At 38.3% G+C, this 108,340-nt stretch overlaps 6 protein-coding genes across 12 annotated transcripts; 2 read left to right on the top strand and 4 right to left on the bottom strand.

Moving 5' to 3' along the window:
* Window positions 1-837: 837 nt before the first annotated feature.
* On the bottom strand, window positions 838-6,107 carry naa10 (N-alpha-acetyltransferase 10, NatA catalytic subuni). The gene is made up of 8 exons (XM_066672000.1): window positions 5,874-6,107; window positions 4,746-4,844; window positions 2,527-2,585; window positions 2,149-2,194; window positions 1,929-2,044; window positions 1,781-1,825; window positions 1,583-1,667; window positions 838-1,250 (listed from the first exon to the last, which is right to left on the bottom strand). Exons 1-8 carry the CDS (start codon window positions 5,892-5,894, stop codon window positions 1,047-1,049), a joined length of 675 nt encoding a protein of 224 aa, XP_066528097.1. The 5' UTR covers window positions 5,895-6,107; the 3' UTR covers window positions 838-1,046.
* Window positions 6,108-8,493: 2,386 nt separating this feature from the next.
* g6pd (glucose-6-phosphate dehydrogenase) lies at window positions 8,494-20,766 on the bottom strand. Of its 3 annotated transcripts, none has more exons than XM_066671685.1 (13): window positions 20,725-20,766; window positions 18,368-18,489; window positions 16,181-16,218; window positions 15,986-16,094; window positions 15,691-15,908; window positions 14,345-14,503; window positions 13,908-14,033; window positions 13,568-13,661; window positions 12,865-13,051; window positions 12,203-12,438; window positions 11,834-11,910; window positions 11,431-11,523; window positions 8,494-10,590 (listed from the first exon to the last, which is right to left on the bottom strand). In XM_066671685.1, exons 1-13 carry the CDS (start codon window positions 20,744-20,746, stop codon window positions 10,500-10,502), a joined length of 1,572 nt encoding a protein of 523 aa, XP_066527782.1. In that variant the 5' UTR covers window positions 20,747-20,766; the 3' UTR covers window positions 8,494-10,499. The 3 variants fall into 3 exon arrangements, with proteins under 3 accessions (XP_066527782.1, XP_066527783.1, XP_066527784.1); XM_066671686.1 differs by lacking the exon at window positions 20,725-20,766 and adding an exon at window positions 20,568-20,702; XM_066671687.1 differs by lacking the exon at window positions 20,725-20,766 and adding an exon at window positions 20,568-20,694 and having other exon boundaries at window positions 18,368-18,484.
* A 774-nt stretch (window positions 20,767-21,540) lies between these two features.
* Window positions 21,541-29,954, bottom strand: LOC136696964 (polypeptide N-acetylgalactosaminyltransferase 6-like). Of its 2 annotated transcripts, none has more exons than XM_066671783.1 (11): window positions 29,724-29,954; window positions 28,562-29,032; window positions 27,051-27,223; window positions 26,583-26,732; window positions 26,088-26,322; window positions 25,574-25,691; window positions 24,322-24,522; window positions 23,951-24,088; window positions 23,620-23,721; window positions 22,367-22,537; window positions 21,541-21,871 (listed from the first exon to the last, which is right to left on the bottom strand). In XM_066671783.1, exons 2-11 carry the CDS (start codon window positions 29,029-29,031, stop codon window positions 21,725-21,727), a joined length of 1,905 nt encoding a protein of 634 aa, XP_066527880.1. In that variant the 5' UTR covers window position 29,032; window positions 29,724-29,954; the 3' UTR covers window positions 21,541-21,724. The 2 variants fall into 2 exon arrangements, with proteins under 2 accessions (XP_066527880.1, XP_066527881.1); XM_066671784.1 differs by having other exon boundaries at window positions 21,543-21,871; window positions 23,951-24,082; window positions 29,724-29,953.
* A 5,807-nt stretch (window positions 29,955-35,761) lies between these two features.
* Window positions 35,762-38,385, top strand: LOC136696099 (uncharacterized). Its single transcript, XM_066670233.1, has 8 exons — window positions 35,762-36,095; window positions 37,156-37,211; window positions 37,337-37,411; window positions 37,522-37,599; window positions 37,700-37,801; window positions 37,919-37,966; window positions 38,059-38,139; window positions 38,239-38,385. The coding sequence occupies exons 1-8, from the start codon at window positions 35,774-35,776 to the stop codon at window positions 38,383-38,385; spliced, it is 909 nt and encodes a 302-aa protein (XP_066526330.1). The 5' UTR covers window positions 35,762-35,773.
* A 1,059-nt stretch (window positions 38,386-39,444) lies between these two features.
* Window positions 39,445-43,934, top strand: LOC136696094 (sperm microtubule inner protein 11-like). 3 transcript variants are annotated; one of them, XM_066670218.1, is made up of 4 exons: window positions 39,445-39,633; window positions 41,199-41,369; window positions 42,602-42,737; window positions 43,269-43,934. In XM_066670218.1, the coding sequence occupies exons 1-4, from the start codon at window positions 39,543-39,545 to the stop codon at window positions 43,315-43,317; spliced, it is 447 nt and encodes a 148-aa protein (XP_066526315.1). In that variant the 5' UTR covers window positions 39,445-39,542; the 3' UTR covers window positions 43,318-43,934. The 3 variants fall into 3 exon arrangements, with proteins under 3 accessions (XP_066526315.1, XP_066526316.1, XP_066526314.1); XM_066670219.1 differs by having other exon boundaries at window positions 41,196-41,369; window positions 42,602-42,715; window positions 43,269-43,933; XM_066670217.1 differs by having other exon boundaries at window positions 41,196-41,369; window positions 43,269-43,922.
* A 16-nt stretch (window positions 43,935-43,950) lies between these two features.
* Window positions 43,951-105,911, bottom strand: adcy6a (adenylate cyclase 6a). Of its 2 annotated transcripts, none has more exons than XM_066670215.1 (24): window positions 105,751-105,911; window positions 102,414-102,629; window positions 101,201-102,125; window positions 69,544-69,693; window positions 68,623-68,744; window positions 61,248-61,359; window positions 60,679-60,806; window positions 58,584-58,742; window positions 57,822-57,963; window positions 57,541-57,669; window positions 57,318-57,346; window positions 57,055-57,202; window positions 55,590-55,687; window positions 55,408-55,495; window positions 53,702-53,818; window positions 53,308-53,466; window positions 52,868-53,043; window positions 51,458-51,478; window positions 51,346-51,375; window positions 51,103-51,235; window positions 50,278-50,541; window positions 49,026-49,230; window positions 48,773-48,897; window positions 43,951-47,511 (listed from the first exon to the last, which is right to left on the bottom strand). In XM_066670215.1, exons 3-24 carry the CDS (start codon window positions 102,122-102,124, stop codon window positions 47,383-47,385), a joined length of 3,588 nt encoding a protein of 1,195 aa, XP_066526312.1. In that variant the 5' UTR covers window position 102,125; window positions 102,414-102,629; window positions 105,751-105,911; the 3' UTR covers window positions 43,951-47,382. The 2 variants fall into 2 exon arrangements, with proteins under 2 accessions (XP_066526312.1, XP_066526313.1); XM_066670216.1 differs by lacking the exon at window positions 105,751-105,911 and adding an exon at window positions 104,285-105,401.
* Window positions 105,912-108,340: the final 2,429 nt, after the last annotated feature.

Here is a 108,340-nt window from a genome sequence, read left to right as displayed (position 1 = left end):
TGATATCACGCTCTCGTAAACGTTTAGTAAAAATGATCAGCCAGAAAAGTGAAAGCTTTTCATAGGAATCAAACTACCACTTAATAATCTTTTTTTCTGCAGAAATGATGAAGACGTCTCTGTCCGCAAACTTCTGACCATTTTATATATATATTTATAACAATTTGTTTAGATCCCTTAAAATGTTTTCAATTACACTTCCCTAATGCAGACCATTAAGTGAAATTTATTTAAAAAGGTATTCCTTTTTATTATTATTATTTACAAAAGCCTCTGTTCTGAAATATTAATAGAATATAACTAAGCAACAAGGTACTTTCACAATTCACATTTAAACCGATTCTAAGGTTTCATTATTAAGTGATTATAAAAGGTCCTAGCTTTAATGCTAGCATCATCAAACAAACAGATAATGTGTATTTATGTAATTCATGTTTATGTAATTTATTATATCTCAGTTAAGGAGAATAAACTTAAGTATTTCCTTTTTATACCCCCCCCCCCCTTTGTCAGTTTTGAGAACTGACACACTGCTGCCTCCTACTGGAGAAAATCTCTTTCAAAACACTGTTTAGACACAATCCAGAAATGATCCTGCTGTACATTATTCACTTAGTGATTGCTGTAATTCATTAACACCGTAAAAAAAGTTTGTTACTTTATTTCCAACTGGAATCCACACTAACTCGGCTCAGAATGAGTGGATCCAGGATTCGGACTTTCATCAACACTTACAGGATCATTTTTTTCACTTATTTTGAGGTCCATTTCACATCATTTACCTAGCTCATATACTAAAACATTAACCCATGACCAAAACAAACACAAACAAAGCTACAACAACAGAACATAGCTTCCAATTTTATTCACATATCTGTGTTACAAATATTCCCGTAGTCAGAAGCCCTTCTCACAAGGCATTTTCTTTGATAATAAAATAAACCAAATCCACAATTGTAATAAACCAATTAAAAAACCTAAGGTGAGTTGTTGGGGGGTGGGGGTGGGGGTGAGACAGCACATTTCCGATGAGTTGCAAGTCATGTTTAAGAATCAGAAGATGAGTCTTTGACGTCTGTGCTCTCGGTTGCTTCGCTCACCTCGCTCATCTCTTTGCTTTCCCCACCACTGTCTCCATCACCTTCCTTCTCTCCGTCCTGCACCGACAGCTTCTCCACCAGCCCTGTGACTGCAGGCACCTGTGACGGAGGAGCCTCTGACCCCCACAGACGCATACCTGGCTTCTGGAGCTAAATATCAGAGGCACTTCAGGTTAAACAGCAATTAGAAAAGGCAGAATGTTTAGCTGATATTGTATAGCTACTACAATAACTGTTGTACAAACCTAGAAATCTGCTGAATCAAGATTACAGTTTAACATGCATTAGCCACAATCGCTCTCAACCTGCATCTAGATACTAATAAACGTTTAAAGAGTTAATAGGGCTTAAATTTTGTAAGGCTTTAGAGACAACTTTGATTTAGTGCAACAATGCAGAGCTGTTCAGCTGATTTTCCAGGTGAATTCTTGTCCAAATCTGCACCACGTACACGTTTTAAATAAACGAAGAAACATAGGTACCTCATCTGCCATTTGTGTGAGGTTCCTCTTCATGGCGTACGCATCCTCTCCATCTGCATAGTATTTGGGCTCTACTTCGCTAATTCTAATGAGTTAAAGAAACAGTGTTTTTAAGAGTTATAACAGTGATTAAATAATTATCTAACTATTAATAAGTTTCAATGTATTTTGGATGTAATCATGGTGACAGATACTTACTGAAACTTGAGTGTGTTGGAGTACAAGTGCAAGGCTGCTCGATTGCTGGAGAAAAATACAGATAAAGAAATATGAGCAATGCTAGTGCTATTTTCACAGACCGCTAGACATCAGACAAACCAGAATGAGAGAGCTGTAGGATCCCTACCTCTTCCTAACATGTAAGGAGACATATTTGGCATTGAAGTTCTCAATCATAGCTCGGCTGGCTTGGTCCATTAGTTTCTGAGCTAGACCAAGACGTCTGTGTGACCGCTTTACTGCCTAAAAATAATGAGATTTGTGAACAACACAGATCACATGAAAGAACACAAGAAATGAAGGGCATCAAAGGACAAACAAATGCAGGATCTAATTTTATTACTCACTAATGATGTAATATGTCCATGAGGCACATCATCAGGATCCTCTTCCCTGCAATGGGAAAGACCACAGCTTTTTCTGATCCCAATACCAACATTAACAGAGTTTATAAACGATTTCAATTAAAAGCAAGCTATTCTACTTGAAACTACTCAAACAACGTTATGCCACAGGAAAACACACAGCTAAATGATACACATGTGCTAATTCAGGTTCAATTTGTTATAGCAATGAATTGTATACTTTGCTTTAACCTTTCAAAGTTTGATAAAGCAGTTTCTGCTGGTATCAGCTGATCATCAGGTATTAGTTTAGTATCGTCGCTAATAAAATTTGCTACTCACATCATGGCACTGAAATCTATGCAGTGGCTTTGAACTTACATTTTGGCAAGTACGTATCCAACAATTTTCCCATTCTCATCCTCAGCTATGTAGGAAAGCTAAAAACACAAGAGACCAACAAAAGTTCACTAACTGAAATAATTTCACAAACAAATACACCCCCTGGCAAAAATATGGATTCCCCCGTCTCTGAGGATGTTCCTTCAGTTGTTTAATTTTGTAGAAAAAAAAAGCAGATCACACACATGACAAAACACTAAAGGCATTTCAATTGGCAACTTTCTGTCTTTAAGAATCACTAAGGCACGGTGGGCAGCACGGTGGCTTAGTGGTTAGCACATTCGCCTCCCAGCGCTGGGATCTTGGGTTCAAGTCCCATCTGGGTGGAGTTTCCATGTTCTCCCCGTGTCTGCGTGGGTTTCCTCCCACAGTCCAAAAACATGGAGCATAGGTGAATTGGCTTCTGTCTAATAACTGTCCTGGTGTGTGAGTGAATGAGTGTGAGCCCAGAAATGGATTGGCACTCTGTCCTGGGTGAAACCCTAGTGCCCGATGCAGTCCTCCAGGTGGACGGTCGTTCCTGGTCGAGAGTACGCTGTGCGCGTTTGGCTGCCGCTTCTCACCAGTGTGTGTGTGGATTGAGTGTTCTGAGCAGTGTGGATTGTAAAGCGTCCTTGGGTGTCTAGAAAGGCGCTATATAAGTGTAAAGATACATACATACTAAGAGAAATCAAGAAAAATAATTGTGGTAGACAGTAACAGTTAGATTTTTAGAACAAGCACAGGGAATAAATGATGGAATCACTCAATTCTGAGGAAATAATTATGGAATCACCCGCAAATTTTCATTACAAACACTAACACCTGCATCAGATTAAAGCTGCTCGTTAGTGTGCAGGTAAAAAGGAGTGATCACACCCTGGAGAGCTGTTGCTATAAGTGCACTGACATGAATCATGGCTCTAACACCAGAGATGTCGATTGAAACAAAGGAGAGGATTATCAAACTCCTTAAAGAGTGTAAATCATCACGCAGTGTTGCACAAGATGTTGGTTGTTCACAGTCAGCTCTGTCTAAAACCTGGACCAAGTACAAACAACATGGGGAGGTGGTTAAAGGCAAGCGTACTGGTAGAACAAGGAAGACATCAGAGTGTCAAGACAGAAAACTTAAAGCAATACGCCTTGAAAACAGAAAATGAACAAAACAAATGAGGAACAAATGGGAGGAAACTGGAGTCAACGTCTGTGACTGAACTGTAAGAAACCGCCTAAAGGAAATGGGATTTACAGAAAAGCTAAAAGAAAGCCATCACTAACAACTAAACAGAAAAAACAAGGTTACAGTGGGCTAAGGAAAGGCAGTCGTGGGCTGTGGACGACTGGATGAAAGTCATATTCAGTGATGAATCTCGAGTCAGCACGGGGAAGGTGAATGAGATTTATGCAGACGACTGTCTGAAGAAAACATGCAAATTTCCACAGTCATTGATGATAAAGGGCTGCATGTCAGGTAAAGACACTGGGGAGATGGCTGTCATTACATCTTCAATAAATGCACAGGTTTACATTGACATTTTGGACACTTTTCTTATCCCATCTATTGAAAGGATGTTTGGGGACGATGACATCATTTTTCAAGATGATAATGCACCTGGCCATAGAGCAAAATCTGTGAAAACATTCCTTGAAGAAAGACACAAGGTCAATGTCACGGCCTGCAGACAGTCCGCATCTCAGTCCAACTGAAAATCTGTGGTGGAAGTTAAAGAAAATGGTCCATGACAAGGCTCCAACCTGCAAAGCTGATCTGGCAACAGCAGTCAGAGAAAGCCGGAGCCAGATTGATGAAGAGTACTGTTTGTCACTCATTAAGTCAATGCCTCAAAGACTGCAAGCAGTTATAAAAGCCAGAGGTGGTGCAACAAAGTACTAGTGATGTGTTGGAGTGTTATTTTGTTTGTCATGATTCCATAATATTTTTTTCCTCAGAATTGAGTGATTCCATAATTTATTCCTTGTGCTTGATCTAAAAATCTAACTGTTACTGGCTACCACAAATATTTTTCTTGATTTCTCTTAGTGTTTCTTAAAGACAGAAAGTTGCCATTTGAAATGCCTTTAGTTTTTTTGTCATGTCTGTGATCTGCTTTTTTTTCTACAAAATTAAACAACTGAAGGAACATCCTCAGAGACCGGGGAATCCATCATTTTTGCCAGGGGTTGTAGACATGAAATAAAAAGAATGTGTTGCAGACCTGTGGCCAGGACAGTCCATGGTAAAAGTAGTATTTCATCTGATAGTTTTCTGGGAGACACAGCAGGTTACAGTGCTGCATGTTCATAAGATCCTCCGGCTGGAAGAAAATCAAGCGACACATTATTTTATTATAAATAAAGATTATGCAGGACAAATTAAGTCTTAGACACAATAACACGAGAAAACCTTTTATATTTTCTACTAGAGACTACCCCAGAGAATTAATAGGAAATTAAATCAATAAACACTTTACAGGACACATCAGGGAAAATCATTTTTTCTTAGAAACGAAACTTAAACGTTTCATTCACCACACTGTCCTTAAATGGCTATTAAACTGCAAAGTCAAACAACTGCACAAATATTTACTTTAAATCAATGATAAACAACAGTTTTTCATAACTATCCCTTCAGCAGTTTAGCTCACACAGATGACTGATCCCAAAATACTTTCTGAAATTAAATCATAACAAAAAGCCAAAACAGGGCCAATTTATATTCAGCAATAAAATGGAATCAATGCTCGGGACTCCCACAGTGCGGTGTGTTAGTGTGTGTTGAGCTGTGTGAGTAGATCGGACACAAGAGTACAAGCATTGTATTGATTATTTTTGTAAACAAACAGGTGGAGAAGTGTTCTTTTGAGTTGATATGGCCGTGTGTGCTGCAACAAACATGAAGTTATGATGAATGCTTTCATTCACATTTAAAGACATAGTAACATCTAAATATAAAGACGTTTTGGAGAATGACCACGTACAACGGAACGGTGACAGTTTTTCTGAACGTCAAGTGACTCCAGCGTGAGGAGGGCATTTCAGGGAGAGAAAGCCAATTGAAATATAGCTATGATATGGGCCCTTTAATGCCGGAGCACAGCAGCTATTAACCGGCTAACGTTAGCACACTAGCTTCAACTTGCACTTAAAGCCGATTTAGCGAGGGTTAGCGGACGTTAACGTGACTTTTTCTCGGTTTTGATGCACTACCTGGAATTATCTGCGTTCATTCCACAAAATATTTACAAACGACCGAATTAAAACACAACCAAAGTCGATAAATCTGCAACTCCGAGGCTACCGAGTGAAGCATCACTCCACCCCACAGTCATCTGATAAACTCTCACCCGCGCATTGCGAATATTCATCCTGAACACCGTCCACTTCCACTCTCCGCCTGAGAAATAGACCCGGTCACAGCAGGGCACGGTACGGTGAAGCCGCCGCGGAGAGAAAGAGAGAGAAGAGAGGCTGGGGAGAGAGAGACTGACTGAGGCTAACAGCGGCTACTCCTCCTCCGCCACCAGGCCGACCATGCTCCACACACATGAACACTGCTGTTCCGCTACAAAATAAAACCCCCTCTCAGGGCTCCCTCGTTTAACACACACAAACATGAACAACAAATCAACGATATTAACAACAAGAACTTGTGTTATGAAGGAAATTTATTTAGACATTTCATTTATAATATTACCACGTAGGAGGAATATGAAAGGCTCATTCATTCATGGTTTTATAGAGATTAAAAAACACTTAAAAAAGCAGTTTGATTTAATCATTTTTAAGAAAAAAAATTGTTGTTATTATTAATAATATATAATAATAATAATAATAATAATTATATATATATATATATATATATAATAGAGATAGATAGATAGATAGATAGATAGATAGATAGATATTCTCCAATATCCAAAACAACTGACTGGGCATAGCATATTCCTCAAAGAACAGTGGAACCAACCATCAATTCTTTTCGAACTGCTAACATGTGCTAACATGCTCTTGGGAGAAAATACACTCTGCCCAGTTGTTATCTAACACAAACCCATGTTGGTAAGCAAAGTGCAGAATGGCAGGTAGTGTGAGACCACTGTGCTCTACTTGACTCTTAGACAAATGGAAATGGGGTCACCAGATTTTAATATTTTAATATTTTAATTTTATAATTTTAATTACAGGGCGGCACGGTGGCGCAGCAAGTAGTGTTGCAGTCACGCAGCTCCAGGGGCCTGGAGGTTGTGGGTTCAATTCCCGCTCCGGGTGATTGTCTGCGAGGAGTGTGGTGTGTTCTCCCTGTGTCCGCGTGGGTTTCCTCCCACAGTCCAAAAACACACATTGGTAGATGGATTGGCAACTCAAAAGTGTCCAGGGTGTATTCTTGCCTTGCGCCCAATGATTCCAGGTAGGCTCTGGACCCACCGCAACCCTGAACTGGATAAGCACTTACAGATAATGAATGAATTTTAATTACAACATCAAATAATTCCTTACACATTTCTTAAATCATTCTAAACATTTCTACTATATTTAATTTGGACACCAAAAATATCATAATTATTCTGCTTTCTACAAACAGTTAAATAGAATTTTGAATAGAGTAGAAGCAAGTAGAATCTTGATAGAAATATTTTATACATTAATCTTTCACACAAAAATACTGGAGTGGTTACAAAAGTGAACATTAGCAAACACTATTAGAATAAAATAAAAAGAAAATACTCCTGATTCAAATATTCATATTTTACCAATCTCCAAAGCTCACAAGCTGTGTAACTTGAACATCCTCTTCCTTGACTGCCTACAGAATGGACTGATCAGCAGAGCACTACTGCATTGGTGTATAATACAATAACCATTTTTATCTATCTGCCTTGAGAGGTACCCTTAGTCATGAGCTCCAAGCAGCTCACTGGTGCTAGAGCATTTTGTTTGTAGTGTTTCTGCTAGAGCATGTGACCTTGAATACGCTAAAGCCAGGATAACTGCTCCTTGTAAAATCCTGAGGGAAATCAGCTGCACAGGGGCCATCTGAGATTAAGTGGATCTAGATCACAGCTTTATCCCAAAGAGGAGGGAGTGATTGTCTTAGACATTTCACATTATTTTGTTCAACGGGGTTAACCAGCCCAATATTTAGCTAGTTTTAGTTCACATTAAATAGGAACAGTGACTGAAATTGTATTAGATTAAGCCGGATGTTTCTATTTTTGAATACTTCTTGAAAACAAAGCAAAATATTCCCAAGGACATAGTAGAGGAGGATTTAATTATATTAGCCAATTTAATGAATGGAGAGAATACAGACATTTTAGTCATAGAACAATATCAAACATAGAGCCAAAATAACTTGAGAGGTTTCTAAATAAAGACCCCATTAGCTAGGATTTTCCCATTCAAATATAATATCACCAGAGTGGGAGGCTGAATGCATGAACGTTTCCTCTGAGACCTCTGAAACCAGCTGCCAATTCTGGACTTTGTACTTGGAGAACCACAAGTACTCAGATCAGCCCATATCAGTCAAAAGACACTCTACCTTGTATCGCGCTTGTGTGATGGAAAGTAGAGGAGGTGCCACCATACTCACCTTGAGAAAACAAAGCCAGTTTTGCTTTCTAGAACTTTCAACCATAGATGGCTGAGGCATTATTAGGATCGACAGTGCCAAACACACGTTGAGAGATGAATCAGAGTTGGTATAGAATAAGACAAAGTACTGTTTGTGATCTAACTTTTTTATTACAGCCTGTACATTAAAAGCTGACCTTGACACAATAGAACATGTCCAGGCTCTTATCCTCCAATATTACAGGGGTGCATTCTGAAATGTTTTAATCAGTTGGAACGTAAGCCCTCTCAAGAATGGCACTGTGAACTGCCAGTTTAATTCCTGCACATGTCCACATTATTTTGGGTACAACATGTGAAGCTGTTAATAAAAATATACAGACATTCATGAGTAATCATAGCCAAACTTTATTAAGAAAAATAGTTATCTAAGTAATAAAAGGAATATTTTAAGAAAAAAGCCAAACAACTAACAACCAGAACCCTTTAAAAAGTACAAGAGAAGAACAACAGTTGTTTTAAACTATTTTAAGTAAAATGTGCTTTTTCATTAACATTGAAGGATAAAAAAAAAAAAGAGCCCACAGCATTCGCTCGATGTATTTAAGCGTCCATAGCAGATCTATGAAATAAATTTAAGAAAATTCTATAGATTTATGAAAATACTTGGTCAATTTTACCCTATGATACTATGTCTTTGCTGAAGTAAAAGTGAAGGAATTTGCCAGTCTTTCTAAAGTGTGCCCAAGTCAGAAAGAAGTCATAGAATTGATCAAGGCTTAAACAATGGAATAGTGAAATAATACATTAATATTTATTACTACATATTATCTTTTTGATACACATCTATTTATGCCACAAGCAACATTTTCCCCAATGCACTGCAATTTACTTCATAGAGGAACCTACAGTTTATTTATAAAAGCTGCATAATTACATTAAGACATAAAAGAAGTGATTCAATATGGTTTGCTGCAAATTGCACCATTGTAGTTGAATAGTGTGTGTGTGAGAAGGGTGATGGGGTCTAGTGAGGTGACAGACATTAGAAATGCCTTATCAGAGAACAGAATGGTACTGAATGGAAAGTTTTCAGATGAGAGGCCATGAGTCGATACACACAATCACAAAGACAACTTTAGGATCAACTGGTTTGCTTTGATAATATGATCAACTGTTCCTGTAACCACCATTTAAAACCATTCTTGATATGAACATTTCCACAACAAAACATTGAGTGACTGAACATTACCTAGAATTATGCAGAAACCCCTTTAATATTCTTACCAACATAGAGTCATGTTTTTTGTTGATTTTCCATTTGAAAATATCCACTACAACTTCAATACAGAAGTTTAAAGCACAAAAACATGCATTTTTACCATTAATTTGATAAAGGGGAATATATATTTAAAAATATATATATTTGTATGATGTAAATGTACTATGCTTTTATAGGCTGCTTTGGTCTGAAAACATGGGAAGCAATAATTCTGTTTAAACTCCCATTCCTACTTCAAATGCAAAACACTTCCTATTTCAAATGCCATCTGAGTATCACCACTCACGGTTTGAGAGCTAGCTTTGCAAAGGAGCTCCTGTATTTCTCTTGCATGCACAATTTAAATAAAGAAAAACATTCAAGAAATAATTGTGCAATAAAATGTAAAGTGTGTTCTCTGTTGAGAGTGTCTCTCTCTTTGTACTTAATAAAAAGCAAAATCAATAAAACATGCAAACATCTGAATGAGACTGGATTGCAAGTACTACTTGCTACAAAATGTTACTAGCAGTTTGAAATGCTCCCACTGTTAAATTTGGTTTATCTGGTAATGTCTGTAAATATCTGTAGAATTATGAAAATTAAACCACAAACAATTACATGTTCTATGATAGTTTTAGAGAAAAAGCATTTTAAGACCTCTTTTTTTTCCCAGCTCAGTGCCATCAGATTTACTTATGGACCAGGGTTTTGGAATGAAATGTATTTAACGCTGGAGGAATGAGAGTTGAATACAATAACTCTTTGTAGGAATGATCAGAATGATTAAGACTACACAAGCATATAGTGACGCAGGCACATTCCTGCATACAGATGCCGATTATTCTTCGCCGCTTGTAATAACTAATATAGTTATGCTGTATGTAACTATAGCTGTTCAGTTTTACAGGAGTCATCATGACTCAAGATTAAAATGAGCTCAAAATGGCTTTTATGCCCCTAAATAATAGTTTAAACCTAGAATGTATGTGACTGCTCTCCATGCCATCTTTGTCTGTGAAACACCATGTACCCGAAGGCTCCTATACATTTCTCTTTCCCCTCACACACACACACACAAATTTAAATTCTACTCGTTCTTCTGTCCTCTTCTCGTGCCCCTATCCCTGTGCTTTCACAGTTTGTGGGGGTTGACCCATTTGTATGTTCCCTCGTAGCGGAAACCCACCTTCTGCACCATTTCATCTGCTTCTGGAGGGCCTCGGCTAAAACACAAGAAGGAAGAATAAATACCATCACAGCATAACACTTATGTTTCAGGTACTGTATATTTCACAGAAAATGTCCAGAAGGCTCCTGATTTGTTTTCTTTTTACATCAGAACACTAAACCACTGAATATCTAGAACAGACTAGAACGTATGCCTTTCTTAAAATATCCACTACTAAAACAAACGGTTAAATTAGAAACTTGACTATGGGATAACCTTACACTATTTGGCCAATAGTCTGTGGACACCTGCATATCCAACTTTTGTTCTTTAATGAAATGAAGTATATTAATAGGAAGCTTAGCTCCTTTTCCTGCAGTAACAGCTTGTACTCTTCTGGGAAAGCATTGCATTAGCTCCTGGAACATTTAATTCAGGAATTGACAGCTTAGCCTTGAGAACATAAGTGAGGTCATGTATGGATGTTGGTGATTCGTTCTGGATCATATATGCCACCTCCAACTCATCTCAGAGGTATTAGGTGGAGCTCGCTCACTTCACGGAAAAAAAAGGTTTCACTGTTTTGCAGTTGTTTTAAAAACTTTCAGGGTATGTCTTCAATAAGGACTGCAACCTCCCCCCAGTCCTTCAGAAGGCACATGACAAATGACTGGGGAGATTTGTTTTCCTCAGTCCTATTTATACGTTTGAAGGCACCAGACATATGCATATTTCATCAGTGAATATCATTTAAATTGTTGGGGCAATTTCTGTGATTTTTAATTTAGGGGTAGTAGAAACTATGAGAACCATAAAAGACCTGAATTCAATCAGTATTAAGGTGTCTACAAATGTTTGCATACAAAATTGTTTCACAAAAGGAGATCAATTTTACCTTCCGTATTTATATTTAATGGGTGGTATCTTCTCCTTCTCAATCTGATGAAGAAGTGGGGTGAAGATCCTCCAGGCTTCCCTCAGTTCATCACTTTAAAAAGAAAAAAAAATAATGGTCAAACACTGAAAGCTTTGTTTAAAGGGTAAATGTGGAATTCACCATTCTAGAGTCATGCAGGATCCCTGCTATGGTAGAGACATGCAAGTTCACCGCTGGCTTTAGGAAATGGCTACATTTTCATTGTGACCCTTAAGACCATCAGTGCACAGAAACTGGTGTTAATTATTTTCTATACAATGCTTAAATTCACTTCAAAATAACCCTTAAATGACATCATTTACATTTTGATAAATGATGAAGAAAGTAATGTAGAGTAATAAAGCCGCTGAAGTAGATTTACCTGCGCACAAAATGCATTTGACTCCCACAGAAGACGTCCAGAATCAGGCGCTCGTACGCATCAGGAAGCTTGACATCCTGTGGACAGATGGAGTTTTATTTCTGCCCAGTAGGTTAATGTTCTCATCTTAGGCTTTTTACAATGTTGATAGGCAACATGTAATACTTCAGGCGTACTAACGACACATCAAACTAACCGCAGGTTCAGAAGTTTTAGAAAAAAAGTGTATACTCTGAACAGATATTGCTTCTTAAAAAATAATTACATATTAAAGTCCTGTTATAATGTGCCGACGCTATCCTTCCTTAAAACACATGCAACAAATAAAAGCTTTTCCAGCTGATAGGTTTTCCAACTAAATCATCTCACCTTGTATCTGCTGCGGTAGGTGAGGTCCAGCTCTGTTTCTTCTGGGCTGAAGTACACTCCAGGTTTCTTGCTCATCATCTTTGCGTAGATTGCCTCGTCAGGCTGAACGCGCACCACCAGCTCATTTCTGCGGCACTGACCAGTGAAGATGTCTCCCGGCACATCTGTGAACTGCAGCCGCACCTCTGCTTTGCGCTCGTTCAGAGCTTTTCCACACCTCAGGATAAAAGGAACACCTGGGGGTAGAGATATAGCATTTAGAGGGAAATTCCACTCTGTTGTGGCAACAGGAAGCAGACATGTAAAATGTTTAGAGACATTAAAGGCTACCTCACTCAAAAATTTGAGTTATGCAATAGTCACCAATAAAAATGCTGTCTGAGACATTTAACCATGGTTTTCAGAGAAGGACGAGGCCTAAAATATATACTTTAAACCCTTCTTCATTGAGGAGATCAGCATTGTAAAGCAAAATTAAATGGCTATACGTGCCTTCTAAACCGTTTTGCGCCCATTAAATATTATTTTCAGTTCTACATGTTCGCACAAGTCTATATAAGGTCCAGTGGAGTTTGGTAGAACAAAGGCTCTTTGGTACCACACTCCCAGTTCTGGCAGTAATAGTTTTAACAAACAAGAACACAGAAAATTTTGCTGCTTACCATCCCACCGTTCATTCCTTACATAGAGAACAACTGTGGCAAATGTAGCCTGTGTAGAGCCTTTAGGGACTGTAGGATCATCTAGGTAGCCTAACTTTGCCTCGCCTTCTCCATCTGGGTTCCCTACATACTGGCCCAAAACCACATCTGAGACAGAGACTGGAGCTATGCACTTCAGTACCTTCACCTGCAGGAGGTGACAAAGAGAAATAGACTTACGCCTTATCCTCCATCGTGCATTAATGGAACCTTCCTATTCTGCAAAAAGATATTTTCTTATAATGGAGACAAATATTAAATTGATCATTTTTTCTTACGTTTTAAAAAGTAATACTCTTTCATAATGAATGCTGAGTTGCAATATATCTATATATAATTTGATGTATGGCTTCATCTCCATATATCGTTAATATAAATAATAATAATACATTTTATGTACAGTACTTTTTAAACATTTAGTGATTCAAAGTGTTTCACATATGTACCAAACATTCATAAGTACATAAATTACATATTTTTTTCATAACAAACTGATAGTAGTAAAAGACTAAAACGTCAGGAACTAAGAAAAAGACTGAAGAAAATCACTAAAAATAGTAATTTTACAATGGTTACAACATGACCCTCGGGAGAGGCCAGATTAGTCCCTGAGGACTTGTTTAGCAAGGCTGGGTAAAACTAAATTTCCTGGCATATTGCTTACCTTCTCGTCTCTGACATCATCAGAGCTGGTGGAGGCAGGTTTCTCCATGGCAACCAGACACAGCATCTGCAGAAGGTGATTCTGCATGACATCTCTATAAATGCAGGGGGTGGAATTAAAATATCAATTAGCAAATCACGTAGTTCAATAAGCTCAGAATGCATTATTCATATCCAAAGGACACTTCCTGGATACTGAGGGATCAAGCTTAATGAGAAAGCTCTATTTTCAACTGGAGAGGAAACCTAGGCACTTGCTAATTAAGTTTGCGGACATCACAGCGAGGAATGTTTGTAGTAATTTTGCTTTTACATTGAAATAAGAGCCTAATTCAGCTTACCGGATAATGCCAAAGTCATCAAAATATCCACCTCTGCCCTGAGTTCCAAAGGGTTCCTTAAATGTCAGAACCACACAGGCCACACTGTCTCTGTTCCATATGGGTCCAAATATCCTGTTCCCAAACCTGGCAGAGAGAGACGCTTTTTAAGGAAGAGCAGAACAACATTGTAATTACTCCATTAATGTTCTCTGACAAAAGCTTTCACACAATTTGAATGCAAACATTATGCAGAAACAACAGCTGGGTTTGACAAGCAATGAAATTCAGATGAGATGGAGGAGGCCCAAGGCCTGAGCGCAGTGTCTTAAAAGGGTAGGTGAATGTGCTTTAAAAAATATCCAGACAAAAGAGACAGAATAAAAATGAGAAACAAAAAAGCAGAATGAAAAAAGCTGATTGAAATAAAGAAAATATAGGAAGTATAATGGGCTTACCTGAGCACCATGAGATTTTGTACCATCTCCTTTCCCAAATAATGGTCTATGCGATAAATCTGGTCCTCAGTAAACAGAGAGGAGAGGTGATTGGACAGCTCCTCTGAGCTCTGCAGGTCACGCCCAAACGGCTTCTCTACAATCACTCTGTTCCATCCTCTGCAATTCATTTAACAATCCTTCTCAGAGAATATAAGACCACACACAACTTTTAAAAGCAATATATCAGCAGATCATTGTATCTTACAAGTATTTACCATCCCTGCCAATTAGCAATGAAATACTACATACCTAGTAAGAACACATTTGCACGAAACATGGGTTCCAGATGTTCAAAGTTTTAAATCAACCAATGTGTGTTTTTGACATAAGCAAGTATATTAGATGTTAATTATTGATTTCCATTAAGGAAAGAAAACTTTTTAGTGACATCTTGCCAAACTGTTGACATGGGGACGTCTGAATTTTCATAAACTACCTGACTAAAGTTGTTTGTTATGTTATTAATACAATCTAATTTGTAATAACATGTTCAAGCAACATTTTTAAATATATTTTATGGTGTAGTTGTAGATGCACAATATAGTGAGGCAAAATAGACCCCAAAAATATATATATACACTTTGGTATTTACATTTATAAAATTATGTATAAATACCATCTCAGTGAATGAACTATGCAGCCATTTTGAAAAATACATGCAACTTCCTTTGAGGCAAGTGAGTTATGGTTTTGTCGTATAGTTACCACAAATCGGTGCTGTATTATTCTCACGTCGTCAGACACTCTAGGAAGAGTCGTTTACCTTTCAGCACTTAATGTGGACAGGAAACGCCTACTACTGCAGGAAAAGGAATTTGACTGACATGGAAAAGGACCAATCAAATCTGCTATGTTGGCATGATGTGTAGAAGGAGGATTCATGTCGGACCAATACCAGAGCCAACACAAAACGATCCACGAAACTGCATGTACATGGCTGTAAAGAGTGAAAATCAGAGCTCAACTAACAGAACCCTGACAGAGAGGTCAGCTTAAAGTATCAGACCCTCCATCTAATTTTCCACACGTCTAATACTATGACTCTATAAGTCTATGACTAGTGCGGTATAAGCTTCCACTGGTCTCATAGCACTCATAGTGCAAAACTACACAAGCAAACTTGTCCATAGTATCCACAGATACGAGTGTGTGAATGAATGTGTTAGTGTGTGTCGCCCTGTGAAGGACTGGCACCCCCTCCAGGGTGTGTTCCAGCCTTGCGCCCAGTGATTCTGGGTAGGCTCAGGACCCACCCCAACCTGAACTGGATAAGTGGTTACCAACACTGAGTGAATGTTCCTTACTTGGAGCTCATGCAGTGGTGCCGGATGTTCTTGGTGACATCATGGTACACAGTGGGTGGAAGGGCCAGATAGAAAAGGCGATTGGCGTCCGCTCCTCCAGGTAAGGACAAGAGGTGAGTATGCAGTTTGGAGAATGCAGCCTCATCCCCATACTTCCCACTTATATAGGAGTTACGACTGAAGAATACAGAGAGACGGTCTGCTTCTGTGTTTGCGACCTGAAGAACAGAACTGTCAGTGATTACAGGGCATTTAGCACAAAACTAAATTCAGTTCCACACAGGGGGAGAGTTACCTTCAGGTGAGGAAGGCAGGCTGTACGAATGGCATCCACAGTCAGGTCAGAGCGTGCAAAGCCAACAAAATATGTCTGTTCGGGGAGGAGACCATCCCTGAACAACCACCTGAGACAAAGAGATAGATAATGTACTACCTAATGTAAGGTAATATCTAACCATATTATGCTACAGACACACAAGAGTTTTCTTACCAAAGAGTTGGGTAAATCTTCTTTTTGGCCAAATCACCCTAAAATCCAAAAAGACAATCATATTGTATTGATAGCTATGAAAAAGGCTTAATCCAACAAGTAAGCAATACGTTCAAAGATGTCTTAATACTGCATAAGGTTTTATAATTGTTCTTAAATCATTATTGATCCAATGATGCTGATGCTACATGCATGCATGCATATATATATATATATATATATATATATATAATCACTTAATCAAACACTCCTTTGCAGAAAAAAAAGTCTAATCTGAATATAACAGCCAATTATCTTCTGACCTAAATAAAAAGATTATAAAATCACACCCTGTTCTCTAACAACCATGGAGTGCATTTCTGCTTTGCATATGTGTGTGAGGCATAGCTTAACACCAGACAAATAATCAATTAGTCATGGTTTGTTTTACCAAAGGGTTCTGTGCTTGGTAAGGATGACTTTACAAATTAGACTCCACTTCTTTGCCTTAATTTCTGCAAGCTTAATACCCAAAGGGAGGATAGCAAAAAAAATGTATAAAGATAGAGGGCAACATCTTGCTGTGATTTCACACACACACACACACAAAATAAAAGAAATTGTATCATTTATGTGATGTTTTCTTCTGCCCTCTGCTCATTTATTCCCAAAACCTTAGAAGTTAAAATGGTTGAAAGAACACATACCAAAAAAAAAAAAAAAAAAAAAATCCATGAATTCTTCTCCTCAGGCTCTAAAGAGGAGTTGCATATACTTTACACAGAAGTCCTAATGATCAAGAAATGTTCAGTTTGGCAATTTATCTTTTCAGAAACACACAAGTTTGTGAGCTGAAAATTGGCAATCTGAGTAAAGTTTGTTTGAGGGGAAAGATTAGCCAAACATTGCTGGACGCTGGCCTTCTAGGACTGATACTGCCGTCTAAAAACATCTAGATACAGCAGTTATTAAGTGCATTATCAATTCCTCTGGGGCAGCATTCCACCCGTATTCCTGAACTGATAATACCCCACCCACATGCTCACTTTATCACTTCCTCCTTAAAAAAAGACCAACCAAGCCTGTACACAATAGAGTTCTATCTAATAAGCCATAACAGGATTGGCCAGTCAGAAATGTAGGTACCTGTGTTTTATTCTTATTTTACTTTCTAAGAGAAAATGCAAATAGCAAGCAAAGTTGCCCAGCTACACCACAGCTGTCAACAAGAAAACTGGAGAACAATCGCAGTGACCAAACTTGTTTCGCTCATGAATATGTAGGGGAAGTAAGAGATTTGGCAGAATTGCAAGATAAACTATGTCTAAATGTTGTGTAACTGACATTAAGCCATATGTCTACATGTTTCAGCACTGTGCTAAAGCTTAAGCCATCAATGCTACAGTTACAAAGCCATGACCTCTCCTCCCCTCCTCCCTCCATCCCTCCCTCTCTCACTCAAGCCTGCTGAAAGAAACATGCTGACTAGGGGTGATAGAGCACAATCTGACTCACTCACACCACTCCTATTTGGAAATACAACAAACAGAGGGAGGCCACTATGTGGAGACGGTTTACTGCACTCATACGGTATACACAAACAGCCTGGAGATATCTGGATGATAGGAAAAACAGAAAGGGTAAAAAAAAAAATGAACCTGGCTTACATTTGTTTACTCAAAGAAAAGGTGTTATTTAATCCAAGAATCATGCAATGACAAAACCAGGATTGTCTTTACTTTTTCAAAATATCAGCACTGAATATCAGCACCATTGTCCTCTAATAATTTGTTCCCTGTGTAAGGCACACTTCCCACTAGACACAACCCCACAACACTTTCATAACAGTTAGCCAACATGTGGCTTGCTGTCATCATATTTGACCAATAAGAATCCAAGGCCGTGAAATGTACACCACTGGACTGATATGCTGTTACTCAACCCACAGAACTGTGAATAAAGCCTGTTTCCTCATTTTGTCACATTTTTTAAAAATCCTTTCCTTGATGGCTAAATCTAACCTTTACTTCCCCCTCGCAAACAATGCAACAACAAACCAGGCAACTGAGACGTTCGGTTGCACTAAAGCTGCAAGATAAGAACATTTATCATAAGAAATGTGAAACGTTTGACCTGAATTATGTATCTCATACATTTGCCTTAATGCTGTGCACACAGCCCAATTTGGGAACTACTATTCTAACTCACCGAAGCCCCCATGATGATGAAGATATGCACATCAGACTGGTGAAACTCCTCATCTTCATACAGCTCCTTCCTCAGCTCCCCAAACACCTCTGAGCGAGAGAGGGGGAGGGCGTCCATCTTCTCTGCAAGGAGCATCAGGTAATGATTAAAAGGTGTCTCTAGACTACTCTAATATATTGTTACAGGTAGCATCTTCATCCTGGTTATTTGGTCATGCATCATACAGGCAAAAATTATAAAAGGTATGTTGTCAATGCTTATATAGTCCTTGCTTTATATTTCACTGCCGTTTTCCACCATCAGATGTTCCAGGAAAGTAATATGGAATGTCCTGGGTTATTCAATATCAGCCAACCTGCCACATCAAGGCCATTTACAGCAAAGATGGGTCAAAGTGTTTAATGATAAGTATTCTAGGACAAGGTCAAATACAGAGACATCCAAAAAATGTGCTAATCCATTAATCAATTATTATTTTCTTCCTCAAACGAATAACCATACCATTCCTGCTCTGTAAGTGGAATCTGGAATCATAGGCATCTCCCTATTAATAGAGTGTTTATTAAAGAGAACACTAATGTGTACATATTAATAGCAAATGGGCAAAACCTGCCATTCTTAAATCTCTTCCTGTAATCAAACTTTAAGCATGCAAACTTAATTCCACATTTAGTCTAGTTCTGGTTCTCTGTGAAGGTGGAAGACAGCAGTAAAATGATCTATTCTTCTAACAAGTCTCAACAGTTAAGATCTTGATTTAAACCCTATATCCACAACAAAAACAAGGGCAAAATCTTGTGTGTAATTGTGCATGCACAAATCTCGAGAGGGATGCGATTGCCAAAGCCCACTATATGTTGAGTGGCAAAGAGAGGGAACAGATTAATAGATAAATCAAGGAGGAAAAAAATTGTGTATACAAACCACAAATATAGTTTGCCACCCAGGAGACATGATTTAATTTCAATTTTGAACACAATGAGAAGGCGTGATCAAGATTTGCATATGCACTAATTACAGTCCAGTTTGGTTCCTTACCCATGCTACTTGGTTCAAAAGCTCTACGCATCTGTTAATGTAAAACACATGACTACTATTCATCAATGTCAACAACATTTTACACTAAAACACAAACACAAGTCACAGCATGAAGAGTATAACTGAGTATCTATGTCTGTATAAACACACATGCCTACCCGGCAGCCCTTGGGTAACTGTGTTCAGTTCTTCGTTGGTGCAAATAACAAACACATTAACAATGTCACTGGAAGACCATGTTCAGATACATTCAACCCATGAACCTTAAAAAGGTATATTCCTGTCAGTGAGGATCTTCACAGATTTTTACATTATTCAGGTCCTGTAAACAATGACATTTTTAAAATAAATGCAAAATGGGTTCATTTACAGTGGTGATGTTGGGAGTCAATGGTCACAATGTCTGCAAATATAGGCATTTTACTTACTATCCAAACACAAGTGAACCTAAAAGTGTCTTGAGATTTATATGTAACATTGGTGTCGGTAAATCAGGGGCTAATGTGAGGATTTCCATCCTGAATTAAACATTTCACAACAAACCAGTTATACAATGCATTTCAGGCTAAAATAAGTATTGCAAACCTATTTAAAAAGTACATTATTCAAACCTTTCTGAATAACTGAAGTATTTTTAGAGGAACATCTTGGACGTCTGGTTCCCAACACTACTGTGATTAATTGTGATTATCCGGGTTTCTCTACAACTGAGCCTTTTACATCATCCCCCAATTGTTCCAATGCTCTGTTCCACCTTAAAATGAACTTTAATTGTTGCAGCGTTTAAGGTGGAACAGGGAAATACTTACAAATAAATATGGAAATAGGAAGGAAACACAAGTCTCGCTGTATGTTCAACTATTCTACATATATTTATTCTGCTAACCCCCTTAGTGTACGGTAATACTTCTGTAAGTTATTCCTATAAGGCTATTAGCCTATAAGAGCCTCTGGTAAATCCCGTATTTAAAGAGGCTCACTCGCCCGGTCCGGCTACACTTAACCCCGCAATTCTCCCTGGGTTTCTGCACCACAGGACCAGACAGTGCTACAGCAGGTCACAGATGAAACCAGTAAAGTCAGCTAGAGGATCTGGGTGGATCAAGATGCGGTAACATCACGGGGATGGTCTGTAAATATCGCAAAAAAGCGAACTACTCACATCTATCCGTCACTGCTAAACACAGAAGGTCAGAATCAGGGGAGCGAATAGCTGTGGAAGTAAGCGCTCAGGGACTGTACACTACTTTAAGAGCGCTTCCTCGTTCAACATGACTCCGCAGAAATGGACGATATTATTGGTTTAAACAGAAACTCACCAGCGCTCGCTCCACTTCCCATCCCCGTTCACCTCGCTGACGTCACCCGCGCCTTCAGAAAAGCAGCGGGGCGGGGCTTAACAGGCGGGTCCTGAGCGCCAATCACGGACCGAGTAAGGGAGATTGTAGTATTATTATTGACGAGACACATGCTCTAGCTACAGTGCAGAGTATCAGAACCCCTGTAATACATATAATAACTTCAGAAAACACAAGAGACTTTAGGTGCTCCCTTTCAACAAGGGATATATATCTACACAACAGACCAACACTTATTAGGATATTGTTGTACACAAATATTTGTGCACGCTGGGGATTCCACAAAGCAGGATTTCTCAGTTTATCCAGTTAACTTAAGCCCAAGGTCAAGACTGTCCAATAGGAACAGGGCTGAGGGAGATACCTTGGGACAGTCCTTAAATGTGGGCTTAAGTTTGCCAGCTAACTGCTTTGTGGAAACCACCCCCCTAGGAGTTCTCAGTTAGCTAGTTACTAAAGCCCAAAAAATGAGGACTTTCCAATAAGAATATCCCTCAGCTCTTATTCCTATTGGACGGGCTTGAATTGGGGCTTAAGTTATCTATCTAAACAGAGAAACCTTGCTTTGTGTGTTCACCACCTGGTCAAAAGGCATTTGTTAATTTGTTGTATACACTCCTGAAAAAAATCAATATACCTAATAATTTCCCTAAAAACCTATGTAGTGTAAATGTGTTTACTTAAATAAATCAAGGAAGCATGCCCATGTGTGTCCCATCTTTTGCATAGGACTCGCTTGTTAATGTCAGCTTATAGACTCAAAGAAGCCATCTTCCCTGAAAGTGTATGTAACATTTATTGGTGATCAAAACTATGCAAAGAATTCAGCAATTCACAAATCTGACAAGGACCAAATAAACATTCATTCTGTGGGAAAAACAAAACAAAACACAAGATCATATCTCATTTTGGCAGCAGAAATAGATCACATCAAGCAAAAATTATTTGGTCCCTCTGAGTCTCATTTGATTTCAGAGTCCCTGCTGATTTCAGAGGAGCTGAATATCCATTGTTGGTGTCTGTCAGCAGGGTTGCAGGTTTTCATGATGACTTTACCATCCTCTTCTGTTAGACACTTCTTAAACACTTCACTCTCCAGAAGATAATACTGGAAACAAACAGATATTGTACAAAAATTTGGAATCACAATTTTTGTTGTTTTTAGTTTTTCTGTTTAAAACACACAACATTGGTAATTCTTTAAGATAATGTTTTCATTGTAATTTTACAATCTGGCACAGATCTTTCAAATAAAACCCATTACACTGGACAAGACAAGCCTCTTTGTATTTGATTTTATAAATGAAATATAAACAAACTTCTTATACTGAAAAACTGATGTCAAAATTCTGAACAGAATCCAAATGTGTAAACAAGAATTCAAATAACCACCAAAAAACAAATGGCAAGCCAATAAAAACATTATCAAACATATTGCCTCACGGAAACCCAACTTATAAAGAAAATATATTTAATAAATTCCACAATTGAGGCACTTTTCTTAACACTACAGGCCACTGAAGCATCACAAATGATTCTGAAGGTAGAAATACTATTATTATAATATTAGAAAAACTGCAAATCAACCTTTAAGCATTTGTACCTGCTGTGACAGGAGTTTTATGTTCCACTGCTGTTGTGGGGCTGGGACAGTGCTACCACCCTTATAGTTGCATAGCTCAATGCGAACTGGCTCTGGGTCAATTGTTGCATGCACACATAACTGCACGGCAGTGTTGTGACGCAGCTCCTGTTGCACAGTGTATTCAAAATGCTGAGGGATTGGAAGAGAGGATTTTTTTTAGTGTTTAGAAGGCTGTGTTATGATTATCTGTAATCAGGTTTGGACATCCAGCAAGTACAAGTTTAGATATAAACCAAGCTTTTTTTTTTTTTTTTAAGAATAAGGAAGATAATGCTTGTGCAATTATAGTATTCGGTCTCACGTATAAACTCATAAGTATATTTAATATGACAAAAAATAATGGCTAATAAAATTGAATAAAAGGCTCTAAAATCTCTTATAATAAGTGAATGTAGCCCCTTTATACTACACAGTTTACAGATGTTCAATTTTCAAGCTCAATGTTTTTAACTCGAGAGAAAAGTATTATATATGACATAGGTCATTATTCATGCCATCAAATCCATTAAGGTTTGTTCCAAAATCTTGTCCCAAGCCTTTCCACTTCACATAAAATCTAACTGTTGATCTGTTACTGTTGCAAAGGGTGACATACCACCTATTGACACCTTTAAATTCATTCATTTTATTTGAGCAGTGCCAACAAATCCTCGGCCCTATAAGATCAGGTTACTTTGTACCTCTAGATCAGTGGTTCTAAAACTGTGGTACGCATAACAAAATTACCTAGAAAAATGTACTGCTTAATTATGGAATTTAATAATAACTGAAAACCTAAGGTTTTTATGACAAATTCCAGAGGCAAAAATAGAGAGAAACACAAAGTGAGACTTCTTTTCATGTGAAGACTAATTAGAAGATAACACTCAGCTGAAGAAAAACAATGTGGCTGGTCTTCACATCATTGGAGTCCTAAAAAGTGCTGTTTTTACCTATAGCCTATTAAAGCACTGATATTAAATTGACCTCTTGTTTTTATTTCTTTCAAAAACATTTCCATAGTTTTTCATAAATGTATTTGTGTTTAAAACATTCAGTTTAGTATTAACCTCTCTATAATTTTATGGAAGAACATGTTCTGGGATAAGACTCATAGGTGGTATTTGGAGATTTTGGTTTGAAAATGGGTGGTACTTGGTCTAAAATGTTTGAGAACCACTGCTGAAGATAAATAAAATTATTTAGACAAACACAGAAGATAACGAGTTTACCTGATTACCACCCCTGTAGTGGCAAAGGTACATGACCAAAGCCTTCCTTAAAGGCTTCCTCTCACCAGTATCAAGGCAGGTGTGTGAGCCCATGTTCTTTAGCTTCAAACACAACAATATGGGTTATAGAGATTCACAACAAAAAAGAAAATACATTCTATAATCTCATACAGTCTTAGGGTTGTTCAGTTTGGTCAATTCAAGGGATTAATCAAACAGGCAATTCAATAATTTTGAAAGCATGTCAGAAATGTAACTTCTTGTTGTCCAAGTTGAAATTCAACCCTAAGAGTAAGATAATGATAATGTGCTACATCTGATTCAGCATTACCGAGCCAAATAGAGCTGGAGCAAGTTCTGGTATAAAAGCCTCTGGGTAAACATTGTTCAGGTACCAAGAGAAATTTTTACACTGCAGTCGCTCCTTGAGTTCTAGGCGCTCAGTGATGTGACCATAAGACTTCTGGTACTCCATGCAAAGAGATTTTAAAGAGAAGAGAGGACATTGTCAAATTCAGAACAGAAAAATAGCAGAATATTAAAACACATGCTTAGTGTTGATTCATAAAAAAGGTACACTGAACATTATGCTTTTTGAGTTTAAAATGAACAAATATGTTGTAATAATGAAATCAGAGTGCAAATTAAATAATGACTATAAGAGTACCAAACAGAATAAGTATTTAAAATACAAACACTCACATTCTGTGCTATAGAAGCAGCCTTCTTGTTCCGGCGGTAGAAAACATGTTTGTAGTCGTCCATCCAAACTTCAGCCAGCCGCACCTGGTTGCGCACAATCACTTCCAAGCCTGTGGGGAAGGAATGGGGAGTCCTAGAGCGGAAAATATGACCCACCACAGAGCAAGGAACAATCTCTATCTGACCACCACACATCCACACCTGAAAGACAAGACCACATACAGTTAGCACCGGGCCTCAGATCACCACAGTCAAAACACAAATCATGCCGCGTAAATTCAGAGTACAGTGCAGTGAAACTCTGCAAGAGAAGATCCAATTTTTCATCTTCCAAATGGAGCTTTTACGAAAACACATAAATTGCACAAAAATTATCACACGAACCAGCAATAAGGTTATTTTAAAGCAAAATATCAAAGCACACAAAATATATGGTCTCATGCAAAATGAATGTGGGCTTCTGCTTAAGACTTCACAGTTCATACGCTGCTTTTCCCTGCTTCCCTCTCTTCATTTTCGTTGGTTGGGTGCAGATAAATACAGCTCCAGGCTGTTTTAACAACAGATTGTCCTCAGGACTGAGTTATTAGGGTCATATGATATAAAAAAAGAGAATCAATACAAATGCATGTGAGTAATAAATACTAATCTGATTGCTGATTTGATAAAATAATAACTGCATTTATTTTTAAATGTATTACTGGTCCAGGGTGGAAATTAATAACCACTCTTGGATTTTACAGTGATGCTTGTAAATGGATATCTACAAAAAATATAATATTAAATGATTAAAATAAACATGTCCTATGAGTAATTTAATATGTCTTTCATCTTTTAACACTTTAAAAGATACCTAATTAACTGCTTAAAAGGAGTCATTTTTAGTACTTGCCTCAAGTTATAATTTCATTAAATCAGCAAAGGGTTTTTCAAATATCAGCCAATTTGATCAAATCCAATTTAAAATGTTAATATTTTTTACTTCACAAGAATTTGTGATTCTTTATTTAACCCCATTTTTAATCAGTTAATGCTTGCTTTAAATCTTTCAGTGTTGACAGACTGCAGATGTCTGTTCACTGTGCTCTTATTAAGAGTGACATTGCATTGAAAAGTCCTGTGTCACAACAATGTTCAATCTTCAGCAGAAAAATGAAAGAAAATAAAAATCTTGAAAAAATGGTTACATTGTAAAATATGTTCTCGAATATTGCCATTAAAATAATGCCTAAAGCAGTAGGTAAAGTCTCACCCTGAAAGACAATTCGATGTTTTCTCCACCCCAAATTTCCATCTGGTCATCATAGGTTCCAATGTGTTTGAAAAAATCTTTGTAGACGGAGAACAGGCCACCAGCAAAGGCTGGAGTCCTAAAACACAAAACCAAAACACAACCAAATGAAAGGCTCCAAAGCAGTAAACTCAACTCGCAGCTAAAACATGCTGACATGAACACCATAGACAAATCTCTCTCTTCTCAAACTAACACTTTGTACATTTCAGTCTTGGTTTTTCAAAACAACTCAGAGGTGAAAAACTTTTTTTCCCGCTGGGACATGGTAAGGAATTCCATTCCAGTTTGCAAGAAGTTAATATTACTCTTTAAATTAACTTCCCCAATGTTTGTACACATACAAGCACTGGTTGTAGCTTGTCAGTTATATCCAATATCTATAGTCATTTATAGTCTGTTTGCTTGCTCTGTATTTAAAAAGGAGGGCAGTTATAAATACACAATTGTTAAAATGTATTTAAAATATCCTCACTTTACAGGATAAGTCTCATCATTCCGTTTTAGTGCCTCGGATTCAGGGATATTTTCCCAGTCAAAGTTCAGTTCCCAGTCAAATGTACCACGGATTCTGGCAGGGGCATTGAGAAGTGGCTTGGTAAACTTCAATGTGTCTGGATCAATGATTGCAATTTCAGGACTCACAACAGCTTTGGGGTGCTCTAGTAACTGAGCCAAAAGAGGTTCCAGCCAGCCGTGGAAACACTCACCTGAGCATGGATTAAACAGATTGGAAATGGATTAAGACAAGGATAAATTCTACTACAAAAAAAATAAAATAATAATAATAAATAAAGTCACATCACTGAAAGCCTCATTTTTATATCTATACTTTGACATAATTCATCTCAAATTAGATACCAAGTTTACCAATTGTGTCAGAGAAAGAAAATCACCAGTGCACTGGACATCACTATTACAGGCATCCTCTATGTGTAGTAAGTAAGGCTGATTTCCATAACCTACTTACAGTGAGAATCCAAGAAGGTCAGTGTTTCCCCTTTAGCCTCACGGGCCCCCAACAGCCGAGCTGCAACTAGACCCTTTCTTTCCTTTTGATGGAAAACACGCACAATCCTCAGAGCCTGTACATGCAAGTCCAGTGGAGCCTTCAGATGATCTAAAGGAAATAAATTAAAGGAAATATAATGTGGGTGACTGAGAGCATATTTCAACTCTCAAGACTGGTTCAAAATCTGATACTTTATGGTATGTTGTTAACATCAAGTATAAAGATAATTAGTTTTACAGTATTAGTAAGGGGTTAGCTTTTGTGGAGAACCAAAATAAAGAAGAAAAATCCTAAAAAGTCCAGTAGGATTTAAACACTGCAATCTTGAACAGCTAAATGTCTCAAGTGAATTAAGAGCTCAAGTGAATTGAGGAAATAGGAGCAAACATTGTTATTTTCTTCAACACCTTGCTTACTCTATCCCACCTTGGGTACTGGCATCATCCACCAGAATGATCTCGCGGAGTAAGATGGCAGGAGAAGTGTGTAAGACACTGTAGACAGTACGGAGCAGAGTGGACCATGCTTCATTGTGAAACACAATGATTACACTTGTGTCCGGCAAACGTGGACAGTGGTGAAACTTGCGTTGCACACACCTTAAAGAGACAAGCACAATTAAAGATATTTCTCCTTTGCCGTAAGAGTCACATGAACTGTAAAATATGGCACAATAAAATTTTAAATTACACCTAATTTTACTGTTCTATATTAAATGCTTACAGAATCTTGAACACATACACTATATTGCCAAAATTCACTCTTGAATTCAAGTGTTTCAATTACGTCCACGGCCACGGCTGTATACAACCAAGCTCCTAGGTATGCAGAATGCTTCTACAAACATTTGAGAAATAGGGGTTGCTCCCAGGAGCTCAGTGAATTCCAACATGGTTCCATGATAAGATGCCATCTGTGCAATAAGTCCAGTCGTGAAATTTCCTTGCTACTAAATATTCCAGAGTAAAGTGACACTAGTATCATAAAATGGCAGCTACTGGAAACAACATTAACTCAGCCATAAAGTGGTAGGACATGTAAAATGAAAAAGCAGGTTCAGCAGATGCACATTCATTATGCATTTTGCACAGAGAATGCCTGCACCTCGACCCGACAGAACATATACATACATATCTGACTGGCTGCCTGCCCAACCTCCAGAAAAAGAAAACCTGCAAAGAAAATCATGGCTGACCCAACACACCTTGATCATCACCTGTTCCAGCTCCTCCCCACAGAGAGACACTCCAGCAAAAGGAGGAGAAATACAATCACACTGCAGAAAAGATTCTTTTCTCACACATTTACATTCATGAACACATGCAGCAAATTAATAATTAATTTATTTATTTAACTGTTTTAACCAACCATTTATTTGGCTGATCCATTCAACTTGTTTAAGACTCATACCTCGACTCTGTATGCACGTGTTCATGTTTACAAGTTTTTGTGAGTGTGTATAACTCAGGCTGGGATGTCAACACTATCCTACCATTTTCTTTTTCTGTGCACAATTCTTGTACCAACACAATTGGCCAATAAACCTGATTCAGAATTAAAAGACATTTATAGTTGTATAACCCACATTGGGAAGTATACATTAAAAAAAAACTAGTTTTAGGCTGTGAAGCACATTTAAAATGACAAGTGCTCAAGCAGACTGGCTAACAGGGTGTCTGACACAGATCTGTGATATAAATAAAATGGACAAAATACAGGTGAAATTCATATATTGCTGTGGCTAATAATCCTACTCTAATTTTAGCTATGTGTCTCATTTCAAAGTTCAAAACCTTCCATTAGCTCTGTAAATCCACAAACACAGGGATTTCATAAGCAAAATATGTAGTACTGATGAGTAGCTACATCTTGAGGAAGATTTTTTACCAAACTATACATTTTAAATTTATTCATTAATATCCCTCTACAATACTCACTCTTGGGGACGGGTGTCATTTCCCAGGCTGCGGTGCACAGAGATGCGGTCGCTGGCAAACTGGTTAAAACGGTTCCTTGCCAAACCATCCTGCTTCTCTCCAAGTTCAGCTGGACTCAACTTGCTAGGAATAAAAGCCACACCATTGGCACCGGGACTCTTAGGGTCCTCTGGTGGTCTCATTAGATGAGGCTTAAGCTCATCCAGGCTGTAGAACCCAGAAAGACAACTTGAATTTTTCAATACAGGAACCTCTGGTGACAATGAAAAAGGGACTCCAATCTGAAAAGGCAAATGGTCTGCTGAAGTTGGAATAACATGTCTCCGTTTCAGAGACAGATCGTGCAGGTTTGGATTAGAGGATGCCCTGGTACTCCTGTTCTTCAGCAATGCATTTAAAATAGTGAGAAGAGTTAAAGTTAACAGCACAAGCTTGAGCAGTGATGGTTTTCTCCGAAAGTGCCAGTGCATCCTGTGGAGAAAAAGCATAAAATATTTAGGTTGCTCTGGAGCCACCTTTTAAAAGCTTTGTACAAATTACACCGTTTTTCAATCCGGAATCTAAACCAATCAGCAGACATCAGTGTTTTTTTCGTCTTTGTCCTAGGCTCCAACATTGCACTGCACTTTTCCTACACTGCTAAACATATACCTGATTTATCACATCATCTCACTAATGTAGTACTGCTGAAGATTTACTGAACAAGGTGGGCCATTTAAGACTGTAAACTACGATTATTAAAACACCATTTATATGTGCATCCTGTAAATTTATTTAAAATCTAAACTATTAGTGTTAACTTTAAAAGGGCCAATAAAACTAATTCCAAACCATCTTTTTAAGAAATAAGGGAGATGAGTAAATGTTAGAGAGAGCAGACTAAACACTCTCTGCCAGTAATATGACCGTTGGGAAGCTGCGCCAAAATAAGATACATGAAGCATTTGTTGAATCAGAAACACACCACAACATGAAGGACATGGCTGGGAATTGTGTTATATAGAGATTGTAGCTAGATAGATAGCTAAAGATGTCTAAATAAACGTATATGAATTCGACTTAATTAACGACACTCTATAACAAGCGACGAATTGCGCCGTGTGTTTGTGACCTTACTCTCAAAGTGAGCTCAGGTCAATTCAGTGAAAACGTAGCTAGATACCTGTCCCAAAACCAGGTATGGCCTGGTAAACTCCTTCCGTGATATTTTAGTCGAACTTTTTCAGGCAGCACGAACAGGTGAGACTCCTTTAACTCAGTCTGGAGGCAGCTACAGTCTCAGGTTTGACAGTGTGATGTCTCTAAAGAGTAAAACGAGAAGACACAAAATGGCCGCTTCAGTCTACACCTTGTTCGATCGAGCCTTCACTCAACGGAGCAGTGTTTGACTCAGTTATAGACTGAAGTATCTTACCAAGATCTCTTTTCTTTATTGACTATTTTATATTTATATACTAATTTTATCTTTATTTTATAGAATAAATACATACAATTATATATATTTTATGGGGCAATATATCATTTAATTAGTTGTGCATTTCATGTGAATTGTAATTTCTGAAAACAATATTTCAATTAAATTTGTTAGGAGTAAGTTATGTCTCTGAAGCCAATCTGGGCTTAAGGCAAGTAACACACCCTGACAGGTCACCAGCCGAGAAGCCTCTCGCTGCAGCCTGTAGGAAGGCGGAGTTGGACATCCAACCCCGCCCACATCCAACCCCGCCCTCTCACCACGTCAGAAGCCACGCCCGTGCCCAGTGACTTTTCTATGTCCCAAATAGTGCTCTAGTCACTATATAGTACACTATTTTAAGGTAGTGTCCGAAATCGTTCCCTACCCTCGTGAATTTGAACACAGTTCACGCTCGCGCCCAAAAAACTCTCAAACAGAATTTTTTAACGGAGAAAATAACAGCGCACGTTATGTCGGTGAGTAAAAACATTTAGTTTGTAAGTATAATTACAAAGCTCGTTGTTAGTGTTTTTGCTACATACACGAACACGTTATAAATTCGTTATTTCAGTATGTACTAGTAGTGTCGTAGATAAATACACGAATATTCAACTGCGGCACGCGTGATGTATGTGGTTGATTTTGCCAAATAAGTAACAGAGTTACTTAATTACACACAGAAAAAACTTGCCTATAATTTTGCCTCCGTGTAAGTAACAAGACTTTTGACTTAAAGAAAAGCTCACAAATGTAGTTACAATGAACATTCATATCACAGATAAACTGTAATCTCCTTTTATGTTTTATTGTTTCATCCAGCCCACGTTCAGGCCACTTTTGACCCTTCAGTGTTCAATGTTCTGAGCTGTATCTATGGGATGTTTCAGTATGCACTCTACATGGCCCTTGATTGGCCTTTTGACTTCAGTCAGGTGATTACTTCAGATTATGATTATTTACTGATTATGACTTTTTTGAGGATACGTTTCCAGTAAGGCTTTAAACTGCATTCTAAACTTTGTCATTTGTCTGTTAGAGTGACATCCCACAGCTCCGTAGGTGGTAGTGCCGGTTAATTTTAGGGAGCATGTCACCTGCAAGGTATATACACATCTGTTACTCAAACAAAAATATTTACACATACATGCAGCTTTCTCTCAGACACATTGTACATTGTACTGTGATGTTTTGCATTTTGGAGAGACCACTTGTTCAAGTCGTTGTATTGAGTTATTTACATTGTTTTTGTTTGATTGGTGTATTGCAAACAACTTAATGTTTGTAAATGTAGCTGATAAACCTAATTTTCAGTTAGCTTACATAATTTAAATTCCAGCTGTATTTTAGAATGGTGAGCTCTAATGTACAAGGAAAGGCCAGTAAACACAAGAAGGGAAAGACTGAGGAGCGTTCAGGGTCTGATGGTTTATTTGAATTTATAAGGGCACGTCAGTGTGTAACTAGTCTGACTTAAAAGCAGTTATTTACAGCATCTGATAAGCTCAAATTAGACATGGTCCATTGTTAAATAGTATTTATATTAATTTCAGTCTGGATTTCACCTTGTTTTTTTCTGTTAACAGTAAAGGCGACTGAATGTTTACCGTCTCCATTGACCAGGTGTTTGTGTCTGTTCTTGAAGCTGAACTGGGCATTTCAACTTTCATTTTGCTTAATGTGCAATAGCCTTCACAAATGAGAAAACTGTGGTCTGTTTTAATAAATTAATTGGAATGTAGGTTCTGTGGTAAATTTATATTTAGCTTTTTTGTTTCACTAAATTTAAATAAACTGTAAAACAGTGTCTGCACTCTTCTGTAACGTCTTTAACAGATGCCCCTTATGGTCCTGGAGTAGATTCTATTAGAGGTTGTCCTGGAAGAGGGTGACCAAGCTTTTTTAAAGCTCTCACTGGTGTGTCGCCTCTTCCGGGACACTGTTTTGGAAGACAGTCATTCTGGGCCCAAGCACATTTTCAGTAGTTTGACAGTAAGTATAAAGTGCATTATTGTATTTCAGTAAACTTTATTTTAAGATGTTTGTATTCCTTATAAGAAGAGGTGGTAATCTCTTAATTCTCAAATTCGACACATACAGCTGTTGTGACTTGGAAACTCTACTGAATACAAACAACAGTTTCACACAGTGTATGGACTGGAGCGCTGCCTGTGCTGTAGAGAGACGTATAAAGACTGTTTACTGGGTTTGTGAACTGCGTATGAAGTTTGAGAATAATTTCTTTTGCCAGTGGTTGCAAAAAAGTTGACAAATAAATGTTTTATGATCAGATTTTGATGGAATTTTGCAGTCAAAAGCAGTGTTGCTGGCTTTGACAATAATAATAATAATAATAATAATAAATATATTTTAATTATACAGCATTTTTCAAGGACTCAAAGCAATATGCATTCGTTATGATACAGAGTGCAAAGAACTTCAAAAGACAAACAAGATAAGGAATATTATATATATGAATATTAAAAGTATGCTTCTGTTTATTATTTGTTGTCCACAGGCTGCTTTGGGAATGGGAGACGTGGGGAACTTGTGGGGTATTACAGCGAGGACATGCATCCTGGGTTCTGCAGCCCATTCTGCCAACAAGTTTATAAAGATTTGGGTGTGTGAGTGAGCCAATGTTTGTGTGGGGTGTGAGTGTGTGTGTATATATATAGAGATATAAAATGTTGTAAAGGCTTGAAAATAAAAAAATAAAAATACTGTGCCAGTTTTTCATTGTCTTTAATACAGACTGCACACCCGTGACTTAACCACATTTTAGAGTTCTACAGGCCACTGCCAATAAGGATATTATATTTGACTCTATTTCAAGCGACCGCGACTGTAGGGAGTTGTGAATGGAGTGCTAAGTTGTGTAATGTGTTTCTCTTTCTTCTCATTGAAACCAATCCTGCACGACTGGACATTTGAACATGTGTTATATATTTTATTGCAGCATTTTTCTTCACTTTTTTGACATTTGGAATATTGTCATTAGCATCATTATCTCTTTAGTCTTTACTTTTATTTCACAGCCTGGCTAATTACCCTTAGATATCTCTAACCACTCACAGGTAGTAATTATTAGTCATTATGAAATAAGTGGTACCTCTAATATTTGTGAATACTTACTTGTCTGAACCTCAAAACACAGACGTTTAAATACATATGAAAATGGTATAAGCTTCTAATAAACTGTATGTAGACAAACAGCATCACCTATGGAAATCTGTGTGTTCTTAAAATGAGAAGATGTTCATGTCCAGGCAGCGATGCTTATTCTTTCAAGGCACTGTACACTTAATAGCACTCAATTTTATTATTGTTTTGCAGTCAGCTATGCACTACATACACTACATAACAATCCATCATGTCATAGTTGGCATAACATTACCACTCGTTGTGGCTGAGAATAACCATTATGAATAACTAAATTAACCTGAACGATATCCTCCGTTCACCCTACCATTCATAATAATAGTCTGCCAAACATTGACAACAATGACAAAAGTTAAATCAAATCAGGTATAAATCAGGTAATCTTTTTAACAGATACACTCAGCGGAAAAACATAAAAGCACCTGAACAGTATAATAATGAATAAAAGACCGTATGCGTATTTAATGTGATTCTCAGTGTCGCTAAACATGTCTGCGTTCAAGTGCCACACAGTGCTTCTTGAACACGTCAGTATTAGAAGGCGTGGCTGGATATGGGCGGAGTTGGATGTGGGAGGAGTTGGATGTCCAACTCCGCCTTCCTACAGGCTGCAGCGAGACATACTTGCAGTGTTAAGCACAGAGTTAAACACTGAGGAATGGTTTTATGCAACTGGGTGGATATATATATATATATATAAACAATATTTTAAATAGTAATTAATTACTTATTTAATATGTTTTTCTAAATTTAAAATGATGTGTAAAATATTAAGAAATGGAAGCTTCATTTTCATTTAAAATTTAAGCACCTGTTGATGGCAGAAGCAGAAAAATATCTATGAAGACTATTACATTCTAATATTTCACTCTCTCTCTCTCTCTCTGTGTGTGTGTGTGTGTGTGTGTGAATTTAACATAATTTTTCATCATACACCATTTCATGTCCCACCTGGTTTTAAGCTCCACCCATTTTGGTACACCCCCACCTTTGATACAACTTGATGTTTCCCACATATTTTGAGATGCCAGACGCGCACACCTGTTTTGATACCCATCTTCTGACAACACCTGCTTTTATACTCTGTACATATTTGTACATTACATGGTATCAATAGTATCATTCGCTTATTTTGGTACACCGCCATTTTAGTACCACATTTTCACACTCAATGTTGACAAAAAAGTGGGTGAAGAAAATTTGGCTGTAGTTTGAAAACAGGGGATAAGGGTCCCAATGGGGATGAATCCAAAAATATGTTGAGCCTTAAAACAGTTGGTGCTTAAAAATGCCAAAATCGGTAGTGCAGAAAAGCAGGTATAAAAAAACTGATGGAGTATAATAACGGGGGTTGTCAAAAGATAGGCGGAGTCTGAAAATGGGCATCAAAAGGGAGGTGTACCAAAACAAATGGAAAATGAAAACAAAATGTGGGGGATGTCCCAAAATTGATAGAGTATGAAAATAGATGGTGTCTCAAAACAGGTGTTTTGGAGGGTGTGGGTTCGATTCCCGCTCCAGGTGACTGTCTATGAGGAGCTGGTGTGTTCTCCCTGTGTCCGCGTGGGTTTTCTCCGAGTGCTCCGGTTTCCTCCCACAGTCCAAAAATACACGGTGGATTGGTGACTCAAAAGTGTCCGTAGGTGTGAATGTGTGTGTGTCTGTGTTGCCCTGTGAAGGACTGACACCCTCTCCAGGGTGTATTCCCGCCTTGCGCCCAATGATTCCAGGTAGGCTCTGGACCCACCGCGACCCTGAATTGGATAAGCGGTTACAGATAATGGATGTTTTTTCATGTTTTATTATGAATGGGACATGTTAAACTGTTTTAAATTAATTTTGGTCAAGCTAGCAAAAAAAGTGAAATTAGAAAAAAAGTGGTATGCTTTTTAATATGATTATTTTGAAATGAATAAATCTCACTGCTTTTTCTCATATTTATCCTAACAGAGTGGACATGTTGTGGTTGTCCATGTCAAACTGATTTGATAAAATGAGGGAAATCAGACATTACCATGAGGAGTTAGCCACTCATCTTCCACAGTTATTTTCCCTTCAAAAGATATGTTGTGAACTCCAGGAAATTATGTTAGTGTGCAAAAGAGACAGTAGACATAACAGGATGGACAGAAACTTGAGGGATATGTGAAAAACATTTATAATCCTTGATAAAATAAAACTTTTTGAGTTAAAACTCATTGAGGAAATAAATATATGTAGTTTAGAACAGTGTAAAATGTACAAAATTATTTTTTGGGGTAGACTGCATTAAGTTCAACTTTTGGAAAGTGCTAATTATTTCAATGGGATGTACAGAAATTATATTGTTTACATTTTTACATAATAGTGATCAGTACTGGGGACGCAAAAGGCACCGAATTGTAGGAATGACCCTAATATAATGCATTTTCTGAGCACATTAGAGCTGAAATTTATTAGAATTTTTCTATCTATAGCCTGCTGATTGGTTTTTAATGTCAACTTAAATGACTGAGCTTTGGTGTCCTGCAATGTGTGTTTAACTGTACAAGTATTATTATACATCCACTAGCTCTCCTGTTCAAAAGTCGCCGTGCTGTGCAGATGTTTTGAAATGAATGGCCGTCTCCAGGACACGGGGCATTCTATGGAACGTTAAAGAGGCTGAAGGCCTGAAGTCCATCAGTCGTTTACCGACACTTCACCGAGCGAACTGTGTTCTCTGGTACTCTCACTCTCATCCGAACAGCCGGATTAAAACCTCCTCTCAAATGGATCTAAATATAACTGTCCTCGGGCGCCACTTGCGGCCAGTGGTGCTCTGCGCTGCAGGCCTTTCAGCCGCGGCGGCAACGTCGTACCTTCTCTTCTCCGGGTATCGGCGAATCGTGGGTCATCAGCGGGAGACCCGCGCTGTGATTCGCCCTCACGCCCTCGACGGTAAGTTCAGTTACTGAAGGAGCCACGAAACGGCGGAAGTCTTGAAGGGACAGTGTCCCACTTTTTAATGGTTTCCTGAGGTCCACTTCTAACGATGGTGTGGTCACGAAACACCAGTCAGACTTCTTCTGTAAATCAAAATTTTATTCATTATTTTCTTTTAAATGTATTTAATCTGGCTTCTCATGGCTTCCAATGTAATGTACTAATTATTTCTTAATTTCTTATTCTCAAAGTCTATTTAATGTCTGCTTCATATTCATGAGTTTATAATTATGGTTAGAGGTATGTGTAGAGTATTAGTTACGGTAATAATTTATATATACGGAAATGCCTTATAAGTATAGCCAAACAAACATGAGTGGACACGGGCTTGTGTGTGTGCTAGAGTAACCGTCTCTACTCTACTGGACTGTACTCATGGGCTGGTAACACGACCGCAGAGATCAAAACCAGCGTAAATCCTAAAGATAAAGGAAATCACCATCGTATTTCAAAGAGAAAAGCTAAAAAACACAACTTTTCGGTCTCATCGTGTCTGTGTTGCCATGGTAACAAACAAAATTTTGTTCGCCAGTGGCAGCGTCAGACACGTTTGACCACGCCTATATCGTACGGACAGGTCTGATGAGAGCATTTGGGCAATTTTTTGAGGAGGGTTTTATCAAATCTTATTTTTTATTTATCATATTTATCATCATATTCTGTATTGTGCTTTCTGTTTAAACTTTGTCAAGTGCTTCACATAAAACCTAAGTGTCGTATTATACACACACACACACACACACACAAATTAATGTTTCAAAATTAGTTTTCATGGATTTGATGTTTATACGATTTATGAATAATACTTTTATTCATAATATAATACTTTTATTTATGAATAAAACATACATTAATTGCTTCAAAATTATCTTCTGCATTCATTTATTAAAATTAACTGTGGGTGTGGGTTATTGTTTGTTTTCTCTCTCTCTCTTTACCAGTGTGTGTGTGTGTGTGTAGGTTATCACAATAGTATAACCTCAGCTCACAGTTGCCTTTCATGCATTCTTTTCAGGGTCGGAGTATCAGGAGCTGAATATCTCTGCACCTGTTTGTGTTTCCATCCCAAAGGTAGTCTTTGTTATTTAGTCTTTCTTACCTTGAAATGGCCTAAAACCATGAGGGTAATGGGTTTAAATTTTTCAAGAAAACACAGATATTATTAATATTAGCCATATTTCTATATCTCACTACAGGAGGTGTCTATGCAGAACTGTCAGACGCTGCCATTTAGTCTGCCGGGTATTTCTGGACCCCTGGCAAGAATTAAGGTAAGATATGGTTGTTATGTTCTGTAGTAATAAAATACACTTTTTTCCTTCTTAAGCCCTGACTAATATAACTGCCTTCCCTAAACATTTCCTTTTATTCAAACGTACAGCAGCGCTGCCAGGATCTGGACCGAGCCAACAGGATCTTTGCCTTCACTTACTCCAGATGGTGCTCTGATTACAGAAAGGTACTTTCAGTTGTACACCGACTTCTTCATAAACACACTTTATTGTCTGAGTGTTTTCAAAGGCAGTATTAGAGCTGATGCTGTTCTTCATGTCTCACAGCTGGTGGAGGTGAAACTTGAGCATCAGGCCATTTACAGAGGCCTGGAGACTGAGCACTGGTGGGTGCTCAGTAACAAGTTCTATCTTGTTGATGCACTGGAGGTAAGTCTCAGTCACTGAATTAGGCTCATGTTTCAGTGTGAATAGATGCTCTGAACTCATGTGATATTTAAAAATGTATTTATATATTTAGTTTATTTTTATTTTTATTTTTACTAGCTCCCTCCCCGGTATTTCGCCCATGTCCGTGCTGTGGCCTGCATCAAGGTAAAGGCACAGTCTCTCTTAGATGATAATGATTCTGCCAAAAGATTGTCCCATTTTGACTTTTTCCATCACCGTGTATTCTGTCTTTTCAGCGCACTGGCACATGTATTAGTGAGGCAAAGATCTATCTGCGCTCCGAATCCTCTGACTCTTCAGTGCAGAACACATTACTGGTCAGTTCCTTCATATATGTTTTTATTAGAGTTTATAACTATGGGAACTTTATGAATATGGTACGATATCATACTTTTTCTACTTTTTCTCCTAAGCAGCAAACCAACGTGTCCATCACATTCAAGGGCGTTTCCATTGATGAAGATGGCCGTTTCCGGGCTCATGAGTCCAATGATGCCCAGACTCTGGAGACCCCTGCTCTATCAATGTTTTCCAGACCAAGGGGCCCCCCTCCAGGATTTTAATCAGCTGCAGGACACTTTAGAATTTTCTGTTTTATTAAATATTGTAATTTTTCAGAAATCCTTCTTGTTAACACTATGTACGTGTGAGTTTTGGGAGAATTCATCATCAGGATGGAGCTCTTTACATCTGTATCTCTTTTAATCCTCGAATTGTTAGACATTTCCAGGGTTTTTCACAGTAACTTACCTGAAACACTTTGCCAGTATGTTACTGAAAGTCATATTTACAGGACCACAACCATGGTTTATTTTTATAGTCACTGTTGCTGTAAATGTTTATTACACTAATGCCACTGTAAAAATCAATGATTACTGTAGAATACCCCACATTATTTATTAGTATTATTATTATTATTATTTAATTTCAGATTTTACATACTGTAAAATATATTTTAATCACTTATCCAACATACATACTACTATATACATACATACTACTATATACATACATACTACTATTCAATCTACCCAATTATTGAAAAATATCAAATTGTTTATTTTAAACTTTGCAAATGCTTACAGCATTTATTTTAAGTGCTTATTTATTTTAAATCATGTAACTTTAAAAATGTTTTTAAAATAACATTTGCATAGTATCTGTATTTTAAACAGTATTGTATAAAATTGTGGAACAAGTGTCTTGGCTGTATGAAGTATTGTGTATTCTAAAGAACACAAAAGTCATAAAAAGGGAATCAGACTTAGCAAAACTAACATTTTTTTTACAGTAGACAAAACTTATTATTTTTATGTATCTATTTATTTATTTTTGGAAATAACTGAATGTCGTTATGATGACTAGCGATGAGGGACTAAACAGTGACCAGAGAAGGATTAAATAATAATAATAATTATAATAATAGAAACTAGCCATTTCATTTTTTAAAGGTAATTTTTTTTTAAAGCTTGCTTTTTAAAGCAGACATATGATCAGATATTCAATGAAGGAAATTGAACACTGACAGAACATGGATCTAAAACAAAAATCGTTTTTAAATTTCAGCCCTTGTCTCCGCTAGTGATAAACGGTTGTTAGGATAGTTACTGTGTGACGTGTGGGAGGCGGGGTGTGTAACTATGGTGACACAGTAGTGTAGCGCGGGCAGTGCGGATAGGGCCGGTCGGCTTTGAGCTGGTTTCTAGTCCGGTTTTTAAACATGGCTTTCTTCGGGATCACTAATCTCGGCTACCAAAGTCCGTTCGCTGACAGACTGCTGCCGTCGTCGCGGAGAGGGTCAGAGACTCGAGGTAACGGAGCTCTCCGTTCTGGGGTTCACTTCAGCCAACACCAGTCCTGCTAACGGTAGAGCTAACTCTGGAGCAGGGGTAAACTACACAGCAAATTCTCCAGTGTTAAATAAACACTATTATACAGCGAGTCAGGTCGACTTTGTATTTAGAATATTTAGAACTTATTTATATAAAAAATAAAATAAAATAAACTCTGCACCTTCGCCTTCATTCAGTACGAGAGAATCTATGCAAATAGTCCCTTCCTCTATCTCCACCCACTTTTCTTTTCCTCGTCGGCAGCTAGAAAGCCCACCAGGCAAGTCGACAGGATTGGTTCCTTAGGTTTATGACATAAGAAACCGAAACCTGTCTGAATTCACCCGTTTGCTGCTGATATTGGAGCGCTGTAGCTTCAAACTGTAAAAGCTCAGACATGGCACTGAGTGCTTATTTCACCCAGGAAACATTTTCCAGGACTATAAACCACACCACACCACACAGGCATGTCAACAAGGTTAAACACTTACTTTCAACTGTCTTTAAAACATTGGATCTAAAACCAATTGGTTTAGTTAATGTATAACATGATTAAAGCATAATTTAGAAATGCCCTAAACGAGTGGTAGCCACACAAGGCCTTCTGATGCTTGAGAGAAAAGTTTGAATACAGTGTGTGTGGAGAATAAGAAATTAAAGAAAGAAGTGTTTGTGTTTTTGGTCCCAACTTCACAATCAGTGTTATGCTGTAATGTTCTCAAAATGTTCCTTTTTTATATTCATTTCTCATGGTGTTACAGCTATTTCTGTAGCTTTTCTGCACCTGAGTTCTTCTGCACTGTTCCCAGGTCTGTATGGAGTTCAGTATTTGAGAAGATTTGTTTTCGCTCATTAAAGGTGTATATGGTTTTAGCTTTTACCTCACTGTTTGAAACCAAAAGTAGTTCTGCTTGAAGATGCACTGTGTGTCCAAAGGGATTTCGGTTCATATTTATTCTAAAACGTAGGGTATTTGTTGAAAGTTAGTTCTCCAACAAGTAACAGATTTTACTTTTCTAGGAAGACTTTTTATATTATATTTTTTTGAGGATCTGATGGCTTTCAGCGACATTATTGATGTCGGGTGCTGAAGCTGGATGATAGTTTTTCTATCACAAATACTTAGCAATGAACATAGAGACTCTTGTGGATGCCTTATCTTAAAGTGTCTGAATTCAGTTGTTATAAGTGGTGTGTACACTGCAGTGTGATGTATAGAAAATAAATTCTACTCTCTACTGTGGTCCTCCTCCAGAGTGTGTTCCCTTGCTCCCAGTCATTCCGGCTAGGACACATTGCGAACCTGAACTGGATAAACAATTACAGATAATTAATGAATGAATGAAATATCAAGAATAAGACTAAGGTGTTATGTTATGGTACATATTAATGAACTCCACTTATGATGCTGGATTATCTGAAGTTCTAGACGGAAGTTTAATGTGTAGCTGGACCTCAGTTGGTAACGCCTCCTTCTTTCTGAGTCATTATACCTTTAAAGTAGTATAACTTTTGTTTGTGCATCCGATTTTATTTCCCAGAAGACTCAAGGTGGGACAAGCTGCCTGAACTGCCTCGAATCAGTTCTTCGAGACGACTGGTGTGTACAGATATATGCAGCGTCTACAGTCAGCCTGTTCCCTTCAGTGCAGACGTACACCACGGCAGTCACAAGAGATACAAGGAGATGATTAGACGAGCACAAGTACCAAGGTGTATGTAAACAGATTTGGAGAACACTTACATTACATAATGTGGATTATTGATGTGGGTGGCACGGTGGCGCAGCAGATAGTGTCGCAGTCACACAGCTCCAGGGGCCTGGAGGTTGTGGGTTCAATTCCCGCTCCGGGTGACTGTCTGTGAGGAGTTGGTGTGTTCTCCCTGTATCCGCGTGGGTTTTCTACGGGTGCTCCGGTTTCCTCCCACAGTCCAAAAAAAACACACGTTGCAGGTGGATTGGCGACTCGAAAGTGTCCGTAGGTGTGAGTGTGTGAGTGAATGTGTCTGTGTTGCCCTGTGAAGGACTGGGTGTATTCCCGCCTTGCGCCCAATGATTCCAGGTAGGCTCTGGACCCCCCGTGACCCTAAATTGGATAAGCGCTTACAGATAATGGATGGATGGATTATTGATGTGTAGCCCCTAGGGTGAGGAATGTAGGAGTGTGTATAGTGGAGTTTGAATACTCCTGGTCAAAATGTATGCTTTTTTGTGGAAATAAGCTAAAGTGTCCTCTATGTGAACAGTCCTGATATTTGCTGCTGATTGTAGTGCACAAGTTTTCTTGGAGGGGGTTAATGTATTGGGAAAGTTTTGTAGAGACATTTTTTTATTTTTTTTCCCCCCAATATATTACTGTATGCAAATTAACATTCAGGGCGGCACGGTGGTGCAGCAGGTAGTGTCACAGTCACACAGCTCCAGGGACCTGGAGGTTGTGGGTTCGATTCCTGCTCCGGGTGACTGTCTGTGAGGAGTTGGTGTGTTCTCCCTGTGTCCGCGTGGGTTTCCTCCGGGTGCTCCGGTTTCCTCCCACAGTCCAAAAACACACGTTGGTAGGTGGATTGGTGACTCAAAAGTGTCCATAGGTGTAAGTGTGTGTGTGTTGCCCTGTGAAGGACTGGCACCCCCTCCAGGGTGTATTCCTGCCTTGTGCCCAATGATTCCAGGTAGGCTCTGGACCCACCCTGAACTGGATAAGCGGTTACAGATAGTGAATGAATGAATGAAATTAATGTTCATTGAGTAGTACAGAGTAGTACTCTGTTTCACTTCAACAGTCAACAGAGCTACATTTCACCAGGGCTTAGGTTTATTTAAAGTTCTGAGCAACTCTGGCCAAATTTTGAGACAAAATCTACATGCATCAAATTCAACAAATATAAAATGACCAGAGATACCTCTACTGTACATACAGGGGATTTAAGGTGGTTTCTGTTTTTCTAGCTCCTCACCAGCTGTACTGTGTGCCTTTAACGGACAATCAGCGGTACGGTTGGTGGCTCCCCATCGGTGAAACTAAGACTCAGGATTCTTGGACTATAGTGCATCGCTTCCCTCGTAAGAACAGCGAAATGACTAAGTATGAAACAATAAACCTCATGCTTGCACAAAATCCTATGAACATTTTTTACATTCCTTTATGTATTTCTTTATTAAATAATAAATGTTTTCCAAATATTCAGTAGCTCACACCTGGATCTCAGTGATTCTCCATTTCTGAGCTCAATAGCATTTATACTTTTCATTGTTATTATAACATTTTTAATCGTAATGCAGGCTATAGACAAATGCATAATATGAACTGATTTAAAGAACTTTTGTGATGATTTTATATGAAATTATATGACACTGAGGAACAATAGTTTTGTAAACTCTTTCTTGTGTCTGGATGACGTCGTCTGGACGAGTTGTTATTTCAACACATAAATTGATGAAGATTCTCACAGAGAACTGCATCTAAGAACTGAGTGCTTTTCTCACGTCCTTATTAAATGATAGTTGTTGCTCTGCGACGTGAATACATTCATACTTACTGTACATAACTCAAGTCATAGATACGTACAAGTTTGTTGTAGCTATTTGTACCCAGCGTGTCTTCTTGTTGTTTCAGGTTTGTGAAGGAGATGTCCATGACTGATCGGGAGTTCAGCTTATTTTGAGCTTCTTTGCCAAAATGGTCACGTACAGTGTTGTATTTACCTGGTCTTTTAAGTTGTTAATAAAGTGACTTGTTCTTAATGATACTTCAAACTTACTGACGCTGCTGTCAAATCCAGCGACACCATTTTCACTGGGGCACTTCATGAAACTAATATGTGGATTATGTCCTGAAAACATTTTAAAAACATACATTTCTTTCAGTCAAATGTGTCTCCAATTAGTCCATAAGAAATCTGATTGATATATGGCATATAATATGCAAATCAGTTATCCTCATTGTAGTTGTAGGTCATAAGTGCTGTGACCTACTGTAATGGGGGTCGTCGTAGTCAAATGTGGCAGAGAGAGAGAGAGAGAGAGAGAGATCCATTTACATTCTATAGCATCTGCATACAAAGCTTTCTTGTTTCATTAATGAAGCTGTTTCAGTATATGGATAGCATGTCATTGGAAGATGGAAGGAGATGGTTTTCACTACAGGAACGATGTGTGAATGTAGCACTCAATGAAGGCTCTAAAATATTTACAGTAGAATCCGAGTGTTCTTAGATACTCTCAGCTCTAATCTAACCTGGGTTTGAAATTTTGAACTTACAAAGTACTCCATCAAATAAACATAAAGTCATGCAGTGTTCTCTGGCCAAATGTTAAGCATAAGACAAAATCTACATGCATCAAATTCAACAAATAAAATGCAAATGTTCATTAAAATAAGATATTTTCGATTACAAAATCTACAAAACAATTTATTTGACCAAAGATGGCCAAACTATTACACGAGACAGCATTAACCTAAGGATTAATATGATCAAAAATACTGGATGCTTATTGAACAGCTTCGCGAACACTGGTGATGTTGTTAGAAGAGAGAAATATGACCAGAGATCTGAAGGAACAAAGCTTTTCTTCCTGACTGATGTATGGACTGTTCTTTTTAGATTTTTCTTGTGAATGATATGAATGAATGATGGATAAACTGGATATATTAGCCATTGTGTAAAATCCAGAAGAGACCAGCCGTGCGACAATAAAAAAAAACAACCAAAACAGACATTATTCTTTATTTTGCAGGAGGGGAATAGTTATTTCTATATTCATCAAAGTCTTTCCATTGCATGTTGAAAAGCTAGTCCCTTCTCTAGTCCTTCAGTTAAAGGGAAAATAAAGTGAACAGAAATAAAAGGAGTGATCAGGAGTCATCCGGCCTGATCCAGGCACACAGGCCCCAGTGTGAGAGTCAGTAGTATAAAATACTTCTCCAAAATACACTTTACCTGCCCACAACTGATCCGACACGTTGCACCCCCCCAACCCCCCCCCCCCTCTCCCTTTAAACCTGTGTTCATCCTGCATCCTTCATTACAGAAGCTGGAGGGACCAAATAACAAAAATAATTAAAATAACAAAAAAATGCAACTGCTTTTGCTTACAAACATGATCAACTGACATATGCAATGAACCAGTGCTACTACCATGGCCATTTGTTTAAGCAATTAAGGAATATTCAGCAGGAGAAAGACACGGCTTGGGCTGTTTTCATGCAAGTTAATACTCTGAAAGAGTGGTCTGAGAATGACGGGGATGGCATTTTTTTGTGAGGAAGTTGGTGGACTGCTCAGGCGCCTCAGGTGTTTTAATAATGAGGACCACATGAGACAGAGAGGCACTGTTAATACACGCTTGAGTTTTGTTCAGTTAAGGCAAATGCACTCTACTGCGTACTGCACACATGCAGTGGAGGGTTTTCCACGTCTCTCAGATTGGACCGAGGGCGGAGCTGCCTGCTGGCCTGCAAAAAAGCATGGAGCCTATCACAAGGGCCTATCTACATATGTTCTCTGTCATATCAAACCCTATCTGTTTACACTGTAGGTCCAAAAGTCTGTAGACATCACTTATACATGTCAATTGTGCATGCACTGTTTGTATAACTGTCATAGAAAAGCATGAAATACAGTAAGTGCACATGTGCAATGCCAAGTGTCAGCTAGAGGACCTGGGGAGTGATAGATCACCATCCAATAAGTTGGGGATGAGTTTGAATGGTGTCCGTGATAGAAAACTTATCGTTCAACATCATTACCTGACTGCTCTAATGCGCTCATGACTAAATGACATCTAGTGTGAAACATTTCCAGGGACTGGAGGGGACTAAAGGGGACAAACAACCTATTCCTATACCATTCACAGCATAAGCAGGTGTCCACAAACTTTTGGCCATATAGTGTATTTCTTTAATTTTAAAACGATTTAAAAACACCAGCTGCCCTTAATATAGTGAACACTTCCTAGTGAATGAACTAAAACAAAGAATAAGCTTTGCATGAAATCTCACAATAACATCAAAAGTTAAGAACATCTCTTCCTTCTTTTGTAAAGTTACCATTTCAGAGATACAAGCTTCTGTTCTACCACAGATCCAGCGTGAAGGAACACCAGACTCATTCTTGCGTGACACACATCTCTTTGTCTTAGCATTACTCTTTTCAAAGGGCATTTGCGGAATGAATGGGCACTGCAGCGAATACTGTTCAGCTGACCCTACATCATTTGAACTGCAGCTGACACCCCCTTAGTACCAACACGTTCAAAGGATGTCCCAGGCGGCTTGTCCGTGCCTTATTCCTTCCCCAAAGTTGGAATGGAATCATAATCAAATGCATATTAATAACGACCATAATAGGAATAATAAAAACGATGAATACAGAGGTGATACAAAATACCCAACATTAAAACTTCAGAGAAACAAACAAAAAGAATCTGTCGAGAAGATACCACAATCAGACATGCTTCAGAGCAGTTAGGTTTGGCAAGAAAAGCATATCATAGAAACCTCACAGTGAAAAGAGTTATGCCCCTTCGAGATTACAAAGCACAGTATTCAGTCATAATTTATAGATATATTTCTCTTTCTCTCTCTAAGAAAAAAAGAAAGAATACACAGTAAGTCTCTCTCTGTAGTGGACTGGAACTCAGTAAACTGGTACCGTGGTATCCAATGCCGTGGCTTTCCCCCAAAATGCCTCCAATAAAGCCTAACACAACGCAAAAAACACACCTTTTTCCTTTTTATTATGTTTTGTACCAAAAAATACTTCTTTGAAAAAGAAGAGAGGGCCGGAGGACACACAACTGCAGTCTCTCGGACGGACATGTCGGCCCGTGTTTGCGTTCCGTACGGAATGAGACACTGCCCAAGTTCCACTTCAGCTGGAGTTGATATTAAAATTAGACCTCCGCTGGACTCCTCTCAATCCTTCACCTTGACGAGAAGCAAAAAAAACAAAACAAAACAAAAAAAAACCCCAAGATCAACAACTACTAGACGCATCGGCCAGGTTCAACAGCTGGCAATTGACCTTTGTGTATTTTATATTATTATCATGGGCTTCGTTTTTAAAACAGGAGAAAGAAAAAGGGGAGAGGCCTCATGAGCATTAGACAATATTCAAAACTTTGTTTTCTTGAGAACCTTTTCTATTAAATACTTTGGTCTTTGGTCGATATTTCTCTTCAATATTTATATACATACTGTAATTAGTACACACACAAATCTACAGGCGTACACGTTTATGTACGGTATAGATGTGTGTGCATGTTTCACACTGTTTCTCGTAAAGGACTTTTTGCACAAAACATGGAGATTAAAATAAATAACCAAATGAAAAACATAAGTACCTGCTTCTATATTCTCCTGAAATAAAATGGCAGGAAAACAAAATAAACAAACCAAAAAAAAAGCCTTATGTACAGCGTTTTTCTTCGGCAACAAAAGGCCTTTGTTAAATAAACAGACTTTGCATCTTTCAAGTAGCCTGAGAAAGAGGCTTATAAACAGAAACAATCTTCCTTCAGAATGTACAGCCAAACGCATGACTGCTGCATGAACACTCCCTAGTCTGGAGTTTATTTTTTCTTTTTAATCTTTTTTTTTTTTGTACGTATATAACTTTTTCCCTTCAAGTGATGACATGGCTACTTAATTGACTTCAGTTTGTCTTGCACAACTTTCCTCTACGACCCGTCTGTAGAAGTGTAGGACTCAGAGGAATGCTGATGCACTGCTAACTGCTGGGCGGTCCATCATTCAGGAAGTATGTGGTCATCTCCCCCTTTCCTTTGACTTTTATGACACCACGGCACTCCAGCTGGTATCCTTTGCTTGCCAACACCTGGTGAAGGTCTGTGGTCACCTGCACACAGGGTCATGATGGATATATAATTTTATATTATTATTTTAACAACTTTAGCTTATTAGCTGATACTCAAACTATCCATAGGTCCATTTTGAAGCCCACCTGCTTACACACTTGAATATTGATGAGTATATTTAAATCCATAATTCAATGTTTGTTATATAACATTGCAACGTATTATGTTCAAATGCATTAAAAACACACACACACACAGAACTCTCTGCATCCATCTGACAGCTGAGAGATAAGGTCAGTATATTCAGACTATTTTTCGCTAAATATTCTCACTTTATCTTCAAAACATTCTTACTTTGTTTTTGTAATATTCTCTGATTCTCTGATTTGGACGTGGCAACAGGTCCAACAGGTTCAGAGCCATAGAGAGCGTTTTTCAACCACTCTGAACAGGTCTAAATAGGGCCCATGCCCACCGTTCAGCCACTGTTCTTTCATCTCTGAGCTGTTGTGCAAGGGAGCCAAAGGGACTGGGAGTGCGCCCAATAGACAAAGCAAATGTAAATTCCACCCCACTATCAACAAACTAAACTGGTCACCCATTTTTTCCTACACCCCTGGTTGTAAATGCTGTGGACCTGAAATTAATCAGGCCCCGTTGCAGTTTTATTTCTGGCCACATTGATTTTGTAGCTGCATTTTTCATAATAAAATTTTGGAATTTATTTAAAGCGGTGGCACGGTGGTGCAGCAGGTAGTGTCGCAGTCACACAGCTCCAGGGACCTTGAGGTTGTGGATTCGATTCCCGCTCCGGGTGACTGTCTGTGAGGAGTTGGTGTGTTCTCCCCGTGTCCGCGTGGGTTTCCTCCGGGTGCTCCGGTTTCCTCCCACAGTCCAAAAACACATTGGTAGGTGGATTGGCGACTCAAAAGTGTCCGTAGGTGTGAGTGAATGTGTGTCTGTGTTGCCCTGTGAAGGACTAGCGCCCCCTTCAGGGTGTATTCACACCTTGCACCCAATGATTCCAGGTAGGCTCTGGACCCACCGTGACCCTGAACTGGATAAGCGCTTACAGATAATGAATGAACTTATTTAAATTGTTTGTTATTTTATGCCAGCAATGTCTGATTATTTACATGGTACACTTGAGAAAGCCAGAAGGCTCACGGGGATGTGTGGGTGGGTTACCACCTGTTCAGAAACAGGTCAAACAGACAAGGCCAGCTTTTAACTATATCTTATAAACCTAGCAATTCTGAACCTGGGGTACAAATGAAGGTTATATATGTCCTTATACTGCACCTGAATACGATCTGGTACCCCCGTGCTGTCCATACGACTGGCCACATTTACTGTGTTTCCCCAGATGTCATACTGAGGTTTCCTGGCTCCTATGACTCCAGCTACCACTGGTCCAATATTGAGTCCTGTGGAGAAAGGTGAGAATGAACGATAATGTCTTAGATGCTTATATACTGGAATACCAGGAAGAGGTTTAGTAGTTCACCATGGTCTTGAACTTATGGTCAAAAGTAAAATAAATATTCTCCTTTACCAATCTTCATCTGGAAGTTGTTGAAGGAGTGCTCATTGATGTACTTCATCTGCTCACGGAGCCTCATGGCATAGTCCGCCAGCGCCGTGATATGTGTGCGGCCCTCTTTATCGTAGGTGGAATCATTGAGACCTGAGGCTGCCATGTAAGTGCTGCCTATGGTCTTAATCTTCTCCAGCTGTCTGTATTTCTCTTCACTGATGATCTAAAAAAAACAGTAATAGAAGTGTTTTATTTGTGAAGATTTCCAGAGCACAAGATGTAAAGGAGAGATTGGACACATTGAAAGGACATTTCAGTACAAATATAGCATTTAATATTCATGTTCACATTATGCAATATGCTGTAGTGTATAATGGTACATCTCAGCTTCACCGATTTCTTTTCAGAAATTCAAGTCATGTTCATTTATTGATATCTAACATACATCATAAATATACATAAAAGAACTTTACTGCACAGGCATGGATATAAAGCTGAAAAATGCATGCGATATGTATCTGCTTTCTTTCTAGTACAAACTTTAACTGGTTTCTTTTTGGACCTTTAAAGACAACGTCTGCAATTGTAAAGAACTGCAGTTGTCTCTGGTTTGTGTACATTCAGAAGCTCTGCTTCTTTTAAGGTGGAATGGTGTGTTTGAAATGAAAAACAACTGTTGTTTATTTATATATATATATATATATATATATATAGACTGACATTTAACTTGTCTGTATTTGTCAAATGTTTATTGGCCATTTCTCTGCCTTTCTCATAAAGAGAGAGTGACGAAGCCTAGCATGTATGACACTTGGGCTCTGTACACACATTAGACCAGTTTCCAGCGCACAGACAGACTAGAGAGCTAACAAATGGTGAGGAAACACATTTTGAATTTTATAAAAAGTGATTTTTGATTACATGTGAATATTCTCTTTAGATCGCACAGCTTTCAACGTATCCAACGTAGGACTCAACAGCTATGTATTCATTTTAATGAACATTAATTTAAATACACATAAATGTAAGGCAATGCTGATTTAAATGTGAGACACTCACCATATACCTGTATTATGTCTAAAACTGGAATAGTGATGGCAGCTAGAATGTAGAACAGACATGTGAAGTGCTTTGTATAGTAAAGATTCAAAATGTTAATAATAAAACTTTCAAAATACAGAGGACACCTAAGGACCTCAATCTCAGAGGCAATTCCACAGTGCTCAATTCTCAAAGTGCAGGAATTTCACACCTAACTTTCATTTCTTACCTCATCAAAGTCAGCGATGATTTCGTTGAGCAGCCGCAGGCACTCCACTCCTTCATTGTTGGCTTCAAGCTCCACATAAAACTCAGAGAAGTTGCTGATGGAGGCAAACATGACGGCCACACACTCACATGACTGGTAGTAGAGCTCGTCATTCCTGCGCTCTCGGGCCAGGAAGTGGGCTGCCACATCTTTGGGCAGGATGTTGTGGAGGAGACGGCGGTTATACGCCTGCAGCTCCTCCATCTCCTCCTTCTCTTCTGTTGCCTAGGATAGGACAATTCCAAATTAATGATTCAAAAGGGTTGAAATGGGCCACAATACTAAAGAGTACTGACTGTTAGACAAAGGCTAAGTATTAAATGACCAGAATGCTGTCTACTAAGTTGTGTCTGAAATGAATGCCTGTATAAATGCTACCTACTTTCTGCTCCAATATCTTTTTTGTGATTATTATGGCAAGCACTGTACGTGTACTTCTGTCTTGGAATGTGTTAAAGTATTCCTGCTTTTAAAGTCTCATTTACAAACACCTTAATTTAAAAATTCTGCTTTCTAAGACACTGACTTGTGAGACATCAAGACTTCTGTTTCAGACACATGACAATAACAGAGACATGCAGGTTAGGGTCAGTTTGGTTGTAGTAGTGTTTACAGTAGTTTTGTAGTAGTTTTCTACTTAATCTTCAGATTTTCTTTTTGTCTTGTTAATCACTTTATCATCCACACTGAAAACTGGTCTTAAAAATGCTCCAGAACCCAAAACTTGATCCACATGTTTGAAAATTTGTCAAAACTACTCAGAATTATGTGATAAGAGTACATTACCTGTAGCTTCCAAAGGAAGTCAAGTCGAGCAGTTGACTCCACCTGCTGGGCATGAAGATACAGTGCCAGCACAAAGACGGTGAGGATCACTGGTGTCATGACCTTTAGAGACACTTTGGTCACACTGTAAGGACTACAAAAAAAACAAACAAAAAAAAAAAACAGACCACTCAGTATCAGTATTCGAAATTGAAAATCTATAGCATATTTACAGGGAGTGAAATGAATTATAATCAAACTTACCACTGATTGGTGGTTTCATTGATATTCAACCTATACAAAAAAATCTATTAGAATTCTTTTAGTCAAAGGCAGATTAATGAGTAATAAATAGACAACAGAAAAACAAACTCACCCTTCAGTTTCATTGAAAATTCTGAAAAGGAATTGAAAGGAAAATACATTTAATTAATTTAATTTAATTTAATTTAATTTAATTTAATTTAATTTCAAAATATAATATGTGTGTGAGGGGGAATGTTTTCGAGAAAGTGTGCAGGCTATAAATATCGGTAGATGGGGTGAAGCACGAGATTGGAAATTGCTGGTGGATGTTGGAAAAAAGCTGCAGGTCCCAGAGTGCATTGTGTTAACTTCACTGAGGCCAGACATGGCGCTCTACTTTGAAAGTAAACTGATAGTTTATTTCATAGAGTTAACAGGAGGCAAGCACATGTAAGACCGGTGGAGATAGATGTTAAAGGATTTGTAGCCAGTTCGGCATCAGGGGCCGTAAACTATGGGCAGCTGTGAAGGAGTTATCAGAAACAGCTGAAATGTCTAGTCAGTGTTTGTGGATAAGAAGAGCACAGATTACTTGGGGAAATGCACTGTAGAGGTGCTAATGTGGTTGTTGGTGATGCAGTATGTAAAGTTCATATGGAACTGGTGGCACTGAGCAGCATTAACGGTGCCAGTGGGGCTAGGTACACCCTTAGTCACCAGGGAGGCCAGTGTGGATTTATGGTTGTTGAGGGTAAAGGGTAAGGAAGGACTGTAAAGCTGGCTTGGACGGGATGGGTCTTGGACACCAGACTTCACTGTTGAGCCTTCTGGAGGTGTTGTGGGCTTAATTCAGCAAAACACCAACGAGAGGAGGTGCCTGCCTGATGACCCTTGTAAAGAGCTAGTGATACACTGGGTGGTTTGGGCACTCGTGGGCTGGGCTCAATGAGTAACCGTAGTTGTTAAGGATAGCCGGTTGCTGATCAGATCATAAACGGGCACAGCAACTTTAGTGTTGAGGTGTAGGATTCAACAGGAATTTGATGGTTGCAGGTAGGAAGAGAGCGTGGTGGGCCCTATGTGAAGTTCTAATGGATTCACATAGCATATTTTACATCTTTTCTTGTGTATGATTATAATTACTGTGGTCAGTAATTTTCAGGTGAAATCTGTTATAAAATCATCTATCAAATGAGTATTTTGAATGAAGGTATCTGCAGGGGATGTTCTACTTAATCCAAAATTCCTGCTTTTTTGTCATTGTATATCAGTGCAAAAAAATTTGACCTCTGCATTTAACCCATATGTGACAGTGAACACACTTACAAGTACAAACACAAACACATACACACAATAGTGATTAGTTATTAGTTCATTAACCTTTAGGCCACAGCTGCCCAAAAATGATAAGTCAGAATCATTTTATTAACACTGTAAAATTTACAAGCTACACTGTTACAAACATCTGCACAAAAATCCAGGCCGAGAAGGCCTCCACAATGCTCCACTATGCCTCCTGGTGGCTGGGAGTGGTACTCACAGGGCATTGGAGGTGACAAAGAGGTCAGCGTTGTCAAACAGCACCACCTCTGGCCACTCCACAAGCAGCAGGTATGTGAGCTGGATGAGCAGCATGAGAGCCAGCTTCCCTATACTGCTGATCTGCAAGAACACTGAGCAGGCCAGCAGGGTCAGCAGCACACTGTAGCTGAAATACTGAAAAAGAAAGAGTGAAACAGAGGAGCAATCAGAAATAGTAACAAACTGATGAGGACATCACCATGTCTATTGGAAACTGTGCTAAAGTCATGCAATCCTGTACATTTTCCTAGTTTTCTTCATTAACAGTTTACAGCATTATCAGATTATTAATATATTTTAAAGCAATAAATATAAAGATCATAACAATTTCAAATGGTGTTAGTGTTTTGCTTTGGTTTACATGAAAAAAAGACTATAATAAAGACTATAAATGAACACCTCGGGAAAGGGGCAGGATGGTGCATCACTGGGGCAGATGTCCAAGCCATCCTCAGCAGAGCGAGAGAGGTTGTAGATAATACAGGGAGTCACCTTGTCTACTGAGGAATTCAGCTGTCTAGCAACGCAGTCTACAAGCTTCTCCCTATCACAAGCAAACTGCATACACACAATCACACATAGACACACTGGGTTCACACTAAAATCCCAAACATTTAATATCTATTTACAACTGCACATTACTGATTCTCATTCATCTAATTAACATCACAGACATCAGCTTCACATATGCCTCCTGTGTAAAGCCTTTTGAGAATGAGATGATATTTCATGAAAGTAAGGCTGCATATTGTGGGCTGTGCTCTTGACTGCACTGGAAGGTCCAGTTGCATACCATATTGATGAAGGCAGAGATGAAGACAAGGATGATGCTGAAGACGCCCACCAGGGTGCTGTTGGTGCGAGACTGAACAATCTTCTTGGACACAGTTTGCATGGCAGCAGGGAAGAGCTGGTGTAAAAAGAGCACAGGGGTAGCACTCGACAAAGTGTGAGCTGTAACATCTTACTCTATTAACAAGACGTTTTTATTTTTATTATTTTTTTATACTAATATCACATTTACAGATCTCATTTCCAGAAAAGATGGAACATTTTGTAAAATGCTATAAAAACATTTCATTGTCTTGAAGCTTTATTTTACAGATATATTTACAAAGATAAGGTTTCTTATATCTACACTGACCTATATGATTGTGTTTTTTTAATATATAAAAACGTTTAATTTGATGCCTGCAACACACTCCAAAAAAGTTGGGACAGGGGCAAAATAAGAGTGGAATGTTAATAGAATATTCATGTCACACCGTTCTGAAGCATTACACTGTGCGCAGATGAATATAAAAGGTATCCAGATAGCAGACACTCACTGGCAAGATCTGTCTCACTTACAGCTCAGCTTCCGCACTGGAAAGTGTTGTGTTGTCCAAATGATGGCCAAATGTCATGAGACAGGCTTGACTTAGGTTATGTAAATTGTTGTGTGGGACAGACGCTGGCCAAATATTCAGTTGGCCCAGACAGCACACCTGACATCTGACTCAATATAATTTGGACCTGCAGCTAAGCTGAGGCAGCCAGGCTCACCCAGAATCGACAGTGTCATCCAAGGCCAAATAGGGGCTTTGGATCAGAGAACTGTAGATGTGACTCTGTCCCAGTTTTTTGCACTTTGTTGCATCAAATTCTTAATGTGTTTTTACCTACAAAATACAATCAAGTTGATCAGTGAAAACACTGGAAATCTTCTGTCAAAGTAAGAAAAGAATTAAGAAATGATAGATTCTTGTTTGCATTGTATATGTTAATGTTTTGACTTTTCCTGGTGTTTTAAGATTAAATTTTATTATGACACATCTACAATGAAAAAAAATCATAGTGGAGAAATAATATTTATTTTTTAAATTTAGTTGGTGGTTTATTTTTAGCCACACTTACCTGTTGCACAGACTTTAGACATTTTATCAACTAGTCCTAACAGATGTACACAGACGTATGTATTCAACCTAGGTTTACAGAGTGTTGTTAAAAGAAAAGGTGTTGAAATGGTTGTAAACGTGCCCTTGTCCCAACTTTACAAAATAGTGTTGCAGCAAAACAAACACTTAAATTTCTGAGTTTTAACTTTTGTCATACTGTCTTTGTACAGTATTTGATCTAAATATAACATTTAAATGATTTGCACATCACTGCATTCTGCTTTTATTTACATTTTACATAGTGGCTCAAATTTTGTAACTGGGGTGTTTAACACCTATATCGGCAGTACTGACCACTGAAATATAGAGTGCAATGGGCCTAATAAAGAATGCAGATCAACAGACAGACTGTAGTTTATAACTGTAGAATTATCATATGCACTTACAGGTATATGATATTAAAATGTGTGAATACTTTTGGCCAGGTAGTTCATTTATATTAAAGACTCTGTGTTACCTGACTGAAAGTAAGAGAACGTGAGCCAATGTGTTTTGTGTGTGTGTTTGCATGTGTGTCTAAGAGAGAGAATTAGAGCCAAACGAAAGAAATATTGTGTCTTACCTTCACACAAGAGTAAATGGCACAGATGAAAAGGATGTTGGCAAGGATGATAAAGATACTGATGTAAATTCCCAACATAACTGGGGTACTAAAGAAAAAGAAAACAGAAAAAATGTTGTATTTTATATACTCTGTGTGAGTGTGTGTGTGTGTGTTTGTATGTAAGTCTGCTGATCACTTACTGAGGGAAAATGACAATCTGAATAAAGGAGATGAAACAGAAGACTAGAAGCGTGCAGGCTACATAACCTCCAAAACGATCGTCCACCTTCTTCGCATACTAAATAGGGAAGGGACAAACCACAATTGTGAGAGGGAGATAACTGGTTAAACTTTTCTCACTATATTTGCAGTATTTGCATATTTGCACTATTTTTGAGTTCATAAACATCATAATTTGGTAAATAATTCAGACCAGTCATGTGAACACAGACCCTGTTCATCCTTTACACTAAAGTTGTAAATTACACTTGACTCTATAGAGGTCAAAATAAGCTATTTCTCTGGTGATTTTAAAATTTGTGATAAGCCTAGATTTAAGTAAACAAACAAAAATAATTTTTTTTTATTCCAGTGACTGTAACCAGTCACATTGTCAGGTTAATGTAATTCCAGATAATTCATTTTTAAAGAGGTGATTCCTGGGTCTATGGCGAAATTGATTACCATTCACTAAAATATACAGCTGTTCAAACTCCACAGATAGAAATCCTGCACATTTTTTGTGCATTTTCGTAATGTTTCAAATAGTTTATAGGCTTCCAAATAGGTGCCTAAAACATACTAGCGTCAGGATGCAGAGAAGCATTTCCAGAGCTTCACATAGAACATGACATTAACACCACCAAATTCTCAACATGTGGAGGAATGTGTTTGTAAAGCTGTTAGACAGACACATGCTATCTAGAGCAATATACTAAGAAGCTCTTTGAAAATCACCTGGTAGAAATGTAAACTGCAAACATATATTGGCAAAATATGACAAAAGAGTGAAAAATGCTAAAATCTTGTCTTCCACTTGTATTCCAAGTCAGTGGTCGCTCATTGTCTGTGAAAGTTTCTAAGCTTGACTCTACTTCCTGTTGCCATGGTTTCTCTGACATCAAATAAACACTTTCTGTACTGATTTAAGACACAAATCAGATGTGTTCTTGTAGAAAAAAATCCTGGAGGGAAAACTATTGTCTATAAATTCCATCTGTGTGTAGGGCATCAAAGTTGTTGCAGGACAACTGTGTTATTAGTGATTACAGGAATTTATTAACAGAAAAAAACAGTTGCTATTCCGTTTTTGTTTTTAGTTTTTTTCACATTACATTTAATAGATCTGTACATAGACATCCTACAGGACAGTAGGACGTGGAAGCTTCTCTACCACCTGTAGTAGGAACAAATATCTAGGAAATAAGGGGCAATGTTTAATATTGGCAGAGTAAAGCCAGTACCACTTGTCGCTGGTTATCGCCACACTCCTAATTTACATTTTAAATTTCATTTGCAAGTTAAACTTTATCATGTTGCTGACTCTGCCAACTTTGCATCACCTTCTGTGGCTGGAAATCACCAGCTCTCATTGTGTACCAGCCTCTTTGTCGTGTTGCTACAGATGTGAATGTAGGATTAGAGAGAAAGTGAGTTCAGATTAACCTTTTTCTCGAGGCTGGAGGTCTGGAAGGTGAGAAGAAATTTTTTCACATGGTCTTTACGCAGCTGATCAATGCTCCGAGCATCAATTGCTCTGCCCAAAAATTCGTCCACCTCATCCTCTGGGTTCATGGCTTCCTGTGCACCACGGCTGAGAGAGAAACAGAGAAACAAAGAAATATCACATAGATTAATAGAAATCCTATCCTTTTTTCTCCCCTCTTTGCATTATTTTATCCAGAGGACAGAAAGTAGTCCAAACTCACTTGTCTTTGCTGGACGTTTCATCAATTCCCTGAAAAAAAAGACAAAGTACCAGTATTAGCCCGGGAAGAGAAAAATAACAGTATTTAGAATGATTTACTCAGAGAGAGACAGAGGGGAATACGGGAAGAAATAGGAGAATGCACAGGTGGAGGACAGACAGGTACAGAGATAGGCTTAAAACACAGCAGACACAGAGAGAAACAGAACACATGGGGGTCTAACCATCTGTCGGAAGACTTTGGAGTCCTTGGTCCTGGAGAAGGATCGGTCAGGCACCCAGCGAGGCATCAAGGCCTCATTGGAATTTGCATGTGCACGCTGCATTTTCGCCATCATTGCTTTCTCCTCCTTCTGTAAGTTTCAATTTGGAAAAAAGGCATTCACTGAGCAAAGTGCAACTTTACATGAATCAGCATTCTTAAAAATCTGCATAAGTAATAAAAGAAGCACATCATGAATAATGGTTGCTATATGAGTTTAACTGTTTAGTTGGAGATTCTGACCCTTTTCTGACTGCAGCCAAGTACCAAGAAAGTCTCAATGCTGTGCTCTTTCAGGTAGGCGTTCCGCTCCCCTCCATAACCTGGCTCCACCTCATAGTCCCCATTCAGGTACTGTAGGGTAGCTTTGGTAATGTGGATCCTCCTGAGGAGCATAAAATATATATATTGTTTAATTTTGGCGAACAATTTGATTTCCTCGACCATACAGTTTTCTATAGAGAGTATATAAAAATAAATATAAAATAGATAGTAATACATTTTCCTATGAATAATGCCACAATAAAGGCATGGAGTCAGTCAGGAATATAATAAATAGTATAACATTTCTATTTTACTGTGACTTATGAAAAATAGAGTTTAAAGAACATGTTTAATGGCACAAAAGGAAAAGAACAAAATAGCATTTCAATAGTCATATATCTCAAACTTTGAAAATAAGAATAAATAATCAATAAGGTAACATTACATTAATTGGCATTTTGCATAAAATGAATTATAACAATATGAAAATCATTTGCTTGTCTGGCAAATATCAATGGGTAAAATGAGTTCCAAATCTTTAATTATTACAGATTAATTTACAATGTTTTCTCCAATACTAAAGAAAATGTGTTCCTACGTGATTGTGTTGCATTTGATTCGTATTCGTTTATGTGTGGTGTACAATATTACACAAAATGCATCTCTGAATCAGTGTGTTGACATGAATGGGCATTTGTTTCCATGTCCTTGCTTGTACAATGTATTATGCGTATGTCTCACCCTGCTTTGCCTCCAGCCTCCATGTGATTGGCTAGTGTGACATCATTTGACCACACATCAAACTGCCACTTCCTCAAACCGAGTACCCCGCAGTGTACACGCCCACTGTGAATGCCCACTCGCATGTTTACATTTACCCCTGTAACCTCTCGCACAAGCCTAGGCACACAGACACACACACACACATACACAAAACAAAGCATGTACACAATCAATTAGTGCTTAAATATATATCACATACTCTGCAAAATCAGACCTTCACTATACATACACTATATGGCCAAAAGTTTATGAACAACTGCACAGTAGAACATCAGTAAGAAATCACAAAATCTTCTCCAACTCAGTCATTCATCTTTCCTAACCACTTCATCCTAATCAGGGTCGCAGTGAATTATGGGAACCTACCCATAATTACTGTGGGCAAGGCAGGAACACACTTTGCAAACAGTTCAATTACAACATTGGCCGGGAAATTCATACCCCCTAGCTGGCATTTTGTATTTAGCATGGTGACCTCAGGCTCATGTGCAGCTGCTGTACACTTTTGGTCATATAATGATTAAATATTACTTATAAGCTCAAGAAAAATATATATATATATAAATTCTGTGTGGTTGCTAGAATTTGTCCCAACAACATCCAACCATTTGGGACACAAAGACACAATTTGTACTTATAGCCTGTTAGTTTAACCAGTGGCAAAAAAATAACACCAACACTGACAATTCTGCAATCTCTCACAATGGCTTAGACCAAACAACTCAAGAAGATATTTAAAATAAAACAAATGATCTAGGGCAAAGGCAAAAGTGAATGTTTATGTGAAGAGACATTTAACATTCCAACACTGGAGAGAGCTAAGGGAGTTGTAGGGCATGAAGGATGTTGTTGATCCTTCTGTATATTAGCTATTAGGGATGGATAATGTGGTGAAAATATAATATTAAAATAGTTCAAGACATTTTCATTATACACAATGTTTCAAATCGTTTTTTAAATCGTAACAGAAAAAAGAATCTAGTATTGCCACATTACAAAATATTTTATAAAATATAATTTAATTCAAATGTCTCACATATTATACTGAAACAATCCTATAAAATAATATGATTTATATTATTTTAATCATTAAACATTCAATAGGTCCAAGTTGTTAAAGTCCTATCAGCATATACTCTATGCCCTAAAAGAGATAATGTAATGTGTAGTCTAAGCTCTGAGGGGTTAGCTAACCAGCCCTAGTATTAGTTATTATTAGGTAAGTTAATTACCAGAGCTATTGTGGCATAGTTCATCACAACCAATAACAACCAGCAATGTGTAAACTGATTATCTGCAGCAATACCATTTAGAATTTTTAACAGACAGACATATCAAACCTGTGAAAATATATTTAAATAGTATATAAAATATCACATTAATTGGCATTAATTGGATATGACCACTGCATGACTACAGCAATACCATTTACCTTAAACAGGGTGGGGTTTTATATGTCCTGAAACCAAAATGTTTTGGATCTGATACTGTATGACATCTTGTTATTACACTACAAAAAACACACCATAGCTAATGCCAAAGTAGCAGCTATATTGAAACCTGAATTGTGCCCGTGATGTGTTATAATATATAAATAAGAAACAAGAATATTTTTATCTGTGTTCCTTTTTTTGGTGTCTGGATCCCTTATTCTGTCAATGTTTCTGTCTCAGTGTCTTTGACCCTCTTTCCCTTGGTGATTTTTCCCTCATTCTGTCATTGCTTCTTTCTGTAATTGTCCCTTTCTACCAGTAATCTGCCTATATTTGTCCTTTTTTTCAGTGTTTTCTCCATAAAGTGTCTTTGTCCCTGTAATTCTGAGTGTTGTTTTATTCCTTTGTTTCTATTGTTCTCAAGGTTACTCTCTAAATATCTGTCCCTTTTTCTCTCATTGTTTCTTTTTCAGAGTCTGTCTCTCTTTCTCTTAGTTCTTCTCTTTTACTGTCACGGCCCCTTGTCTCTCTCTCAGTGTTTCCCTCCCAGCCTCTCTGTCCCTTATTCTCTACGCGTCTCTCCCTGTGTCTCAGTTTCCTGCTGCGTGAGTGACACTCACGAGATGGCCTCGATCATGTCTACTCCCATCTCCACACAGCAGTGAGCATGGTCCGCTCTGGGCTCTGGCAGGCCAGACACACAGTAATAGCAGTCCCCCAGGATCTTAATCCGCAAGCAGTGGTTCTCCTATATCCACACACACACACACACACAAACACACACAAGAAAGAAAAAGGAAGAAGGAGTTAATTATGGAGCCCAGGCTGGAGGGGCCAGCTTCACGCTGAGGTGCAGAGAGCCCACTGTGTGTGGGAGTGTGCCTATCACTAAGCACTTAACACCTGTCAATACACTTCAAATCACATCACAACAGAAATAGAAAGATAGGAGGAACTTTTCTTTTACAATTAATCCCTTTTTGAGTATACTTACTGCTAGCATTAATTAATAGTTATATAAACTTGTAATTAATTTATTCATTAGTGTTTTTAAAGTGGAAATCAGTATAATAAATAACAGTAAACCAAGATGATATACTGTAAACATCAGAGACATGCTTAAAATAATGGTGCTTGTAATAAATATTCCTGCTTCAGAGCATCTGGGTCCAATCTCAGTGCTACTTACTGAGGCTAATTTATCAAAGCGGGCAAATAGTTCATTTAGAGTCATCACAAGCTCCTGAGCTGTGCACTGAGACGCCAGGCTGGTGAAACCCTCGATGTCTGCAAATAGAATACTGCGAGAGAGAGAGAGAGAGAGAGAGAGAGAGAGAGAGAGAGAGAGAGAGAGAGAGAGAGAGAGAGAGAGAGAGAGAGAGAGAGAGAGAGAGAGAGAGAGAATATTAAAATTAGGGAGGGAATCTCAACAATTTAAAGAAGTTACAAATAAATCAGCATGCATTCATATAAACTTTGTTATATATATTTTAATTTTACAGACATCAATGAAAAATATTTTGCCATATTTTGTTGTGTTTCAGACAGACTAATAATCGGCACGCAGAGATACACATGCCTTATGATATAAACTGTGCACTAGAACAGAGAAACTGGTGAAGAGGCTTGCACAGTCTTTTCTTAAGCGAACACCAGGCCGTGTTCTCTGGGTGGGTAAGAGAGACATCACATCGCAAGTAAAATGCTAGATTACACAGTTGACTGTTTGCTGGTTTAGCAAATCTACCAAGAGTGCTGAGCTGCCCAGTGGTGTTGTATTAGAAACAAAAATGAAAAAGAAATAATATAGGATTCATGTCTCAGAGGATGACTGTGCCTACCTCCACCCTCCTGAGTGATGGCAGTGTGTGTGACTGCGAGAGTCCTAATTAATGGGTGGGATGGGCGACAATTAAATTAGGTGGAAAACTGGGCAAACAATAAACTGCTTGCTAGCATTTAGCTTGATAAACAATAGATTATTGTATACCAAGCTAAATACTATAAGCAAGTAACTGCAATTGCATGAGAACCATCTGAAACATTTATGCTATCTTTAATTTTTCCAAGTTATCAATAAATGTTTAAGTAAACTTAATTAAGTTTATATTATTAATTAATTAATTCATTCATTATCTGTAAGCGCTTATCCAGTTCAGGGTCGTGGAGGGTCCAGAGCCTACTCTACTCTGGATCTGGACTTTCCTCTGTGGTTGTTGGACTCTTTTGGAGATCTGGCAACCCGTTTGGCTGTTTCTGTACCCGTTTGGAAGCTGTTTTGATCGCTCGGGTTTTCCTGTTTACTCGTTTCCATTGTTATTTCTATATTTATATCTGTTTTTATAACCTACTAACCATCCATAGATCTATCTTTTAGATTGTCTCCGCAGGAATATTCATTACAGAGGCACTAAAACTGCCACCGGACCCTGGAGTAACGTTCTTGGTGTAAGTTACTAAAATTCACTAAAAGCGGTAAGTACCTGCAATTCCATGGCTACTACTGGCTGTTTTGCCTGCTCAGAGTGTGGCATGTTTAGTTTAACGCCCTTTTCCACCTCTAGCGATAAATATAGTGGTTGTATTTGTAGTAAGTGTCAGCTAGTTAGCTCTCTGGTGGATAAAGTGAACCAGCTAGAAGTGCGCATCCGGAGCTTATTATTGTTGAGGGATAAACAGCGAGATTCAGTGTTAGCAACTCCGGGTGCCTTAGGGAGAGTTAGCACCCCCACGACTCCGGCGTTAGAGCCCTCACAGCGGGGTGAATGGGTGACGTCTCGGCGTCATAGCCGGAAAGCGAAGGCTGATGCTAACGCTGAGGCCAAAGCTAGCCCACCGGGACACCACGCTCCTCCGATTCGCGTGTCAAACAGGTTTGCCCCGCTCAGCGAAGCACCCGCTGAGGAGCCTGTTAAGAGTGCTCTGGTTATAGGAGACTCTATTGTTCGGCACGTGAAATTAGCTACTCCTTTAGGGGCGCCGGCAGTAACAGTTAGCTGTTTATCGGGAGCCAGAGCGCCGGATAATAGTGGCAACCTTAGACTGTTAGCTAATAGGAGATATTCGAGGGTAGTCATTCATGTAGGGGCCAATGATATTCGTCTGCGGCAGTCTGAGGTAACTAAGGGTAATATTACAGAGGTGATTAAACTGGCCCAGACGATGTCCGATGCCGTAATCTGCTCTGGCCCCATACCAATGCGGCGTGGCGACGAAGCTTACAGCAGACTTTGGGCGTTAAACTGCTGGATGTCCAAGTGGTGTTCCGAAAATCAAGTGGGCTTTATAGACAATTGGTTACGTTTTGAGGGCAAGCCTGGTCTTATAGGTAGGGATGGTATCCACCCCACGCGGGAGGGTGCTGCCTTACTTTCTTGCAGTATAGCACATAGTCTTTTAGTTAGTCAGCAGAGTAGTGTAGATAGCTGCTGACAATCCAGAGCCGGGACCAGGCCGCAGACAGACAGGCTAAACCGACCGTCTGCGAACTGTCTTGAGACGTCACCCAGGTTCAACTGTATTGAGACTGTGTCTTTCCCCCGAACTAAATGTAAAAGTAGAAAAACAAAATCAGCCTGTTTCAGCAACCTAATCAATATTAAATCATACACAACACCTAGCAGCAACACCTCAGAACTAAAATTTGGGTTACTCAACATAAGATCACTAAACTCAAAAGCACTCATCGTAAATGATATTATAAGTGATCATAAATTCAATGTTTTCTGTCTCACGGAAACGTGGGTTAAACCAAATGAATATTTAGCACTAAATGAAGCCACCCCCCTAGGCTATAATTATGCACATAGCCCAAGAATATCGGGCAAAGGAGGTGGAGTATGTGTAATTTACCAAAATACCCTAGAAATTAGTCTTAAACAATGTGACACCTTCTCTTCTTTTGAGGTTCTCTCCACTATTATTACAAATCCGGTCACAAAAAAGGACGCATTTTTATTATGCAACATTTACAGACCACCAGGGCCTTACTTAGAATTTCTGAAAGAATTCAGCGATTTTGCTACAAACCTAGCGGTGTGCAATCATAAAGTTATAATTGTAGGAGATTTCAATATCCATTTTGAGAAGGAAAGTGACCCACTAAAAAAGGCATTTACCTCAATCTTAGACTCTATTGGTATTACTCAAAATGTAACAGGGCCTACACACTACTGCAGCCACACTTTAGACTTAGTTCTGACACTAGGTCTTAACATTGACAAAATTAATATCTTACCGCAATCCTCAGCAATCTCCGATCATTACTTAATTTCATATGAGCTACGTTTTATCCATAATATATGTAAGAACCCTCGCTATTCTACAAGGCGTATAATAAAACCATCTACCGCCCTAAAATTTATAGAAAACCTACCAGAACTATCGACCCCAGTTCCAACTCCATCAGACCCAATGGACCTAGATGTACTAACTGATTACCTAGAAAATACCTGTCGATCTACTTTAGAAAAGGTAGCACCACTTAAACATAAAAGTATAAGACAGAAAAAGCTCGCACCATGGTATAACGATAAGACCCGTACTTTAAAACAAACATTACGAAAACTAGAGCGGAAATGGCGATCAACCAAGCTTGAAGTGTTTCATTCTGCCTGGAAGGACAGCCTTATAGAATATAGAAATGCCCTCACTAAAGCTCGCTCAGCATATCTGGCCTCGCTGATCTCCAATAATAAAAATAATCCGAGAGCACTGTTTAGTGTGTTTTCTAGAATTACAAAAAATCAAGCAGGTTCTGAACAACTAATTCCAGCAACTCTCACCAGTAAAGATTTTATGGACTTTTTTAATAATAAAATTGAGAATATTAGACAACAAACTCTAGCCACAGGATCAAATCCATCCTGGCTGCCACCCGATGTGAATGAAATAAAACATAATATAACTGTAAAAGAAAGACTTGAAACCTTTTACCCACTCCCACAATTAGAACTAGAGAAGATTATCACCTCCGCAAACTGTACAACTTGCACACTTGACGCAATTCCCACAAAGTTGCTCAAAGAAGTACTACCAGCTATTATTGATCCTCTTTTAACTATAGTAAACTCATCGCTTAGTCTGGGCCATGTACCCAAAGCTTTTAAACTAGCAGTTATTAAACCTATGATCAAGAAACCAAATCTTGATGCTAGTACACTGTCTAATTACAGGCCTATTTCTAATTTGCCATTTCTGTCTAAGATCTTAGAAAGAGCTGTGGCCCAACAACTTAGTTCATATCTACATAAGAATCATATATATGAAAAATTCCAATCTGGATTCAGGCAACATCATAGTACAGAGACAGCTCTAGTCAAGATAACAAATGATCTTCTTCTTGCCTCTGATCAAGGCCACGTATCCCTGTTGGTGCTTCTTGACCTAAGCGCAGCCTTCGATACAATAGACCACAATATTCTCATAGAAAGGTTAGAAAACATGGTTGGAATCACAGGGACAGCCCTATTATGGTTCAAATCTTACTTAACGGAACGTTATCAATTCGTAAAAGTAAACAATCTAACTTCAAATTATTCTAAAGTAAGATTTGGAATTCCACAAGGCTCTATTTTAGGACAATTATTATTTACATTATACATGTTACCGCTAGGCACAGTTATAAGAAACCATGACATTAACTTTCACTGTTACGCAGACGACACACAATTGTATATTTCAGCCAAGCCAGATGACAAACACAGATTAAAGAAAATAGAGGACTGTGTAAAAGACGTGAAAGGCTGGATGTTGCGTAACTTCCTCCTTCTAAACAGCAACAAAACAGAGGTCCTGCTTTTGGGTCCAAAAGTGACAAGAAATAAATTATCAGATTTAATTTTAAATCTCGCTGACTTTCCAGTTAAACCTGGTTCAGCAGCAAAAAATCTTGGTGTCATAATTGACCCGGATTTATCATTTGATCAACACATAGGTAGTATCACTAGGACAGCTTTTTTACATCTTCGCACTATTGCTAAGATTAGAAATGCCTTATCCCTCCAGGACGCAGAAACATTAGTACATGCCTTTATTACTTCAAGGCTTGACTACTGTAACGCACTACTGTCAGGATGCACCAGCAGCAATTTAAGAAAACTTCAACTAGTTCAAAATGCTGCAGCTAGGGTCCTCACTAAAACTAGAAAATTTGAACATATCAGCCCAGTTTTATCATCACTTCATTGGCTGCCTGTTAAATTCCGCATTGACTACAAAATTTTGTTATTAACATATAAAGCTCTACATGGGCTTGCTCCTGAATATCTTCAAGATACAATTTCCTATTATGAGCCTCCACGTTCACTCAGATCACAGAATACTGGATTTTTAAATGTTCCCAGAATTCAGAAGGCCTCAGCTGGGGGAAGAGCCTTTTCTTATAAAGCCCCCCAACTCTGGAATGATCTTCCAAAAAATGTTCCGGACTCAGACACAGTCGCAATCTTCAAATGTAGGCTAAAAACTCATTTGTTTAGTTTATCATTTGGTAGCTAATGCTCCCCCATAGATAAAGGCGGCAGATCCGGGGGGTGCATGGACACAGGGAATTATAGTAAACTGAGACGCTGGTGCTGTCGTCCCGCCGCTTCTCGCGATCACTCAGGTTTGTTGACGGTGGAGCGGAGGGATGCCAGTGTTTCAGGATGCTCCCGTGTCTGTGTGTCCTCCTGGTTCTCTCCTTTTAGTTAATGCTGTCATAGTCAGATCTGCCGGAGTCATTAGCCACACTCTGGAAATTTTTATATTTTCTACTTTACAAACACAAAACAGTTCAAAACTAATTCCATCCCTTTACATCTTTCCGAGTAAACGACTGCCCACCTGTCTGTCTGGACACTGATGGATGACTGTCGAGATCCTCCTCCACGCTTCAGACCAGCTGCCCACGCTCCAGCAACCACCAAGTGCCTTGAAGCTGTCCCTACACTGAAGTTCTCATGGACTACTAACTATCATCACCAGTAGATTGACCAGAGGAGGATGGGTCACCCCTTGTGAGCCTTGGTTCCTCCCAAGGTTTCTTCCTCAGCTGGGGGAGTTTTTCCTTGCCACTGTCGCCCCTGGCTTGCTCACTTGAGGGTTTTACATTTGTCTTTACATTTCATGTCAAATCTTGTCTTACTGGAATTCTGTGAAGCTGCTTTGTGACAACATCAGTTGTGAAAAGCGCTATATAAATAAATTTGATTTGATTTGATTACTCTGAATCATTAGGCGCAAAGCAGGAATACACCCTGGAGGGGGCGCCAGTCCTGGCCACAGGGCAACACACACACACATAGTCACTCACAGTTACACCTTTGAGTTGCCAATCCACCTTCTAAAGTTTGTTTTTGTGGGAGAAAACCGGAAACAGGTGCCATCTTGCATAGTATTTCACAATACTGAGGTATTTGGGCTTTGTGTTTGTCCAAAAACCTGTTTTCTAACAGACCCTTTACGGCTGTTTATTTTTTTCAATCATTCATTCATTATCTGTAAGCGCTTATCCAGTTCAGGGTCGCGGTGGGTCCAGAGCCTACCTGGAATCACTGGGCGCAAGGCGGGAACACACCCTGGAGGGAGCACCAGTCCCTCACAGGGCCACACACAAACTCACACACTCACACCTACGGACACTTTTTGAGTCACCAATCCACCTACCAACGTGTTTTTGGACTGTGGGAGGACTGTGGGATTCCTCCGGAGCACCAGGAGGAAACCCACGCGGACACAGGGAGAACACACTAACTCCTCACAGACAGTCACCCGGAGTGGGAATCGAACCCACAACCTCCAGGTTCCTGGAGCTGTGTAACTGCGACACTACCTGCTGCGCCACCTTGTTTATTTTTTATTATTATTATTATTATTTAATTATTATTATTATTTAGCTGTTTATTTATTTTTTGCCACTAAGCTCAGGTGCTGCCCAAGCTTCTGTTCAGGTAGCTTCTGTGTAATGGTTGGCTAGTCTACAAAACATAGTGTGTTTGTAAATGTGTGTATTGTGACACTGTATTGTGTGGTTTTGAATATCAAGCTGTACAGGAGCTGTGTACAGTGTAATGCATTTTAGCAGAAGCACTCAAAAGTTTCATTACTAGCACTAGCTACTGGTAATTAACCATTCTCCCTAAATGTAATTAGCCTAAAAATAAAAAACCCCAGTGGCTCTGCTCCCCAGCTCATCATGACTAAGTAAGAGATTAAAGAGGTGGGGGGGAAAAAATTGAGACAATTTCAACAGTAGGGACAAACACTAAAAGGGGGGGGGGTAGCAGAAAGAGACGCTAGGTTAGCTATAAGGTGTATGGCCTGAAGTGGCTCTGGAAGGCAGCTGAACTCAGTAACCTGATAAGAGGTCATGTGACTCCATATTGTTTCCTGCCTCCAGTGTAATGGCTGACTAAACGTTGTGATAAATAAATGTTCAATTTGTTTCCCAGTGGTGAAGATGTAATCAAGAGGCATGATTGTCAATCAGAAAATGCAATGGGGACAGAAAACACACAGGTTTGAACGTTTAAAAGAGAAGCTGGTTCAGCTGAGCGGTCAGATGACAGTAGGTCAGCACTAACCTGACATTGTCATGCTTCTGGATGTAGATCTTGTGGAACATCATGTCTTCTTTCTTAGCGTTGATGTCAGCCTTCATCTCCATGGCAACATGCCTTGGCAACACAGACAGCAACAGGCGTTCCTGAAAAGTATGCATGAAAGAGGCAAACAGGGACAGAAAACAGAGGGGAGAGGATGGAAGGCAGGCCAGATAGAAATGGCAAGAGAAAGAGAAAGAGAAAGAAAACTGTAAAATATTCTCTTTGCAATTACATATGCTCATACTGGGGCTACCTATATTTTGGTTTCTTTGAATAATTGTTACACTTTTGTAAAGTCAACATGTTACATGTTATCTAAGGCAAAGGTAATTATGAGAAGGCCTGCATCCTGCAAAAGGATTCCATGTTGAACAGTGATGCTATAAGGAAACAGTTTAGTGCAAATTCTAATTAACACAGTCATATCCTTACAAATGTATTCAGTTAGTACAGTGATGTACGTATGTATAATGTCCAAACTACTTTTATTTTTTAGCTTTTATTTCCAGCTGCTAATAAAGGTAAGTTTCTGTTTCTGTACCAAACAGTACATCATATGGTGTCAGAAACAACTCAAGCAAATATGATAGGGTTTGATGACCTGAATTTACACCAAACACAACCATTTTTTTTCAGCTGTTTCTTATTTTCATGTTATTTAAATAAGCAACTCATATTTCACTTACAAATTCGCAATGCCCTTTTGGCAAATCACTTATATATTTGCAACTCTAGCTAATAGAAGGTATTAGAAATGCTGTAGTGTGTTTCATGTATTAAGAAACAAAAAGGCATTTGCCAAGTTGTCTGTAAAGAAATTGCCACAAAAAAATGGGTCCACTAGTCTTTAAAGCTGGGGAAACATGTGAAAGTAACCAGTATGGCCTCAGGATGGCAAACCTGTTGCTGGTTCTCCCTCTGCAGGTGAAGCCTGGCCTGAATGTAGCCACGTGTCTCCTGGAAGGCCTGTCTTTGAGAGACCTCCGCTGGGTAGTGTGTGCAGATCCCAATGATGTTGGTGCACAGGAAGATCAGCACGTTCGCACTCAGCTAGAGGAGACGGAGAACAGCAGGAGAGTTGGGAGGAAGAGTGGGGGAGGAAGAGAACAGAGTACAGACAGAGACAGAAATGAAGACAGAGAAGGGAGGGAAAAAACAGGGTTAATTCTTATAAGTGGAAGACACAGTGTCTAAGAACAGCTGAGGGCTTCAAATCCATGCTGCATAGAAACCTCCTGGGAATTTGTTTTCTGATTCTCCCGAGATCTACCTCAATGCAGTGTGGGAAAAACAGCTGACTTTTGACCCACAGAGGCCACTTCCTGTAAAGATGGGCTGCAGTTTACAGTCAGAGAGCCAAAGACGGGCTAAATATGGAGCCTGAAGGAAAGCAAGTGCTGTCACTTCCTTTGGGACAGCGACAGAGAGGGGTTAAGAAGAAAAGGGCCGGGTATTACTGTGTTGTATCATAGGGAACAATGTTGCTGTTCTCATCTAATGGGACATGGTTTCATATCTGAAATCACAACATTACAATCATAAAACAACACTGAAAACTTTACAGCACTGAAGAAGTGGTGGCTGAAAATATCTGACATTATTTGCAGAGATTAATTAACTAATGTCTTGTTCCGGTGTGAGAAAATCATTCAGTTGTTACAGGACAGTATGGTGTTGGTGACAAAGAAATTAAAATAATGATTTCCTCTCTTAGCTGATTAACAAGGCCAAATCCCCATTGTTTTGCCTTATGCTCAATCTGTCATCTCTCATTCCAATGTTTGCCTTCGCACCTCTAAAGCACCCACCACCGCCTTTTCAACACCTCAAGCATCATTTAGCTATTCCTCTACTGTTTGGCAAACTGCAGTGTGAAACAATGAACACTGTTTAGAGTGATTCAGCAGAGTATGAATCAGTAATGTATGAGTGTGCTAGAAATGGATTTTGAGGTGTTACGTAGGGTTTGATGCGTGATCGTCGATTAAAACAATGTTATCTTGGTAGTACGCAAGCAGACAATAATGACATTAATGGAAAAAAGATTTTTCTTACATCGTTCAAACATGTAGACCATCTAATATGAAACATCATAATACCACTATCACTGAACATTGGTTTTGAACAATGTATTCATTCGTTTCTTGTTTGAGAGAATAGAAACTAGAACAACATGGATTTGTACATGCTTGTGTATGAAACAAACAAGGTTCATTTTGGGAGGAGCTTTACAGGGAAAATAAACACAGAAATGTCTAGCTAACTGAATACATTTGTACAATAGGTAGGAATGGGTGTTTACTATTATTTTACCTCCCTGCCAGAGGATTGTGACTTAGTTCAAACATGATTCAGAAGTGGGGAAATGTCCTTACAATTTACGGAAATTAAAGCAAATTAAATATATTTTTTTAACATTTTGTGGTGTGACAGTTCATCAATCTGGACATAGTTACCCACAAATATCAATTTTACAGTTACATATCCAAAAAATATTTGACATTTGCAGCAGAAGGCACAACAAAGTCCAAAGTATTTTCATAAAAAGCCTAACAAACCACAAATAATAATAAAAAAATATAAAAAAAGAAATGGATAGAAAACAAAATAACACAAATTGTGATAAAAAAGTGATAAAAGTTGTACATGTGATTTGCTTCACTTCAACACATTGTTTTTCTTGTTCCCTAAAAAAGTCTCTGATAAACCCATTTGGTAAAACATGCTTTTACTTCACATAAAATGAAAAAAGAAAAAAAAAGATACCTTGGTCAACACTAACCCTGCTTAATTTGTTCCTCCCTGTAACTCTTTTAATTAGATCGGATGTTTCAGTGACTAAAAAGTTCATTCACATTATCGAAATTATCTGACAAAATGTTACTAACAAAATGTTAAAGACTAAAATGCAAGTTCAAAGTATACTCCTTTATTCACAAATATATTTGTGTAGATGTCAAGTCCATTAAAAATAGTTCAGGGAATGAATAAAGTAAACAATACATATTTATACTATGTGTAATGTACAAAACAATACCTATAATTAAGTAAATATAATTAAGTATCACTTCTGGGCTTTTCCTAAAAAGAAGTCAGTGATTGTAAATGCACTGAAAGTAATCCTAAGTACTAAAACCCTGTAAAACTGCTTTGTCACTATGTCTATTATTAAAAGATCCACACAAATAAAAATTAACTGAATAACATTGTCCTTTAAACAGATTTGTGATTAATGTTTTTTTTCTTCAGCAATGGATTAGCTATCTTGTATTTTAAATACACTACATGTTCTAATTTGACATTCCGCTGCTGTGAAAGTCAAATTTATCACAAATTCCACTGTGGCTGTATTTTTGGAGTAGGGCTATGACTGGAGGGCACAGCCACACTAAATTAGGAACTGATAATGAGGGAAAAGCAATCGCCCGATTACTCCACTTGCACTTGCAGCCTGCAATGATCAGGGCACTAGGCTAATGTGTCACAGCCATTTCTCAGTTTAATATCATCAGACAAGAGTTAAAAACCACAGTAAAGTAAAAAGTAAAAAAAAAAAAAATCACATTACACAAGGTCAAGCCTTCTGGTTTAAAAGGAAGTAGACAAATGTTGTCAACATAGTTCTAGAGGCCTGCTTCCTATCCTACATTCTGACTGTTGATACGTCCGTGTATATAAGTGCCAAAGCATATTAATTCATTGTGCCACAGCAACACGCCCATAGCCCTATACTTTTAAATATGTATATGTGATTATTACAGTTTTTGTCACATCACAAATTGTTTCCCAGTACAGATTTGAAGAACTGTTATGAAACAGAAAATAACATAGAAAGTTATTTTACCATACACGTGTCTAACCAGCTTTGGCCCCTAAAACAGTTTAAATCTAACAGTAGAGGGGTAGTATTTGTCCACATTCACACTGACCAGAGTGAAACGAATTAGTGTAAACATTTGTCTATCACTGTATAAAAGATGCAGTGAGCTTTTTTTTTTGAGGGTCACACAAGCCCATACTGAGCACTGTTTGGGTCGGTTAGAGCTTATTATTTATTATTATTTATGAGTCTGATTATAAAACACACCTAGTCCATTATACATTGATTTTTAAAACAATGTTCTGGTTACAGAGTTTGTCTAAACAGACCTCCCTGCTTTGGTTGATGTAATTATTTACAAATGAAATAACAGCACTGATACATCAAAAGAGTGACATAACAGAAATAACAACAAGAAGTAAACATTTAGAGTTAAATGGTTATTTTACTTTGGGTTACAGAGTTAGGAAGCAGCTTTTTAGCTCTATGAGTGTGTGTGTAGAGCAGTAGTAGAGTAGGGTAGATCCTGTTGGTCACACTGACATTAGGCAGATGGCTCTGAGCTCTGTTTACATTAGAGTCTCTGTTCAAGCAAGACAGAGCTGATAAAAAGTGAACGCTGGTGTGTGCGTGTTTACAGAGAGAACAGGCATTGTGTGTACGTGTGCATTAGAGTGTGTATGTTGGCGTGTGTTTGGTTTTCACCTTTGAGATGAAAGACCTAGGGTGTATATGCATGTTGTTGGGCGTGTGCACATGTATGGACCGATGACCATTTGCATACTGTGTGTTGGTATTGCGCAGAAATACTGACGACAATACCAAACTGTATGTGATACATTGCAACTGCCGTGTCTGTATGTTTGTCCACTTGTGTTTGTGTATTTCTAATCACAAGCAGACTGTAATTGCTTGCTCTTTTCTCGAAGGAGACGGCAGTAGGTTTACACTGTACACACATTCAGCTGTACCGCAGTTTACACAACACGACACCTCTCATCCACACACAGGATTTATTACTAATAAGCTGGGCAGGAATGGGTGGGAGGAGGACACAAGTGGAACCATCTTTTTCAAAGTGAAAAACTTGCGCAAAAGGCAATTACAGAGATTGTTATTACACAATTATTTGAAGGAACACCCAGCAAAGAAAAAAACATGTTTCCAAATGCTAACATTCTCACAAGTTACTAAACTGACACTAATGATTGCAATATATATTATTTTTTGCATATTTTCTCCATCTTTCTTTGATGAAATATTATGAATACTCAAAAAGTGAATTCAAGATTTAAACATTAGCCACTCAAACAGTTAACAGACTACTTGAGAATCCATACACACACCTGATATTGCTGACTGTGTATTTCTGTATGTGGGGTTGTGTGTTTGAGTAGTATAAGCATAGTTTACAAACCCAAATTTTGGGAAAATTGAGATATTTGCTAAAAGGTATTAAAAACTAGAATTTGTGCCTTGTAAATAAATCTGAACCTTTACTTAACTCAAAAAATAAGAGAAAATGTGTAGAACTATATAACTATTTTGGAAAACCTGGACTATAAGCAGGGGCGGCATGGTGGTGCAGCAGGTAGTGTCGCAGTCACACAGCTCCTGGTACCTGGAGGTTGTAGGTTCAAGTGTCACTCCGGGTGACTGTCTGTGAGGAGTTTGGTGTGTTTCCCCGTGTCTGTGTACACTAAACGCTCAGACTTTGCAAGCAGTGGTTCAGCACTTTGTTCCAAACCTGTGAGAGAACGGTCAAACAGCTTTTTTTTTTAAAATATCTGAATGCTAGACTGCAAAAATAAAAAAAAAAGAAATATGTTTTTCATGATCTAATATTGTGACAAATCTCAGGAAATCCCAAGATATCTTCGTCCTTGAAGGGCCAGCCCGGAAACTACTGTTAAACATGCATGACTTTTAAGAGCTCAGGTGCCACCTCATAAGAAATGATCTTGCTATTGTGACAAATACAGCCACATGGGCTCTGTAATAACTTGGAAAGACAGTGTCACATAAAACAGTATGCCACTAAAATAAGAAATGCAACCTGAAATTCAATTATGCAAAGAGAAAGCCATATGTTAATTTTAGGCAGAAAAGCTGAAGAATTCTCTGGGCCTAAGATAAGATGGTCTGAATTAGATATTAAATATTTAAAGTCCACATTTCAGCTTGTTTTCAGACTAAAAAATGCTAATGATAAAATATCATCTAACCAAATCCTCTCATAGTATAAGAGTGCACCAGTGCCCACAGCTTGGGTGACTTGAATATATGTGAATGTACCATTAGTGTGGAGTCATATATCGGGATTGTAGAGACATCTGCTGCCATCATGCCAACATATTTCCTGGGAAGCCCATAGTTACTTCAGCAAGACAATGCTAAGATTATTTCTTCACATGCTACAACAATGTGACTTCTTAGACACAGAATGCTTCTTGACTAGCATGTCTACAGTTCAGATCTGTCTTCTATGGCAGATCATGAAGAAGATAATCAGAAAAAAACAACTGAATCTCGTATCAACAATAATGGACAAAAATGTCACTTGCCATTCTGCAACAATCTGTATCTTCGGTTCACAAATGATTAAAAAAGTGTAATTAAAAAATAAGGTGAGGTAACACAGTGTTAAACACCCCTCTGTCCCAACTTTTTTGAGCATGTTGCAGGCATAAAATTTTACATTTGTTCTTTTGATCTGAAATATTTTGGATTTCAGACGGGAAATCTACACACGTTCATTCGTTAACAACCTTTTCAAGAGATGAAACCAAATTACAGATTTTTTTTTACAAAAAAACCCAACTTTTCAAAAATGAGCTTTGAACTTTTAGCCTAGATCTATATATTAAAGTCTATATTTTGCAGCCCTAAAATAGATATGATCAGGAAAAACCACATTACAAAACCAAGACCAATCACTTTTGTGGCACAGAACCCATACAAAAGACTAGAAAGACTAGACTGCATGTTATGTTCTGAATATGCCTTTTATTCTGGGTTTTAATTAGCTTCTCCATGTGACATCTGACCATAAGATGACTAATTTTTCCTCCAAAAGCACATCATTAATTCTTCCAGCCTTGTCTGAATGCTCCATATGAATAAATATATATTCAGTCACTTCAGGAATTTTTTGAACACATGGGTATATATATATAATGTTTGACACATTATACGGCAGCAGAGTCACAGGAATCAAATATAGTCAAAAACCATTGGGCAGATATGATCTCCTCAAAAATTGTTCATACAAATCTATGATTGTTTTATGGGTCTTTTCGTGCAAGCTGAAAAATCAGCTTAAAGCACCAGAATTTTCTGCAAACTGGAACATTAAACCTATTGTGACTGGCCAGAGGAATATAACATAACTCCATATGAAGGCACTTATTTATTAAATTAGGCCTTTTTCTAATTATGAATAATGTGGCCTTGCTCCAGCCCTCTTACTGATATTGGATTTGGATGTTTTTATTTTCACCAAATGATTTGAATAGTTCAAATATCATTAAAATCTGGTCTAATTTGCAGTGGTTATTGTATCACACTACAGTGATGAAGCAGGCCATTATCACATAGAACAAAATATGGAAAAACTCTTTAGCATCTGCTTACGACCAGGAATTCACAAAGAAATATCTTTTCTTTCCCACAGTTTTTTAAAATTTGTTTATAGAATAGATTGTACTACTTTGGGTTTTCCAGTTGTTCTTACTATTTTATCTGCACATAATAGAGCCTAATTAATCCACAGGCTGGCAGGCATCAACAGTGCTGATGATGTATAACTGATACACACAATGAAAATAATGGACTTTTTTTGCTTGCTGCATTCACAGTATTTAAAATATTATATAAGATATTTAAAATTTTAAGAACAGCACTTTCTCCTCCTAATGTCTTGTAAGAAGTTACACCTAACCCTAATGATAGCAGTAAGCCTTGCTCTCTCAAGGGCAACACACCAGAATCTGTGTTGTCAGTAAGCACTCATAAAGAATTATGCCCACACATTTATTTGTGTTTTCTGATAAACGATACAGAGGAAACATTTTTTTCTATTAATAAGTAAACAGGTTTTTAAGTATTGTTTGAGAATCTGAATGTAATACTGAGTTTCAAATGTTCCTAATACATTGTCTTGTCAGAAATACACCCATATTGGAATGTATTGTTATGTGGAGATCTCTCAAAACTCTGTTCATTATTAAAATCTTTGTTTTCTTTTTCTTTTTTTTTTACAATTTAATTTCTGTTTTACGAATTTAATTTAAAAAAATCCAAACAATATGCAACAGACATGATTAGTTCAATCTTTACATACATTGAGAAAATTCAGGCTGTGCTGCATAACTTTATTCCATGATTTGAAACAGAAAAGATACAAATTTAAATTTTTAACTCCAATAAGAATTATTGGTTCTAAACAGCGGTGTTTTAAACATAAATTAGTCAAGAACACCAATATCTGACCATGAAACTGGTCAAACTAAGTTGTGTAGTCAGTGATGAGCATTAGCAAAGTAATGAATTGGTTACATGGTAGACAAAGACTGCAATCACATTCGAGTGTTCAGTGCAGTCTGTTCCAGTGAAAGAATCTACGGAGAAAACCACATGAATGTCACAGCCTTTGACCTTGAACTGTGCATTGGTATGTTGCCCAGCAGATTACACACCGCTCCAAAACTGGTCAAAGTGGGTTTTCTTGGTTTATAATGTTTCAGAGAACATAAACATAAATCATGCCTATTTAAAACATATTAATACATATTAACATTCTCTAAAAAACCAAAAACATGTAAATCACACAAAGTAAATTTGCCCTGCATGCGTTAATAATAAGCATATCTGCTCAAGATTTGTGTGCCTACCTGAGGAAATGTTTGACCACCTTGCCAAAGAGTACAAGTCTGCCTAAGACTGTAATTGTGGTGTGTGAATTGCAGTATCTTATCAAGAAGGTTACTCTACTGTACATTTGCAATTTGTCTACTTTACATTAAAAATCACTGAAAAACAGCACTTAATAACTGGGGCATTCATTCACCTTAGCCTTCACCTTTCACCTCTCACTGTCACCACTGTGTCTTTATATGACATTCGCTCACAAATCATCAAAACAATCTTTCTCCAACTCTCTTATGTCCTTTGGAACACTAAATACAAAGTGACACACACACAGACACTGTGAAGGTCTCCTTCCTTAAAAGCCAATGTTTACAGAACACTTCAGCCTTGGCCAGAGATTTCCTGTTAAAGTCAATGAGTAATGAGCAGGATCCATTAAAAAAAAAAAAGCACCACATATCATAAATACTGATGCTAGTTTTCTAAACAGACATTAAGCGTGAACTATGTAACACTTTCTATCAGGAGTCACAGTTAACGGAACAATTAACTCCAGACATTGATTTAATTTGGAAAACAAGTCATTGTTTTAGATATAGACTAATATGCAAATGTTTGGAATTCCACTGGACATTAAAAGCATTATCATGTGATATACAGTAATAATGTACATTACATGATGACATTCACTTTTAGAATATGATATATTTTGGACATATTTATAACAATTAACAATTAATCTTTTACAGATACTTTACAAATACATAATTATAGCCATAATCTAACATTTGTAACTTTTTACAATTTTCACTTTCTTTGACTATTTATGTAAAACCTGCTGCACAGTTGCACAAAAGTAGCATTTTCCCAACTTTTTTTGTGAACAACGTGGTTTTAAATAATTGAAAACACAAGTTTTGAGTCCCACACAAAAATTTAAGCATTAGCTGCTTGTTTGGAAGAAAGATATAAAGTACACTGTTCATACCTTTTTTAATGTAAGAGTATAATATCTGCAGGCTATTTGTATATGTGATGAAAATAAATACAAATAGCTTGACTATTATGAGCTCCATCACTATATAACATCTGCTGTTTGGTTTCTTGTTCACTTTTCTGTCTGCTGCATTCCCAGTGATGCTTCTGTTTATCTACCTGTGTCTGCTCTAGTTATTACATAAAGCCATTATGATCATTGAGGATTATGTCTGGCTTTGGCCTCCTCAATGACGCCACCGCAGAGGACAATATGTCGTGCTTTTGGAAATATTTAAACCTTTAAGAAGTGAGCTGTCAATCTCCCTAACACGCTTAACTTATGCACGATGAGGAAGAACTTTTAATACCAAGTTCATACTGCATGATTTTTAAAGTCATCTGATCGATGTACACTTCACATTAAACAACTTCTTTTCTTATAACAGGGAGTCTTAATAGGGTGTTGTGTTTTCTACAATACGTGACTGATTAGCAACATGGAGTCACAAACTACAACAGGAGGAATCTCCAGTGACTCTGTTCAGTTGCCAAAGCTACACTTTGTTACAAAAACACTACATTTTGTTTCTTCCACAATTTGTAGCAAAAACACATGTAGGAAAAAGAAAAGTACAGGTATATGGGTAACAAATATTCTGTTCTACAGAGTTTTTCAATGATGAAAAAAGAAGGGTCATGAAAATAAACAAAAAATACAACATGTACAAACTCCATGATAATAATCATGATTAAAAATTATTTTTGTCAAATACAGCAAATGATCAGTGTTAAGTATAATTTGTTGATTCTCAATACCAATTTTATACAACACAAAAAAAGAATGACATTAATAATAATGTAATAATAATTAATAATAATTATTATTTAATAATAATTTATTTTGAAACTGTATTGTTAGAATTCATGCAGAAATATTTGCCAAAGCAAATCATTTAAAAACCATTTTATGCCACTTTTGTCAAATTAATATTATACTATAATTCAATTACACCCCTTTAAAAAGCAACACATTTTTGGAAGAACTTTAATTATTAAGAATACTGAGATATTGGAATTAGTGTATGATAAAATGTTTAAGTATCATGAATAAATAAAACTAATAATTGACCTATTGGTCTGTCACAGTTTTTTTTAAAGGTACTACTATTATTAATCTGATCATTTTTAAATAATGCTTTTATCAAAATGAAGATTCAGGATACTCTTCTCGCCTGTGTTTATTCATCTGACCACCATACCAATAATATCGTATATATCACTCAAAAGTCTAAAATGTAGTAGATCGTCTGCGAGTCTGGTGGTCTTCTGTGATGATGAGCTGACAGAACTAAAGTCTCTTGTGATATTAAGTGAATACATAATTTTTATCATCTTTGTGTCACATGCACACATTCACCCCCCCCCCCTCCATTTTTTCTTTTTAGCTCTGGTAGCTTACTCATTTTAACAGCTTAAATTGTTTTGTTGGAACAAAATTTCACATAAATTGTAAACATTTTAAAATGTATCCTTAAAAGGTGCAACAGTATTTTTGAGAAAAAAAAAGAATGTTTTTACGTGGCTGAATATAACTTGTCTGTAAGTTCATATTCATTGCTTGAATTACTACAGAAACTCAATTGTAATTTAAATTATTTAGTTTTGGAGCACTTTCAGTCTGTGTTTAAATTAATGCACTTAGTGCGCGCCAATATTTAGAGTCAGTTCCATCTACAGCAAAAATAAGTCCATGTTACACATCTGTTGAGTGGGAATAAGGTAACATCCTCATCTAAGTTCATGCTTTTCAAAGGTTGGAGGTCTATACGTTTATCTAAAAACCTCCAAATGCCATTTCTGTGCATGAGCTGAGAGAGAAAGCCTAGCTTACTTGACCGAGACCCATTGTTTCTTTACCATTTTACAGACACATGCAAACAGACTGGAGGGCAGCAAATGATGAGAAAACCTCCTCTGAATTTTTTTTTATTTATTTAATTTTTTATAAGAACATTTCAGTGAATGTCACCATTATTTATACTTAATAAAATGAACTGAGTGGTGGCAGAACTACTGACGTTATTTTGCCCAATGGTTCTGAAAACTACATATGAATCTAAAATCATTTTTGTGGCCAAACTCTATAAGTTAAAACCTATGCAAACTAAAAAAGATGAAAAATCACTCCAACTCCAGAGAGAATTTGAGTGGGCAGTGCCTTCGATCAAGACTTTCACTTAGCAGCTCTCTCCCAAGTTCCACACTATGCCTCCAAGTACACCCAACACCTATTTGGTGAGACCAACAATAGTTTCATGCCTTAGATGGCGTATAAACTCTGACCTGAGGATGAGCTGCAATAGAACATTTCCCACTGAGATTCAAGCTAGCTTTATGAAATATTACCACCGTGCTAGAGTGGTTGTCTATTTTTAGCCTGACCACAAATTCAAAACAGGGATAAAGAAATTCTCTGGGCAGAAGTAAGGAAATAATAAATAATGTTATCAGCAAGTGAGACTACAGTCTATAATCTATAGCTTCTCATGAACACTGTGTTTAAACAAATAAGGCTATCACAGCATACATTCAGTCGACATAAAGTTAATCTTAAATATATTAATTCAGCCACAGCTCTAACATTCTGTGACCACATTTACAAGTGGTTTAGACACTTTGCATTTTATCATCATTACATCATTACATTTATTGTAATGATAAATGTATTTAAAGAAAAGCATGTGTGTGCCTTAAAGGCATGCAATATTTAAAGGCATCTAAATCAAATATATATATATATATATATATATATTCATTTGACATAAATGCAGTAACAACAAATCAAATAAAATTACACACACACACACATATATATATATATATATATATATATATATATATATATATCAGTGGCGGATGCTGGTCTTTCAAAGAGGGGAAGCTCAATTTCGGCCTACATCATAAAATGTGTCGGTTTATTTATACGTAAGTTCTACCCTCCGTTCCTTTTCAAGAAAATGATCTGTGACCCTGTCGTACCAACAAGGCGTTTTTTCCAGGGACTTGACTAGTGTCCTCTCAATGGCCAGCAGAGCTAGGCTGCTTAAACGGCCTTGGCCTATGTGAAGTGTGTCCGCCTGTGAGTGCTTTGTGACGGTGGAAGGGCTCAGCAGCACCCGCTGGACAGATACTGCGATATAAGTCAGAAAGAGTGATAGAAGTCAGTCTCCAAACACAAGCAGCTACAAAAACTGACCAGAAATAGAAGCTCAATTTGTCGCTAGTCGTTTTTAACAAAGAAAATGCCGCTAAGAGGTTTAAGAAAGTCTGGTTCAACTCAGAACAGAAAGAAAATTTAATACTCCCACGGATCTCTACACCAAAGGATCTCTGATTCGCTCATTTCGCTGTCAATCAAAAAGGGATTCAGCCTCAGACAGATCATCCAATCATCATGCAGAAGCTGAGTGTCCGGGCCAGCCGAGGCCAGCCCACTGCCCCATAGACCCCCAGAGACGCTGAGCGTCCGATGGGCGGGACAAAGCCCAGGATTTATCCAATGACTCGTCTCGTTTCGCTGAACTTCTCTGCTTCGCTATTGAACTCTGTGGACGCTCAGTGTCCTCACTGTTTAAAGCACCGTCAAGGGAATGCTTCAGAGGAAAGCCATGTCTTTACCAGTGATAAGAAGCCAAATCTGAACAAAAGTTGAGCGCGTTGTAGTGCATATTTATTCACCGACATGTACACACAACAGTATATATTTGATCACTTATTTTTGACATTTTAGGGGAAGCTGAGCTTCCCTTGCAGTCTTAGAGCAATCACCTCTGATATATATATATATACGACTTACGACGTTGATCCGTTCTGACGTCGCATCGTAAATCGATTTTCGGTGTAAGTACATACTGTACGTAAATAACATACAATAAGCACTTATCCTATCCTAACACCCATCCTTTTCGGTCCCGAGCCGCGTAACCGCGTATTCTTCGTATTCTTCCGCCGCGCACAACAAACACGTAGTTCGCGTTACGACGTTTACGACGCAAAAACACTTAAGTTGAAACAAGGCTATATACAGTAAATAGGAGAAACATCGTAACTCGGGACTGACGTAACCCGAGGAATATATATATATATATATATATAACATATAATTTGATATAAATGCAGTAACATAAATCAACATTTTATATACTAAATATGGATGAGGATACAGGCACTTGCTTGTAAACCCAATTTGTTTGCTCTCTATAAAAATATATGCCATGAAGCATGGAGCAGCTGCACATAAACCTAAGATCACCATACTCAATGCAAAGCATGATTTAATAATAATCTTTTTCAGAACACCTCACAGTGAAGCAGCAGTTCCTTCACTAAACTGACTACAATGTGTCACTGATCAAACAAATATGCAGTTTCATACACACAGGATCACAGTGAGGATTTCTCAGGAATTTCTGTGGTAGTTTTTTAAACAAGTAGTGACAGAGATCTGTAAAGAGTAAAGGAAATCAGATGCTGAATCTGATGTCCTATTTAAAGATGAACACCACCCCAGGTGAAACAAAATAAAGGCTGGAGCATGTAGGCCTATACTCAACACAGGCACAGGACTGCCACCTGTTTAAAGTTTCCTAGGAATATTGTTTTCGACCATCTGCTCCAGAAAATCTATTGTGATACCCATGACCCATGAAATTCATTTCAGCCTTCATGTAGTGAGCTACTGGTGCCAACATTTGTTTAGCTAAGGTTTGAAAAGAGAATCAGTAGCCCGATGTTGACAGATTACAAGAGATGTCCCTGGGCTTAAAGCCAGATGTAGTCTGCATCACTGTTTGTGTTCCTAATAGCCTAGAATACAACATACTATCATCATTTATGATTATGACCTCTGTAATGAGCTCACTGAAATTTCTTGCTAGATTATTACATTTTGAGTTATTTGAAGATCATTTCCAGTTCTTAGAAATAAATAAACAATACTCCAACACATCCCAAAGGTACTGCATGGGGCTCCATCACTTCAGAGAACAAAGTTACACTGCTCCACAGCACAGTGCTATGGGTTTCATAATCCTCCAGTCCAAGTTTGGCCCTGAGTATTGTGACCTTAAAGCTGTGGCTATTCTAGAGCAGTTGTTCTTAACCTGGGTGTTGCTATTCTCAAGGGGTTCTCATTGTGTTCCCAGGGGGTCATAAGAGTAGTTCTACCAAATATACAGACGCAAACTTATGTGCAGTCCCCCCCAGAGCAGAGGCAGATGGAGGTGTTGTTTGATGTCAAGACACACATGATTACTTATCCAGTGCAGACCTATCCAGTCATGAGATTATTATATTATATGATCATAATTTTGACTGAATGATGCTCTTTTATATATGACTGAAGGTTTTCTATGTTATAGCCCCAGTAAAACCAGTGTAATACTGAAAGGTGCTTTTTAGTGTAGTATATCCACAAGTCAGTACTGCTGCCAATTCGACTGATACAAAGCTTTTGACTGAACCTGACCTGGATGACACATTGGTTTCTCATAGTTCCATGTTGAAACTGTGTTGAAATGTTTTAAAAGGACAAGGAAATGGATGAATGGATTAGTTCTTTTTAGAACAGGAAGTGGGGAGTTGAGGAAGATGAACAAAGACTAATGGGACACTGTTGCTGTATCAACCCCAGAGTCTAGTTTAATGTAGAGAATATTCCAGGAACATCTGGAAGTCTTTCAAGGCATCTGTCTTCATATGTGTCAATAAAGTAAACTCTCTCTGTCCAGTTAACAAGAGTGTTTCTTTCTTTCTGTATGCAGCTCTGGTTTATTATCTTATCTAAAATATCCAGACATGTAAAGGCGTGCATAGATGCAACTAAAACCTCAAAGTCCAACTATGTACAGGTATTTACTGGTCTATTTTTGATCACATTCAACAAGCAAATAAACCAAATAGCCTCTGGTGTCATATTCTGTTTAAAAAAATTCTAAATCAATTAAAACAGAAAAAGAATATTTTGTTCCAACAGAAAGTGTATGGACAGGGACTAAAGACCTCAGTTATTCATTCCAGGTGCCAAATCAGTTCTGTCATGGATAGTCGGGGAGAAATGTACAGACCAATGTGAAACTGCATTCAATTTAAACTGGGGTTTGGGCTATTCATTAATATAAATCTTTAATGCCAAATTTTGCATAAACAGATCAATTATATATTTTTTTCTTTCATTTCTGCTCTTTTTTTGTGAACAAGGTAATAATAAAAGCTTCAAGCCAAGCTTTCCATTTTTTACTGAAGCAGATGCTAAATTTAGCCACCACTGGCAGAGTCTGAATCATTTTTGTACTGTTCTGAACAGGTAGCTAGCCTGTACATTTCCTTTAAATGAAACAGAGAACATGAAAAATGGCATGCTACAATTAGTATTAGACTTGAATTCATTTTTGTATTTGTTTGTTTGTTTGCAGAAGCACCATAATATTTTCAAGTAATGTATTAAATGTATCTAATGTTCTTAAATATTTTTTAACTGGGACTAGTTTGAAAAATGTATTTTAGTAAAGCTAAACAGTCAACAATGGATTGGCAAATATGCCTTGATTAACAGGTAAAACATGTTTTGTTTTTGACAATGAAACATTTAGCCCAGCCACTGTTAAATCTTTTAATCACGTTTTTTTGCAGAAGAACAGAAAAAATATTAGAAATGTCATTGTATAACACTACTGGGTATTTTTTATTATTTCAGTCTCCAGCCTATGAAAAGACAGGAGAAAAGATGGGGAAAGATGGGAGAGATTCCACTTGCTTTGCTATGATCTGTGGAGAATAGAAGAGAAACCAACAGAACACAACTGTCAGTGGTGCTTTGGATGACATCTTCAATTCTTCACAGAATTTGTGGTCAATATTTTCCCCAGGCTTTGTCCTCCATTCATAATATTTCCCACTCCATCTCCCCCTCCACACAGTCTACCAGACATGGTCTAACAAAGAAGCAAACGTGTCGTTCTCGCTCACAAAAAGAATGCAAAAACAAAAAACCCTGACGTGAACAAAATAGAGGACAAAGGTACAAGGTTGACACTTCCTGATACAGTCCGTTTTACCACTGTTCCTAGTTGTTTAACTTCCACGGCTACAGTAACTGATAGCCCTGTTTAAGGAAACACACTAATAAACAGACTCAGCAATTGTTACTGTTTAAAACTCTGTATTTGCAAAGCAATAAAACAAAAAGAGGAAGCATTTAAACAGTGGCAGTCCCTTCAAGGAATCACTTTTTCTATTTCTATTTCCTGGGACGACAGAAAATTTTGCAGCGTCACTGACCCCCTAGGCTGCTGGCCAGCAGATAAGCTTCTATGAACTGGAATGGAGAGCAAAACAGTAAGCTGAAAGGGAGAGAGAGAGAGAGAGAGAGAGAGAGAGAGAGAGAGAGAGAGAGAGAGAGAGTGGAGAATATGACGCACCACACCCCAAAGACTTCAACTGCTCCCTGTTTATTGTGGTGTAGCTCAATGCTGCCTAAAAAAAGGTTTTCATTGCTTCCACCCTTACAGCTAATGACTTGAGTGGAACATCCATTATACATGTATAAGCAACCGTACACTCAGAGACAAAATGGTGGAAGACAGCGCAGGGCACCTATAAACATAACATAAAACATCTGAATAACAAGAAATGTAAAAAAAAAAAAAGAGAAATCTTAACATTTCTGCAGGGAGCAGTGAATTCTGAGGTGACATATGGTTGGCCTTGTTAGTGTGCAACTGCAGCTGTGTTGGAGCCAGTAATTATTCATCTGTGTGGGCGAAGCAGTAGAACTGAGAAGATCACATTCACCTCATATAGGCAAGGACAACAGAAACTACATTTCCCAGCTTCCCATTTCCAGCACCTGACACAAACTATGGCTACACCATTGCTACAACACCATTACATACTGACATACACCATGTGCCCAAATGTTTATAGACAGCTTTTATAATAATTAAATCCAGATACTCTAAAGTGTGCCCAGTGTGCACACAAGGCTTGCATAATATCTGTAGAAAAGTATTAAATTATAAAATGCTCTGGAGCTGTTGCACATAAGCTTAGGATCACCATGCTCAGTGTCAAGCATGGGGTAAAATAGGGCTACAAAACCCATCACCATTGTGTTGTAAAGCAATGAAACTACATTCTCTAGAGTGTAGAATGATTAATATTGTGATCTAAAACGAATCATCAAACATCAATACCTGATCTTACTAATGTCCAATCAGTATCCAGAACGATAAAGGAAGTTACTGCAGCAAAGAAGGGGATGAAATCTCTGTTAATTCCCCTTTAATTGTAGAGAAAATATTGGACGAGTAAGCTTTCACAAATATTAGCTCAGGAAGTGTAGTGTATGGCTGCCCAAACTCCACCAGCAAAGCATTGTCAATATATTACATACGGCTAGGAAAAATGAATGGTATTTTAACCTGTTCATATTTATTCCATAGAATTTGCTAGCACTTCTGCTTCAGATTTTTATTTGTGTGTGGGACAGAATTGTGCCTGCCACCCTCCTTCAATGCCATCATTCAATGTGTCACTGTTTCCGTTTGACCTTCTGGCAGTGAAGCATAGTCAAGTGCCTCTGAGAATAAGAGAGAAAACCCAGAAAAGTGAAACCAATTCATATAAAAAACTCACTCCCACCGAACACACCAGTGGGTACACAGTTATTTGTGTTGTTAAATTACTTGAACACTGGCTTGAAGGTTTAATGCTATGCAATATTTTCTACAAGCATCCTAACATATATGTTAATGCCTTCCACCAAACCCATAAAGGTCACCGAGATGTTGCTCTGCAGCACGACCCAAACATCTTTGGATTAGAGGTCAGGCATGCAAAATATATTGATTTTCCCTAATGACCTCTGAATGGCTTCAGCCAGAGGTCGATCTGTTGCTCTCTTGCAAAGTGCAAACTAAACAGCAGAGTGTAAAGGTGGGCCATGTGACATAGTAGCAGTGAGTGACTTACATTTGCATCATGGTATTTCCACTATTTGAACATCAAACAACAGCAGTAATAAAATAACATTTGCTATTTAATATTCATCTATTACTATTATTATAACAACAAAATAAAACAATTATGCTGTTCTTCAGCTGGTCTTTTTTTTTTTTTTTGCAAACCACAAAAAGCACCTCAATATTCTTCCTGCTGAGTATAGCTGAAATAATCGACTGATTTGTTGGTGCTAATTTGTTGCAAACTAAAAAAAATTGAAAGAATATTTGCGATATTGTCCACTGTTAATAATTTAGTGATGAATATAAGTGTGGAGAGAATCTTCTCCCTCAGTCTGTGGTTTGGTTTATGACTAATACTTAGGGCATGCTTTAGACTTATGAACACATAATGGCAAAGAAGACAACTGATGTACATGAGGAATAATAAAAATAAGAGAGAGAAAGAGAGAGAGAGAGAGAGAGAGAGAGAGAGAGAGAGAGAGAGAGAGAGAATGGGGGATCTACCATGTGATGCAATCAGAAGCAGTGGTTGAGAGTTTTAGGGGCATGTACACTGTGAACACATTTGCCATCACTAACAAAACAAGAAAAAGGACATGGTAATCCCTCCAGCTTCAAAATAGGACGAGTTGCCTATACTACTGAACATAGAAGTCCTTCACTCATCATTCTGCCACAAAAACTCATCTTTATATATTTCCCAAATAATGTTTTAATACAACATTTCACTGACTTTAAGGTTCCACATGCATAACCCCCACCCACCCACCCACCCCCCTCTCTCTCTCTCTCTCTCTCTCTCTCTCTCTCTCTCTCTCTCTCTCTCTCTCACACACACACACACACACACACACACTCGTGCATGGGACAATGGTGTTAACGTTCTGAAACAAAAGACTAACATTTCTGAGTGAGCTGAGCGAGGGGAGCCCTGAGGGAGGGCGGCGGCTATTGGAAACAGGGGACTATTGTGTGTGTGTGTGTGTGTGTGTGTGTGTGTGTGTGTGTGTGTGTGCGTGTGTGTGTGTGTGGGTGTGTGTGTATTTGTTTGTGCTGTGTGTTTTCTGTGTTAATTGATTCCAGCTGGTGAGAAGACACTGACTCAGAGGTTGACAGGACACAGAAAAGCAGGACAAGCAGAGAGATACATGCATACAAAAGTAGAAAGAGAGAAAGAGGGGAGGTGGGGCATTATTATGAGAGTGGGATATATATATATATATGTTCAGCTAGCATTTAACAAGCCATCAAGTATTACACAGTGCAGTGAATAAGAACCAACTCTCGATTTCAATATAATTTCACAATAATAGTATTTTTCACTGTGTTGAAAAGCAGTCTACAGCTGAAATGGAGGACTGACAAGGTCACTCTATCACAGTTAATCACCAAAGACACCAAGACTAATCTCAGGGTGGGTGACTAGAGAAAAGGAACAGACACACTGACAAACAAAACACTAAGATTAGAGGCAGGCTTTTTGATTTCATCAGTGATACTTTTCAACAGATACTAAGTTGTAGAACGGTAAATTATTAACTCATTTAAAAATGTTTCTTCATTATTTATTCTTAACTGCTAATGCAATCTTTCCACAAGTTTCTCAATCACAGTGTAAATCAAGTAAATATCTTTATTTTTAATTAAGTCCAGTCAACCTAAATTTAAAATGACCTCCTTTAAATCCTCTTTATGAAGCTACTCATACTGAGCATGATACATCAGAAGACTACATTTCATTTTTTGAAATGAACCTTATAACCTATAATCTTTAATTTAGTTCAATGGAGCCCCTCTGAAACCATGTTTCGAATAAACAGTCTATATGTTTGTAGTATAGTCTTTTAAATGAATGATAAATCTACAAGGATTTATCATTCATTCATTCATTCATTATCTGTAACCACTTATCCAATTCAGGGTCGCGGTGGGTCCAGCACCTACCTGGAATCATTGGGCGCAAGGCGGGAATACACCCTGGAGGGGGCGCCAGTCCTTCACAGGGCAACACACACTCACATTCACTCACATACTCACACCTACGGACACTTTTGAGTCGCCAATCCACCTACCAACGTGTGTTTTTGGACTGTGGGAGGAAATCCACACAGACACAGGGAGAACACACCAACTCCTCACAGACAGTCACCCGGAGCGGGAATCGAACCCACAACCTCCAGGTCCCTGGAGCTGTGTGACTGCGACACTACCTGCTGCGCCACCGTGCTGCCCATACATGGTTTTAATTGAACTAAATCAAATGAACTTAATGTTGAGGCTGTCACTCTGAATAGTTGACATGTGACATGCTTTGTTCATAAATTCCACTTTATACACGTTTGATCAGAACACTACAAAAAATGTTTTTCAGTTCCAGTGGTTAAGTGTGGTATATGCTGTACCATGGGATGCAGTGTAAAATGATGTTAGCAGTGTTATAACATCATCCTTTTCATCCTCCATATTGTTCCATCAGTGTTACATTTACAGACATTGCCTGTATCTCTTTTAACTTGTTAATATTTGCCTGCAGAGTCATGGGGACTTGTATATATCAGGGTGTAAATTCTAACGGCATGTAGAACTGGAGATTTCTGTGTGTTACCTTTCCTTGTTATAGTTTATAATAAACATATGATCACATTTAGAAGGTAAAAGGTAGATCAATAAGAGCTAGTTTGCTGATTTGCTTCAGCAGATTAGTGAAGTATGTTTCTTTTATCTAGGTTCACAATTTTTTGACATTTTAAAATGGTATGTTTTGGGGGAACTCTTGGCAAAAAATTATATGTAAGATGTAAATAAGTCACCATTGAAAAGAGGAGAAAGATGTCTGTTTTAGCTGTCTATAAACAGGAAATATTAACAAAGACAGCAGTAGGTGTTTTATATAGAAATGTGTGTAGGCAAATACAGTCCTGCATTCTTCATGTCAATCAGAAGCAAAGAACAGTGTATTTCAGTCATATAACAGCCTGATTTCAGATGTCTCAGGCAAGGGTGTAGAATTAGCATGGACGGAGGTGATGTGTCCTCAGCATCTTCAGCGATTATTGAATTATTGGTTCCCACCAATAATTTGATCCCCTCCAAAAAAAACCCCCCAAAAAACCTTGATCTGTCAACGTCTCATTAACCTAGAAGTGCAGAAAGGGTTATATCACGTTCTCTACCTGAGAGTTAGGGAGAGTTTTAGACCTCTCCCTAACACATATGACCAGTGTGATTGGCTGTGTCTTTCCCTGCTGTCACGTGAGTCCCTGTAGTTTGGTTGTGAGCAGTGCCAAAACTGGAAGGAAAACTTTCCAGTCATAAGCAAGTATTACTCTGCAAGACTCAGTTGCATCGTGGGTGACACACGTGGGTGTCACAAGTGAGTGAGGATGGCAGCAAAAAAGAAGAAGGTGGACATAAGGAGCTATTTTTCACAGAAACGTGTAAGACTCTTAAAGTCAAGTTCGCTAATGAAATTAGTCCATCATAATAACAGCAGGGTAAAATCATCTGTAGCTATGAATAACATGGTTTGGAACTGCACAACAAACTGCCAATTGTTGAGCAAATCTACGCCATTGGTCTCAAGAAACATCCATCAACATGGTCACAGAGGATGGGAATAATGACCAGGTTAAACAAGTTGGTTTAAAAAATATAAACAAATTGAATTACAACTAATCTATGCATTTCAAGGTCAGGTTGTTTACCTGCAATTTGTTCTCAACACCTGAAGAAGCTGAACATCAAAGGAACCAGACCCAGAATTTTCCAGCCTTCTAAGTCAGGACAGGTCTGCTTCTAGTCAAATCCTGACAGTTTTGGCAGCGGCTAGCTTTAAGAGCAACAATGTCTTTGAACATTCAGAAGTATACAGAAACAATCCTCCAAAGACAATGACAAACATATATCTAGAAATTGATGACATTTTCCACAAGCAGATCTGATTGGTCCATTGGATCTAACACTTCACAGGGGATTAAATCCTGGAAAAAATTATGTAAAGCATAGGAAAGTGATGTGCTGTTTTTCCAATTGTACTAGATTGTGTGGTTAATGATTCCAGATATTAAGCAGTAAAGAAGCACTCACAGATCAATCAGGCCGTCTTGTCTCACACCCCATCTGTCTCACAATTTACTCACCCTGAGGGATGACTTATAGAAAATGAGAGTATCTGTGGCTAATAGATACACAAAGGAAGTATAATAGTATTTTGCCATGTTCCAAGATATAGCACCATGACTTATATCACCTATGGACACTTTAGAATAGTCAATCCACCTCCAGGTCCCTCGAGCTGTGTGACTGTTACACTACCTGCTGCGCCACCGTGACGCCTTACATTCACACTATTTATCATAATTCAAATAATGTTTTAAAAGCAACCTAAATGATTACAGCTTAGTACGTTTTTGGTTCAATTTCTGGCAAATGTTTCTGGCAAACAGTACAGTTTTTCTTTACAGTACAGTAAACCTGTTTTGTCTACTAACTAATATTTCTTTTGTCTACTAACTGAGTTGGTACATAAACTCTGTGCAGTGGTTCAGTTCAACACATTAAGACAATGATCTCAGTGTCAAAATTTGATACAGTGCTTTCCTTTCTACAGTGTAGTGATCGACCAATATGGGTTTTTTGATGGCCGATACCGATGCCGATTTTTGGACATCAGTAGTGGCCGATGGCCGATATGTAAAGCCGTTATTCCCATTACTCAGGCAGTGAATAAACTAGAGACATTATCATGATTTATTTTTACAGAAAACCCTTCAAATTTGTAAAAGAAACCATTTAGAGTTCCTGAAATATATATGAAGTGGTCAAAAGCTTATGAAAACCACAAAAAAATGTAGGCACTTGTCTTATTTTTGAAAAAAAAAAAAATGTTAGTGACTATAAACTGAAGAGTTCATGAGTCCCATTACTTTTTTCTTTTTAAAATTGTGTCTCCAGGGGTCTATTTTCACAATCTAAAATTTGGAGTTGATACCTCCTACTGATTTGAAGTTATGTTATTCAAGCTGCAGCAGACAGTGGACAGTAGCCTCTCCAAGTGTCTCTTTAGACCCCAAGCTCTCCATAAGGAAAATGATTACTTTTACTGCAAAAATACAGTGTACATATCTTGTCTAGACCTAATGTCAACATTCTTAGTGTTTTTCTTTACTTTCTATGAGAAACTCGTCTCCTGTCCCTCACCAAGTGGCCATTTACCCCTCACCAAACAGTAAAAACCCTTAGTTATGCTGTGTTTTATTATGATGTACTGAGTTTATTTCTGATGTTTACCCTTGTTTCTCACTGAGGTGAGAGCTGCACTCTGATTGGCTGTAGAGCAAGGCAACCTTCCCCACACCCCCTGCTGTATTTAAATGTCCTCAGTGGGGGGAATGTAACTAGTAAAAGACATCTAAGCTTTGAAACATGTTTATTGACTTGATTATTGTTTGTGGAGCTTGTGTCTGCCAAATAGAACTGTTTGAGACTCTCTCCGGCGCCGGAGAGACATGGAAAAATCTGAAAATCTGTACTGTCACTAATATTTCTTCATAACAATTTCCAATAACAGCAAAAATACCTATTTATCGAGTGGAATAATATATAAAATGATATTAATGAATATCAGTGACTTTAAACTTTAATTTGGTACATTAACTGTCAACTTTGGACCTGTAGTACTTGGGATATACTGACATAACAATGAGTGATTTTTTTATAGGCACCGCTGACCAATGAGCAATATTAGAGGCTAAATAATGCTGGGTTTGTAGGTTACAACTATCAACTCAGTCGTTTATGATGCAGATTATTGAGTGTAGGTTACAAAGAGCAGCCAGTAACAAATAGTGAGAGCTGAAGAAGAGAAAATAACTCATACCGTTTTCTCTGATGAGATGGCATGCAGTTACAGGTTGGAGGCTTGTACTCCTGTACTTGTGCTCAATGATGTCTCTCTGTAAGATGGCAAAATGGATGCAAATGGGCGCTCTAACAGCCAGAATGACGGCGCTGCCCACAGCACTGCCTGTATGCATTGTGTAAATATCGGCCTCTTGCGCTAATATGTCGGCCGATGCCGATTTTATAAAAAATACCAAAAATCGGCCGATATATTGGTCGATCACTACTACAGTGTGTAGATTTATGCATAATAACCCATAATGTTAAATGGAAAGGCATGGTGTGAAGGCATTTGTAATCGTTCTTGCAATTTTTATGTACTTCAATTGGTCATAGTACTTGGCATTACTCTAGATAGGTGGCTACAGACAATGACTGACTGACTGACTTATTAAACCAACCTGTTCTCTACATAAGGCCCTCCATTATTTTTCTAGGTAGGATTTCCTAAATTCAACCTCTGATTATTAATTCTGTTATCAGGGAAAAACAGCAACAAGCAGTGGTGTAAATATACTTCAGCCCCTTTTCGGACATGCAAAGTAATCCAGGATGTTTCCGGACATTACCCAGAGGAGCTGTATGTGTGAACGCAAATAGCCCAATCTATTGTAAAGTATATTTCCTTGGATTTCTATCTGCCAGCACGCTGATGTCAGAGTGAGTCCATTTGTTAATAGAGCATTTCACTATGAGTGAAAGCACAACTCTGAAAAATGTCCACCACAGTTCATATGTAAAAACAGATTTGTAAAACTAAAGCTTAAATACCTAATTGACGCTTAGCTGATATCTACTGCCAGTCTTTATGAAACATGCTGTAAGTGTTCTGAAAAAAGAAATCAACATTTCTTGATGTACCAATGAGAAAATTCTAATACATTTAGGCCAGTCTCAATAATAACATTATCAATTTATCATACAATATATCAAAATTATATAGAAATATACTTACTGTACTCAGTGTTGCCCTTTGTGTTTACTTGTTTACACAAGAATGAACGTCACCAACATTTTAGCTCTGCTGTGTTCCCTGGTTTTCTCTGGTCTTGCATATAATTTTGTCGATTGTTTTTTTTAATATATATTACAAATCCAACATCTCACTATTCTAAATAATTATGTTTTTAAGTTAGTTATGTTAGTTGTTCTTTAAAGTGGCATAATATATATAGAAATAACTATATATATATATATATTTTTTTTTTTTTTCTGGGACAACAGATCTGCCACCAAAAAAAAAACCTAAAAACTATCATGACAGGCCTAAATATATTTGATATGGCATAACGCTGTTCTTAAACTGGAATTTGGCACCGCCCGTCTCTCTGTGTACTAATTCTAATCTCAAACGTTTAAAGCATTTTTAATAAATACATAAAACAACTTGACTGCTAAGAAGGAAGTATCCTTCCCAGAGCCACTTCTCAGTTCAGAGAAGTTTATTAAAGAATATGTTAGTCCTGGACTGATGAACAATATGTCAACACACACCCACTCTTACCACAAGTTTAATGCTTGCACCTAAGAGACCTTTCTTGGAAAAGCATCATTACTGAACCTTGAAAACATATTTACCTAGGCTCTCTCTTGAACTTGAACACATGCTCACCCAGAAGTGCTAAGGAACAAAGAGTAAAAAGTGAGAGAGGCGGGGTTTGGCTTGACTTATACTATGACCGTAGAGGGAAATAAATGTACATGAGGACAGGTACTACATTTCTGAGGATCTGAGCCAATACAAGCAGTTTGCACTTGATTAATGGTAGCATGAGTCATATCGAAAACAAAAAAAAAAGAACCAAGAGCTTCAGTATGAGCAGCTGAACAGAAAGATACAAAATAATACCAATAAAAGAGTTGTGAGAGTAAGAATGAATATAATGAATGTTGTTGCTGTGCAATTAAAAATAGGTTTTTGCCCAAAATAGTAACTTTACAGGTGAAGGAGAAAAAACTTTCTTAACTTTCAAATGAAGTGAATGTAAAGTGGTTTTATAGTAATTTTGGAGCATTTCAATTGTTCCATTCATTATAACATTTTCACATGGTGTGGTGACAGCTGCTGTGTTCAAATTAGTTAGTAAATTAAAATTTGAGAAAATCAGAGATACATGTTTTTCAGTGGACAGCAAAGATATGAGTGTACGTTTGTGTACATAAGCAGAGGTGGCAAATTCAGATGCAGACCGTAAAAATTCCTTTCCAGAATTCTCTTTCAACTGCTCTGACAACTATAATGCTGGTCTGCATTGATGAGAGAAGCCAGGGATTTGGAATGAAATCATGCAGAGTATTTTTACATTTAGCGTCTGTTTACAAATGGCATTAATAGGTTTTTTGTATCCAGATAATATCAGGATATACTTCGACAGGATTCTCTTCGCCCAGCCTAACCAGATGTGGCCTGAGTTTACTTCCCTGTTTAAAAAGCACCAGTGTGTGCACCATTTCTGTTTTATTTTCTCTAACTGGCTGTAAACATGGCTTCTCACATGGTACTTCCAATGTATTATACATTCTCAAACCTCAGGAGTTAACGACTAAAACAGGCAGCGAGTCGTCTGCATCGACTGAGGAAAAGACCAGGCACTGATCTCAAGAAAAGCAACACACCTGCGATGCTCTCCTCGTTTCTGCTTGTGTAATTCTATCCGCTTACGGAAAACGCATTCTGTTTCCATTGGTGTTAAATGTGCACAAGATCTGTCTCTGACAACATCTGAATGGTCAGAGTGATCCAATCAATATCCTATCACAATGCATTATGGAGGCGTTTACACCTGGGTTTCATATTGACAAGTGAAATACAAATGTGAACCACATGTTGATGCCAGGTGTAACCAGGCCCTTACATATTACTTAGCCACCTTTGCATATAATCAGATTTCAATCTTACATTCTTTTTATAGATCATCACACATGCGGAATATGTATATATCCAACAACATTAAAAATTAATAACGCATTTTACACTCTCCTCAACAAAATGCACTTCTATTGTCTTTTCAGAGGTTACAACATTACCTCATAGACCAGCCTAATGGGTTATATGTTTGTTTGTTTTATTATAGCTCCACAGCACCTGACTATAAAAAGAATAGAATAGACATTGACTACAAATGAAAGAAAAGCACATTCGGTTCTGGGAGTAGCTCAGTTAGTAAACAATATTCAAAACCATGGGCCCTGGTGGAGTCTGTTGTGGGTCAGCCAATAAATAAATAAATAATCTGACTGATTCTACTATATGATATGATTCCATGTTCTGGTTGGTGCAATGAAAACAAAATGAAAATACAAGCTTAGAGTGAAGCCCAGAGGAAACAGTAGCAAGTAGAATCACCTGACTTTTTTATAGAACTGAGGTCTATGCGTTATAAATTATGGTGATAAATCCAAAGGGCATATGGTAAACATGTTTCTTTAATACAGGCCACCAAATCTAAATATCGTCCAAAGGATTCATTGCCTTGTTGGCAAGAACAACAAATGCAAATGTATGTATTCATCTACCCCAACATAAAATCTGTAAAAGAATATTAAAAAAAAGATTAAAAATGATCTTCCATGCAGAATTATAACAGCATTCAGAGCAGTAATGGTACAGTAAGTTTCTCACAGGCTGTTAAACTAACAGCAATCAAATAGACAGATTAGTGTGGAACAAACACACACACAGACACACAAAAGAAGTCCAGCTTAATCAGTTACTGGAGAATGGGGAAATAACCAGACACTAAGTCTACACAGAAGGATGAATGAGGCTATATAATCAAAACATTCTGAGAATTTCACACACAACGCTGTTTCACACCATTAGAGATCAATGAGGTCATTAAGTCTTCCTCCTCCCAGTGAGCAAAGCTGACCCCTCAGGCCATGTGAAAAGCTGAAACATGACAAAAATAGCAATAATTAAAGTGACGACTGAGTCATAGCAGCAACTCTTTTCCGTCCAGGCCTCTCATCTTACAGAAAGATAGTACAAACTCAATGAGCTGTCACTCAACACTGAAAAAACTGAATCTGAGTGTTTTTACAATTGTTTTGCTGCTTTACTCAAATATAATACCATAATTCCATACGTTTAAATTAAGATCTGTTTAGACTTTTTCCAGGTTAAATAAAGTTTTCTTTTTACAAAGTAAATCATAATATATTACTAAATTCAAATAATTATACAAGACTTTTTTGACTTAAAAGACTCAAACATGATTCCACATATTTCTGAAAAATGAAACCAGTTTATTCAAGGAAATATAAACAAAGTAATTAAATTGGGTTAAATCTCAGAAAGTACATTTTAGAGAAAATGTATTCATGGTGGTGAAAGGAGACAGGGGACTACGTCCTCTACAACATATCAAAACCATGAAAGCCAGTTTCTGCCGCTTGAATGTTCATTCATTGTCTGTAACCGCTAATCCAGTTCAGGGTCACGGTGAGTCCAGTCCTTCACAGGGACGACTCATGCACTCACACCTATGGACACTTTTAAGTCGCCAATCCACCTACCAACGTGTTTTTGGACTGTGGGAGGAAACCCATGCGGACACGGGGAGAATACACCAAACAGCTCATTGACAGCCACCCGGAGCAGGACTTGAACCCACAACCCCTGAGCTGTGTGACAGCGACACTACGTCCTATGCCACCGTGCCACCCGCAACTTAACCGTGTTGACCTTTAATCAATGTTTAATGATTAATTAGTCAATCAATTAATTAATTAAGGAAAGACAGAAAGAAATGAACTGAGTTATAGCTCATAGTTATGAGATACTAAGTCATATGAGGCATCGCATATTTAGGAGTATTATGTGATTACAGTAATCCCTCGCTACTTCGCAGTTCATCTTTCGTGGATTCGCTAATTCGTGGGTTTTTTCAAGGGGGCTTATGGCTGCTATATCGCCTAAAAATATCATTTTCTTATTGTGTGTAAATTAAAAGTATTTTTTTAATTATTTACATGTATTAGACTAGGCCTGTAGGTGACAAAATATATAATTTACAAGTATTCCTTACGTACAGTACATGTATTGTTCATGTCCACATCCGAGTGAAATGTACTTACGCTAAATCACAGCTTAGGAATTACTCTATTAAAGAAACTGGTAGGATATCACATGTAGTTCCAGCTGAAAAACATTATAGAATGACTGTTTAATGCAAAGGGTTGGTTGTTAACAGTACAGAGAGGGTTTTAAAAGTCCAAATACTCGTTAAATACATTTAAAAAAAATCTTTCCTCTGCTTCGCGGAAATTCCTTTTTCACGGGTGGTCTTGGAACACATCCCCCGTGAAAAACGAGGGATCACTGTATTTGCAAGTGGTGGAAACCAACCTTCATACATACTCAATACTGTAACTAAATATTGATTTTCTTTAGTTATTCCGAGGTCTGTGAGATCACTTTAGGGAATTATGTTTGAGAACATGTTTAAAGGAAATAATTTTGGAAACATCCCTTTATGTTAATAATAAGCCTAACAATTAACAAAACCTTTGACTGTGGGTTAATTAAATTTTTGAGTTTAAAATAGATCCTGAAGAACTATATTAAATGACGTTTCAAGCTAAAAATTAATTGTTCCATGTACAGAAACACTTACACAGTGCAGCTTCTCTATAGATTTACATCGTCTCTGAGCTGAAGTGTCAATGTGCACAAATTTGAGAATCCCATGTGAGCAATAAACTGAAAACAATACATCTTGTGTGCCGAGCAGCAGTGTCTCTTGCCTAGTGCAATGACATCAGTGTTGCAAAATCCAAATGGATTGAACAGGAAAGAGTACAGCACTCTCCTTCTGTAAACTTTCAAAGCTAAATTTAGCTTCAAGCAACGTTGGGCAAATCAAGGTCACTTACTTTTTATTTAAAGGAAGAAAATGGCTGTGTTTGAGAGAGTGTGGACTTAAAGTGGAAAGTATACCATAGAAGTGTTCATGCATTAAAGAAACAGAACATGCTTCTTTGTCAACTTGGTTTTTGACAGATTATCGCCACCCCGGACAAATACAGATCCTCTCAGTGTACATACAGTAAATACAGTGTCTCTTATACATTGATGTTACCTTGCAAACTGTATGACCATCCCATATACTTTATGCTGAAATAACCATGGACTTCCTGGAAAAGGTATAACATTGAAGGCATCACATGTTTTTCTGAAAATTCTTTGTGCCCACTTTGACTTCTCACATATGCAAGTCACAGATGCCATGGTTACAAAAGCACCCATCATACCATGAGAGGTGTGTATATATATATATATATATAATATTTTTTGTTGTGTTAGTGGACACCCCACAGTACCACCACAGAGCAGGTATGATGTGGCTCTTGGGTTGTTCTCTGCCCTGCAGTGACACTAATGTGGTGGTGGTGGTGGTGTGTAAGTGTTTAAGACAGTAGATACTGTACATGCGTTATAGTGGGAGGACCACTGATGAGATGCAAATGGGATGAAATACATTTACATATATTTATATATATTTACAATTTTCTTGTTTCTTTTTCTCTGTAATGGCTTCTTGACAGCTACAAATCTTGAGCATGAGTTGTGTGTTCGTTGCTGAGGGATGGAAAACAGTGGGATGAACAGTGGAGCTTGATTTTATACAGTCTTTCTAAACAGTTTTCCTGAAAGAAGGTTGTTAGGAGCCTAATTTTTTCTGTATCTGTTAAAAAGATTGGCTCCAGTTCTGAAAACTTGTTTTTAAACATGTGAGATGAATTTGATTTGTATTAATAATGATTAATTAAAGTTACTTATTATGGTGGTAAACCATTACACACACACACACACACACACACTCACACACACACACACACACACACACACACACACTCTCACACACACACACACACACACACACACACACACTCTCACACACACACACACACACAGGCATTCTTTTTCTGTCCCCATAGTAGACAAAGTGTCCCTTGTGTGTGGTCACAGAGAGATGGGTAATAGTGTTATGCTGCTATGCATGATGCTGATATGCTCATGGTGGGTGAGGGTATGAAGATTTGACACTTGTACTGCTGGAGATTCATTCTGCTCCACTGACTGACCTTCAGCCTACCCCTCAGGCCCTTGGCTCAGTGCACAACTACATACTGTGAGCACAGATAGCTTGACAAAAGCCTTGCTCAAAGAATCCAGACAACATACATTTGCCACAAGTTCCTGACAAAGATGTGATCTAAGCCTAACAGAATAGGGTCTAGTCTGGGCCAAGATGAGACCACCCAAGGGCTCATGTCTAAAGTTCTAGTGTGTAACCAATTATTAAATCATCAAAATATCAGGGAAACAGACTGCTTCATATATATATATATGTGTGTGTGTGTGTGAAAATGAGCGCAAGCAATGCATAAATGTGATGAAAACTCTGACAAAATGTGTCCTCACAGCATAAAATATTATACTTGTGCTGAGTAATATTTATATTATTCTCATAATATTATCTCATTAATCAATTCTGTGACAAATATATCCACCAAAATTCTACTGTCAAACAATTGACACGTTTGGTATTAGGATTCAGTGATCCCTGGTAAAACAAGTAAAACAATTGAGCAATTTTTTCTAGAGAAGTAATAATATTGGTTTCCTTTAGTAAAATAAACACATTCGTAAGCATCAATTCTGTGGACAAATGCGTGAGTCATATCCGAATATAATCTTCTAAGTATTTGCATATTTGCTATTGCGAGAATTAAAATGTAACTGAGACCAATAATCACTCTTGAAAACTGTTCATTTAACCCTTTCAAAACCATACACTCAGAGACTGTAAAAGACATACTTTCCTGGGACTACAATCAAAAATAAAGCTTACCAGGAAGCACCATGAGCTACGCATCTGTTTCAATGCACCTGATCCAAAGGCAAAGAAAAATGAATGAAATACACAGCCTTGTGAGATATGAAAGCCATTCGGCTTACCTGTTTCCAGAGGAACTCGTCCTCCTGGTTGATCCTCCATGTTATGAGGAGGTGTATGCAGGACAGCACCAATCCGCTGAGTACAGCTGCCCTCATGCGCACTGGCAGTAGTGTGTAGATGATGTAAATGAAGAAAACAGACCACCAGATTCCTTCTGAGGCACTCCGGGGGGCCACCATCAGCACCCCAAAGACTTGAACAGCAATCAGCACACCAATCACCAAGTAGCTGACCATCCACATGTAGTCCTGGTGGAAGCCATTGCGGTTACACACCACCATGAGGGCCAAGAAGAGGGCCATGGCCACAGAAAGCACAGAGGCATAAGCAACGTCAGGCGTCGCATGCACGCAGTGAAAGGTCAACATGACGCCACATACGATGACCAGCACACCCATCAACATGGTAAGAGAGCTCTGGTTGAGTCTAAAAAAGTAGCGCTGGTATAATCGCTCCAGTTTGCGTGACTGGAATTTCTTGGACTGGAAGACGCGCACCACACGCTGCCAGCAGTCTGCCGCTGTCAGCGAGCCGCCACCAGCGAGGTCATCCGAAGAGCCATTTCGCCCCAGGCCCTCGCATTTCTGGCCTTTAGCGTCACCATCTTCGAAACCCAGGTCCACAGATTTGAGCCCCACACATTCTCCCCCACCACCCCGCTTCCCGTAGTGGTCCTCCTGCCAGCCGCAGCGCATGCCGAAGCTGCCACCTCCTCCTCCGCTTCCTGTCCCGGCCCACTGGGGCTGCAGGTGGGCCGGCTGCGGAGGGGGCTCCATGGCCTCTGCGTCCCGCAGGCAGCTCATGTAGCGTGGGTTGCAGAGTGAGGAGCCGCCTTTGCGCTTGGACTTCTTGCCATTGCGTTCACCCCACGCAGTCTTGCGGTCGTCCACTCTGGCCACTAGGAAACCGTTGAACCAGGACATTCTACAGAGCACGAGAAGGAGAAGGTAAGTATAGCTTAATCTGAAGAATGGATAACAACAAATGTGCACAATTTTCCCTTTGACCTAAAAGTAGTCTATCAGCAAAGATTTGACAAAATGGAAGTTTACTCCCTGCCAACTACCTTCTATTTACATCACTTCTATTAAGTAACTACACATTAGTTTTACATATGTTTAACAAAACTTGTGAATTGCGATAGACCTATAAATAACATGTATAAACTGAGCACTGGTATCCCCTTATTGTAATGAAGACAGATGTAGTTACCTGTGTGGGTTCTGGTGTGCACCCCAGCCCTGACCTCTTTTGCTGGGTCACTCATTTATATCACTGGGTGAGCAGAATCAGACGGTCAAGGCAAGTCTCTGTGAGGGACTTCGAGGAAGTGCACTCGTCGTTACAGCTGACTGGATCTCTGAACTGTACGTTTTTGGGTTGGCTGGACTGATACTAAACTCACATGGGTCTTTGTGACATCTGGGTCTGTACAAAAATAAACAAAATTAAAAGCAATGTCACACCCAAGGCATCCAGTGAAATGTGGATGTCTATAAACAGAAGAGGCTGCAAGTCATATGGCACAAAACCAGAGACCACAGATTGACAGAGAAGCTGTTTTGCACATTTTCCATACAGTTTGCTGGATACAACAAAACTCTTGTGAGACATTTTAGGAGGCTTTAGTGGCCACATGGGCCTTTTGTTTGTACAGAAGAAGGCTGTCGCACCCCTCTTGAGCTTGTTGTTGTTTATAACAGCTCTTTATATGCCACGTTTTTTTTCTTTTTAACATTTGAAGAGTACATAAATCTGCAGATATACTGAGTTAGCCTGATATAATTACACTGGTTAACACCCTTCACCAGGAATAGAATATCTTTAAACAACAGACATACACAGTAGTCCTAAAGTCAACAGACATCATTTATCAGTAGGTTTGATTAACAATAACTGTAGCATAAATGTCAACATAGTTGAAAAGATAGAGACCAATAAAACTGGTTTTGTAATTCATTTTGCATTTCACGGTAGAAAAGTGCACAAATACATAAATATTAATACAACTTATTTTGCATTTTGTGGTGCGACAGTGCATGAAATCACATCAAATGAATTTCTTACAAATTAAGGGACAAAAGACAATTCTTGGGTTGCTATCCAACTAAAAGTACACAAAGTCTTCACAGATGACATTCCCATCCATTAATAACACTGTCCTTACAGATTCATGACCTGTTGCTTGAAATCCCTAGGCTACTAAAACAACTTGAGTTAAATGCCACAACCCAGTTACCAGTGTCTTTATCAACAATCTCCCCTTTCAAATATAAGCCTGTAAAACGGTGAAAATGTGAACAGACCACCCTCGTAGCATTATGAATAATCCTTACGTTTTTAAAGAGACCATAATAAGCCTTAGCTGATGCCAAGTATCTGTCCAAAAGCTATGATTTAATATTAATGGAAATATTTCATAAAATCTAATGTATGTAAAAAAAATTGTGATAACCACTCTCAGATATTACACTGAGTAACTCCTGCAAATGAGAAGAAATCCTTATGCCAAGTTTCCTGTAATGTCTGGCCCTACAGCCATCTGACTGGAATAATAGATATGAACAGGTATTAAAGGGGCAGTCCACCCTAAAATAACTTTTAGCATGTTATATGTATACTGAATATAATTCTGTAGCACAGCACTGCATCCTTCAGTTTTCAAATACAGGACTTTGTATCCTTTCTTATTACCATCTCGTAATGCTCTGTCATGGTCTACAAGTATTACACACAGTGGTGTAGAGAAATCCTATTAGCCACTGACTTTGTAATACATAGTCGGTTTCTCTGTAATATTTTCAAAAGACAACAAATGTATTCTTTTAAACAATGAATGTGGACAGCAACAGTGTCATATATTTTAACTATTTTTTTTGCCTCTGATTTGTTTGTGTTCTTTAATAACCTCATTTTAAACGTGTACTATTATTTTAATAAAAAGTTACTTCAGAAACTTCCGTGGCACAAATATAGAAGAGATACAGTCAAGTAAACACCAGACCAACCAATGCTTAAATCATTCATTTCTGGCCAGAATGTTGCTTTATCTGGCTAGGTATAAAGACTAAAAATGAAATTACCCCCAACGTGTAAACCTGGTTTGCACTGAGGCAAAATAAATACATTCCCTCCAGATGAATAACGCCCCTTTCGCTCCTGAGCGTAGTTCGTGGCTTTCACTTCACTGACAGCAGACACAGAACCTGAAGGAGAAGCAATGGAGGAGGAGGAGGACACGGAGGGATGTGCTACGTGCCTGTGGCATCCCCGGTTCTCTACAGCCGCATCTGGGCCGTTCGGAGCGGTCAGGGCCGTTACATAACACGCACGGGCCGGCCACTAGCAAACGGCTCGCCACTACCGCCAAGAACCAGAGCCTCGTACCGTCGTGGCGTGCTTTATTCCGAGTGTAGTTCTGCAGTGTGTGAGACTCTAAAGACATAAATGCGAAGGCCTAGCTCTCAGACAGACCGAAGCTTGTGGACTAGGCAGTATCCGAATGTGTGCCCTGAAATATAGGTAAATACAAGAACACGAGGGTAACGTTACAGTTACGTAATGCCAGCGCTTTATCGACGGCGTTACACAGTAGTTTCCGAGAGAGAGAGAGAGAGTGAAGCCGTGGCATCACCCGCACCAGCAGTCCGTCGCCTTACATAACAGTGTATGTGTGTTTGTGTGTGTGGCTACCATATTCCAGTCCAGAGCAGTTACAGTAACGCGGTGTGCGCGTGAGTGTGCGCGCGCCCAAGCGAGCTAACGTTACATCTTCAGCGATTCGAGTCCTTCACAAAAACGGCCGGTTTAGCCTTAAATACACAGCTCACAATTCCCGGCTAAGTATCGGTTAACATTCCAGCGCATCGTCTCTCTCTCTCTCTCTCTCTCTCTCTCTCTCTCCCTCTCTCTCTCCCTCTCTCTCTACCTCTCCTCCTCCTCATATGTGGGTTGCTGCTGCTGCCACATTCCACCGAGGCAACAAACGGCTGACTGAAAAATAACGGCCGCCTGTTCGTCTACGGTTGGCGCCGAGGAGAAATCTCGCTTAAATCAATGGTTAAGGGAGCGTTTGTCGCCACGTTTCGCGGTTTGACCCATGCCACTGCGACGCGGCCAAAACACAAGCGTTTTAACGGTAAATGAGCTCGGCACGTCAGTTACGTTAATGTCAGCGCGTATGCCGCAGCGCAGCCGTTCAGTGATAACGTCTGAAACTCGCCAACGTTTCACTGGAGATTTTCAGACGGTAAAACGTTCATTTCTCGACGTGGTAAAACTGAAGTCAGCAACCGAGTGAGGCTGAAGCCCTCGAACAGGCTCACACAGGCTACACACTGGCATTACACACATACACACAGAGTCCTGAGGTACCGTCCGTCAAAATGCTCAGATGCAACAAACAAAAATAACCCGACCAGGCCAGCGACGTCGCCTGAACGACGGCTCGTTAGCTGGAAAAACGGTTTCGACTGTAGCTGAAGTTACATAAAACGTGCCCGTTAAGGACGGGAACAAGCTTGAAAGAGAGAGGCTGTGACTCACTCACCACGTCCATCTCTCCGGTTAATGTGACCACACAACCGGTGAGGAGTCCGGTTCTCCGCGCTCTTTATCACGGGGGCGGCGTGTAGGCTTTTTTCGCAGGCATCGAGGACAAGAGGACAGTGGGCCACAAACACCGTACCGCTTCCCTCCCCGTCGTTTTCTCCCAGCCTGAGCCAGAGACTGCCTCTCCCCCTCCACACACACACACACACACATACCACACACACACACACCTCACGGTTCTTGCGCCGCCTACAGGTCGCTTTACAACATGGCTTCCCTTCTCAATAAGTCAGTCCCTTCCCCTTCTGCCAGACTGTTTCACCTGTCAAACGCCCTCTTTTTCTGTTTTCGGAGTGGAATGCCAAAGGACAGTAGTTCAAAACTGTTTACCGTCACACTGCTCCAACTGTGGTAACCTTAGTTAGGAATCAAGCGTCTTTTCCACAAGGATACCTAGGACCAGGTGCAAAATAAGGGTCTTCACCACGACCAGTACTAACAGGGATACAGTGTCACTGAGGCCAAACACTGATCCATTTGTCTGCTTATTGGTGCCCACTATTTCAGAGATTTTAGCCTGTTAAGATGAATGAGTTACAAAGCAGTTCCAGGAATTACTTCTCATTAATCAGTGTAAATGAGGAGCACAACTGCATTGTGAGAAGGAACATGGAGAAGTAAAATAGATGTTAGCTCAGTGGTGCGAATTCAATGAAAAATATCCTAACAACACAATTGTTTTATTTAATGTTATCATTTATTACTACACTTAGCTTTAGTTGTTCAGTTTTTAATTTACATTCTGTGGTCTCAGTTAATTTCAATGAATAATTTTAGCAATAACTCTTTTGATTTTGTTGTTTTTATAAAAGACTAACAGTAAAAACATATAATTGTTAAACTCAACTTAATTTCATTATATACTTTATTACTATTATATTATTACATTTACCACATATTTCAAGTTATCTGAACTGTCACATGCCTAAATATAATCTATAAATAGAATATAAATAAAGTTTTTGTTGTAATAATAATCAAATATATAAATTATTAGTTTTATTATAAAAACATTATGGCAGACAATTAAATCAGCGTAGGCAATGTTTTAACATATAGGGTCAAATGGTCAAACTCGAGAAATACTTTTATTGTAGGGTAATCAATATGTTGTGCTTTGCCCCATATTAGTTCTTAGATAACCTTCATGGTGGAGGTCCGAGGCTGTGTAATGTGTGCTCTATAATGTGGTATAGGGTAACCAGGTTTCTCTTAATACAGAAACCTGAGCCTTTGCCTTTAATACTATACTCAGATGAATTGAGTGCGACCCGCTAAAGCTGGCAGAACCAGTTTCTAGTTCAACCAACAGGCTAAGTTGTGTTAACACTGAGAGAGGATTTAATAACTCAAAATACCAAGCCTCTGACAATCATTCCAGCTTCTGCCTGTGGTTAGTGTGACTTTTCAAGCCTTATAACATTTAGCTAACATAAACTTGTGTACAAACTTCTAAGTACACACCTTTGAAAAAAAAAAAAAAGTAATGGTATTAAAAGGAAATTTGCCACTCTTTGCTGCACTGTCTATACTCTTCTGGAAAACTTCCCAATAGATGATAAAATGCTGTGAAAACATGAAGAGATTCAGCCATGAGAACATTATTAAGGTTGGGTTAGGGTGCTGCATGATTACTTCTGGGTCATAAAAGCCTCCCAACACATCCCAGATGTATTGGATATTGCTTCATCATTCCAGAGAATGCATATCCACTACTTCACAGCCTACCCTCAGAACCAGCTAATTCCGACATTGATCTCATGAGCAGCTAATCCAGAATGTCTACTTTCATTTCATGCTTCATTATGGAGATTACACAAGCTATGTGTGCACAATTAAAGAGTGCAACTTAAAGTAACTAAATTCACTAGTAATAACATTTGTCCATACACTTATATTGTATAGTAAAGTGTATAATATACTCAGTTGTTATAGTAACCTGACACAAACCAAATCCAAGTTAATGGGCTCACATAACACTTTCAAAACGTTCCATAAACACGTCATATTTAAACACTTTAACTGCACTAACAGAAATGACGGAAACGCTGACTGATCAATAGTCTGACACAAAAGTGCTCTGCTGTAAGTTATGCCTTTCCCTTTGATAAGATGGCCTTTGTTGCCATCATCAGTATGATACTATATACAAATTATTTGTTGGGCAAATGTGTGTTTGAGTCAAGAGGAAGGAGCAGGAAACTGAGCAAACTAAAATGATAGTCATAAATAGTTTCACAGAACCATGGAAAAAATGACAGTTCACCTCAATTATTGAATAAAATTAGTTTAATTAAAAGGTAGGTTTACTCACTGTTGATTTATTTTACATGGTCAAACTGCTGCTGTAGTGCACGCTTAATATTGAAGGAAATTAATTTATCCTGGCTACTCAATACAACAATATGTTATAATTATAATGTAATGGTATTATGTAATAAAGCGGATGGAAATTTGAAGTTGAATCTTCCATTAACCATTCATCCATCTATCCATTTATTAATTCATTCATTCATCTTCTCTGTAAA

Source organism: Hoplias malabaricus, chromosome 5 (genome assembly GCF_029633855.1).
Source record: "Hoplias malabaricus isolate fHopMal1 chromosome 5, fHopMal1.hap1, whole genome shotgun sequence".
In the NCBI taxonomy this organism is placed as follows: domain Eukaryota; kingdom Metazoa; phylum Chordata; class Actinopteri; order Characiformes; family Erythrinidae; genus Hoplias; species Hoplias malabaricus.
Note: the sequence above shows the minus strand (reverse complement) of the source record. Positions and strands in the feature narration are given on the sequence as shown.

Coding starts and splice junctions, on each gene's coding strand:
- naa10 (XM_066672000.1), bottom strand. CDS start 5,894: ATGAATATTCGCAATGCGCGG. Junction 2,195..2,526: donor GGATACGTACTTGCCAAAAT/GTAAGTTCAAAG, acceptor TTCCCATTGCAG/GGAAGAGGATCCTGATGATG. Junction 1,826..1,928: donor TCCTTACATGTTAGGAAGAG/GTAGGGATCCTA, acceptor ATTTTTCTCCAG/CAATCGAGCAGCCTTGCACT.
- g6pd (XM_066671685.1), bottom strand. CDS start 20,746: ATGGGAAGTGGAGCGAGCGCTG. Junction 16,219..18,367: donor TCATCATCATGGGGGCTTCG/GTGAGTTAGAAT, acceptor TTTGGATTTTAG/GGTGATTTGGCCAAAAAGAA. Junction 13,052..13,567: donor ATGATGTCAGAGACGAGAAG/GTAAGCAATATG, acceptor CACCTCCTGCAG/GTGAAGGTACTGAAGTGCAT.
- LOC136696964 (XM_066671783.1), bottom strand. CDS start 29,031: ATGCACTGGCACTTTCGGAGAAAACCATCACTGCTCAAGCTTGTGCTG. Junction 26,323..26,582: donor GACCTTCTTGGATTCTCACT/GTAAGTAGGTTA, acceptor ATCCATGCTCAG/GTGAGTGTTTCCACGGCTGG. Junction 24,523..25,573: donor ACATCGAATTGTCTTTCAGG/GTGAGACTTTAC, acceptor CTTGTCTTTCAG/GTGTGGATGTGTGGTGGTCA.
- LOC136696099 (XM_066670233.1), top strand. CDS start 35,774: ATGGCCGTCTCCAGGACACGGGGCATTCTATGGAACGTTAAAGAGGCT. Junction 36,096..37,155: donor TCGCCCTCACGCCCTCGACG/GTAAGTTCAGTT, acceptor CATTCTTTTCAG/GGTCGGAGTATCAGGAGCTG. Junction 37,600..37,699: donor GGTGCTCTGATTACAGAAAG/GTACTTTCAGTT, acceptor CATGTCTCACAG/CTGGTGGAGGTGAAACTTGA.
- LOC136696094 (XM_066670217.1), top strand. CDS start 39,543: ATGGCTTTCTTCGGGATCACTAATCTCGGCTACCAAAGTCCGTTCGCT. Junction 39,634..41,195: donor GAGAGGGTCAGAGACTCGAG/GTAACGGAGCTC, acceptor TTTATTTCCCAG/AAGACTCAAGGTGGGACAAG. Junction 42,738..43,268: donor AAGAACAGCGAAATGACTAA/GTATGAAACAAT, acceptor TTGTTGTTTCAG/GTTTGTGAAGGAGATGTCCA.
- adcy6a (XM_066670215.1), bottom strand. CDS start 102,124: ATGTCCTGGTTCAACGGTTTCCTAGTGGCCAGAGTGGACGACCGCAAG. Junction 60,807..61,247: donor GCTTTGATAAATTAGCCTCA/GTAAGTAGCACT, acceptor GTGTGGATATAG/GAGAACCACTGCTTGCGGAT. Junction 50,542..51,102: donor ACTTCCTTTGGAAGCTACAG/GTAATGTACTCT, acceptor GTCCTATCCTAG/GCAACAGAAGAGAAGGAGGA.